We start from the raw sequence: 140406 nt of genomic DNA on the forward strand, positions 1-140406 counted from the left end.
CAGTGGGGAAAAACAAAAAATAAAAAGAGGAAAGAACGAGGGGTGAAACTGAAATTTTTTCTTTATAAAGAAAAGCCACGAATCGATGGACGACTTCAGATCCATCTGCTTGCGGTTCGGTTTGACCCGGTCCACGTCGACATGAGATCAGATCAGATCACATCTTCTTTAGTCCCCCTTAAATTAAACTAAATGATTAAAATATATAAGAAGACCACCTTCTGACTAAATGCCTCAGCCCTTGTTTTTGGTAGCAGCTCTCAATGCCTACTTGTTATTTTTTTCTTAATTCCAATAAGAATAATATCAGTCAAATTTATTTACCTCCCCTTTGGAAAGCGGATATCACTTTTCTAACTTCAAAAAAGCAGAAGGGAGGAGCTGTCAGGTAGACCATGTTTGGGAGATTAGAGAAAGACGTGGTGGTCTCCAAGGAAATTTTTCGTGTCTGAAAACAAGGTCAAGTGTCTCTTGATCTGGCAATCCGTTTATTTTATGCTATTTTTCCCCGAGGGGGCGACGGTCCTTAAACGGACCCGAAATCCGCGCTAAATTCCCAGTCTTTCCTCTTCTTCCTCCTCCGCCCCTCCTCCCTCTTCTGCTGCTTCTTCTTCTTCTTCTTCTTCTTCTTCCAAATCGATTCCTTTCCCTTTTTTTTTTTCTTCTCTGTCAGAGGCTTTTTTGTGTTTGACATGTCACTGGCAAAGGAGGGAAGCTTTCCCTTCACGCGTTTCCCCGGTCACGCCTTTCCGCCAAACAGCGATCCAGGTTTCCCGGATCTCTCGATCCCTTCAAATCTCGGATCCCTCCGCCCTCTGTCGCGCCAACCATTTCTTTCCCTAGGGCACCTCGGATTTCCATGAAGATACTTTCCGCGGAATTCCCGCCCTCTCCGGTATTCTTCCATTTTCCGTCCTTTTTTCTTTTCTTCCCGATCGTTTTTCAAATTCCCGGCATTCCGTTCCGGCTCCTTTTTTTTTTTCTCATGTTTCTATTGGAAACGGATTCCAGGATCGGTTTCAGTTGTTGATCGATTGCTGCGACGTAAGGGGTAAGGAGTTCTTGGTTTCCTCTTCTCTCTTTTAGTTGAGCATTTGGGATCCGATCCCGAGACTTTAGCTACGCGGTTTTATTTTTCTTTGCATTTGATCTGAGCTTTACTCTTGATCGTAGCAGGAATTTTCGCAATTGCCCAGCGGGAACATATTGTTCAGGGCCAGACGGGCTTTGCGAGCTGGATATGGATGGTAATTATGGCAATGGTGAGCAATTCATAAGAATTTTAAGTAGAAGATCGTGAGTATATTGGCAACTAGAGGGTTCTGTTTTGAGGGTAAGCGATGAGCACTAAGGGTGATCATATGGTCCCTTTGGCTGTGCTGCTAAAGCGCGAAGTGACGAGCGAGAAAACTGAGAAGCCAGACATCTCTCATGGTCAGGCGAGCCAGAGCAAGAAGGGGGAAGACTTCACCCTGTTGAAGACTGAATGCCAGCGGATTCCTGGAGATGGGGTCTCGACGTTCGCGGTTTTTGCGGTGAGTGACGCACGTTACCCATTGCACTTTTTACAACGCTGTCGGCTGAATACTTACTTGAGCACTTGATTCTCTACCATTCAGCTTTCGGTGCTGCCTCTTGTTATCTCTGATGTCCTTTCTTCCGTTGCTGCTCTTCTTTTAGATTGTGTCATAGCACCTCCTTCATGCGGAGTAGTTGCCACAAAATACGCTCCTCGTGCAATGCCCAAGTGCTTGGTTGCCACTTGGGATCATTTGAGTCATGTAGAGTCTGACCAAGATGCACAAGTGTTCGCATATAGAAACTCTAGCATCGGCTTCATCTTCATGGTGTAAACTCCACTACAGTCCTCATGGTTCTAGTTGATCTGTTAGGCTTCAATGTTCGTCGGTTCATAATGTACTATCGATGAGCAGAACTGCAGTTGGTTTAAGCTGGTTTCCACCGTCCTTGGGTTGAACAGGAATGGAGCTCATGGATCGTCCATTTTTATTAGTTTTCATGGAATTAAATAAGTGGTTCAGGTTGCCAACGTTAAAGAGACACTAACAGAATAACTGTTTTAGCTTGGGGAATTCGGAAAATTCAAAAACTGTGTCAAAAAAGCTACACATAACATGCTGACTAGCCTGACATGTAAAATGCATTTTCTTTATTTTCTCTTGCTTCATAAGGAATGCTGGCAACAACTTGATACTAGGTATGAAAGATAGCTGATAAATAAGGGGGCCTATTCATACATCACCGAAATGGTGCACAAGAATGACATATCAGCATCTTTCTGCTACTGCATTTGTTCCTGAGATAGAAATGTTCATGCAGCTATGCAGTTATCTAGGAGTTGTTCAATAATTTAGCATGATTTAGTTATATTCATGACTATGTTGCCTCACATTTTCCAAATTTTATGATCTTGATCCATTCCCACTGATCATAGGATGTGCATTAAAAGGTACTAGTATTGCACTCAATGAAACGATGAACCTGATTGACAATTCACTTTTGCAGCTTGAATTTGGTTAACAATGACAAGTTTGTTCTTTCCTTAAAATTCTCAAACTTTATTAGTCTTCAGTTAATCCTTTTTTTTTACACTTAAAGGTCTATGCACGAGAACATATTTTATATAGAAACAACAAATGTGACAACTCAACACCTCCTTCTAATTTCACTTTTTAACTTCGATTCTGTCTACAAATATAAGAATTTAGAACCCTTGTTTTTTCTAAGGTTTATGTTTGAGTTAACCTTTCTCTATGCAATGGGAGAAGCCCTCAAGAACCCTATTGTGGAAGCATGTTTTAAGTCAGAATCAGAAGAGCTAAAATGCAGAACGGTGCAGGACAATTGTGTCCTGCTAATTGTGTTCTGTGTACCAATGTCCTGTATAGGTTCTTTGACACTGCATGACACAGTGTTTTAGAAGTTTTAGCATTCGGCAAACGGTGGGGTCTGGATCTTCATGCGAACAATAGGCACACAGAATCCAACAGCTTATTTTTGAAGGAATGCCTCTTATGCTGTCTATGGTTCGTCTCCTCCCCATGGAATACGTGGAATAAAATGCCCTCCTCTGGAACAGGTGTTCTCTTCTGCCAATCAAACAACTCATAGTCATAGATGCACAACTACATCAACAAACTAGCAGGATGTACGTTGGGGTGTGTATATGTCTGCCTTATCCTTTTTTAGGTAGTGTGTGGCTTTCAAACTGCTTATTTTTTCATTCATGTGATTTGCCTCCTTGTTTACAGAAATTTTTCTCAGGAACACAAGTAGAATCTAACCCATGCCAATGTGTTCAATATATCCTGCTTTCCTTCCTTTTTTGCACGTTGTGTACTATAAGTAAATGATGTAAAATATAGAAACTGGAAATAGATGACCTTGAGATGGTTTCCTATGTGTGAAATGTGTAGGGTACTTGTGCAACTGATAATACTGCACTGTATTCTATGTGGATGCCCTTTATTTGCTTATTAAAACCTTCTGCTTATATACTTCTCCAAGAAGTTGTTTTCCAGTCTTTCATTTTCTCTCGTTAGTTTGATCTTGAAACAAGCTAGATTGCTCATGACAGGATATTCTTTTTTTAACAGCTTTTTGATGGTCATAATGGGTCAGCAGCAGCAATATACTCAAAGGAGAACCTCTTAAACAATATTTTATGTGCCATTCCTTCAGATCTTAGTAGGGATGAGTGGTTAGCAGCACTACCAAGGGCTTTGGTTGCTGGGTTTGTTAAAACTGATAAAGATTTTCAGGAGAAGGGTATGTGTTTGATTTGATATTTATGTCTATGAAGTATGAATATTTAGAATGTCTTTTTATTATATTTTTAGTTTTCCTAGTCAAATTTCATCTCCCAACATAGGAACCTATACAGAAGTATCATTTTCAGTTTCTTCCAGCCTAGGCCTTTGATTTTTTAAGTCCTGGATACGGAAGCTTTAGTCGTATGACTTTGTTATTTAAATTATTTTTCTGCACTCTGCCACCTACGACTCTGTGTGCTGTTAAGGCTCCAATGATTTTGAAAGGTAATTTTGTAAAAGGAAAGTCCAGATACGAAAATCCTAAATGGCAAAATCTCCTAATTGTAAGTCAGAGCAGAACATTATTGTGGTCGAATGAAATAAAAGAAAATAATATCATGCTAAGATGATGGTGGATAGCCTGTCATCAAGGTTCCTACCATGCTGGCAAAACCTAATATGATTTCACTTTGCTTTCCTACTTGACTAATGTTCTTTTGTTTTTCTTCTTAAGGGGTATCCATGAGAGGATGGGATATATGTGGCTTGTATGTGGACATCTATGCCTCAGTCATGCGGATAGGACTGCAGATATGAGGATATAAGTATAACCATTTGTATGAGACTAATCACGATTTCCATTTGGTGAGACAAAATGGGTGTTAAAAAATGGAGTGATGATGTGATTTTGGTGGTCGTGGAGGGGGGCCAATCTTTTGTTCGTTCACCCAAAGCTTAGAAGAATAAACAAATTGTTTCTTGCCCTGTGCTTCCATCTAACATGAAAGTGCTTTCTCTAATTTTAGCTCATGGGATAAATTATATAGGTTAAGTGGGTTTCTTTAATATTTAGTTCAATAGAGTGTGCCAGCACTTGTTCAAGCCTTCAAACTTTTCTGTGGAACATGAAATTTTGTGTTCTTTGTCATCAACGAGAAAAGAACTAGCTACACCAAGAATTTGCCACAGCCTCAGCTTATTATACTAACATGTTTCTCTTTGTTTGATCCTTTTTTTTTTTTCCCACTGGAAACATGCAATTCAACATCTATTTCTGTGTGCTTGGCCTGATTAATACAAATGATTAGTGATTTTTTTTTTAAATACCACTTCGTCGTTCCCTAGATGATCTATTCTTTTATTGGTTTTCAGCACAAACTTCAGGTACAACAGTAACTTTTGTAATCGTGGATGGATGGGTGGTAACTGTGGCCTCTGTAGGTGATTCTCGCTGTTTTCTTGAATCAGCAGAAGGTGTAATTTATTCTTTGTCAGCTGACCATCGACTAGAAGCTAATGAAGAAGAGTAAGTGATGTCTTAATATCCTCCTGTTTTGTCATTGAGTGTATTATGGTGGTGCTTGAATATGCTTACACTTCTTAATCTCTGAGTGATATATGTTTGCTTATCTTGTAGGAGAGAACGGATAACAGCTAGTGGAGGTGAAGTTGGTAGGCTTAACACAGTTGGTGGTGGGGAGGTATGCTTGGGATTGTGTCCCTTTCTTCTGCACTGATTTTGGTTTGGTGCATTTTCTTCTCTCACAGCTTTCATCTCTATCCTCTTTCTTTTTATTTTTTTTTCTTTAGCAATCTTTTTCTTTTCGGGATAGAGAAAGAGAAAGAGAATATCTGTTTCTCTTTCACAGTAAGTCTTAGACTAAAAGATTAGGGTGACATTGATTCTGTCGTTATGTGTATGTACATGTGTCTATTATTTTTTGCTTTAGCAATCTTTTTTTTCTTCTTTCCTGGAGAGAGAAAAAGCGCATCCTTTCCTCCTTCACATTAAGTCTTAGAGTGAAAAATTCAGGTTATGTGGATTCTATCATGATGATTAGATGATCATCGGTAGACCAACCTGTGGGAGATGCTGTGGTTGGATCATTTCTAGCTTACTGTAGGACTAGAAGGAATAGTGATTTTTTTGGAGGTAAGTAGGTAACTTTCCTAATAATGACTTGTGATATGATTGTTTCATTGGAATTAGGTGTAAATCTGAGCAGTTTTTTCACTTAGGTGTCTGTTTTGTGTTCTTATTTCCAAGAAATTTACTGATGAGATAAAAATATTTAATCAACTGTTCATTTCTTATCACTAATGTAAGATTTTTAGAAACTCAAAGATCCAAATAACATGCATGTGAAAACAAAAAATCCAGTGAGGAAGCTCATATTCTAGTGTATGATGTGTGGTGCTTATACCAACTCATGATATGGACATGAACAAAGCAGCCTCTCTGATCAACATATTGTCAAAATGATCAAGCTTGCTACCAATTTGTTGCTAAAGTTATTGATCCTTCATTTGCTAATTACGTCTAGTGACTTCCTGAGTCTAACTCATTGGATATGTTCTCCTTTCCAGATTGGACCTCTAAGATGCTGGCCAGGTGGTCTATGTCTCTCGAGATCTATTGGGGATATGGATGTTGGCGAATTTATTGTTCCTATCCCATTTGTCAAGCAAATCAAGGTTGCTTGAATGCTCTTCTCATTACTTCACCAATATGCTGTTGCATGCAATGCATTTTATATACTTCATAATCTATCTACTCACGCCAGTTGTTTCTAGTGGTTGGTGTAGCGGCAGTGTTGAAACTGTTGTGTTTATTTTACATACATTTGTGTTCAGTAAAAAAAATTGCATCATTGCTTATTGTTGAAGTTTTTTAAGGAAGAAAAGTTCCATGGCATAGCAACTTAAGTTGGGGGTTATGCATACTGTACTATTCATGGGGACAACATCCACCGCACAGGCTTGTTGGACCATGTTTACTGATTATTATGGGGTCCGTTTATGGTCTTTTCATGTGTCTGTTGAGAGTATTAGAAAAGTATAATGACAAAGAAGGAGATTTAATGCATTGAAATTTCAAAATATGTAACTTAACTTTAATATGCAGCACTCGCTATTATCAGTTGGTGCATGTATAACTAGAAACCTAAGAAAACATTATGTTGATACTTATTATATATATATATATACGCCCTTTCTTTGGGCCTATTTAAAACTTGTCTGTTGTCAACACATTTTATTTTTTAATTATTTATGCATCTTTTAGTATTGCTGGAACACACCTTACCTTATAGATACATTTACATCACACTGGTTTCTTTCCTGCTTAAAGGCTAGACCTAGATTAAGGCTGGTTGAAACAACATGCAATAAATGTAGTCTATTCCTTCTTTGGCTTTCCATGTAATGTGAATTTTGAGTAAATTTTATTGAAAGTAGATCCTTTGGATGGCTTCATAAAATTGTTTGGTGTCACGTAGTTTTGTGGATGGTCATTCCTTCTTACAACAATTTTGTGAGCTTGTCACATCTGGTGCTGCTATGCAAAATTCTACAAGTGAATAATATTGACTGTCGCAATGTTTCTGTGGAGTTATTTGGGCATCATACCAACATATTGAACAGATACTTCATTTTGAGCATTGCTGTCGACTTGGTTACAAATTTCTTCCGTGACTTGAGTCCATCATATATGTGGCTAACTATTTATGGTGTTGTTGAGTTGTATATCGAGAACTGCAAAGTTGCCTCCAAATTTCTTCCCTTATTGACGTCATATGTTTTCACTATTACAGTTATCTACTGCTGGTGGCCGTCTAGTTATCTCAAGTGACGGTGTATGGGATGCCTTGACTTCTGAAAAGGCTTTGAGTTGTTGCCGTGGGTTACTGGCAGAAGATTCAGCCAAGCAAATAGTAGAGGTATCAAGAGTTGCATGTCCTCTCACGTTCTGTAGTTGAGAACTAAGTTTTCATATTGAACTACTTCCATTGAATATTTTTGTTAGGAAGCTGTCAAGGTTAAAGGACTTCGAGACGATACCACATGTATAGTCGTAGATATATCGCCCCCAGAAAAGCCACCTGCTTTGCCACCACCCAAGAAGCAAGGAAAAGGAGTCTTCAAATCTATGTTCAAGAAGAAGTCTAGTGAATCATCATCGCATTCAGATAAAGAATACTGTGAGCCTGATGTTGTCGAAGAAATATACGAGGAAGGATCTGCAAAACTTGCTGAAAGGTTCGAACTTCACCTGCTAGTGCCTTCCATTTCACTACACTGAGGTGCTAGGTTTTAACTATTTTAACTGAGTTCGTGTATTAGAGTCATGTTTTGTGTCCGTTACCATAAGTGGAATGTCCAAAATTCCTGCTTTGTCTATAGTAATATAGTAGACTGATTGGGTCGTTGGTTGGATCCTATCCTTAATGCATTTTAGTTTCACCTTCTTTATAGTTATAGCTTCAGTAGTCAGCAAAGGTTCTTGCTCTTTCTTGAAGACTGTGTGGTAGCTTCTACACCGCAGTGGTTACTATTTGTTTAGTATTATCTTTTACCCTTACTTTAATTTTCCAACCAATATTTTTGACTGATGTTACGTCTTCTCAGGCTAGAAACAGAGTATCCCCTGCGCAACATGTTCAAGTTATTTGTATGCGCAGTTTGTCAGGTAGATATGAAGCCTGGTGAAGGCATTTCTGTACATTCTGGTTCCTCACATGGTGGAAGGGTACGGCCTTGGGAAGGTCCTTTCCTCTGTCCCAGTTGCCTTATGAAGAAAGATGCCATGGAAGGGAAAAGGCCTTTGGGAGGTACGCACCACATGTTTGATTTGTGCTAATATAACTACTTGGGCTCTTTTATGTGAAAAGTGAACTCTACTGCAGCTTCTAGAAATGCTTTGTCTTGAGTGAGATGTTCAGAAGAAGATTGATTTGTAGCTGCCTATTGGGAAATTTCAACTTGTCATTGCTTAATTGCAATGTTCCACCTTCAGTGCTTGCTTGATCTTGAAGATTTGGTAGGTGAAATTCAATATTCGGATATGCTTATGGCTGAAGGCTATTTGTTCAGATTCAGCATTCAACTACTATAGGATCTACATTCTCACAGTGATGGTGACGCTGCTTTGCTTCACTATTCGAAGTCTGGCTGAAAGCTGGATTGAGTTGGGAGGGAGGTTATTAAGCACCACAATTGTTCAAATTAGAGATTCTCAGAAAGCTCCCTGTTGCTGTATCTCTGCGCTGCAAGAACACAATCAGTTCCTTGTACTGGCAAAAGGGAGCTTTCCATGTATTATGTTAGGTTTATGAGCTGAAATTTTTTCTCCTTAAATTCTTTCTGTGAAAATGAAAAATGCTTGTCTATTTCCTTGTTCAGTTGCCTGAACGCAATTGGATGCAACGCATATGCATGCATTGGCATCAGACTCATTCCACCACTGGAAGCATATGTTCTGACGTATTTAGTGTCTGTCGAGATAAGCTTGTCCAGCTCATAAGCTATTGGGAAATGCATGACTGTAGGTTGAAATATGTTGTATCTCACTGATGTAAATGAAGAACATTACTGATGCAAGAAGTTCCAACTATTAGAATCAAAGTGCCGATGTTGATGAGCTTTCATTACTTGGTTCTTGAGACAATCTAATGAGAATCTCGTCTTACATTCATGGTTATCGTGTTGCTTTTATGACGTAAGCACATAAACAATGCCCGAAATCGTTTGGTGTAGTCTTTGGCCTGTGGGTGCAATGAAAACAGTTACGAGTTCAAAACCCGTGAGACGGATTCCGAGTAACTCAAAGCATGCATATATGGGTGCTGCTTGTCGTGAGTTCCTACGCACACCAGCGGCAGTGGGGTTAGTCTCACAGTTCGGATGCAGCCTACTCTTGTAAGACGCAGACAGGGAACTACACAAATGCTGTTTACCCATGAGGTGCATTTAAGCTACAAATCCTGTTCAATTGCCTTCATCATGGTAACTAATCCGTTCCTTCTAAAATTGGGCGCACAAGGGACAGACCCCCGTGAGTCGATTGGGTGCTCGGTGCAACAAAGCTTGACTCGATAACTGACAAGTTTCTCGCGCCGAATGCTAGAGACAATGGGTGTGCCTCCTGCCAGTTGTGTGGAGCTGCCTGAGCCTACCAATAGATTCTTCGGCCCAGTCAATGAGAGCAGAAAACCTACACAACCTAAGCTCTGGCTAACAAGATTACTATAAGGCCTTATTTTGGTAATCTGTGCCCCGTTCATCTTTTACGAAACGCTGTTTGCTGACTGTTAGGTCGGCGTTGAAGGTTTGAACCTCATGGGTGCCGCTCGTCTCTCGCAGTATGAGGGGAGCACTGGCAGAGTGAGAATTTTTTTTTTCGAAGGGCACTCATTCAATACCTTTAATTTATTTGAGCACTTACACGTATAACAATCAAATATATTAAAACATTAACATATATATTCAACTAATTTTGTGAAGCTGGCATGGACAGTTGCCCACACCCACCATGTGGCTCTGCCACTAGAAGGGAGGTCACTTGTTTTACACACTGAGGGAGCAACAATGTCTCTCAACAACCACAACTCCTCAAACACCACAACACCCCCACCCCACCTAAAAAAAAGTTTGAGGAAAGAAAAAAATTATCACCAAACAAACTAATTGACATTGTACAAGTTTACGTTATAATATAATAGGAAGTGGCAAATCCCGTATTGCTGTAAAGCAAAACGATCAAATACATATTCCTGTTCTTACATCCACTCGCTAAATTACGATTTTGTTGCTTTTCTCATGAAATTTGCCACAAAGCATAGATTAAGAAACCAGCGTAAGTCCACATGGCTAGCGTGTCTTCGTTGTTTGTAATGTCATTAAACACAACAGGTTCAAGACCTGGAGGTGGTGTTCTTGCGGAAAGGTCATGAAGCTGGATACATTCCTTTGTGGGCACTGGGCAGAAGCACAATCAAAATTGCATTTTCAGTTCCGCCTGCCTCGTTGATTGGACTTCAAGATCACCTTCAAGTCAGAAGGTCAAAAGTTCCAAATTCAAGTCGTCTCTGTTTGGCATAATCAAGCAGGAATCTTCTGATTTACCGACATTTAGAAAAAGAGCACCTCCCTCTCTCTCTCTCTCGCTCTCTCACACACGCACACACACTCACGCACGCATAGAGACACACGCACAGACACACAGATAAGGTTGATTTTGATTTAAATCCTGCATTATTTTCTTTCCTTGCAAGCGGTTGTGTATTCTAGATGTCCAGCGAAAAGTCGATGATAATGAGTCCAGCTAGACCCCAAGCTCTCTTTCGTCCTTGTCTCCTCTCTGTATTGTCTTTAGCTTCAAAAAGAAGGAGCAATAAATTCTCAAGAGGCATGTTCAGTTCCCTCTTTTCTGCCCCCCGCCAAACGTGTGGGTTGTCCACCCCATACCACCTAACTAGTGGACCCTGGATACCGCGACCTTCTTATGGACAAGGCAGTGCCGTAAACTCACAAGGATTACCAAAGGCAAGATCATGCAGCCCCATGTCCAGCCACCCTGTCCGGGCCTTTCAGTCAGGATGGAGATTAAGAAAAACCGAAAAAGTTCTTTATATGCTTCATTTTTTACGGTACCAAAATTTTATCTCCTAAGCATTTTGCAAGTGAATTTGTTAGTTACTCACCGCCCGCGTGGACAAGCGCTCTCATTCCAGAACAAGATGCATGATCAACCATGGAATAGAAACACTCAGTATATTTTGTTTCCTTGCGATCTTGGTTTGGTGGAACCACAAAGTTGCTATCTTCAAAACCACAGCGGCCGGGAATGAAAAAGAAGAAAAAAACAGGAGATAAGATCCAAGTGGTGCAAGTGCGTGTACAGTCCACATAATACACAGCCTCTGAGACGTCAACGTGCAAGAAAAAACACACTTGTGTGGACCACCGTCACCGGCATGTCATGTGGATTGGGACGTCTATGGCTGCTTTCTTCTTCCTCTTCTTTAGCCCATCGATTCTTAAAAGCCAAGACACAATTTGATACCTAAATTTCTGTTGCAGAAAGATTTGTTTGGCCTTTTCAAGCCTTCTGCATTTTTAAGTAAATGGAACGAAAAATACCTGCTCTCGCCTCTCGCACATCGAAGTGCAATCAGAATTTAGATATTGTTTCTCACATGGATTAGGTGTGTCTTTCTGGACATGATCAGAAAGATTGCTAGCTTTTTAGTTCTCAAGTTACTTTTATTAATGACTGGTTGTGCTCTCCTGGTTTTCCACTTTTGTCCCATATATTTCACGTGGGTCTGGTTTTTTGTGTGGAATGAAAATCTAGATTGGTATCAAATTTTAGATAATTAAAGAAGAAGAATACACACACTCATAACATGGTTCAACTCTTTAAAGTTTACATTCACGGTGGTCAATGTTTTTCTCTCTCTCAATTAATCGTATGGTATTGAGAGAGGTTCCTTTAAATCAGTATAAGGCTATTGCCCAATATTATAGAATCTGTCCGATTAACATATCAGATCTTCTTTCCTTACATTTGATTCATCACAAATTCCTTTATTATTATCTCTTACTATTTTGTATTCGGTAGGAGTTAGTCTTTCCTTATTAGTAGGAGATAATAGTTGAACGCGTCTTCCTTGTTTATAGAATATATGGATATAGTCATTCAATTATTCCACCAGCTTCCTTAACAGCCCCCTCAAATTGAACGAGCAGGCTTGCACGTGAAGTTTGCATTTGAGTAGATGAAATTGCCCCTTGGAAAAGGATTTAATAAATAAATCTTCTAGTTGATCCATAGATGAGACATAAGCAACTTTCACTTGATCCTTTGTAATGTGATAGCAAACAAAATGGACATCGATTTCTATGTGCCTGCTTCATTGATGAAAAACTGGTTTGGGGATAGATAAATGGCTCCCAAATTGTCACAAAGAATGGTAGGAATACCAGTAATAGACAAGCAAAGTTCTTGAATGAGGTATGTAAAAGACATGACTTCAACAGCTACATTAGAAAGTGCTCGGTACTCTACTTCTGTGTTGGATCTAGCAATAGTGTTCTGTTTCATCGCAGACTAGGATATGAGAGCTTCATCTAAAAACACAACATATGCTCTTGTTGATTTACGGTAATCTAAGCTACCGGCCTAGTCTGCATTGGAGTGAGCAGTGATGGCAATGTTGGATGACCGCTTGAGAAGAAGACCATGAGCCAAGGTGTCCTTGATATATCTTAGGATTCTTTTCACAAATGTTTTGCAGTAGGTTGTTGCATGTGTTGACTGACTTTGTTTACGACAAATGACAGATCCAGGTGGGTTAAGGTGAGATATTGGAGAGCCCCTACAACCTGATGATAATTTGTATGATCAGCCATAGGTTTGCCATTATTGGGACTTATCTTGAAAAGGGTAGGAAATAGAGTTGCAGCCAGCTTAGCTTCAAACATGTAATTCCTTTGAGTAAGATAAAGTCATTGAGCAAAAAACATGGCCTCAATGCCCAAGAAATAATGTAATATGCTCAAGTCTTTCAAAAGAAATTTATGAGCAAGGTGGTGAATCACTCTAGCCATTTCTTGGTTTGAATTTCATGTAATTCTAATATCATCTACATGCACCAAAAGATAAAGAATAATGTCTCCCTTTGCATAGACAAATAAAGATGTGTTAATACGGGATTCAACAAAACCAACATCTAGCAAGAGAGAACTCAATTTCTGAAACCATGCTCTAGGTGCTTGCTTTGAACCATAAATAGGTTTATGCGGGCGGCAAACATGTCTTGGATACCTAGAGTCTTCAAAGCCTTGGGGATGAATCATATAAACTTCCTTTGTTAGCTCACCATGAATGAAAGTGTCATGAATGTCAAGCTGTCTGATATTCCTTCCCCTTGAAACTGCAACAGTTAAAACTGTACGAACAATATGAAGTTCTATCTCTATCTCTTGAGTAAAGCCTCTAGCAACTAAACGAACTTTGTAATGTTCAACACTAACATTAGCTTTTCTCTTTATTTTGTAAATTCACTTAGTGTCAACAAGGTTTTAAGAAGTAGTAGGAGGCTTGAAACTCACATTCCAATGGAAAGGCTTGAAACTCATGTTTCATTGCTTTCTTCCATTTAGTGCTCTTGATAGCCTAAGAGAATGTAGTGAGTCCAGTTTTCTCCCTTAATTAAAATATGTAGATGGAATGTATCGGATGCTTGGACAAGGTATAAGTTTTGGGTTTTAAAGACTTGGTTTGAAAGCATGTCACCATATAGTGAGTTCTAGGAGGGTTGATGGGCAGTTCGGTTGAGGATCGGAGAGATGGTGTCAGACTTGGTGGGTTTGGTATTGGACTAGTTATAGGTTCAATGGTTGAAGGGGCAGGTTCATGTGCATCTGGTGGTAATGTGTTAAGACTAGATATAACTAAAGGATAAGGAAGGTCAATAGGAATAGGTGATGTTTCACTAAGAGTAGAGTTTTCTTTGGGTGTCAAGGAGTCTTGGAAATGAAATGAACTTTCATCAAAGACAACATGACGACTAACCAAGCGCTTCTTAGAGGTTCGGTTGAAAACATAAGTATCCTCTGCTAACTGTCGAACCCCAAAAACACATGTTTTGTGGATCTACATTGCAGATTGTGATCATTAAAAGCCCTCAAACAAGGATAGCAACCACAACTAAAAGTTCTCAAGAAACCATAGTCAAGCCTTTTTATCTCTAAATATTGATAAACCATAGTTGTTAATCACATGATTGACAACTTTATATGAAGGGTGACCCAGCCTTTCATGCTAGTGAGCTCTCTTCATGCACTTTCCAATACACACTCCTGCTTTAGCTCTTTGCAAGTCAATACGGTATAAACCATTTTTATTGATGCTCTACAAGATTACATGCTCTATTTTGTTGTCCTTTACATAACACCCATCAGGATAGAACTCAAAGTAAGTATTATTATCTCTAGAGAATCGAGAAGCAGAAAGCAAACTTTGACATATAGAATGAACATAAAGAATATTTTTCATGAAAATCTTTGAATCAGAAATATGGTAAACAGATTTACCAATGGAAGAAAAATTTAGTCCACTGCCATTTCCAACATAAACTTGTTCACTACCTTAGTACTCGGTATGAAAAGCAAAAATATTTAGATCAGCTATCACATTGTGAGTGGCATCCAAATATGGATACCAACCACCTTCTTGGGCTGATGTAGATAAACTTTACAATATAGTGCTCCATGACCCTGCTCTTTACATGCTTGACATACGATTCTACATGCTGCCGCAATATGACCTAAATTTCCACAAAAGAAGCAAATAGAATTACCTTGGATGCAATTAGTACTTCATCCTTCCTGAAACCTACCTCCTCGACCACGAGAGCTAAAGGATCGGTTTTGATAGTTTCTTCTTGTGCCTGTTGATTTGAAGACTTAAGGATAAATTCACCATAGAGTAGGCTTTATGAAACAAAAGAAGGCTAAACAACAATTCAAAGCCGACTGGTTCCACACTCGTGTTCAGGGAGCTTCTGAGAGCAGCATACACTAGTGGTAACCCAGTCAAATATGCATAAAAAGACTGTCATCTTCAACTGGTTTACATGCCATAGCAAGCTGGTGTGCAATGCCTTTTGCTTTATATAAGCATTCAACAATATAATCAGATCTTTCTTAAGGTTGAAGTGGATGTCTCAACTTTTGGACACAAGCTCTAGAGTATGAAGCATACATCCTTTTAAGAGCAGTCCAAACACAGTATGAAGTACTTCAACCCACAACTTAAACCCACAACTTGACTATGAATAGTATCAGTTAAAGAAAATAGAATCCAGCTTAGTAGAAGCTGGTCCATCCGCTGCCATTCTATGGACTTGGGATTGACCATGACTTTTTTCCTTTTTCAATGAGAAGGGTAGCTAAGGACATGGTAGAGTACCATCAATATAGCCAATCAAACTTTATCTCTTCAACAAGTTCAACGTAGGAACAAATTGAGACTCCCATAGAGAATAATTATAAGTTTGAAAGTTTTTCCAATAAGAAGTATTAAAAGTTTGTTGGAGCAGGGAAGTAGAGGTGGGGGCATGATCATCCCTGCACTGATGTTGCCATTGGTACTATTGATGTTGAAATCGTTGTTCGCCATCACCACATATTACACTCAAAGCTCTGATACCATATCAAATTTCATATCATTAAAAAAGAAGAAGACACACACTCATAACGTGGTTCGACACGTTAGAGTTTACATCCACGGTGGCCAATGTTTTTCTCTCTTTCAATTAACCGTATGGTATTGAGAGAGGCTCCTTTAAATCAGTATAAGGCTGCTGCCCAATATCTGATTCACATAACTGATCCTCTTTCCTTACATTTCATTCATCACAAATTCTTTTATCATTCTCTTATTAGTTTGTGTTCATCCTTGGCATTTGGCCTGCTGGTCTTTTAACCCCTGATTTATCTCCTTCCTTATCAGTAGGCGATAGTCTTTCCTTATTAGCAGGAGATAATCATTGAACGCCTTCCTTAACAATATGAAAAGTTAGAAATGTTCTGTTCCAAAAGAGAAATAAAAATTAAAAAGACAAAGGAATCTTTGCACTGGCATTGAAAGAGACGGCCAACTTAACACCCATCATATTATATTCTGGTAGTTTTGTGGAATATTGACATATCTGACTGTGTAAACTTCTAACTAATATTTGACGTCTGGAAAATAGAAGATTACTAGACGGATAGTTGAACAGAAGATGCAGAACTTACTCTTCCTTTAAAGCCCAGTTCCTACTACGATTATAACATTAATCGCATCGCTGTACAGCAGTACTCATGGATGATCGTTGTGATTATTAATATCGTCATCATCATAGAAATCTTAAGTTTAGCAGTATCTCAACGACATCGCTGCCAGTCTATATGCCATTTTCTTTGTTGATTTTCTTCATCTTTGTCATGTTTGCTTGCTTCTTGGAGCGACATCAAGGTACAAGACCCATATGGGACTTTGTTTTGCGTGTCATGGTAGGGTCCAAAGGTTTCAGTGTTATGCTGCGCTCATTGGCTTTCACCTGAGCACATCCCATGGATTCTGTTGAAGTATAAGTCTTCCCTATTCCTTTCCTACCCAGTTTGCCAGATTTCGTTCTAGATACTGGCATACATATGTTACCTGCATGGTCATATCTTTCTTAGTTTGTCTACTGCGCTTTCACCATATACCTATACCAGTGATTCGTACTATTCTTTACCCGTCTCAGACTGATCATTGTTTCATACTGCTAATTAATGGTGATCAAGTTGCCATTGCGGAAAAATATGCCTCAGGTGAGATGCTGGATTTCATATATTTTATATTTTGATTACTGGTTTCTAATGATGTCGATGATTTGATTACCTATATTTAGGATTTTTTCACTACTCCCTGTTCAGCTGGCAACGTGGATCGAAATATAAACCTTAAAACCACCAGAACTTCAGATGATGCCTTTTGCTTTTTAAAACCATATATATGCAACTACACATGAAAATCAGGTTTTAGATACTGTCAAGCTTCAATCTCAAATGATCCGGTAGGCCAACATACTGGAAAGGTGATTGGTTCTTAATATAATTTATGGACAGTTGTTATTTTTCCTTAAAAATTCTGATAGTAAACAAGACGTACGCTCTTGTAAGCTGGAATTATCTGCTAACAACATTGTATTCTAGCAGGCCGTATTTGAATTACCTACTTAAATACTACCATGAAATTCGGACCTTATGCTAAATAGATATATTTTTAGCAGACCAAAATCGCCTCTTTTGGCTTACTCAGGAGAAGAAAATCCTCGATTTGGAATTTTAGACTCTTGATTCATGCCCTTATCGGTCGACCGTCCAACGCATATGCACCAGTATATCCATAGACATATCTACCAAAAACCCCCCACTCTCCAAACTCCCCCTTCTCCCCTCCAGCATATCTCTCTCTCTCTCTCTCCGCGCCCCGAACCCGCCCCCCTCTGTCTCTCTGTGTGTATGTGTGTGTGTGGGTATGATTTTCAGCGCCATGGAAGCCCAAAATCTCAAAAAACAGGAGCAAGAAGGAAAAAGTACTAGTGCAGCCAGTAGCCCAAGCAGAACCGCGGCAAACTCTTCAGCACAGTCTCCACCATCACCATCTTCATCCCCCACCCACGACTTCGAATTCACCATCTCTCTGTGCCCTTCCTTGTCCCTCGACAAGCACCGGCCGCCGTCCTATGAGATCGATCTCTGCCCAGCTGACGACCTCTTCTACCAGGGCCACCTCCTCCCGCTCCACTATCACCATCTGTTCAGCACCCCTCGCTCTTCCTGCACTTCCAAGGACGAGAGCAGCCATCACCACCACGACCACCGGCCGCAGCAGCCCTGCCACCAAGAGTCAATGGACCAGAACGACAAGAAGAGCAGTGCGGAGGGGAGATCGAGCTCGGAGGATGCCGAGAATTCAAGGAAGACGAAACAAAAGTCCTTCTCATTGTTCACTCTGAAGAAGGGGTCTAAGTTGGGATTGAGATCGGCCAAGGAGGTGATTGAGAGGTACGTGAGGATGGTGAAGCCTTTCTTTGCGAGGAAGAGCAAGGAGGCAGAGGACCAGAGGTTTGGATACTATGGAAGGAACAGGCAGAAATGGAGCGGGCATGCTTCTCAGTCCTTCTCCAACCAGCGGTGCCGATCTTCTGCACCGTGCTCCACCATGACATCCCCTGGCAACAGTGGAATACTATGTGCCATACCGTCTTCAAGTGACAGCACCATGGAGGATCTCCAGAATGCTATACAGGCGGCCATCGCCCACTGCAAGAATTCCATCGCTATCAAGGAAGAGAAGAGTTAGGCAGAAGGAGAACGTTAATTTTTTTTTATCTTTTCCTGTTTTCTTCTCTTTCCTTTTTTCCTTATATTTCTCTTCGGTTTGTTCTGCATGAAGCGTGCAACTAATGGAGAGACGCGCTACTAATATTCATTATTTATCTCTGTATGTTCAATAAAATGAGACGATACCATAAATCTCAATGTCTCTCTCTCTCTCTGGTGTATGTGTATCCCGTGCAGGCAGAGAGAGTGGGGGAGGGGAAGAGAGATGGAGAAGGTGGTGATTTTACTTAAAATTCACCCCGACTCCTTGACCGTTAATCAACACATGGCATACCGAGATCAACGGCCCTCAGATGTGGTACATGTACTTTGCAGGTGAGACTCGGGCTGTTGAAAGAAGCATCGGATGCCGCTCATCCAGGAGGTGGACAGCCCGTCCCTGGACCTCCTGTCTGGTGATGCTCTTTGCTCACCTCATCTCCTTCACGTGCCGGCAGCCCGCCACGGCCAGCAACTAGCGAGAATTGAGAGGCTGCTGTTATATTGCTTCCAAGAGACGTACCTTAGGCATTTTCATCACCAACCTCAACCTTACTGTACTCTTCAACCAATTATTGCCGCATAATGCATTTCTTGAATCATGTGCCCCGTGTTCATGTGAAGATGAAACGATCGATTTCCTTTTCAGCAACTGTGAGTCAGTCACCCATCTCTTTCAAGTGTAAATTCTCTCCCGTGCCACCATGGCTAAAGTACCCAGATGCTGAATCATTTCGGCTTTGACTGCACGATGCCAACTGGCTGCGTCGACGTTGCTTCCTGCTAATGGCTGCGTTATGAACTTACCCCACAAATCCTGATAAAAAAGTAATTAGGTCCTTCAGAATTTTATGGTTCATATATGCAAGAAGTGGTCACGGATCGAAACAAGAGGGTGCAACAAAAAAGTCGCTCTCTTACTTTATGTCACAGTTTCATTCTTAATACACATTGATTTTTGAGAAAGAGAAACCAAGATAGGACAATCGCAATTACCTTAGAGGATAGCTTTAACACTTATAAATTCTCGTGCATTACAATGCAAAGTGAAAGAAAATTACAATTTATCCAACCGAAGTTGATCGATGTATCACCAACAGGCTGGAGTTAATTTCTTCGTCCATGACCTCAGAAAGCAGGGAAAAAATATAAAAAAGCAAATAGAATGCCCCAATTAATTGTATGCCCTGAGCATGATCTATACAAGACTTCTCATCTTATTAAAGCAATTTGGAGTTCAATAAGGGCTTCTGATCCAACTGTAGGTGCTGGCTTGCACCGATTTGTTTGCTTGTTGATTTGCTTCTTAATGCAGACGATCTATCAGTGCTTGCATGGCTTCCATGAAACTTGAGGAGTAAATGGTCCACGGTGAGATTTCAAATGGTTCACAGGCAATGTGGGAGGTAAAATTGAACAAGAGTGGCTTCAAGAGTTAGTGAAGTTAAAGGAGTAAGGTGGCCCTGAGCTTTGAGTTGCATAAATTTTGTCAACTTATTTTCTCAAGTATACCTACAAGAGGAAAACGGATCATGCTCCAGCTCTCTAGAGCAATCAAGAGGAAGAACTGCAATTAACATAGCGATACTAATTCTTGCAAACGACATCCAAATTCACTACTTAAAAGAAATGTGTTTGTCAATCTGGCCATTGATCTCTCTCTCGCTCGCTTGTACACATGCACACACATTCCTCCGTGAGCTCAAACATTGACAGAGAATTTGAAAGATGAAGCATATTGTTGTCATGTAATGTGGGAGTTGTGAATTGAACACTTCAGGTTGCAGAAAAATATACATACGATTCCAAAGAAGCATTTCAGAAGTGCCAATATTTCCAGTAAGATATGAAGGGTGAAAAATGTATGGAGCTACCGTGAGCAACTACTGATAAAGGGCAGTCAGATTGCTCAGGGAGGATCAGCTTTACTACAAGAATTAGGCATCGAACTTGCGGAAATTAAGGCAACGATTAAAGAAGCCCGTCTTTTCTCTCAACCTCTTTGACGACGCATTCGTTTCAAAACGTGCCTAAGTTGACTGTTGACCATTAGCATGATTTTTTTTACTTTCCAAAAACTAGGGATTTATTGTGCCAATAACTTGCTAAAGCTACTTTTACATCTCTTTAATCTTAATGGTAAAAAATTTCATCCTCTACTTTTCTCCTTCCCATTCTTTTGTTACCTTTATTGTTTGACGTGGTGGCAATTTTAACGATGTTTTGTACACTGGTCCCAAATCGGGGCCCATTGGGGGATTTCGGATTTGTCTTTCTGCTACAGTTACATATTCTCTGCTTTCTTTCATGATTTTCATATCTTTTTCGACTTTTTAACGTTCTCTCTCCCCATGGCTTTGTCTATACGCGCGCGCGTCTGAGAAAGAAAGGGAGCCATGTTTTTCACAAATCTAATCATATTATAGAAAATGAAAACTATTAAACTTCATAAAATTTTAAAAATGGATATGAGAATTATATTTTCAAATCATAGTTGTAATGGCGTTGCCTTATTAAGCTTACACAAACCGCTATCGATATCGGATTTTCATGATATTTTATTTTTGAGTTTTTTTCAAATATTAATCTGCTCATCGTTGAAGTTAGATTCATCAAGAAGTAAAAAAGAACTAGAAAACACCAACAAGCACAGGTGTGAAGCATATTGCCGGCCGGGAGGTATGTAATATTATCTACGCGTGTGAATGTATGCGTCGTCACTAGGATCGTGAAAATAGTTGGCCTCTCTCTCTTTATGAGGAGGACCACTTAATCGTAATGCTGCCCTCTCGACCACCCAAGGTCGTATATAGGCTTGTAGTCATCTGCTTGTTTTGCTTCCCTCTCGTAGCACCTACCACTTATATATTCGAAGGGCCATCTGCTCTCAGGGTCTTCTTCTATACCTGTACACCAATTAATTTATTATGTTCACTTACAGCCCATATGCGTGTATGTGTGTGTCTACACAAACATATATATATTAATGACTAGGTATGATGGCCATGACCTTTTCACTGTGCAAGCACCGGTAGTGAATGAACACTTCGAGTTCTCTCAGAGCACCAACAAGCCAAAAGCTGATCTTACCGGTTCATGAGAATATAGTTATTTATTCATCTGCCCGGTACAAGTATTTCTTCTGCCAAGGTGCAAATTTGTGTGAAGTTGATCACTTGGGAAAATATGTAAATAGATTCGAAGCTGGTTAAATCACCGGGTTCAGAGAGGTAGATATATAGAAGATCCAGCTTAAAGTACAAATATTCTGTGGTGGAAGGAGCCCAAACTCTTGTTTACATGTGTTACTTTATTTTTCGTGATCCAGCGGACCAATACACCGAGTTCATACTAGAACTCCAATATTTTAATCTGGCGATCGTGCTGGCCCTGCCAAACTTGGCTGGGTCTACAGATTTCTGTTAGATTAATTTCTGGGCTCTTTTCTGCTGGGTATGTTGGTTAATTGATCGGTCGGATCAAAGTGACTAATTGCGTGACATAGGGTCTCTAGTTCAAGCTCATTTACGAAATCTATCCTCCAAAACTTTTCACAGCATGTCACAAAGATGTAGCCACGAACTTCCAAGGGTCAGGAACTTTCATGGTAGAGGTACTCATACATCCAAAAATGGGTCGGATAGGATGTGACGTTGGAGATGAGCTTGCATTTCTCTTTGACGCGAGTCTGACCTCTTCATCTCCCTCGACATTGATGACAATGGGTACTGCACACGAGAAGCTAGCTTGAGTCAAGTATCTAATTGATTGTCTTTTTGTCATCTCCCGACTAAAAATAAGGGATGTCAGCATATCCGATTTGATTCAGATATTCACATATTAGAATTTGAATATGAATGAAGAAAGTTATATCCAAATCTGAATATGAAATCCAAATCTCTTATCCCAATTGTTGGTTCAGTTTATGCATGGCGAAAATGAGCGTTGGAATGGTCTTAGTTCGCGTGCATATAAAAAAGAGTCTACCGAAGAAGCAAGCAAGGAAAGGCAGACGGCCGATAGAGTGAAGGGTGCTTTTTCTCTTTTCCCAAAAAACACAATCCAAAGATCCGGAGAACTTACGCACCCATGTCGTAGCAGCGAAACAGTAGACGCGAATCCGAATTTTAAATTGGATCTAGCCAATTTTCAAAATTTTAGGCCATTGGATATAGGATATTTATAGCCATTGAATTCCGCGATTACTTTATATTTGGCACAAAATGACCAATATATAAAAGTTTCGTGCAAATTATATTTCAACATAACCAGCCCCAGTGCATGTATGCATTTGAAAGAACAACATCCATGCTCCCTCGGTACTGTTGTAAAATCTGTGTGAATCGACCCGAATCAGCCGATTTGGATCGAACAAGAATCTTCGTTATTCAATACACCATGTGACTCACTGGAGATTAATGATTTTCAAAAACGTGCTTAAATATTTAGGAATATTCGTAAACATACCTAATCTTTTAATATTGTTAAGAAAGCACAGCCTCATCCGATTAATTGAAAAAAAAAAAAAAACCGCATCTGCAGGTTCGTACTAACTTATAGAGCTTGGGTTAATGTAACATATAAATACTAAAATACTCTCAATAAAGACAAATTGCATGTTCATCAGCTTTCTTAACTGGATATAACGCTACATTAGTGCATGAGTGATTGTATCCTAATAATTATATTTTCATATCAGTATTCAAGATAATCACCGAAACTTAGATGTGGTTTTAACATTAAAAAAAGGTCGGGCGTGTTTTTAAGAGTTTCCCCACTTTTAAAAGTCTTCCGACTCTGATCCAATTCAGCTGATCGTCTGAATTCCTATTCATGTTGAGACCCGAGTTTTTTTTTTTTTTTTTTTTTTTTTTTTGACAACATTACTACCAAAAACAATGATTGTAAGTAAAATAGTATGTATTTTTTGCAGTTTTACAGCTTAGTCCTGGCCATTTGCAACGTCACTGCGTATGCATATTGCCTTGTGTTAAAAAGTGTCAAGGCGCTGAAATCAATGTGATTTGTCATTGGTAGAGAAGTAAGGTTATGCACAACTATTTCTTTACTAAAATGCTCAGCTTGTTTGAAATTCCGAAGCAGGAATTCATCCTTCAAAGTTATGTACGCCTAAGAAAACAAATAGATGGATGTGAAATTCATTCCAAGAAGCAACAAAAAAACACATGTCATATATAACACACATGTATCCATATCTATAAAAGCTCCTTTAATTGTAAAATGTTAGAGAGAGCAACACCACCATGTGCAAATATGAGTTTTTGTTTTTTTCTTCGCAAAGGAAAAATGCAACTGAGAGTGTGGGAGGTCTTACTTTGGAATATGGGTGGTTCATAAGACGGGCACCAATATTTTAGAGATGGAGAATGACAAAGGAATCCAACCTGAGCATGAACACTCCACAGTTCATAATGGCAGCAGGTGGGACCCAACCTCAATGATGGCATTGGAAAGTAGGCAAAGGCATACTTGGTTCGATCGGAGCTCAATAATGAATTCCAATTCAATCCCCTGAAACCAAAAGAACAACTTTCCTCCTGCCATTACTACCAAGATGGACACGAGGAAAGCTGTAGACAGTTCAGTGAGAGGTACCAACACTTCCCTTGGTCCGAAACAGTTAATAAAATTTCCTCATCCAATGGATAAAATGACCTCCAAACATAGCAAACCGGCGCACCCATAATTTCATTATGTTATATGTGCATGATAGCAGGTGGATTGACAAAAACAATACAGTTAAATACAAAAAAAGAAAGTATTTATCCACAAGAACAACACCTTTGAGAATCTGCCCAATAGTAATATAACTGCTCATAGCAGAAACCCTGGGGACCTTACAGATACCGACCCAGGCGAATGGTACACTCGTAGATTCGAATCCCCGACCACTGATCCTCCATTTGTTGGAAGCGTGTAACCGGAGTTGAGGATCACTCTTCCCTGCGATATTGAGCTTTCAAACATCGCTTTGTAATCTGTTGCGGATATGCAGAGGTTTCTCTTAGGAAAATAATTCTCGAACTGAAATTTTAATCTGGTATCTTTTTTCCTTCTTCTTTTGCGTATGAGTTGTGCGGAAGTTTTCGCCGACATAACTGCTCTCTCTCTCTCTCTGCCTTTTATGGGTGCAATCGCTTTGATCACCATGGCAACGCTTCCCAATCACTCGAGATCGTTCTCTACGTAGAAATGTACAACGGCAAGTTACTTAGAACTCATTCTGTGGTTTTCTCTCCTTTCATTTAGAGGCAAGGAGTTAAAGAGGAGGAGGAAAAGCACTTTGCTCACTTGCCATTCCTTCGATTGCGGATCTTTCTTCCCCACTAGTAGTTCCAGTCTGAAAGTCAAGTTACTGAACTGAGAGAGGTACGTTGCAGAGAAAAAAAAAAAAAAAGACGTCTTACATTTCATGGAACATTGTACAAGGAACTAACCAAATTCCCAATGTCAAGAAATTAGAAACCAAGAAGAAAGAGAAGATTGAAAAGGTCTAACAAAAAAAGCAACCCACAACCATCAAAAAGAAAAGGTAAACAAAAAGCGAAAACATTTATAAAATAGGTATCAACCGAGTGTAAAACAATCAGCATGTCAATTTCTCTACAACACCCCGATCTACAAAATGCAGGCAGCTGCTTAATCATCGTCCTGTTGTTCTTGCTCCCCTTCTCTCTCTTCTTCTTCTTCTTCTAGATCTCTCTTGTCCCGTACATACCATCTATAAGAAGACTGCCCATTCTCTTCTCTCCAACCCCATATCTTCCTTTCATCTCTTATATCAATATCTGGTCGACAAGGGGCTCTCTCTTCAACCCTTTCAAGGTGGGATGTTGGTTTCTTCGGTGGAACATTATGCGCCTTTTTCAACCCCAAGATCTTCTTCCACCGTCTGCATCCCTTCGGTGGTCTGCTAGGCAACGCCTCCTGATCATCAGCGGCACACAGTTCATCCCTGAGTGTTGTCACTTTCTTCCCAGAGCTCCTGCCGCCATGCTCACCCTTGAAGGGAAGCATCCTTCCCTGATGGAAAAGCTGGTCTGCTGTTAGCATGTTGTAGTTGGCCACTGAGAACTCGAAGTCTGCATCCCCTGGTGAGGAGGAAGATGCCGCTAGAGTCCTATCAGCGCGCTTGATGCACCCACGGCTCAACTCATCTACTACCTCCACAAAATCACTAGAGAATGATATCCTTGGGCTCAAGGGTGCACAGAATGGTTGATGGTCTGTGTTGAACATGGCTATGCAAGCCATCAACACATCCTCTCTCTCTTTCTCTCTCCTCGCAGCTGCCCAGCCTGCCCTAGCTTGGTGGGCATCTGAGGTTCGAGCCTGCACATATTTATATGTGAACATGCATGTTGGTTGCGCATACATGTGTATGCCATGCACTCATGCACCATACCATCATGAGAAATGGCCGATTAATTATTAAACAGCATGTCAGTGAATCAGCAGATGACATTTATGTGTCATTGATTTTGTCAATAGTACAGCTACAAGGGATCGTACAGCTATACTGGTCTATGTTGAACACAGAGACACTGCAACTAATGCACTGCCTGGTGCGTGGGTAGTATAGTCTTTCTACGTCAGGTCAAAGACCAGGTCTTCTTTTCTTATGTTGGTGTCAGCGTATGTGTCCCTCTTAACTCACATTAAGCTAATAAACAAATAAATAATGCACCACAATGTCAGTCTTCTTGCGAACATATCATGCTCAAGGAAATAAGCTTTATCAAATTAAATAACTGCTATGATATATTATCCTTATCCTCCATCTTTCTTTTTCTTTTTTTTTTTTTCTGGTGGGGTTTGATATCCACAAATGAAGGTATATTTTGCTTGAGCACGATTTCCAGAATTTCTACGGTGAGAACTGCAATAGTGAGATTCTAAAGTGAATCTGTAGAGAATTGTTGAAGGCAGCGACTACAGATCTGTACAAGCCCTACATGCATCAACGTTGGAGCAACACCAACCACCGCATGAAAGAAAGCGGGTGGTGGCTAGTTTTCTTCTTTCGTGATCGCTTGTCACAGGACAGAAGACAAAAGTCATGTTTGCTTCATTATTGTTGAGAGGAGCAAAGATCCAACACAAAGAACACCACTCCACAGGATAGGCCATTAGGTGCGAATATAAAACCAGAAGTTGTTCGAATGGGGATGGGTGTGGTGATCGAGGAAACTGCAGAATTGTGGTCTGATGGGACAGAAACAGGCAAGCTAAGCACAGGCAGATTGGTCACAGAGGGCTGCGGCACTGGTTAATTTAGCTGGCGGAAGACCACCTACAAGCGAAGACAAAAAAGCAGAAGCCTAACTATAGTTTGTGTGTGTGTGTGTGTGTGTGTGAATGAAACAATATATAATATGTAACATAAAAGAAAGGCAATGGTAACAATTATAGTTAATTATGGGAACCTGCCAATGCAGGGGGAGCGGGTGGGTGTGGAGGTGGGCTTAGTTTGACCGAGCTTTGACTTGTTTTTGAACGTTGTACGGGCCAGTGGTGAGCTGGAGCCTGGAGGGTGCAGACGCTTTGGAAGCATCACGTCACGTGAGCTCCTCCACCTTCATGTCCCTCTTCCTCCCTTTGTTTTTGCTGCTCTTTATTTTGCTCTGACCACGTGTTCCCATAAGCCACTAGTTGTTGTTCTTTTTCTCCCTCTCCTAGGCAGCGGCAACCTATGGTTCCATTAAGTTTCTCCGCTTGGGGCTCAATTCCGTCCGTCCTTGCAGGCCATCGCAACCAAGTAATGAGCGACTGTTTCAACATGAAAATGCTCTCATTTATACAAGAAATTAAGCTCTCTGTCTCATGTTCTTGTTTAATTAGATTGTTTTCTTGAATTGGGCAGATCCAGAGGTAGACCGAATATGCTTCGGATCCATTTGAAGCACCATCCCCTTCCGGCATCCTACAACTTAATATTCTGTGTCCCGTCCATTTACTTACCAAAATTTTTGAATGGGTTTGTTTGCCGTGACTGCTGGGCCACAAGTCTTTTCTGCAAAGCAATGCAATGGTATATGCTTTAAAAAGTAATCGTGCTTCCCCATACTAATGATGTGCAGAAAACGAGCAGTTTTTCACTGTGACGAACAGTGTCTTAATTGTTCGGGCTTCCTTCCCCTTTGGATGTTTTTAATCTTTCATTATCGAAGCTGCGTGGGTACAGATTAAGATTCTCAATAAAGATGAAATGAGACCCACTTTCACTGGATGGAACTGCTAGTGAGGACTGGGGACAATGGTAATTTGTATATGTGTGTGGCTAATCTTTTTATGCTGATGATATAAGAATAAAGAGTATAAGGAGGGAGGGTACCTTTTATGGCTTGGCGGGGTCTGAATTATTTATAGGACAAAAGATTCCGGCTAGGCTAGCTTTAGGATTAAGCATCATCGTAGGAATAGAGGGTTAGGGTTAAGGTTTTCACTGCTCAACACAGAAAAACTGTGTCTGCCACATGATTTGCTTTCTTGGCTTACACCGCCAATGAATGCATGCTATTCTTTTGCTATATTAAAATCCACAGTCGTGTCGCTGAGTCGATCGACTCGTAGAAATTAAATTCCACTAATGGGTTTAAGAATGTCAGGAGTGTGAAGTTCCTTGTCCTTAATTTGCTGCAAAGCCAAAGCTGGCCTGGTATTCTTTCTTTCTGGTGCAAGATTAACGAGTTTAGAAGCGAGTTGAATGTTCCCGTAGGTAGATGCGAGTTCTATGACGGGGCTGCTTTGAATTAATCAATGCACTCAGGCTGGATTCCCTATCAAGCTGGCTAAGAATTTTTAATTTATTCATGAAAGACTTGGGCATCATCGCCATCGAAGGATGAGTTGGAGCCCTTCTTTTTAGCTATGTCTAGGATTTTGAACTATCTGCGCTCAAAAGCCAGAAATCTTGGTTTATAGATTTGCGAAACGCGAACTCCCAAAAATTTGAGTCCATCTCAAGATTGGAAGAACAGTGTGAAGGGAGCCAAGAAATCTGAAAGTTCACAGTCCAACGGGGCTACCAGACTAGGTACGTAAACTCCGGCTGATGCCGAAACCCGTACTGACAAAATCTTAAACCAAAATTTGGACTCCCTGTTTTTTTTCGCTCGTCATATTTTAAGAAAAAAAAAAAACAGAATTATGGAAAAAGAAATAATTCACTACATGACATGCGAATTAGTTGATCCTTTCAACATTATTAATGAACAATGGTTCATTATTTCAGAGTTTTCTCTTTTTAATGGCGACCGATCCGCCTAGTTTTAATAAAAGAGATGGAGGAGTCGGTTGATTGTGATTTGATGGGACGTGGTTGGGGGTTATGAGTTGGAGGCATTGAAGACTGCAGGTTCAAATAATAGACTCATGATTTGACTACAACGCCTTCCTTAAAAACGGACGGGCCTGTAACTGTTCGACTTAAAGCAGTAAACCCTGTCAAATTTATTGAACCATGTTCCTCCTTCATTATGATTGAATGACATTGACCACATCTGACACTATTGACAATATTTAAACACAAAGAACTTATCCTTCTTTTTTGTTCGAGAGAAAAAATAAAGTGCTAGTGTTTCACATCGGTTTATCACCCACAGGCTTGTATCGGTTAATCTGCATTATTATGGGCCTCTCACTTTAAACAATATTGGGCTAATACATGTTCTCAATTTTTTTTTTTTTTTAAAAAAAGATGTGTTTTGGTTTAAAATTTCTTTTAAGATTTTTTTTATCATTAAAAAAAAAAAAAAGAAACAAGCTGGCACTAGCCAATGTTTTGGTCAACAGACCAAGACCATTGCTGGTGTCGATACAACCAAACACCGTCCTTAATTATAGCACCCCAAACCTTCTCCATCCCTCTAATCTCAGATCCTCCTCGGTCATCACAAACATAGACTGGCACGCAAGTTCAGTATTGGGTCTTACATCAATGCTAAAATAAATTTAGGTGTATGAAACCCCTTGACCTCTTTTAACAAATCATCTTTGCTCTTCTCCTATGCTAATTAAAAATAACAAGAAGCGTGGCTCCCAGAAAAGAACAGCCCAAGGACAAAAAAAAAAAAACATGGTGAAAAGTCTTCACCTCGTTTTGACGATATTAATTAATAACCAAGAAAAAGGAGATAGCTGGTAGCATAATGTATGTGTCCATTTATTTATTATTTAACTAGAAAAATGGAACCAAAAGGCGAGAGGGTTAGATTGGCATCAGTGCCCCGCGCGCAGTCAATGCAGTGCACCATTGGGACAAAAGAACGAAGCACAAGAGATATCTTTGTAACAAAGTTAGGCTGTCTGTCTCCATTGCGCTAGCATGCGCCTTTTGAAAATCCTGCACAAAATTTGTCCTCCAGTCCTTGGCTGAACTGCTTATAAATGTGGTGTTGGGACGTCGGTTATGTTTCCTAGAGAAGGGTTGCCACAGTTTGCAGGTTTGCAGGCATCAGTACAGATGGCACTCTTTGTTCAGACAGGTGGTGGGTGCATCTCCATATGGACAGACACTCAGCATATTAAACGCGCAGAGCCACACACCACGAACACGAAAAAGAGAAAAAAAATCCACCGAATGTTGGTGACCATCAAAGTTACAAGATATGTGTTCTGCTTTGTTGATGAGAACCGTTCAAAGGAGTTGCTTGAATCTAAAACATCCAGCTTTTCTAAATTTGTTGCGTGAAAGGTTAATTAATTACTTCAATAATGTAGATAAACTTGGTTGCGCTGCCAGTTGCATAAGAACTAATCTTGAGGATCTCCTGATCCTTATGCTTGCACCATCATACTTGAAAGATCCATTAATAACAGAGGAAGTGAGATTCGGAGAAAAGAGTATATCTTAATCTTCGAGCTTAATTTGACCTCTTTATAATAAAGAAATCCCATACCGCCCTTTCATAATGATTTGCACGGCATCTTTTGGAAGACGACACCGAGACTTGTCCAAAGTTGCACGCTTCTAGAGGGAATTTCATCGAAGTAGCGACCTTGTGAACTTGTAAGGGAGATGTATACCCGAAAAGCTGAATGTTTGTCATTGAATAGAAAGATTTTTGCTGGTGGCCCATCAATTATAGTGGCAGCTTTGGCTTGCATTAAATGTGGATGTAATGGGCTCTGTTGCAGCAGGAGAGCACAGTTGAAAAAATTTCACACCGAGTTGCCAGTAGTCTCGCCCAATTGCGTTTTTCCCGCAACTAGGAGCTTCCACAAGTTGGCTAGGTTGGTTTTACATGATATGACCAATTCCGATCAAGATATAGATGCTGGTAGTTTCTTACTGTCAACAGTCATTTAAGTGGCCTCCACACACCGGACTATTAAACATGTTGCCAATCAACGGAAACAGAAATCATCCAAGTTTTTCAGTGGATTAGAAAATTAATTATGGCACCCAGAAAACCTTCACAAACTTGGCTACAATGTCGAATTAAGGCGCTCCAGTCGTCAAAAGGTTGACACCTTGAATCACATCGCTCAACGCATTGCATGGCTGAACCGCGCGCAGGAAACTGACCTTGTGAGGTCTGAGGGACGGAGGGGTAAACAGAAGTTTTTCACTGGCGAGGTGTGTCCCCAGCTATTAGACTCTGATCCATCTTAGTCATCTTGTAAAGAAAAAGAGGAAAGAGAACACAAAGATTGTCATTCCATTGTTCTGTTTTGAAATTTCATGTGGAAATATGTGAGGCGTTTTTCAGCTTTTATGCGTAATTTTTTTTCAAATATGATTCCGTCAAGTCTTCGGAAATTGAATTTGCTTGCTTTAAAGATACACTTAAAGAGTACTAGATCGAGCAAAGTTTGGGGTTCTGGATATTGATTATGCTTAGAATGACAGACCTCCAGAATGATTTCCTTGGAGTAATGATCTGACCATATATAAATTTATCTTGCAACCAGTTAGGTTCTGCCCAACCCCAAATTATTACCAAAATTAATGAGAAGAAGATGCAGTTATTCAATTTCTCTAACTATATATACTTCAATGATTCAATCCTCACTTACAATCATGTCGCAGAGATGCCTGCTGCATCACCCGCACACAAGCAAGCACACACGCACTCACCCCTTTTAACATAAGATGGGATCTTACATCATCATCTCAAGCTATATAAATTAAGGAAGAAAGATGGTGCGACCAGGATCTCTGCTTTTTAATGAGTAGACGTGTAAAATTTGCTTCTTAAATAATATAATTCCCTTGCTCTGCCGTATGAAATAAAATAAACAAAAGACAAAATGACCTACCACTATCTTTTTAAAGATGGAAACTTTGATTTTGATTAATGGACACAAGGTGAACAGCAGGACCCACTTTGTCCGAACGCATTCACATTCACACAAACGGTATTCAATTCCCACTGTTAAGTAGCCATGCAATTTTATCTTAACGGTTAGATCTGAAGTTCCAGTCCAGGTGAAACCAAATGCACAGGAAAGTAACGTTAAGCGTGTAAGTCCATGATCTTAACGAGAAAGAGCCCCGACACGATCTGAATGAAGCAAGAAGCGACGCCATAGCAAGCCCCTCGACATCACAAGAGGTCCCAGGCAGATCCTTGAGGGATATGAGGTCTTGTCCCATATAACCAGCAATTTTCACAACTATGGGTTTCTTAGAAAACAATGCCAAATGTCTTTCCACATACAATCAGTGAAACTATCTCTTTCTACAATCCAACTACAGATTCAGAACTGACAAAACAAATAGACAACTTCATGTGAAGGTTTCAGGTCTCTCTCCTCTGTGAGTAGCAGAATTCAACAGAAGGAGAGCTGCAGGTTGTCATTGTATGTACTGTTAGGCATGCACATGGCGCTGTAGAAAGCAGAACTTATTATAAACAGATAAAGCAACATAGTCTCTACCCATGTATCTATCTTGTATGGCAGCTTCCTTCATCTAGGGTACTTATGGAAAAAATTTTGTTTATCACAGTTAGAAAATTATGCAATCTCTCCGGGAATAAACAAGTAGCCAGCCAGTAATACGGATAAACAAGAAAACGAAGTCTCTTTCACCCTCTATCTTAGAAGACCTACCAAGTTCAATATCTTTTCTCCTACCTTAGCTTGTTCGCCTAAGAAGTGTTAGAGAACTCCAAATATAGCTTGATGATCTCCATTTTTTGCTGCTCTGAACATGTCTAACGACTGTTCAAGTAAACTATTCAGCAGAAGAAAGGCCAGCAAGGCCTAGTGAAGCAGAGGAAAAAGCCAAGAATTGCTGCAACCAAAGGCCTCTGGGATCACAAATACCGCACTGTCCTAGGACAGAGGAGATGCAAAAAAAAAAAAAAGGGAAAGCTGATCGATGAAGTTGATCCTTAGCAGAAAACGAAAAAGGAAAGAAAAAGGTTAAGCTGAAATTGGATTGTCAAACACGTCCACAAGTTCAGAGGAAGGGGAAAGTGGCCCAAATCAGGTGATGGCTATAGCCGATATTGTTGCATATACATTTCTATGCAACTCATCTATGAAAGCAACAAAGCTTGTTAAAGCAAGGATCTTTAAGTCAATAGCTTCCACTAATATCTGGTGGTGAAACCTTCGAACAAACATCAAAAGAATCGGCCATATTCAAAACAAAAATGGAAAATGTGAGCAGCTCGCTGATCATAAAGGCAGGTGAGGATCTAGAGCACGTCTAGAGCTCCAGCAATTAGAACATATTTTGATCCATCAAATGCATTGTCGACCTCAGAGATAAATTGGAAACATATTTGTTCTGACAGTGCATCTATCGCAACTGAAGTGACGTGTATATATATATATATATATAGATATAAAGCACACGCGGATATATGACGAGTTGACAGCCTTTCTCACATGGATTGCCCTCCTTGCTCAGCTGGTTGATTTTAGGCATTCAAGTTGAAGGAGACTTAGAGTTCAAGCATAGAGCGTGCATATATAGTATAAAACGCGAAAGTAATAATACGGCGATTAGCAGCTTAAGTGATTCAGAATATTGATATTATACTTTGATATGAATGAAGTCTGCATCTTAAAATTGAAGAAAAAAGCGGCTTCTTTCGGAACTGTATGCAGCAACAAGATTTTCCGTTGTAAAAATCCTCAGAATAAGGCGATGCATCGATCTCCATGGTACTGCTCAGCTGCTGGCTGCTGCGTATAACTAGCTACGCCAAATCGTACATTAAAATATTATAGCCTTTTAAGTATATAATTGAATAAATAAATAGAGTTTTGACAATATGTGGATAGAGAAAATAAAAGAAGTACGTAAATTTTATTTGTAAGTCATCTATATAATCTGTTTGATGCTTCACAACGCGACACAGGTAAGGTTATTTTTTCAAAGTCAATTTCAACATTGACATTTATTTTTTAAAAAGTATTTGTACGCATGGTACCTCAGGGTAGGCAGGCGGCTGCCCGCTGGTGATGATGGGGGAGGCACGACCTCTTTTTTGGTCCTTTTTTTTTTTTTTTTTTTGGTTAAAGAACAAAAACTGAAAAATAAGGGGAGGTCGTCGCCTCCCCCGATTGCTGCTGGCCTTCCCCTGTCGGCAGATCGTTCGCTAGGGGAAGCAGGCAGCAGCCCAGAAGCGAAGATGGGGAAGGCAACGGCCTCCCCCACCCTCAACACTCAACATTGAGCATCTGTTTTTTCTTGTCTAATAAAATGACGTCTGTATGGACGGCCCAAACCAGGCAGGTGTTATATATATCCTCTTGTTATCACCTCTATTAAAATACCATAGAAATATTGGCCTAAGTGTAGATGTATATGTAGTTTTTGTTATGTCAAATGTCGTTGCCTGGATAGATAAATTTAAATACTTATCGTTAAAAAATAGTTATCACATTGTCAAGAAATGTTTATAGCACGACAATGATTTATGATGGCTTCAGCGACGATTTATATTTCTTGTAGGGCGATGAAATTTTAACAGGCTAGAGATGTTATATATACCTAGTATACAGGTCGACGGAATTTTACTGGTTTCGTGATGCGTTTTGACCAAGTAGACTAGCGAATACATGGTTCATTCAGCTCTTGAATCCTGATCAAGCAAACAACCAGCCGTGGCCCGTGTCCATGGGAGACAACTTAATTAAGAGATGTAAGTTAAAAAAGGAGCTCGGTTCCAATCACTCCATCATGTCTCCGTTTGGCACGCAAAGGATAGAAGGCATGATTATTCTCATCCTTTTGCCTTTCTGAAAATGACTTGGAATGTAAAACTCTAAGGTCAAACTGAAGTTTTCATCCAGGGAAATTTACTACTGCCTATTGTCCGGCCACATTAATGAAGCTTCAACTAATAACGACCTTCTACATATGGTAATTAACTGGCCAGAGTGGGTCAACTGTCTAAGTACTGGCCGCCGCTTCTCCCAGGCTTGCGCTAACCTCTTGGGTTCTTGGGTTGGGTGTGCTCGCATCTGTAGACCCATCTTCTTGAAATACTAAGGGAACCCTTCTTTTTCAAGTATTTTTTTCGCCATATACAGGTCATTTCGCTTTGGGGTCATGGCCTGTTCAGATGAAGTCTCACAGGATCATAATTACCGGTAGATTGAATTGCGTTCGCCATTAGCTACAGTGTGATGGGCAGTCGGTCTGAGACCAGAAATCTAAGTTCCTCTGGATATCAGACATCCAATGCCGATTGCCGTTACTTTTTTATATTTGTTGTCTTCCATTATTCCATATCCTGTTGTAACAGATTAGGAAGTGGATTATGGGCATCGATACTTTTTCCAAACTGAGAGATCTTCTCCCTCTCGCGCTGTATAATATTTGACGTTAATACAAAAGAAAATATTGTTTTTTGCTGCTCCACTTTCCCTTTTTTCCCTTCGCAGCCTCTCCTTAACTCTTTCCATCGACCGTTCACATTTGACGCTCGGGCCTCTTCATCTTCAAACCAGCTAGCAAGCTTTAAGCCTGGCCTCACCTTCTTCACTCATGGTTAATGTCACACCACTGGCACTCGTAAAGATCCAAGCCATAAGCATCCGCGAAAGATTCACTGGGGTTTGCTCTGTTCGGTTCAAACAGAAAAAGCTTCAGAGTACCAGAGACAGCATGCTATAACAACTTATATAGTGCAAACTCTATTAGGCAACAACTTCGAAGATAACGGAAGCCTTAGCACATTAGGGTATAGAAAACACTTGATGGAAAAAAAAAACGACAATGAACAGCATACACAATGAACGTAAATATAGATCATGTGGTAGATACAAGATCAGTTTAGCAGTCGCAGATCATATAATAGCGAAACAACAACCTTCTAGAGAAGCTTGTTGTGTTTGCATGAGCGCACGTGTGTGTAAATAGATGATGGCGGTGGTATGCTTGATCAAGCTACTATCTTCATGCCCAGCCTGTTCTGAGCAAAAGCAACCAGATTCTCCATCTCCTCGTCGTCAAGAAGACCGTCCCCATTGGCGTCGGCTTCCCGCATGCCTTCTTGGCTCTTGAACCAGCTGAGCCTCACGCTGGCGCTGCGCATGGCAGCCCGCAGCTCCCTCTTGCTTATGAGACCATCGCCGTTGCGATCGAACTGCTTTAACCACCTCTTGAAGTCCTCCAGGGAAAGGCTTGGTTGGCAGTGAGCACACTTCAGCACGATCGTCATCTTTCTCTGTCTCTTAGTAATTTGTTTCTCTCTTGCTCTGTCTTCTCCTAACCAAAGCCACGTTCACTTTGTTTATCACGATCAGATGGCCAAGAGGATCAGCAATCATTTATAAGCATCTCTCTTTCTCTCTCTAGATCTCTCTCTCCCTTTCTAAAATATTATATTTTATTCAAAACAAAGTTGCCATCCATTGTTCGTCCTTATCAAGCCGAAGAATCGTATAAAGGTGTTAGGCAGCACCATCTTCATGACCAAGAGACTGCCTTTGCCAACTCTACGTTTCCTTTCTTTGTTGCAGACGTGGAGTGCAGCTGATCATCATTGCCAATAATTTGACACCGCAGCTACCGTCGTTAATCGAAAGACTTTGACTGACCAATAATTAAAACTGATATATACGCTCTTGATCTTGGGTTTTCGTATCACTTGGGTGTCATCGTCGTGCTCATCGCGTTTAACGTGATTCGTACTGTACCCGTTGTCAAACCCAAGAAAGATGCGTTGATTCACCAGGAATCATGCACAACCATCATCGTGGAGGTGGAGTTCTGTTTTCTTTGCACTCCGCTGCAAGAAACCACCCTTTCGTAGCTAAAGTGCTTCAAGCGAATATTAATGACTTTCTTGCAGTATTCCTTTTGAAAAGAAATGATGTTTCTGACTTTCACCCGCGAGTTGATCGTTGTGCGTGATCTCTACGTGAAAAAAATTTAACGAAGAAATATTCGTCATAAAGGGCGGCGGCCACCGATGAAGGGGCATGCATGGTCTCCGGTAGTGCCGCCTGCTTGACCGCGGCCATAACGACGACCTACATTATCAATCTAAAGTTGCTTCCAATCTGACACAACGGGACCTAGCATGACTTCAATCGGAACCTTGAATTTGTTTTCCAAGATTTAATCTTCTTTTTTCCTTTCTACACTCAATTAGTCCTCAAAAATTTTGAAGAAGCACGCCGGAAACTGCCTATACTGCCTATGGCCAGGGCATATGCACGCACCCTGGCTTCCCTGTGCGTGTGTGTGTGCGTGCGTGTGTGTGTCTGTGTGAGAGAGAGAGAGAAAGAGAGAGAGAGAGAGAAGCCGGAGCTCTTTTCTGCAAAACTTGGACATAAGGAATAGTTTTAATATGAAAACACAGAATTTGTACTCAGTATAATTGACTTGGATTCAATTTTTTGAAGAATGCATCAGATCACCTTTAGCAAGGCGATCTGATTGCTAATGGAGAACCGAAAAGGTTTTGATTGTTCAGATGGCGCTGCCAATGTAGAAAGTCCTATATTTCAGAGTCGCATGTGCTAAAAGCCTTACGTATTCGATTTGTTTATATTCTTGAAGAAAAATACATCTAAAGCTTAGTTGCCCAGTGAAAACCACTAAATTGGCTGCAACTGTGGAACTTGAGAATCCAGAACCACATATTTTCTTGCCCCTTAAGAAAAGTAAGGGTTGCTATTATTGAACAAGCCTACAAAGTCACCGTCGTGCTGCAACCTTATGGAAGACACTACTTCATCAACATTGTTTTTCTGAGAATGAACACCATTTATATAACAACCTGATCCACTCCCGTGCTCGGGCCCTTAGTTCGACGAATCCCAACCCGACCCTAACAGTTTTGGTTTCAATCCTAAAAAGACTAGTAACCAAGACAATCATCTCATTAAAGTCTCTCTTTATAAGTCCTTGAAGATCCCTCACAATCTTCGATACGGGACTAAACTTCTGGAGTGCGTTCACGCGTGTGGGACCCCAGGTCCGAGTGTTGAAACCGACTCTGATACCACTATAACAACCTGACCTACTCTCGGGCTTGGGCCCCTGGTTCGACGGATCCTAACCCGCCCTCTAGCAGTTTCGGTTCCAATCCTGAAAAGGCTAGGAACCAGAACAATCATCTCATTAAAGTCTCCCTTCATAAGTCCTTGAAGATCTCTCATAATCTTCGATACGAGACTAAACTTCCGAAGTGTTACAATTTATCATGGATTTTCTAACAAGTTAGCTTTCAAGTCATTTGTTGTTTCTTTTTGGACATTAGGGAGAATCTGGAACTTTCATGATGAGTTTCTTTTTCTTTTTCTTTTTTTTTTGAAAGAAAAACAATCGACGATGTATCTTCATTGATACACGCACGCAGGCAGGACATTACCAAGTTAATGGCCCATGATTACTACTGTCTACTCCGTTTTTCACCTTCCACGATCCGCCCAAACTGTTTTTCTAAACCTCCGCTCTGCCCACACCCTTGCTGAATTGAACATATGAAATGCGCCTTTCTAGCACTTTGTATTCCTGCTTTTGTAATGTCGGCCTTGGTGAATGGCTTGAAAAATCACAGAACCAATCACAATCTGCAGCACCAAAGTTTGAATCAAGTTGGCCACCTGATGATTGATTGAAGTAATCAATTGGGACAAGAAACCATGTCTTCTTGACGGTAAGATGTTCTTTCACTCTTTTTTGTGTTGGCAAGATGCACACGCTTTGGGTTAGGTGCCTCCAGTCATGTGGGCAGCTACCTCTTCGTAAAAACCATCTATCTGTTCTACTAATCTGCTTAGTGGCCCACAGTCCTCAAGGTAGAATCGTGGTCTTGATGATGAAAGGTTATCAAATCTTCCCGTCCAGATTACTGTTTCATGGATAGTTTTACCATCCTTTTTTTTTTCCCAAAAAAGCATATAAAACTAGAGACCCGTTGTTTTAGTGCAGGCAGGCGGCGAAAAGCTTTGTTGCATTTGTAGAGTTCTGCCTCAATCTTTACTCAATATGATTCTACTAAGGTTGTTGCTCATGGCACCGCTTAGAGGCATAAATTGAGTGATGAACCTCCCTGCCAGAACCAATAATCCACAACGTAGTTTATCAAAATAGTCAACCCAAGTACAAGAGAAAAGACTAAGGCAACATGATGATGTACGCCAAAAATTGCTTATGAAATATTGCCTTATTAAAATTAGAGCTAAAACATCACAGAGGCATTTACTGTTAGATTTGCCCATTACGTTGTTGCAATTGGATGGACATAATCAAGCAAGCAAAAAGTTGCTCATATCGAGCCACACCTCAAAGTGGCTTTCCATTGTCTAAATCCTCCATGACATCTATGTCTTTCCTTGCAGTAATTTTCTGCACATATCCTGCAAACATGAAAGCTACAGATAAGTTCATTTGCAAATTATGATGTTGAGAAAACAAAAAGTTGAGATCAATATAATAAACCTTGTAATATAGCACTTAAGCAGGCAATTTATATTGCTTTCGTTTTGTATACTGAGACTATGAAAAAAAAAAGCTGAAAATTTCTGCATGAAATCTGACCAAATTGTTGATTCTTTTCACATATTTGAATGAATAATTCCAACTTATGACGTATCAGTATCATAGTGGTTTCTTACAAGCAAATTGTATCATATCATTCATTCAAAAGGGTAACATCAAGAATAGAATCATACACAATTACCAAACTTTACTGCATCAATGCCCAAAGGAACCACATGTTGTGTTTTTCAGCAGAGAAAAGCTGCTTCGCAGTAACCAACTTTCATATTGCAATCCAGCACAAAAAGAACGTATCATTCACAATCCACAAACGTTCAGTGCCTGACAGATGCCACACAGCATCAATCCACATGTACAAATATTTGCAGGATATTGCTCTTCAGTATGAACAATAAAGACTGCCAATGCAAGCTATATAAAAGAGGGTATCTGTCCCAAAATTGTATCTTAAATCACAAGCAAGACTGGTCTAATGATCTCAATTACCACTATGCCTCTCGCCTAGCAACTAATTCTCCAAACCATCGTTGCTTCCCGCCTCAACATTGAAATTGGAGGCAAGCAGTGCATGATGACCAGGAGAATCAGAGAGGCATCAATATGACGATATCAAGTGGGGACATGCCTACAGCCACAAGGCATTAGCAGAATTATGGTAGCTGCTATGCAGCAGCCAAAAGACAAATGCTTGGGGCATGATGGCTGGGAGGTACAAATTAAAATTGGATGATAAAGAATCTCCAGGTTGTAGTAGCAGAATCATGATAACCATTAATATCAAGGAAAATCTTGCAATCCGACTCTTCAAGAATACTCATCAGGCACAATGGAGTGGCACACATTCTTTCCACATCTAGAGCAAGATGAGGTCTCAACATGAACCGAACGCAGAAGGTAACAAGTTATGTATTTCTATACTTTAACATGTACTTCGACCATGTCTTGAGATAAGCATTTACCAAACTATAAACTGGGTGTGCAATCCCTGGTATGCCAACGTCTGAAAACCATTAAAAAGAAAAGGGGACAACATTTTCCCAGACTGATAAATAGGACATTATAGTACCACATATTATATGCCGCTGATGGTTGTATGTAGAATGTTGATAATATGAGTTTGGCACAGTCAGACCCTGGACAAAGGGAAAAAGGGATTATGGAAAAGAAAAATTCCCCGTAGTTGCTGTTTCCACCTACACAACAATTCACTTTCCCAAAGGAAGATTTTCATACATGTATGGAAAATCTTTCAGCCAGCAGGAAATGCTATTTCTTTCGCATTGTTCAGAAAGTACAAGAAATTTGCACAGTTGACTTGTATCTCTCAGCCAGCAGGAATTGCTGTTTCTTTCTCATTGTTCAGAAAGCATAAGAATTTGCAAACAGTTGACTTATACTAGCCTTCTGTTTCAATTTCAAAATGAAAAGGCGAACACGAGATCCAAGACAAAACCCAAATCAGTGTGTTTTCCTAAAAAAATAACGAAACAATATTTTAGCCATAAAAACAGCTCATTGATTGAAGAGAAACAGGGCAGGGATAAGAAAGGCTCTACCGTTTCAGCACCCTTGTTTAGCACCAAATTAAATAGTTGATGCAGCCACAAAAGAATGGGGTCTAAACAAGCAAAAATGACCATCGCCTGTAAGTTTACATGATGCCAAGCATCTTCCTCGAGGTTGACACCTTCTGCATCAGTGTGACATAAGACTAACTATTGCTTTCATGTCTTCTCACTCGTATCTGTATTCAACTTTATCCACAATAAATGATCGAAAGTGGAAATCATTGCCCAAGATGGAATGGATTATGATAGTGTTCTTTCAGTCAGAATTAGTCCCCGGGACCCCGAGACATTGGCTTCCGCCAACAGTGAACCCGCATATTCTACTAAGCAAAAACACCTAGCATCTAAAAAACAGTCAAATATTCCTGCAATGATCAATCAAGACATTAATCACACATTCAAACTGAAAGTAGATTGCAACAATTCAGCTTCAGTGATTTTTCTTTGCACAAGATAACAAAAAGAGAAATTTATTGAGGGTATGCAAAAGGTGGTGAAAGATGGAACCTCAATAATACAGCAGTCTACAGGTTAGATCAAGCAAGGAATAAGTTGTTTTTAGTCTATACTGTTAGCCTTCAAAGTGAATGGCAGTTGACTTCTTTCCAGACTGCAAAACACGTATCTCTAACAGAAGCAGATCATCTTCGCTGACAACTAGAGATATCATAGGCCACAAAAACCGGTAAGCTCTGATCAAGCAACAAGCAAGCTATTTTTTAGTCTATATTGTTATTCTAATTGATTTTTGAATTGGATTCCCTTCAAATACATTATTTATCAGTAGAGTATCAAAAGATGTACTTCAGCAAGTCTCTAAACATTTGCTAACTAGGCTGGAATCCTTTAAGATTTAACTTAATGATCCCTTTGTAGGCTGAAATCCTTTAAGATTTAACTTAACGGTCCCCTCAGTCTTCACAGAGAGATTTCATTTAGTGGTTGTATCCCCATTTCATTTACAACTTTTTGTTTTTAGTAACCACAATGATTTCCCATTAAAGTTAGGCCTGTATTCTTTCTCACTGTTGTTTGTATATAATCTACCTCTAAATATGTATGCATTGTTTATTTATTTTACTGGGAGAAGATGAAGTGACAAAGAATGGCTGAACCACAGAAATCTTATCAAAGGCATTCCCAGCTACCCCGCACTCTTCCCTCTTCTCCCCCTCCTCCCCCTCCCACCCCCCCCCCCCCCCCAACAAACCACCACCAAAAAAAAAAAAACATAACTAAACAAAAACAAAAACAAAAATAAAAATCCGACCACCCACACCCCAAAGAGAAAAAGGAGAAAGAAAGAAAACAATGAAGGAAGAAAATGATTGTATGTAGATTGAGATTTAAATTATACTGCTTAGGATCATGAATTTTAAGTGCATATGCATGTACCTATAAGAAATCAGATGCACGTCTATACCATTCATCAACTCATTCTCCCTGATATAAAATGGTTGTATTGAGAGACTAGTAAAAAATTAGGTGGTAAAGATATGTTATGGTCTCCCCATCAGTATTTTTGAATCAATGTTTTCTTGTAAACCCCATTCCGTCTACATTCTGCCTGTTGGCTTGCTTTGCCAGTTCATTCCTAAGTAAAAAACCTACCCTGCACTTAGGCCATGTGTCTGAAAGGGTGAGAGAGGCACCGTGTGATGCCCCATCTCACCACCAGCACCTCCAGGGGTGCAATAGAAAACATGAGATATCAATACATTTTATAAGCCCTTTGGTGGAGGGTGCCATGTCATGAGACACCCTCCACGAGGTGTGAATGGGGGTCACATGGACAAGATAAACAGTCTTTCTTAGACCATTTCATCCACCTTTCATATACGTCCTTAATAACGAAAAGAATTTCAGATGTGAATCTGTTGCCCCGACAAGATAATGTATACATGCACTACTTTACAAACATCTTTAACTTATTTTGAAATAAAGCTTTCTTAATACATGACACGGACATATATGAATAGAAGTTCCTCCAAGTGTTCATATTCTGCACTTCAATTTGTTCCACTTTTTCACGATTTCCTTTCCAGGGTTTTGCATGGCATTTCAGATGTTTGTCATGCCATCTTGAAAATTTTAAGAAGACAGGTTTCTGTAACAGCAGCATAATCTTAGTCACAAGGTGCTATCATCTATAAAGCATTTTGGTACCCTGGCATTATGACCATTGTGTTCTCAAGAAAAAACAAAAGCACAAATCCGATGAAAAAAAATTGCGTAGTGCTGCAGTGGCTACTCCTTTTCTATAGGGTCATGCACTTACAAATTTTAAAAGCGAAATCAGTATCCTGAAACTGACCTTGCTTTGTATTTACTCAAAAGAAAAAATGCATGTATCTTCCCAAATCCCAAGTTCTCAATGGATAAGCTTAACGGTATATATTGCAGGAAACCTGATTCCCAATTTGACACATTTCATCAGGCCGTTAAGGTACTAGCATCTACAGCATATCCTTTCATTATTTTATTTAACCTGTTTCTGAAGTATCCTCGGTAATGGAACATGTCATTGTCAGCATCTAATTTTCTACAGATCCTTATCACGCCTCTTCTTCTTGTTCATCAAAATCTGTATATATATATATATATATGGAGAGAGAGAGAGAGAGAGACGCACAATCCATGTAATAGGACCATATGAACTATTATTGTCCGTCATCCATTGCATGAGATCTAACGGAAAATATCTCATGAATTATGAATATTTGAATTTATAGCATGCCTGAACTGCACATACCTTTTTTTTTTTTTAATCTTTTACTCCAGAGACAGTGGCAGTTCGGGCATGCTATTAATTTGAACTCCTATAGCTTTTTTCATCTTCCACCCCTGAGATCCTCTTTAGTACATCTCATGCAATGAACGATAGACAATGGTTTATACAGTTGATACCTTTCTTCAGTCCATATAGAATAGATAGACACTATATATATATATATATATAGCATTTGTGCTTATGTACAGTTTGGCAAGCCAGTCAAAAAGCAGCTGGTTTTCACAGCAGAATAGGAAACCACAAAGCTGTACTCATTCACCCAAACAAACTGTAGACGGCATACAAAAGCTAATAACAAAGAGAAGTTTTATTCACAAAAGCTACCTATTCCGAGGCAAGGAATGCATTTGCAAACAGTCTCTTTCCCTTTCTTATTGTAGTAGCTCACATAGCCTGAACCTTGACAGCTTCTACACTTCCCTGTCCATTCATAAACAACTGGCTTGCAATCCTGTAAAAAGCAAAAAACCGAAACCAAGATGAAGCAAAATTAGCTCAATTAAAAAAAAACAGCACAGGTTCTCCATTCTAACAAAAGGAAAAGTAAAAAATAAAAGCAGAAAGCACAGTACCAGCAAACTATCTTTTTTACGTTTTGGAATCCATTTGCAAAGACGCTTCACCACATTCTACCGTCAATTCCAGTTTCGTTAAGCACGAGATTCCGCGTAAAGGTGGAGATTCGAATCATTAAGACTCACCATCCCTTAATTTCGGATACAACAACGAGAATCATTTGAGAAAAGCAAGCAATTCTTGACCCTAAAAGTTTTTCTCTGCCTACATTCCACCCAAAGAATGATTTTTCAATTCGAGCATCCTTTAGCTCATCGATTGACCAGTCCCTTAACCAAAACCAATTGGAAATCTACTCGAAGCAATGCACTTAACAAAGCAAGTAAGAACCCAAAATGAACACGTTTATATTAAAAAAAGGATAACTGTCCAACATTCTGCCTCGATAGACAAAGGAAGTAATTCGTTTAGGAGGAAAAAACAGCTCCTCATCGTGTTCACCTTATGAGAACAATGACTTCCCTCAAAATATGCCCTCTTGTCCGATCATCCCATCAAGTTCACCAATTCCAAGATAGAAAAAAAGGAAACAGGGAAACGAAACCTCACTCGTTGAGCTAGAAAGCGATGAGACATCAACAAAGGAAGGGGCAACAGAAGACAGGTAGAAGGAAATGGAGTCGGACCTGAGTTTGGGGATCGCAGGCGACCCGCCTGTCGATCTCTTCAGGCGAGACGGGGGCGGAGTCGGGGTACGTCATCGGCAGAGGAAGGGCGTCCTCTCTGCTCAGGTAGCTCTCCCCGTCGCGCGCCCATTTTTCCCTGGCATTCGCCCTCACCCATCCCCGCCTCGGAACCTCGGGCGGCGCCGGCCCGACGGCGGCTTCGGGTTCGGGCGGGAATCGGAGGCCCTGGTCGGCGGCTTCGGGGACGGACCAGGAGGCCGCACCGGAGTATTCAGCGTAGCACCGTAACCGTAACGCGACGGCGCGAGACGTGGTCTGAAAGAGACGAGACGGTCGAAGAGAATAGGGGCCCGGAGTCGGAAAGGGAGGAAGAGTGGGGAGTCTCAACATTTGCTCGAGCACGTCTCGGGACGGCTACAGAGCATCCTCCCTGTCCTGGGGCGGTTCGAGGAGCAACTTGGAAGTAAACTAAACGGCCTTGGGTGGAACTGGAGTGGAGCCGCATGCATGTACATGTAATATAAGGCAAACCGAAGAGGAACAATACGGAACGGACACCCTCAGCGAAAGCGTTGCATCATGAAGGCAAGAGACGTTTTTGGCTTGCTGCTGCTTTCAAGGCTCGTAGTAAACAAAATACCTCACAGACCAAAGCTGTTCTTAACTACTTGCCCTTTCAGCTGAAAGGCTTACTGCTTCTTCTGCCTTTGCTGAGAGTTCGCCATTGTTTTGAATCCGCATCCATCTGATCTGAGATAGAGAGGCGTCGCCGTAACCTGTAAATTCTTCATTGATTCGGTTAGGTATCTCTCTTCCTAATGGCTCCCTCCTCTACTGTATCTGTAGGTTTTGCACACACCCTAAGCAGAGTCAGAGTCAGGGCAAAATGGATCTGAGCATACCATACCCCCCCAGTGAACCAGCGGCTAATTTGAAAAAAAAAAACAAAACAAAACAAAACAAAACTTGGGCAGAAGCAGCCACCTGATTGGTTGCTCTCTTCTCTATATACTGCAGCACCCATGCTTTCTTATTGCCGGATAGCCCAAGTGGCCAAAAACGTACACAAATTACAAAACTTGCTGCTCCGTGATTGTGTACTTGCCTACATATTCACTGGACTTCATAATCTACAGTTTACTGCAGCTAGCAAGGGCGTTTAGGCGGTAAGCAACGAAACTGAGTCTCACGTTTTACTTTCATGGCGATATTAAACTGTGCTCGCCCTTAGCCTTCACATGGTAGTCACCTTTCTCCTTTACTCAGACCACCTACCTCTCTTTTTTTGGGTTGCTGCATTAGATTTCTCTCCACTATCTTCCCTTCTTTCATTTTTTTCTTTTCTTTTCTTTTCCTTGAAAAAGAGGAAACCCCCAAGTCCTCTTCCAATTCGAGAATGAAAACTCTACTTAGACACTTTCTCTGGGTGTTTCATGATCATGGAACACTAGAGGACAAGTGTCTTGTAAATTTTCTCCAATCTATCTTTAAAATAGATTCATGAGGCACTTGGAATGTCTTTACAACCAAATAACCCTTCTCATTAAGGCAAAGGTATGTCCAAGATGGTAAAGATTTTGAGTCTCTAATTTAAAAAAAAAAAAAAAAAAAAAAAAAAAAAAAAAAATCTTGGCTCCGCCATAGCCGAGCTCTTATCCAGGATAAGGAGGAGCACTAGCAACCACCATAAACTGTCGCGTCCCTTTCAAGACTTTGGCATTTAAAAATAAGGTCGTGAGTGAGATCATTGCTACGTATCCCCACTTGTTTTACATGAAATGAGAGTTCAAACTCACGTCTTAATCCAAAGACAGCGAATCATTATTAATGCTCACGTTTCAAATTAGTTTTCCTTTTTCCCTCTTTTTGGTTTTGAGGAGGGGTGAGTTATTGGCGGCACCTTCGTACCCACAATATCTTTATCCAAACAATACAAGTTCTTGCACCACAAAAACAAGCAGTGACATTCGAACCAGATTCCCAATCATAACCACATGCAGGGATATCAATAGATCCTACTGATTTATCGGATGTTCACTTATACTTTCTACCATATCTAAATCCAACTTATAAATTCAGAACATGAATCCCATCCAAATTTGTCCTTCAAGTTCACCACTGTTTTATGATAATATGTTAACAACTTGTTTTCCAAGTGTGTGGACATGGGACATAGAAAAACTTTTCTGGCTATATTGATGCTCATTATCCAATTGTATATTCATTTAAGACAGAGCACTAAACCCAATTTGACCTAAAGTTGTTCGATTGGAGGGCCAATTTGAATTCAATCCGTTGACATCCCTAACTACAAGGGAGGGAGGAAATAAATAAAATGAAGTTTAGACTTCAAATGCATAGCATATGTGGGTGAGCTATGAAATACTTAGCTTTTAAATATGACCATATACATGGTTGATATGTGTCGATGACCTAAGCATGTAACTATGTAGGAAATTGGTCAATTTTAGGATCAGAAGTGGTGCAGCCAAAAAAAAAAAAAAAAAAAAGAGGACACCGACGACCGACCCTCTTGCAAACCTACCCGCCACCGACCATCCGACTCTCCAACCGTTCATGAAATGACCCTATGTTTGTAACTGCACCGCTTTGAACCTACGTTTATAGACCTTTTTTCTCATACTAATGGTCTTTTTTTGTGAACAAAATTTTCGAAATCAACTTCGAGTCCTATATCCTTCCCTTCTGCTTAACCATTGTAATTAAATGCGCTCTAATTAAGATTATCCAGTGCTCCAAACCATCAAGTTCATATAACATTAAAAGAGTAACTTTTTGGATAAAAATTAAAGGTAAATTAAATATACGCTTCTTCCTTATACGCATGCTGAGGTCTGGGGGAACACCTACCTGGTCGTCAGTGTATTTAAACATAGCTTCTCCCCATTTCCTCACCACTTAAATTATTTTACGGCCTCAAACTGAATTTTGTTCCTTTCTTTCCATAGATGAATCCATACATACAACTAATTGGAAGCACGCAATCCACCTCTACTTGATCCCTTTTTTTTTTTTCCTTCTTCACGAAACCTGCTGCCATCTCCTACCAGTTTGTTGGATACTGTTCCCTTTTATGAATCTGTCACCAAACCACTTTTTGACGCACGCACTGTTACAGTAAGATCTTAGACAAGAATCAAGTAAAAATATGATTTTAATTTGAAAATTAAACAATTAGAATTAGAATAAGAGGAGGAGGGAGGGAGAGTGAAGCAATAGATAAGGTGTTGTGAAATACAAGTAAACTTTTCTTCTCTTCAATGTTGACCTCTTCGCCAAGTTAGGCTATGTGGATGTATGGTTCACAGAAGGATGTACTTCAAGCAACATCGAATGGAAGAAGATATATGCCAGAAGTGCATGAAAAAATGGACTGTCAAGAAAAATTAATAGGAAAATGATTATTTCGGAAAACCGCTTCATGCATAGGATATATAAAATGAAGAGGAAGGAGAAGAAATCACATGGCGTGCCTTGGACAAATCAACCCTTTGATCTGCATCTGGGGCTATTTTCATTCGCAAATTAACCTGTTCTTTTCTTTGTAAAATATATAACAATCAGTAATACGCGGCGTGGACAACAAACTAAAACAGAATACAACAAGCGAGAACTCCATCTCACTATTGTTATCAATCGATACCCCTTGTTTTTCCCTCGACATTTTGCTTTCACTTTGATTATATTGCACGCAATTGAAAAACGAAAACAGGAAAAAGAAAAATCTGAAACAGCCCTTGTTTATAATTCTTTCTTTTCATTCTCACGTTGTGTCTTTCAAAAGAAGTAAGATTTTTGACATGTACCAAACAGGTTGGTAGGCGATCGAGTCAATAACCATTGTCACCAATTTGTTAAACAAAAGCAATTACTTCATGAATTCAATCCATGTTACTATTTCCTTTTCTTCTGCTTTCGATTACTCCACTACCCTTACCAACCTAAACGAATGAAAAGAAGCCAAACGAGTTTCTTAAATCGTATATAAGGAGAGATCCAATCCAAGTAATTGGCTTGATTGCTTTCAGTTTACTGTTGTTGATGAACAAAGATGATGAAGACGCTGGCTTCCAAGATACTAACAGTGAAGGCCAACATGGTTCTGATCGCCATTCTTCTCATTGTCTACGCCGTGCTGTTGCTCAAACCATCTTTCTTGTTTCCTCTAAATGGGGAGACGTTCATCACATGTCTGTCAAAACGTTGCCAAATGAAGAAGGTAAGGTGAGTACGCCGCGATCTCTGGAGGCAATCAGAAATTATTTTGCATATTCTTTCCCTTTCACAAACTCCCAGCATTCCTTGGTTTATCCGTGTTTTTGGCGAACTTTTAGTTACTAATGTAGGCAATTCGGTTCGGATTGAACGTACTTTTTCGTATTCGCGTTCAGGAATGCAGTTGCGTAACTTTTATTTAAGTTTTATTGAAATATTTGCTTCCTCGGTTTGCCGTTGGTTTATTATTTGCCGCGCGATCTTGAGTGCTGGTATTTAATTTTTCAAAACGCACGGTCGTCCCCCTTCGTTTTGACTTCTGCACAGAATGGTAACGGAACCGATTTTTCTAGTTTGCTTTGCACAACTTGACCTTTCAGTTTCTTGCTGATTAATTTTTTTCGGAATTTTGAAGCGACACAGCATGTTGCTGAGATATGGGAGAAAAAAGGAAGACGTCACGCCATTAGAATTTATAAGAAGCACGTTAGGACTCTCTTCCTTTTATTTTTTCTTTTAATCTCTCACTCCAGAATAGAAGACAATTAGGCATACAACCAACTGAATTTGGTGATTCATAATGATTTTATGCTTGTGGGTGGGTGGGTGGGTGTGTGTATATATATATATATATATATATATATATATATTGGTTCACAGAAAAGGAATGAAATGGTTACCTTGGCAAGAAACGTTGAATGGATCAATGATAATAAATTTGGATTGACATGTTCATCTTTTGGTATACTTATGAAGCTAATATATATGTCTATCAAGCTAGTGCATATTACAGCGTTGCCTTATGAAGCGTGTTTTGAGATTCAGATGGAAAACAAGAGTCAGACGGCAGAATCCTCAACTGGAGGGATCACAAAACCAAAGGCCGGCCACACCAAAATGAAACAATTAGAAGGATTAATGGCGACAAGACCAAGAATGAAGATAGCGTTGATAAATCTAGACGACTACGAAATCCACGAATGGGTAGACGAAGGGGAGACGACAGTGGTCCAGTTCGAAAAAGTGCCTGAACTCCTCAAATGGGAGGACTTGTTCCCGGAGTGGGTGGACGAGGAGGAAGACGACGCCGTGCCATCCTGTCCCGAAATCCCGATGCCAGATTTTGGGAGGTACCCCAGGGACTTCGACATGGTGGTGGCCGGACTGCCATGCAAGTCGCCGGAGGAAGGATGGAAGAGGGACGCCTTCAGGCTGCAGGTTCACCTAATCTCCGCAAATTTCGCGGTGAAGAACGGGAGGGACGATCTGCAGAAGTTGAGGTTCGTGTTTCTGAGCGAGTGCATGCCAATGGTGGAGCTGTTCAAGTGCGAGGAGATGGTGATGCACGAGAAGAGCGCGTGGGTTTACGACTCGGATCTGCTCAGACTTGAAGAGAAGATCCATTTGCCTTTTGGAGCTTGCAGATTGGCACTGCCCCTCTGGAAAGAAGGTGCGGAATTCTGTTAAATCATTTGCAACTGCAAGATCGTAGGGAAACATAGATAGATGCCTTCGTTTCACGCACCGTCGATTTTGTAGGTCAACGACCACCATCTAATAAAAGAAGAACATTGGATACTTTTATTTATATCTTTAATGTAGACTGTGAAACATCCTAGATCGACATTAAATTGCAGCCATTCTTTTCCATCGACGAGCTAACAGAAACCACGGATGCTGGGCAAATGAATTAGGAACGCCGAACGAGGTGTCGGATGTCTGGAGGATGAGGAAGGGCATCAACCGGACACTGCCGGATCAAATCCGACCGCCGGGGACCGGACGCAGTCGCCGGGAGGCATACGTGACGGTCCTCCACTCGTCGGAGCAGTACGTGTGCGGCGCCATCACGCTGGCCCACACCCTGCACCACACCAACACAACCCGGGATCTGGTCATCCTCGTCGACAACACCATCACCCCGTCGACCCGCCTCGCCCTCCGAGCCGCAGGCTGGAAGATACGAGACATCAGGCGCATCCGAAACCCCTATGCGCAGCGGGGGACGTACAACGAATACAACTACAGCAAACTCAGGCTCTGGCAGCTCGCCGACTACGACCGAGTCGTCTTCGTCGACTCGGACGTACTAATCCTGGGAAACGTTGACCTCCTGTTTGACTTCCCGGAGCTGTCGGCAACGGGCGACGACGGCATGATCTTCAATTCAGGTCTGATGGTCATCGAGCCGTCGGCGTGCATGTTCAAGATGTTGATGGGCGAGACGAGCAGGATAGTGCCCTACAATGGCGGGGATCAAGGGTTCCTCAACGAGATGTTTGTGTGGTGGCACAGGTTGCCGAGAAGGTTGAACTGCCTGAAAGTCAGGCAGACCAACCACAGCATGGAAATGGAGATCAAGAACCAACTGTTTGGGTCCGACCCGCCGGAGCTGTACGGGATACACTTCCTCGGCATCAAGCCATGGATGTGCTACAGGGACTATGACTGCAACTGGGACACTGGTAACCAAATCCGATTTGCAAGCGACGTGGCACACCGGGCGTGGTGGAAGGTGCACGACGCATTGGTCGGGGAGCTGCAGAGGCCTTGCTTGCTCACACCGAGGAGGAAGATCGAGTTGGCCTGGGAGCGGAGACAGGCTCGAATTGCAGAGCTCGCCAACGAGCATTGGAGGATTAACGTTACCGACCCTCGACAGTTTTTATGACTAACTCCTAATCTGATCGACAAGGAAGGAAGGAAGGAGGCTTGAATTTCAAACCTTTCATCTTGGAAAGGGGCTAATATAAAGTTATTTTTCGCATCTTTTGGCATAATTGAACTGCTGGGGTCACCAGACCTAGCGTATGGAAGAAATTTTCGCCTTTTCTTTTGTTTATACCATCTTATCAGAATCTGGTTTATTATTCTCCAGTGTTTTGAAATTAACTAGAGGCAATCAAATATAGTGTTTCCTATTTTACTCAGCCAGCGCAATGAGAAAAGGAAAGCGCTGGGAAACCAAAATCATTTTTTGATGTTCCCTTCTCTAGGCCCATATCTTCTTTATTAAAAGCCTAATAATATTTATTCTTTAACACTTGAAAATAAAGTATAGAAAGCTAGATTAAAATGAACTTTGAAATTCCTCAAAGCCTTCTCCTGTTGGGAGTCAAAAGTCTCAAGTTAGCTAAGCTGCTATAATAAATTTTCAAAAAGAAAAACACGCACATGCAGCTAAGCAAAATATGAGGAGGTAGCCCTCTCACGCATATATATATATATATATAGTTCAGGAAAAAAACATATGGCCCACCCAGCGTAAAATTGCCAAAAAAAAGAAAAGGTAACAAGCTGCCATGTGTAAAGGCATAGGTTCATCGCACCCAAACCCCATCATCCCTTCCTTCATCTATTAGATTTAGTGGGTGCATCACAATACGAAACGAAGAACTTGCTTCGCGAGCAAGAAAGTCAAGATACCCTTTTCGCTGGCGACCACGTGGAAGAGAATCCCCCAATTCTCTTCGTCCTTTTGTGGAGTCGCCTCGCGTCGCGGCCACATAAACATCACAAGGAAAATTTTTTTTTTTTTAAAAAAAAGAAAAAATTTGGGAGAATAGAATTCATCAGAACAGAGTCTCGTTTGGGAACCTGAAAAAGATAGTTCCGCTTCCTCAATCATATCGACTCTTCCGCAGAGAATCCGGTTCCTTTGTTTTTCTTTTGTGTTTTTTTTTTTCCTCCTCCCTCGCTCGATCTCTTTCTTCGTCCGCAAAAACCGGCCGGTTCCTTCTTCAGACGTTGAGGCCCAAGCCGCACTGCTTGTACGTCACCGACTGCTTCCTGGGGCTCACCACGATCACGCAGTCCACCGACACCTGCGTCTCCGGGGAAGAGGAAAAAAAAAAAAAAATCAGAAGAATGAAAAGGGAAAGAACTAAGAAGGACCGCGATTCCCTTTCTAAAAACTCGTCTCTCGTTTCCCCGATTCCCTTTCTCTTCATCTCACTTTTCTGGCTCTCGTGCGTGGCTTATTCTTACACGAAAAACGAGAGCAAGCCCGCTGCGCCTTTTCCTTTCGCAAATCTCTCTGGTCAAACAAGGACAAGAAAAGTTACCCGACTCGCTTCTTCTTTTCCCGTTTTTACTGCTCCTTCTTCCCTTCGCATCCTTTCCTCTTCTCTTATATTATACGTACGTGTCTCTATTTTTATTTTAATTTAGCTGTACGGAGACGGCGAAACAGAAACTTATCGGAGAAGCCGGCAAAACTGAAAGCACGCAACAAGGAGGGGTAGAAACTGTTGCTTAAAATGCACGGACTTCCATGGGGAGCAACCTGCTTTCAGTTAGCCCGAGAGAGAGAGAGAATGTTGTTTGTGAGACGTGATAATTTGGGACAGAACAGAATGCCTTTTTAACGCATCGTATTCAATAAAAGGTGAAACATTCTACTGAGTCAACAGAATTCCATCCATCCACCCGGGGAGTTGGCCCAACTCTACTTTGAGGTTGTTGAATTGAAGGAGGTTAAATGCAGTTGATTTCTTTCAATACTGAAGAAACCCACTGGTTGGGGTGGGGAAGCATGATAGTAAACTCACACCAACCACCTAACCAGTCAATATTCTACGATTCACTTCACCAATTTTGGTTATCATTATCAGTGTCTCTTGTCATCATCTATCTCCGATAAAGGTCAAAAAGAGTTAAGACTCTAGCACTTTCCAGGGAGATAAAATAAAAGAAATAAATAACTACAAAGAGGGAAAAGGTAGTAAAATCCCGAACAATATCGACATATGGACTGCAACCTATAAGTCTCGCAGCGTGGTGAAAAGTTCCTCATGTGAAAAAATATGAGTAAACAAATAAGACAGCAGATCCGAGTCATCGTGTTCGTAAAGCAGCGTAGCACATTTGCAACAAGGGTTTCCTTTCCCATGCCATTCTTTGATCTTACTTTCTTCTTGCCTAGAGCTACAAGCAGACCACAAATCACATTACAGGTCTTTTCTTCGTAGGTACTGAACAAGCCTGGTCTTTCATCATCTGGATTGTTGGTCTTGAGATAAACATGGAAAAGCAAGTACCGAGCAAGAAGTTGCTAATTCGATGAAAAAGTGATTAAAAAATAACTAAAAGAAAACCCACACGTCCTCTTCCCCAGTTGGCTCGAACAGGCCTCGCACAAGTCGCCCAATGAAAATGAGACCACTGTTTACCAAGAGGTGGACCGATGATAGGTTTCCTTCTTCTCTTCATCGTTATAGAGCATAATTCAGCATCCCAACTTACCAACCTCAGCTGTCGAGTTTGATCCTAATCCAACCACACTTATTGCCTGTCCTTCCCCTTTACCAAACTCGGAACCAAATCTTCACCCAAATCACAAACGCAGAAGATCCTATTCTGGAAGACGGCGCTACAATGGACTCAACCCAACCATTGCCGTTTTGAAGGAAACTAGCCCCAGCCCCCAACTAAAGTTCCAGGCTAAGGATTTTTAGAGGTCCCCTTTGGTTCGCTACCAAGATCTTGAACTATTTTACCTTCATCCCTAACATACGAATTCAACAGGAAAAGGGGGCAAATCGCGAAAAGGAAAGGAAAATCAAGAACTTGGTTGGCCGGCCTACCTCGACGTTGGGGAGGGTGATGCCCAGGGCTCGGATCCTGGCTCCCACGTCGCCCTTAACGTTGAACTCGACTCGGTCGGTGACGGTGGCGTCGCGGACAAGGTCGGCGGCGGCCGCCTGCATCACGTTGACCCTCTGAACGCTCACCCTTGTCTCCACCGGAGTTCGGCTGTAGGCGGGCTGGTAAAAACCGGGGAACTCGGCGACGCCGAGCGGCACGCCCTCGTACATCACGTAGAACGTAGTGGGCGCATACTTGATGCCCACCCGGTTGGGGTTGGAGGCGGAGAAGAGCATGGAGATGTTGAGGGAGAGATAGGCGACGCCGGAGCCCGGCCCCCCGGGCGGCGTCTCAACTAGGAGGTACTGCACGGTGGCCGCCTGAAGGTCTAGCTGCGGCTTGCGGGGCTTGACTGCCAGGACCACTACCACCACGACCGCCACCACCACCAGCGCCAGGAAGGTCAGCAGGAGGAAGAAGCAGCAGCAGCAGCCCTTCAGCGTCGCCGACGACGACGACGACGACGACGACATCGATGAGGGCCGCGGGTACCAGTAATACCGCTGTTCGTCTCGATTCGTCGCCACCGTCACCGTTCCCTTCAGCTATCTCCGCCGGTATGCCTCATTGCACCAGAAATTCTGCCCCCGCTCCCTCTCCCTCTCCCCCTCACCCAAAAAAAAAAAAAAAAACGCGAGAATCCAACCCACTCTTCTTTCCGGGCAGCAGTTCCCCAAGGAAAAGAGCAAAGCGTCAACTCCAGTCCTTATTAACATGCTAATTGCGCTGGTAATGTTGTATGTCTCCTGGTACATCATCGGATAAAGAAACTTCGGATCTAAGAGGGCCTTTTCGTCATCTGGTATTGAAATGGAGAGGGCTTCTGTGATTTAAAGGCGAGCGCGTTTTTACTGCTTCTTAGACGGTTTAGGTTGCTTTTGATTCTCACTAATCTCTTGGATCTCCACTCCCATTCGATTTTAAATCTACGCGCTTTACATTAAAAATGTTGATTTGATATCCATGTTGGTTGGGGATAGAAGCCAAAATCTGCAGTTTGATACAACTTTAGGATCTGAGCTGCCACGGATTTAAATTCCCTCATGTTTGAAACCAGTGTGGAATCAAACCAACATTTTTGGCCTCCTCTCAAATGAAATGAAAATTTTCATATTAGAGTGCCCCTTCGTGACTTAATGTTCTAGATCTTCCGCTAGTGCTTGACATCCATGTGACTGCTTGCCTTACCTCCATTAATACTCGTCAAGACTAAGGCCCTAAAGTCTATAATGTTCACATATAATGGACATAGATTGAAGATCAACCAGGTTTCACATTTGCAAAGTGGGTAGCCCCATGGCGAAAAGACAAGATTGTTGAACACATTGACCATCCTTTTGCTTCCCCTTTCTCGTGACCATTGACCAACCATCCTTCAAAGCCTCTAAACCTCGCGCTTGGCCTGGCAATCAATAGCTGATTTCAAAGACAACCATTACCATTCATGGAGTTCATATAGAACCTAACCGTTGTCAAGAACTAGCCGTTGCTTCGAGCCTCAAAGCGCATCACTTGAAATATTTCTGAAAGTAAGAGCCGCTGCCACAGCCAGGCAACAATTTTTGGCCTTTTTTCGTCGGCTCCCCTCTTTTAGCCCTCAGTGTACTTTTTATCTTGCAGTACAGTATGCTTTTATAAATTAGAACATCTTTACTGCAAATTTAAAAACCCGGAGGAACCCCTTCTCCTTCTCCCTCTGCCTTTCTTGGCTTTTCCAACTCTTTCCACGCACGACTTAGTGGGGGCTACGAAACTTCCGGGACGTTCGGCTATTTCCAATAATTATAAATGACAAAAGGATACCCATGTTCCCAAAAATTAATAAATATGCATTTACCTGCCAAACATTATCCAGTTATTTGGCAACAACCCACGTTCTTGTTGCCACATTTAACCGATTAAGCTCAAAGCTTATTTACAGTAGGTAACTTGATCTTCAGATGTCCTGTCCCTCTTTTTTTTTTTTCTCTCTCTCTCTCTCTCTCTCTCATTCATTTGCACTTCATGTCACAAATAGGTGGTATATGATGAGAAGGTCGTTTTGTCATGTTCTGTTGTACCAGTCCTGATTCCAACCTGACCTCCAATGTATTTTTCTACTCGGGCGCGACACTCTTGCGTCCCTTACCCCACCCCACTCAAAAAGAATGTCTAACCACCAAAAAAAGAGACATGTACCTCTAAAAGGTCCTAGATGGTGTCTTTAATCCATACAAAAAACAATTGTCATAGCGATGATGAAAAGCAATGAGAATCAACCGCAAACATTGCCCTTGCCCATGCCCATGTGCAATCCCTTGGAAAGGATCGAGATGTTTCTCAAACGACAACTAAAATTGAGGTTTTGAGTATAAAAAATTGATCGACCTCTAAAAAGGGTGTAACCCACCGTTCATCATCTTTAGAATCAAATTTTATGACACGTTCTGGCAAATTTCCACTTCTTGCACTTGGTAAAAGAAGGCACCACTCTGCAATTACGTTTGATCGCTAAGCTCATCATAACAAATACATCCAGTCATTTTCCTTACTCTTATCATATGAGCCATGGTGGTCGAGGCTTGCCTCTCACGGTGCAGGCCAAAAATGGAAGCTAAATGAACACACACACACACATATATATATATATATAAAGCAAGCAAGAAGTGGATGAATGTAATGACCACAAGAGTTGGGCAAATTTCTGCTACTGTGCTTAAAAGTTGAATTGGCTTTTTGTACTGCCACATGCAAAGATGAGTGGTCGGTTGGAAACCATGATCCGCATCAGAACCAATGTCCTTCTGTCTCCTTTCACTTTTCTTCTCCTTTGAATCCAAAACGATAAGCAGCCAACAGCAGATCTGCCCACAACCCCTACTTGGGAGATCTGACACACCCTCTTAGCCGGATAAGGTGAACAAAAAGCTTATGCAAAACACTGCATCAGTGCCCAACTTCTTGAGGCGTTTTTTTTCCCACAAAATTTAGCCATTCGGATGCGATTTATTTACATGTTTCATTTCCTCTGCAGGAGGACCCCTAAGTCACGCCCTTCACGTACGCAATTTTGCTGCTTTAACATCTCGAATTTTATATTTCTTGCAATAACACTTGCAAGTGTTGTCAAAACCCGCTTTTTTTATCTGAGCCTTGGGAACCTACAAAACGGCTTCGCAAGTGGGCGCATTGTGGCCTGCGAGGCGCACGCCGCATGCCTCGTAAGCCCAGGTGCGTATATTCCATTTGTGGCAGCGCTTCTAAAACCTCTTTGTACATTTCATGCTTTCGCTTGTTATGCGTCTCATTCAGTTGGCATTGGCACCGTGTGGGCTTTTCTTTTTCCTATAATGCCACTTCTCTCTACGAACTTTTTCTGCATATTCATTTGACAGTTTTTTTTTTTTTCATACACTGTTGTGCATGGTTTTCCCATGTCAACAAATAAACAGAATATTGCAGAAGCAAAAATAACAATAAACGATGTATGGACATTGCTGGGATACGGATAATCAACATTTTTTTCATCTTTAATTGCTACCCATCGTGTATGAACTTGTACAGTTAGATTAGATGATTGTGTGCGTGAACGTATGCCCACATGTATAGATTCCAATTGCTTGGATTCTGTCTGAATGTTTATTTGTGCTAGACACACACACACACACATACATACATATCCATAATAGCTTTAGCTTCTTCGAGCTGTCATTTATTTATTCGCAGACCGGCCTTTTCTTCTTCTTTTTTCCACATTACAATTGTCAGTCAAAAGAGAGAAATATGACAATTGAAGATTGGTGTCCCTCGATCTATTGCATACGGAAGATACAATTTGACCCCCTGCAACTGATAACAAATAAGCTCGCTAACATGGAAACGTTGATGCTCACAGACAATTCTTTTGAAATAAAATTAGCTTTCAGTACTTCGTCATCACACGTAACGGAATCTCTCTGTTAGTTTTAGACAAAATAACAAAAGCGTTTGTTTTTCAATTACCAGAGTATAAAACGATTCATAACCTTCATCCTAGTTTCCAGTCGATTTGGTACTTGCAGATAAGCCTGACCTGCTTCGTGCGCCTATGATTAGAAGACGACTCATAAATTGAGCAACAATTTTTCCTAATTTTTGCTTTCCATGGATTTCAACGATCCAAGTTATTCAATTTGACGCCCTATGGTAACACGGTGGTTAGCTCATTCATTCAAAAGTACACCATCCGAGGTTATCGCCAAAAGGGTGGGCTCTTGATGTACTTTTTCCTTTTAGTTTCATTTAACAATAGAGAATGAAATTATCAGTTCTCAATCATCCCAGTGAGCAAACTTTGACCTTCAGCTCTGTAAATCCAACTCATCCGACCAAAGAAAATAATCACGAATTCCATAATCACGGATCTGCTTGGCATGGAGAATCTTGCAGGATATTCCAATTAAGGAATTTAAAAGGTCGAAATCAAATTAGTCCTACCTTCCCATAAGTGAGCTGTTGGATCTGTTTGTCCTACCTTCTGACAACAGTAGTTCTGCATGTTCAGTAGAAAAGATTTCTCCAAATAAAAGCTTGATCATATTCATATGCATTTTGGCCGACAGAGAAAAAGGGAGACAAATTTATGTACACGAAGTGCTACAGCATAAACAATTAAAGCAGGAAAGCTGTCAGTAAACCTGTAAGCACAACACCCACAAAGACCGCTGAGCATCCAGATCCAGCCAACAACAAGTTCACCGTGAAACCAGATCTCATAAATTACTCAGAGTGAGAAGTCCAGTAGATCAGGCCGCTGCAGACAAAGCACCACAAAGTAAACTCAGAAATGGTAAAAGATATTGCAAGACCAAAAACATTCTAAACCCAGAAGCACAGGGATGACACTGCCCGGCAATTAATCAGCCTGAAATAACCAAAAATGGACCGCATCACGGTCTTTAAGCAACAATCGACTCAGCTTGAGTTGAAGAACTGGATGGTTATTAAGTTTTTCAACTCATGGCTCTTGCCAGCATTGAAAGTTCAAATAAGATGTCCCATGTACCTGATTAACACGAAGACACACTGCAATACACCAGCTGCGCCTGTCCATGCTGAAGGACCAGATGTTGTGAGTGCATCTTGTACAAGCAGACCAACTGAAGCAGCTAATGAGACGAACGAGACCACGTATGCAAGAAAAAGCCAAAGTTTCACTCTGCAGAAACCATGTGAAATAAATTTCTCAGCTGCATTTTTTATATTAGCTCCATACACAGACTTATGTCATCGAACATCTATTCATTAGCTTGATATCCTTGCAAACAACAAAACGCTTTTAGTCATTTTTCACTAACAACACGAGCAACTGAAGTTATACAAGATAAATCTTTCCTCAAATGTGGCAACTGGCAAACAGTGACTAAGAGTCAAAGACTGCAAATCCTTTTTCCCAACCAGAAATAGTAATCCAGAATAACCAGCAATTTACTGATCTTAAGTGTAGGCAAGGTGCTTATCTCAAATGGCAGGTATACCTCCACTGCAAATAAATTCTGCCCATAACAAAAGCAAACATGAACAGGAAAGGGCCTTCCTTTTCTTCTTCTTCTTCTTCCGTTGAGACGAACAATCTGAACTTGAGAACTTCACGCTCAAATTATACAGGTTTGGTTCTCAACTGTCGACCCAGATCTTGTAACACCCCATAAATTTAGTCTCTTATTGAAGATTGTGAGGGATCTTCAAGAGCTTATAAAGGGGGGTCATTAATGAGATGATTGTTCTGGTTCCTAACCTTTTTAGGGTTGGAGTCGAAACTGCTAAGGGGCGGGTTGGGATCCGCCAAACTAGGGGCTCGAGCCCAGAAGTGGGTCGGGCTGTTACAGTGGTATCAGAACAGTTTCAACACTCAGACCTAGGGTCCCTCACCCGCGGACGCGTGTGCCTTAAGAGGAGTGGATTGTAACACCCCATAAGTTTAGTCCCGTATTGAAGATTGTGGGGGATCTTCAAGAGCTTATAAAGGGGGGTCATTAATGAGATGATTGTCTTGGTTCCTAACCTTTTTAGGGTTAGAGCCAAAACTGCTAAGGGGCGGGTTAGGGTCCGCCAAACCAGGGGCTCGAGCCCAGAAGTGGGTCGGGTTGTTACAGATCTAGCCTACGCTTACAGTTAGGAGCTAGGACATAGAATTGGACAGGTCTTGGTTTGGTATCCTGGTGCCTAAACCTAGTCAATTCTCCGAACCAAGGAATCAGTTAATATGATGCAAAATGGGTCTTGTTCTATCATTGATCAGAGATTTCTATATGGACTCGATGCTTTCATCCTAATTTAATCCAAGCACATATGCTCCATCACACCCTTCTCATCTAAGCACCATAGGCTCAAAGCAGCACAATGACAATGTGACCTTCAATCAATGCTTGAGCAAAAACAGGCCTGCCACAGCCCATTTCACAAAAGAGATGGACTAGGCCAGCTCCAAGGGCCCATTTAAAGGACACGGTAATTTTTAGGTTAAAAGGATCTTACTCGATTTTCCCTCTTCCTCTTCTTCTTCTTCTTCTTCTTCTTCTCTCTCTCTCTCTCTCTCTCTTTTTATGAGAGAAGGATTGCATTTGTTGGATTGGAACAGGACCCAATCCAATCAATTCAAACTGGGGCATGTATCAGCCCATGGCCCAGACCAGGGCCTTATTTGGCCCATCTAGAAATGGCCCAGGGGGCAGTTTGTGGCTCAGGCATGCCTGCCTGTCAATGCACCATCCAAAATACACCGACAAGGTTGTGAAAGGGCAAAAAAACTGTGGCCCTTAGTGCAAGCCTGAAGGTGCATGAAGCACCAGATCACTTGATCCAAATTCATGTGACTGTCCTCACAAGAACAACCAAACCATGTGTGTAGGGCAGGGGGGGGGGGGGGGGGGTGTATCTAGAATACATACTACACTCTACACTCTACTGTTTGTGAATATTCTTTCCCTACCTTTATTAATTATGAGATTTATCTTCACAAAGCTATGGGCAAATCCAATTTTTGTATAAAAGGTCATCTAAACTTGCAGTCTCAGACTAGAACAGGATGCAGTGAAGAAAATAAGATCAACGGTAATATAGATGTCAAGTAACATGTTCCCAGAATAATCGGCAGAGAAGACAAAGAGACAGAGAGACTGAGCATTCGACTAACACAGCAGCAAGCAACACACAACTCACACACCCCTGGCCTAATCTGCCAGAGAATTAAGGTAAGCCCTCTAGTGGAGGGATGATTCCATTTCATTGACAGTAATCCATAACATCAGTACTTCATCTTTTAAGAGGTAAGCAGCATGGGTAGACTGGGTCGCTACTTTAAGGGGACCCAACCCATCGGTTATTACAGTATTTCCTATCAGTTCTAGTATGAACCGTTTTAGGGGCCGAGGCTATCACAGTCAGAGACCCTATTTTATATATTACAAAAGCTTCAACTCACCTCTTGATTGTTTTCTCTTTCTTGAAATGTTTTCCTTTGATTTGTGTATACTTGCTTTCATTTACATATTTAGTTTGAACATGCACATCCATGATTCACACAAAGCAATTATCCAAACCTATGTCACATGGGTGAGGGGCGCCAATGCCAGTGCTGGTGCGGAAGCAGGTGCAGAATGCGGCATTTTTCAGAAAAAGCTTAGGTGTGGGTGCGACTGAGGGTATATATATATATATATATATATATATATATATATATATATATATATATATATATATATATATATACGGCACACACACACAAAATTGTTAAACAATTCGCTAGCATGACCATGTTGATTTAAATATATAAGGAGTCACGAAACCTAGCAAGCATTGCCATTAATGCAAGTAAATTAAAATACAAACTTCATTAATAAGACTAATACAGTGACCAGATTAAATATTAACAATTAATTTTAAGTTTTAACATACCACATTTGGGGAGCTTGGGCTGGAGTTCATAGAAATAGGGCAATAGGGCATTAACCCATACGTATAAACAGGAAATATATAGGGCTTCAATTGAATGAAGCCCTTTTTACTTCAAAATTTTAGGAAAAAAAGGATAAGTATGTTGTTTTGTATGGGTTAACTGCGCCCGACTCACCATTAGGCCTGGGCATCGGGCCAGCCAAAACCTTAGCCCAGGCCCTCCCTGGCCCGACCCGGTTAAAATAAAAAAATATATTTTTTTAAATATAAAATAAAAAAATTTGAATATAAAATACATTTTTAATAATAAAACATACATCATTATTAAATAAAAATAAAACAAAAAAATTAATCGGGCCGAATCGGGCCCCGTCGGTTACCCGGGCCTGATGCCTAGGCTTACTCACCGTTGACGCAAGTCAGGTGCATGTCAAAAACAGGTCAAATTTGGTCAAGTGTGGTTGACCGCACCCGACATGCATTGACCGTGTCAGATGCCGTGTCGGAGCCGCACCTACACTCACACCCATGTCGATGTGCATGTGGCTATGTCACATGGGTGCGGATACGGGGATACGGGTGCGGATACAGCAATTTTCAAAATTTTTAGATACGTGGACACAGCTACATTAAATATTCTAAAAAATTATAAGATTAAAAAGAAACATTAAATTAATAGTTCACTCTTACAATCTTGAAGAAAATGTGTTTTATCACAAAAGTACTGAATATATGAAAGGATTGTTCATGGAAATAATTGGATGCATCACAAAAAATTGATTGAATGAAAAAAAAAACATTAAATGTTTAATTTTTATATTTTACCGAGTCCCGTGTCGACGAATCGACATGGGCACGCGCCCTCTTTAGCTGCGTCCGTGTGACATAGGCATGTGGTACTGTTTTGAAGCACCCATATGTGATATGTCCAAACAAAAGGCATTTGGTAGGTAAACATTTAGATAGAAGAATGATTGGCATATGACCAAATTTAATTGTGTGTGTGGTTATTCATCCAATCTGGACTACATCAAAAAATGCTGGTGCCATATTGCTGTTTGACCAAAGGTTTTTTCTATGACAATTGGTTTACCACTCCCGGTCTTCTATCTATCTATCTCTCTAATAACTAGTGTACCACTAAAATGTTCCTAAAAACATTAAGCCAAACGTCTATTACTTTGGAGCCACATAGAGAATTACATGTTTTTCCAGAACCAACTAATCCTCAGGATTATGACCATAGGCAACAATAGTCCAAGTTATCTTGGACATGATGCAACATCGAATTCATGGTAATGCTTAATACAAAGTTTCAGTAAAAACCTTGCTTCACATGCATCCTCCCATTTTATTTGACCATTATGCCGAGCATCATGGGAACTTAATGATTGTATGTTCCAGGTGAGAGATCACCCACCTGGGGAGCTTGAAGCATAATATCTAATAGCCTCGAAGGAGGCGAGCATCTAAAAGACTAAATGGTAAGAAATAACTAAATGACTAGCCCCATCAACAGGAGAGCACCACTACTAGCTTTATAAGTCCTATTGGCCATTGTAGCCGGTAGGGTTGCTATAGAGTAGAAATTCTGGAAGTAAAAGAGCCACTAAAATCAGCCATCCTGAAAATGACATTACATTCAATAGGGCAGATGTCCTTCTTGTAGCTCATCTCAGCTGCTTGTCATGCCCATCTATACAATAATATTTCAAGGGCAGCCACGTTTTAGTGGTACAAACTTACAACCCTGAAAGGTTCTATACACATCTTATAGCATGGCAAAAGCATAAGCAAGTGGGTGCACAGAAACCATAAGCAGGTCCAGAACCAAAAAAGCAAACATATGTTGCTGAGGCACTCTAGTGGTAAAAAATCCTAGTTCTCTATATTAGACTACATGAACTACAGAAAATGTAGCTAACAGAAAGGTAAAAATGACCTCAGTAACACAAAAAATACTAAAAGACAGTATCTAATTGACCATATGCAGCGACTGTGATATGCCAACAAATGCTGACCATGTGCCCTTATAAGTTACAACAACTAACTCACTACTTTCACGCACTATACCTTGCACAACAATACAAAGATCAGATATGTTGCATTTGCAAGTAAATTATTAAGAACATCCCAGCTTAGGTTACACAGCTAAGGATGTTACAACAGTCCCTCCAAGATTTGTCTACATATAGGTGACTATATGACGATGCCTCACATGTTTTAAGAACTTTTGTTTTCTATTCCATTCTAGAAACCCTTCCCTTAACATGGTTTCCTAACAGCCATATTCACGTCCCTCATTTGATCTAGCGGAGGCCTACATAAAGTACCAAAGGCCGGGGTTACTGAGGCTGTTATTGCATGATATAGTCAACAGAAACAGTCAAGTCCACATGAGTAGCTCAGGTATTACAGTAAATGTTACACTTCCTATCCCACAATTCACGAACTTTTGCTGAAAGTTTCAGAAAATTGGACTCGAAAACATATATCACCTAATATTTAGCCATAATTTTGAACGAATTGTCTATGCCAGTTCAAAAAACAGTGAAACTCGTAAAGGTTAAGTGATAAGTCGACTGCATGTTTAAAACGATGTGATCTTACCGTTCATTGGTTTTTATCCAACCACAAATTCTACAGGTAAACCTATACATCGAGACTTGATGAATCAAGGCGTTAAGTACGGTGTATAAGAGCCCTAGATTCCAAAACGCAGAGGGAACTATATACCGCATACTGAAAGAAAATGAAATGAAAAGGATCTCATGTGTTCCCACCTTCAGATAGCAATGAGAATTGAGAGGGGGGAAAGCTTAAAACACCAAAAGAACAAAAGGATCGTCACAGAAAGCTAGGGAGAATTCACGTCAAGAGAATTAAGGGTTAAGGAAAGAGAGAATAAAGTAACCTCCATTCTCCGTCATCGTAGGGGGAATAATCAATGTCCTCCCTCCGGACCCCGTTGAACATCAAAGCCGCCAAAGATGCAAATATTCCTGATTTTTGTCAGAAAACAAGAGGTGTGCAATTCTCAATTGTCAATTAATATTGCAACCGAATTGCTAAGCAAAAGAAAATAACTGCATAGACGCTCGTAAGGGGAGAGAGAAAGATACCAGGAAGATAGTGGAGGAACGAAATCTTGACAGAGCTGCAAACGACGGCGTCGACCCAAATCCACCATCCCGTCCCGAAGACCGCTCCGGCGATGCCTGGACCGAAGATCGCCCACAGCTCCCCCAATTCCATCTCTCTCTCTCTCTCTCTCTCTCTCGCCGAGTGCCCAAGGAAAAGAGGAAGGAAACCTTTTTCCCCTTTTCAAAGTCCCTCTCTCAAGCTGTTGCTCTGTCCCGTCACACTGCAGCCGCAGTTGTTTTTAATAGCCTCCGAGTCTTCCCCGTCAGTTTTCCCAGTCTGATGCTGAGAGGAACTTGAGAAAATGGGTCGTTAGTGTGCTATTTTTTCGACGTAGCTGTTCAGATGATCAGCATTTTTCCTCTCTTGCGTTTTCTATTATTTGCATTTTATGTATTTTAACACATAAAATTGGTGCCAACATTCTCTCGAGATTGTTCCTAGAAACCACGGTACTTCATTTACTTACTATGTTATAAGTGTCTCTTATTTAATTCTAGTGGATGCTATAGCATTGAGATAAAAGTTTAGAAGGGTGTATTATAACTGGTGCTGGAAGGCCAATGAAAGTTTGGCTGTTAGTTTGATTTTCAGACTTTTCTAAACCATAAATGGTTGTGATATGTGATATTCTTGTTGACAAGTATATTGTTCTTCATTTAGATCTCGAAAGAACCTGGACCCCGAGAACAGTAAGAAGAGGAAATGCTTCGATGCCAATTAATACTCATAACTTGAGCTTCAGGGAATCCAGCAGAAAGCAAGCACGCCAGCGAATTTTGGAAAAAGAGGCAGCGGCTTTCCTCTGACCGTGTAGACAATTAGATCTGAAGATTTGAACTGTGTGCTTGAGTGGGCACACAAATGTGTAAGACCATTATGCATTTGGTACAAATCCAATCATTCACACTTCTTTTAGTGTGTGCATTTGTATTCATCCAAATTAATGCCACTTCTTTATCAAGCCCAGCTGATCTGAATGTCTAGTTGACGACTTAGGAGGCGTTGACAGCCACTTTTCTTACAAGTAATTGGGTGGTTGATTTATATATAGGCACTGCAACTAAGAAAACCACCAGGAAATTCTGTCAAAATGAATCGTATAAATGAGTACAATTAACTTTTAAAATTTATATGTAAAGCAATGTGACAGGTATTCATTCACCACATTCAAAATGGTAGAACAACTTATTGCCATAAAATTTGGTAATTGTTAACTTGAATTTGAAAAGTCCGTCCATCTCTGCAAGTTGAACGTGACACAATGAATTCAATGGCGTCATGCACGAAGTACACAGACTTTTTTTTTCTTTTTTGGCCTAAAGCAAGCGCATCACCAAATCACATGACAGCTCTTCACAAGTTGGTGTAATGGGTTAGCAGTTAATTGTCTACATTTAATACACAGGCTGGATTAGACAAGCTAAAACGTGATGAATTTTGTTCGTTCATAAGATGAATTTTGTTCGTTCAAGGAAGTTATGACACAAAAAAAGGCATTTAATTATTGAACATCTTCAAGTAACTGTAAAATTTTCAAGATGGATTGCAGCGGAACATTTGATCCTCGATGTGTGTGCTTGTCCCGTGTCTAATGAGGCGAAATCAATGACGCGTTCCTTATGCGCAAAGCATTTGATTGAAAGCTTCAGCGGATCTATAATCTAAAATTAATACCAAAATAACTACTGTGATCAATATCGATGAATACCAGTTACTCCGCGAAACTATCTATGTAGGAGAAAAAACTGGCCTCTTCACTTGTTGCCCAAATTTTCCCCGGAAATTGGTCGCTTCGGCTCCCTTTTCACTGCAAAACTGCTGTAGTTCCGTGTTCTAAAACCTACAAGACAGAAAAAATCCACCGAATAGAAAAGGAACAGAAAGACGCATAGTTGCTGATTATGGCCCTCCTAAAAATCTTTCCCCTATATATGGTGAAATGATATGAGGTTTATAAAAACGCAAAAAGAGCAAACTCCTCAAGAGTTATAAATGGAAAAGGACTATTTACGAATGCGCGCGAGATTCTATCGTAATATTCGAAATAGATCCAGATCTACAATTAATCAAACGCGGCAAGTGGGTAGTGTTTGTGATGAATACGTTTCTGCAACTAAACTTTCAGTTATCGTCGTGAAGAAGTCTAGCTCAACCACGACTTTACGTGTCAGCCCAAATTTCAAATACGATTCACGTAATATTAATATAGTCGTGTTAATTAATTATATGGACATAATTTTGCAAGCACCTCGCATGTATAAACATGAAGTCAGTGCATGTGAATACTTCATACGTGGATTCACAACATTTGAAGCACGCAGGCTGGGTTTGAAATTCATTTTGCTCGACTCGAAGTAATCAAAGGTGAATAGAGGTTGACTACTGGTTGTCATTTGGGTGCAATGTGATAATTCGTAACCCTTCGGATCCTGACATTCTGAGTTTATTTATACACAACCCCTTCGGAGGTTGCAACTATTCGATGCAACCAAGTTGGATATGGATCATTCATGGTGATCGAGATTTTGGTTTTCGAGTTCAGATCTATCCGAGACTAAGGTCTCAAAACAACTTGGATATGAGTTGCAAGTTTTCGTTACTGTTAACATTAAAACGAACGTATGCCTGCAATATATATCGGGTTAATTTCTAAGGATCGCACCCTCACCCTGGGTTCTCTACAGACCTGTCGAAGCCAAAGAATCGTATGCGCTAAAAAACCAATGTATTATGGTCGGTTCCTATTAGTCGTCGTTGGCCGATGACTGATCCATCGAACATACTGTTTGGAAAGAGGACAACATTTAAATATTACTAGACACATTATTTAATTGATTTTGCACTTTGATGGAAGGACGGAAACGAGTACGTGCTGAATAATTTGCTTTGTTTTGTTCAAGACAAAGATTATAGCAAGAGCATACATACGGATTAATTTATGAATCCAATCCGATTCCAACTTAGAGGAAATCAAGATTTAAACTAGAATTCAAACCCATTAACTAGTGACATCACCAGTCTAAACGTAAATGGGGATTTAAGAGTCCATCCGTTATAACTGGATATAGCTCAACTAGATATCAAGTTCCATTTGTCAGAGCTGAACTCAGAATTACCTAAACTCAATCATTTTACTATTCGAAACTCAGTTCTCTACTCAACTTAAATATGTAAACGTGGATCCACATGCAGTTACTAATCACATACCGGTTTGTCCTATGCGACCAAAACTAAATGGTTCATTGGATAGATCGGAGTGTTTAACAACGTCCGGCCAGTTCAATCCATGTAGGAATGTACAACGAGCCTGAGCTAGGGTTCGACCCGGCTCGAGCTTGACTCCAAACTCGAGTTATAAACCAGTTGAGTTCGAGTTACACGAGCTCGACTGGCTCGTTTGTTTTTCATTTTTCTTGCTATGTCATGCAAATTTTTTTAATTTCTCCCCCTCTCTTACTTTTTTTCTTATTTTTTTTCCCTACATCCTCTTTCTATCCAATTGCAACAACAAGTCGCCAACCAAGTGATAGTTTTTTGGTTTCAACACTACGTTAGTTGAATCAGTGTATGATTGATTTTTGATGTAAAAAATGAAGTTTAGGTTGATACTATTCACACATTGTTTTCTATAAACAATTTATGTTTTAGAGAAAAGCAATGAAATAATATTGTAGTTGTTTTTTTTTTTTTTGAAGATTATTATTTGCTGACAAACTTAAACGAGTCAAGTTCAAACTCACACTCAGTTAACCAGTTGAACTCAAGTCGACAAACTTATTTTGAGAAATATCTTTCGTAAACAAAAATCTTTTATTTCTTTTTAACGATAACCGACGCTTTTTTTTTTGTTTAATCCATTTTAGAGGTTTTTTGGTTTGGACGAGTACCATTTGATCATAATACCATATACGAGCCTGGTGTTTGTGATATTTCTGACTGGGGTGTCTCTTTTGTCCTCAACTGTAAAACAAACGATCAGCCCCCGACTCCCGTTAAAATATTCGTCGACAGGAAAACGGGAATCTATAAATTATTTATTTTCCAAAATTCGTTATTCGTCGCTTTTAAATCTTAGTGACTAATTCAAAAAGCCTGGAGGGGCGTACCCAGGTCCCGCAGTCCGGGACGCTCCCGTTCGGTCCCGCCCCACTAGGTGGGTCAGTCCTAACCGTACCCCACTCGGGCCAGGCGTTTACCTTCGCCGAGGGGCGTTTCCGTCCAATGGGAACCATATAAAAGAAAAGAAAAGAAAGAAGAGGGAGCTCGATACGTCAAAAACCGATCCCAAAATTAACGCCATTTCCCGAACTCGAAAGAAGTCTGCCCCGCAATAGCCTCCCTCTCTCTCTCTCTCTCTCTCTCTCTCTCTAAAGTCTAAACATGAAAAATCCGAGGAATTTAGAAATCCCAACATTTTGCGCGTCCTTATGACTGGGGAGCCCTTGTTTTCGAGACTTTCGGCTTGCTGATATCACGATTTGCCAAACGCGCACCGGTCTGCCCGCGTCGACGCAACTCGTGTTGGAGGAGAGGGAAAAAGAGAGGGAAAAAGTGAGAAAAAGAACCCTAGAAATTTCCGTCCGTCGACACCGTCGGACGTTCGAACGCCACTCGACGAGGTCCCCGGCCAGGGGAGGGTGCCCTGCCCGTCCTTCTTCCTTCCCTCGCTGCTTGAGGCTCGCGAGGCGCGTGGAAACAAGGGTTAGGGTTTGTGGGACGTAAGGTTTGGGGGAGGGGGTTGAGATGGAGGCGGTCTATGGTCAGTGCTGGGGATGAACGGATGTCATCGGGAGGAGGCGATGCCTCGGGGCGCCGGTGGCGGTGCCGCCTCGGAGATGTCGGGCCGCTCGGCCGGGATGGACTTGTATGCGCAGGCGCGGAAGGCGCTCTCTGAGAGGTCGCCGTTCGAGACGCCCGAGGAGGCCGCTAGGATCCCCTCGCTGCCAGCCCGTCTCTCGGCCTTCTTGTCGAGGTTCGCGGGCGAGAACAGTCGGCGGAAGCATCGGAGGTCGCATCACAAGGCGGAAGCTGGCGAGGGCCCTCATGGCCCGAACGCGACGGCCAAGAGCATTTGGCCAACGATGGATGAGTATTTCCGTCCTATTACGTTAGGGGACATTGAGACGCTCGTGCCCCTGTCGAGGATTGATTTCTTGCTTGGGGACGGCCCCGTTGATCAATGCTTCCTGAATCCTTCCCCTGACATTGGCGCCAGAGGCCAGGAATTTGATCGAGAGTGCAGTGCGAACACTTCGTTCCAAGCTGTTGGGAGTGGTGCTGGCGCGGAGGAAGAGGAGAATAAGCGCGTTCTAGCTGCGGAAGAGTTGGGCCCAACTGTTTCCGTTGAAGCCGACACGGAAGAGAAGCCGATGACACTGATTTCGAATTCTGATGCGAATGGAACGGGCTTGGAACAGGCGAACGATGACCATCCCTTGGAAATTGATACACCAGTTCCAGTTAGAGTATTGGAGAATGGCAATGTCGACTCGCACTGTAAAAGTGGGAGCGAGGGTGGTTTGCCCACCGAAGTCGGAGAGGAGCCTTTGTTGGAAAAGGGAAAAGGAAGGGGAGGAAGGGTAAGCAAGAGGAAGCTCAGGGGCGATCAGGCAAGTGTGCCTCGAGGGCAGCGGGTTCTGACTCGCTCTATGTTCCCCCAAGCGGGTTTCGTTAATCCTGGTCGCATTGAAGACTCTGTGGTTGGTGGTTTCAGCTCTGGTGCTGGCTGCCGAGTGCGGTTGTTCCAGTCGAGTGATGTTGCGCAGCTAGTGAGCTCTACGAGTAAGGTCATCCCACCGAAGCGGAGTATTAAGAAGAGGGGTCTTTCAGAAAATGACCCCGGAGTGGAGAAGTTGGTGGTTTCTCATCCGAAGAGTGGGGATGATGTCCGTACCCGTTGCCACGTCTGCTGTATCAGCACCGGCGAGGAAACTAATCGGATTCTATCGTGTGCTTCATGCCACCTTGCAGTTCATCAGAAATGCTATGGAGTGAGTGAAGTTCCGGCCGGGCGGTGGTTGTGTTCTTGGTGTTCACATAACACCAGTTTACGCGCGAAGCATGGCGAGAGGCTAAAATCCAATCTGGCTGGCAGGCTATCGGTCGAAGATGGTGCAGCGAAGCCTTGCGTTCTTTGTCCGAATAGCGGAGGCGCCTTAAAACCCATTACCTTGGCCGACGATGAGCATGACAACTCGGTACCAAGGTTCTCTCACTTGTTCTGCTGTTTGTGGATGCCCGAGGTACATGCTGAGGACCCAGAGACCCTGGAGCCGATTGTGAATACTGAGAGGATAAAGGAGAACTACAAGAAACTGCCTTGTGCTGTGTGCAAGGTTAAATATGGAGCTTGCATTCTCTGCAGTAATGGTATGCTTGACAGTTAATGAATGATTAAATTCTCTAGTCGTTAGTTCGTGTTTCCTTGTTGGATTGATCTGAGCGTCTAGGCTATGAAGTTTTCCTTGTAACATACTTCATTTTGTGTTGTACCGAGCTGGTCACAGAAAAAGTCAACATGCACGTACGCTTGTCTGTTATGTGCACTAGCGCATGCATGTGAGTGTTCACTTTTCTTCATTGATTTTGATACAAATAAATTGCTTGAAACTAAGCACTTCTCAAATTCCGATAAATTTTTTTTGTTTACATGCGTTTAAGATGGCTCATCTAAATGACTAGCAATGGAAAATCATAAAATAAAAAATGTATTGTTGCAGTAGAAGCTGGAATCTGGTGAAAATTCTTCGTTACAGTACAAACCCACTGCTTGTGCTGAAGTTGAAGAACTTGTATATCCGAAATTTCTATTGCATGATAATGATTTTATAAGCCTATTAATTTTTTGAGCAGATGTTATTGTCTGGTTCTGGTTTTTGCCCCCAATTATCTTTACTGCTATTTAATTTTTTTCACAACATGCAGCTTCATGCAGAACATCTTTTCATCCTTTATGTGCTCGTGAAGCAAAACAAGGGCTTGAGATACGGCGGAAGGTTGGCTCCAGTGATGTAAGATTCTTTCTCTTTTCTTTTTCCACTGGCTGTTGTGAACTCCCAGGGGACCTGACTTCATGACCTTTTTTCAGGTTGAGTTGCTCGCATTTTGCTCAAGGCATTCTCCTGTCCGGGATTTCAAAGTGCCGAAATCCGGATACCATGTGCCTGGCACTGTGGAAGACCGGCCATTGGCTAAGCTTTCATCTGGCTTGTCTGCAAATGGACTGCGAAAATCCAAGAACAAGATGAAGATAAAAAAAGCGAAACTAAAAGGATCTCAGTTGGACAGTATAGTTGATGAAAAGCGTTCCGAAAAGGTAGCCAAAGATCAAACCTTGGATAAGAGACTTGTGCAAGTTATAAATACAGAAAATACAAATATGACACCTGATTCTTCATCAGAGAACATGACTAAGGAAACATCTACAAGTACTGAGAGAAATGGTCATGTTGGTTCCGCTGCTTGTGGTTTGAAATCAAAAGAGGTAACTGAAACCTGAAAATATGCCTCACATATTTTAAAGTATTCACAATTTAGTTATGTCAAATATCTCTCTCAGTCTGTTTCTAGAGATTGTTTAGTGTACATTGATGGTATCTGGTTTAGTTGGTTGGAAGATTATTGCATCTCGCAGTTGTTAATAGCAGATGAATGATACACTTTGAGCTGGTATTTTTGGTACTCTTTACAACAGCCTACTTTCTAAAAGTTTCAGAACAACAATCTAGATCAACAGTTTAATGAACAACCATTGAGTATGAAAATGATTGTGGAGTTTCTGATCCCTAAGTCATTTTTTTCAATTATTACCTTCAGTATATCAATGTGCAACAGGTTATTAATTTCTATGCTTTGCTCATTTGCATTTTCTTTCTTTATGATTTTAATTGTTTAGCATTTTAAGAATGTTTTGATACTGATTCTTGCTATAATTTAGAGGTGCCATTATCTTCCCATGCCTGCTTGGTGTTTGAATTTGAGGTGCCAAAATGGCCTAAAAGTGTTAATGTCAATTGTGTTCAGGGACTGAGCACTCAAAAAGATCTGATAAACATATATAACTTTTGTATATATATTTCATGGCACATTGTCCTGGACTATGACATATGGTGTTTTTTTTTCGATAAGAAAGCTGGTAGAAAATTTGACTGCTTCCAGCTTGAAATTTTTAGGAGAGTGACGGGTTGTTCTTCCTTTGAATTGCAAGAACATCATTGCATTTTTCTCCTATCACATATTAATGTTAACCAATAAAAAAATAATATTTTTTATTTTTCTTTGCATATTGTTTTTCTTTCCTGGAAGGCAGCAGATTCTGATAATGTAGGTGAACTCCCTATTTGTTCCTTACGTCAAACAAGAAGAAGCAAAAGTGGAAAATGTTCTCCAAAACTTAGTGGGGAAGACATCCAACTTTTGGAAATAGAAGCATTGGGTGACCAGAAAACTGAAGAGGGAGGAGTAAGCTTTGAACGCATAGAAGGTTTTGATAAGTCGTGTTGTGAGGATGAAGAGTGTGGTGACTCTAAGGTGCTGCTGGCGACAGATGAGGTAAATAGCTACCTAGTCTTAAGCTTATATAATTTGTGAAGGAGCAAATGATGCTCTATCTTTTTGAACTGGTCCAACACATACTGCTGAATGTCTGAGAATCCTTTGTGTTTGATATGCTGGTTTTTCTTGTTCCATCTTGTCTTATGTCAGATTCTGCCCCTATGCTATTACTTCCCATTAAAGTTTGGGCTGTAGTATTGTCAAACAGAAATTCCAATATTCTATATTATGTTTGTTTTCTTGTCAAACAGAAGTTTTAATGTTCTTTGTTATGTTGGTTTTCTTGTCACCTTACCTGGATTCACTTACTTGATGCAGAAAATTTTCCTGTAGAAAATGGTTTTCTTGTTACATCGTTGTGGATTATATGAACTCTGTTGGCTGACTGTACTGCTTTGTAATATTTTATGGTAAATGGCTTTCGACAATATTAACCTTTTTGTTTGTGCGCATTAAATGTTTTTACTTAGGGAAAAAAGGCAGCATGTGTTCAGTGTTGTGTTGGGCAACTATATTCAGCATAATACATCTAGGAGATCGTGGAGGATATAATTTGATTGAAAATTATGGTGTTGCCTATTTTCCTGCACCAGTGTAGGCCCAGATGTTAAGAAAAATCCTGATAAATGCACCCCTGCTCATTGGTTTCTTGAGAGGAGAATGGATATGTTGGAATGTTGCTACTGGTATTTCATTCTTTGTGATACCATCTGTGTTTGTTCATTGCTGGTGCATGTCAAAAAAGAAGGGACCTTTACATTTTTGTTTGCTGCTCCTCCGTTATGGCATCATCTATTCTTTTTCCATTGAGATCAAATGCAATTCTCCATTGTCTATGCAAATATTTGCTGTGAGATTGAATGTAAATTGTCCTTTTAGTTTTTTTTTTTTTGTATTTTTGTTCTCTTGACATCTTGCCTTCATTTTTTTCTCCATTGTCTATGTAAATATTTGCTGATCCAAGTGATTCCAATTCCTTTTTTTGCTAGTGCATTATTATGGTAGCCTTAACTGAAAGGTTGTCCCAAGGTCTATCCTAGTAGATTTTGTTTGACTTTTTCAGTTTTTGGAAGAAGAGTATATTGTGTTTTTTTCACCTTCACCTTCTAACCTGCTACTGCTACTGCTACTTCACGCATGAAACTGTGCAGCAAAATAGCCAATCTTTTGTTATGGTTAAAAGTTAAAAGAGACAAATAAAATTTCTATTGTTCATGATATCTTTGCCAAGGGACTTTAATCCCGATCACTTCATTTTTCCTTTCGCTCCACAAAACAAGGGTGTATGCAGTATAACTTATCCTTTATCTATTTATCTGAGATTATTAAACGTCAAGATAATATTGTTGTTGAAACTCACAGTTGGAGAGAGAGAGTCGAAATTTTTTCTTTCTTCTATTAGCTAACCCTAATCTTTAACTGGCGGCAAGACTCCTTACAAAAGAGACCCACACAAATATAAGAGATGCCTAAAGAAGACTCTTAACTCTCTAAAAAAATCAGACAACTATCAAACATGAACATAAATTTTCTAATTTCAACACTCTCCCTAAGCTGGAGCATATATGTCAACCATGCTTAGCTTGTTACAATATCTAGAAAAATCACCAATAGGGAGGGCATTCGTAAACATATCTGCTGCTTGATCTTCAGAAGCTACATGAACAGTAGGCACAACACCTCCTTGTACTAGATCCCAAGCATAATGACAATCCAACTCGATTGGCTTTGTTCTCTCATGAAACATTGTATGTATTACTAGCAATTTAAGTGGTAGCCTTGTTATTACAATACATTTTCATAGAAAGAGGAATATGAAAACTTAGATTTATTAGCATAGATTTAGCCCAAGTCATCTCAGTAGTCATTTGAACCAATGTTGTAAAAAGCGTATCGTAAGCCGTATCAGTCTGGCTTTAAGATACGCTGTATCGTAGTATCATATTTTTTTTAAATAAATCAGAAAAATAGGAAAAAAATTCGTAAAATTCATAAAAAATCAATAAAAATAAAGAATAATATGTTCTTCATAAAAAACATGTTTTACAGAATGATAGACTTATTATTGTTATAAAGTTATAGTTCATCATTCGTAAACATCAAAATTCATCCTAGAAAGCACAAGTCAACAATTACATAACTTATATCATAATTTCATAACCATAGATTCATAAGTCGTAAGGTCTATAAGTCTATGAGATGCCACATCAAAAGACAAGTTTTAAATGTTATGTATTACATGACAAGATGATAATGAAATTGTGAAAATGTTCAATGTCAATACATATAAAATGAAAGCACTCTTGACTTTCATTCATAATCTTCATCATATTCATTCTGATCCTCATCTCCATCTTCTTCTTCATCTTCATCTTCATGATTTAAAAAAACCCCTTTCCTCCCAACAAGAATCAACCACCCACGCACAAATCCACATTTTAATCGATGATTTCACGGTGGAAATCGATGATTTCTCTTCAAGGCGGCACAATTTCTAGGTTAGAAATGAAGAAGAGGCGGGTTTTTATAAAGGAAACTCGAAAAAGGAGAATCAGCCTGTATTGTATGATACAGGGTTTGTATCGTACGATACGTACATACAATACACCCCTATTTACCGTACAGGGAGTGTATCGTATCGTATTTTGGTAAACGATACGATACATATCGTATTTTGGTAAACGATGCGGTACGTATCGTACAATATGGTCCCGTTCATACGATACATACAACACTAGTTTGAACCATTGCTCTATATTTTGATTCCGCACTTGACCTATAAATCACATTTTGTTTCTTGCTTCTCCATGACATGAGGTTGTCTTCAGCAAAAACACAGAAACCCGTGGTGGATTTTCTGTCGTCAACAGACCCTGCATAGTTAGCATCATTATAAGCAACAATCTCTAGAGAATCACCTTTCTTGAATAGGAGGCCTCTGCCTGGGGATGACTAGATATTTTAAAACCATCAATCCAACATCCAAGTAAACTTTTATGGGCTTTTTCATAAACTGACTTAGCTTCCCAACGGCAAAACTAGTGTCTGGCCTAGTCACAGTGACATAAATAAGTTTGCCAATGCGAGACTTGTAAGGTCGTGAATCCATTAGCTCCGATTGATCATCGTGGAGATGAAGACGTGGATTCATAGGAAGATTAGCAGACGTGGCTCTTAACAATTCCTGTATCCTGCAATAGGTTAAGTACATATTTCCTCTGAGACAAACCACACTTTCCCTGTTATGGGCAAACTTCAGTCCCAAGAAAATACCATAACATAAGTGACCAAGATCTTTCATGACGAAGTGCCTCTAAAGGAAAGTATTTGTATCTGAAATCTCTTGAATGCCATCAATATTTACTATCAAAACAACTATACCTTTGGAGGTTTTCTTGATAAATAGAGAATCCTCCAAAGGGGTCTCTCAAATCTAGACTCTGAAACAACTTCAAATAATTTGTGGAACCATGCCCTGATACTCTGCTTGAGTCCATAAATTATTTTCTTCGGATGTCACACTTTCTTACACTCTCTGTTGCTCGAACCATGGGGGTTGTTGCATATATACAGTCTCTTCAAGATCACCATAGAGGAAGACATTCTTCACATCCAGTTGATACATAGGCCAATCAGAGTGCACCACAATAGAGATAATGAGCCGATTAGTTCCCAACCTGGCTACAGGAGAAAATGTTTCAAAGAAGTCAACTCTATATGTTTGGATGTATCCCTTAGCCATCAATCGAGCTTTATATCTTTGTAGGGATCCATTTGGATGATACTTGATTGTAAAGATCCATTTGGAGCCAACAATATCACAATCTGAAGGAGGGTCAACCAACTCCCAAGTACCACGTTGTAAGAGGGCATCCATTTCATCCTGCATAGTCTCTCTCCATTTACAGTCCAGTAATGCCTGTTGATGATTAGTAGGTACAATATGAACTGACATAGCATGGAAAAACTGCTTTAAACTGTTACCACGAAAACAAACTGTGAGATATGATGCAATGGTACACTATCTCTTGCCTTTGTGCAGGGCTATAGTCAAGTCCTGAGATGGATCAATGTCAAGTATCCTCACTTCAGTGGTGCTCACTCTCTCAGAAAACTGATGGTCAATCATGAGAGGGGTTCGGTCGGCGGGTGTAGACCAATGGGGATCTTGGAACCGGTTCATAGTTAGAGTAGAGGAAGGAAAAGAGTCAAAAGACTGTAATGGGTAATGGGACTAGAGGAATAGGTAAAGGAATGGGAGGAGACATCTCAAAGGACATAGAAGGAGCATGAAAGATGGGTTGAGACTCAAAGAAAGTGACATCCACATTAATATATTCTTTGTGAGTTAATGGCGGATCAAAGTAGTTGTAACCTTTTTGGTTTTGATAATAGCCAATGAACACACATTTAATGGCTTGAATAACGAGTTTATCACATTTAGGCCCAATAATTTGAACAAAACAAGTACAACCAGATACTTTGGGGGCTAATGGGAAATAATGGTCGATTAGGGTAAACAAGTTTAATAAGAACTTTGTTGTCAGTTGAGGATGATGGTAAACGATTGGTTAATTAACAAGTCATGGGTATGACATCTCCCCATAAGTATGCATATACATGATTATGTAGCATTAGAGTACATGCAACAGTAAGAAGTTGCCAATGTTTTCTTTTGGCAACTCCATTCTGCTGCGAGGTATGAGGACATGTAGATTGAGGAGATATGCCATTTTCAGTATAAAAGGTTATTAGGATCGATGATTTGAACTCAAGAGCATTATAGTGTAAATAGACTTGACATAAGACCAAAATGAGTTTTTATTTCAATAATCAAGTTTTTGAGAGTACAAATGACTTCAAACCTTTTTTTCTAAAGAAATATCCAATTAACTCTAGAGTAATCATCGACAACAACAAGAAAATGTCGAAATTTAGATCGGATAGCAACCCTGCTAGGGCCCCACACTGAACATGAAGAAGATCAAACAACCCTTGACGAAGACTCGAAGGAAAACTACTACAAGTGTGCTTGCCAAGTTGACAAGCCTCACACTGAAATATGACTATGAGACTGACATATGAGGTAGGATGTAACAAAGCTTGAACCTTGAAGGATGTTCGAGCCTGAGATGCCACTCGAAGGATGAAGACTTTAATGTAGAAGAGGAAGCTGCAAATCCCATAGGATCCGATAGGATGTAGACTCTCCTTTTCTCATTGTCGTGACCAATCGTCTTCCCGGTTTGTAAGTCCTGAAATGAGTACAAATCAAGATAAAAAGTAACTCGACAATGTAAATCAGTAGTCAACTACTTAGCAGATAGTTAATGAGATGGAAATTGAGGAACATATAAGACATGTGGAATGGTCGTGGACTGAGAAAGCTTCACATCTCCATAACTTAAAATAAGAGATATTCTACCATCTATAATTTTCACATGACATGGCTATAAGAATCTATACAAGGAGATGAAAGAAGTAAGTCTACTGCATAAATGTCTCCATGCTCGTGAGTCAATAATCTAAGAAATACCTGAATCAGGTGTGGATGTACCCACAGAGAGAGCTCGATCAATCAAAGCTTGAAAGTTGAAGCTTGTGAGACTTTGTGTGTCAAAAATTGTTCGTACTCTGATATGTCAATATTAACTGTAACAGTCTCAGGCATTGAGGAAGAAGAGCCGTCCACAGTAGGTGTGGCTACCTGGCCAGAGCACATAGAAAACTGGGTAGGGCTCTTTCCCAGCTTAGTCACAGTACCCTTGTCCTGTGACGTAGGAGATGGACGGCCATGTTTGTCACAACAACGATCCTCCAAATATCCCATCTTCCTACAGTAGATGCATTGGAAGTTGGAACCTCCCATGACCACCAGTTCCACAACCTGTATCTCTTCCTTTTGGTATTGTAAGTGCTGCCCTGACCACGACCACCGCCCACAACGAGAGCAGAAGCGGGAGCCTCACCACTCACCAGCTGGTTGGGACAAAGTAATAGCCAGATGACTAAGTCTATTGTATGCGTTAGAGAGAGTCAAGAATTTCACTCCTAGTGAGCATCTGAGCCTTAGCAACTGCATATTCTAGTGACAGTCCAACAAGAAACTTTGTGACCATGATAGGCTCAAAGTGTGACTTATAACAAGATTTGCATGGGGGACACAGAAAGTTCAGCCTCTCATATGTTGCTTTAACAGATGCAAAGTACTGTGATAAATCCTAATATCCCTGTCGAAGATTGGACAAATCTTCTTCAACTTGAAGAATTTTACTAACGTTTTTGTCCTACGAGTATGTTTGCCTAAGAATTCTCATACCTCTTTAGCAGTGGTGTAGTGGGCAATAGTGGGAGCAATATGTGGCTGTACACTGTTCATAATCCAAGACATAACCATGTTATTATCCTCTTCCCATGTCATGTACTTCCCTGACTTGGCAATAGGCTCATCTTCTTCAATTATATGCCTTTTTTGATGACTTGCGACATACATCATAAAGGGCCTAGACCACAATTCATAGTTTTGTCAATTTAACTTGACCGTAAACCCATAGGAGAAGGGGTTGCTGGCCACATTATATTCATTTCCACAATTTGTTTTGCTGTTTTCAGCCATAATTAAACACAATAGGGAGCTGTATCAAGTGGGAAAGGAACCACCAAAAGTTTGCGGTAGATAGAACACACAAAAGGATGCCCAACTTGTAATTAAGCAGTCACTCAAGAAGCTGATCAGCAAAACAAAAACAGGATATAGCATACGCAGCACCACTAACAACTTATAGATAGAGTCGCACCAAGAAAAACCAGCCACAGGATGATTAAACTCATCACACAATCCACATTTATGTCACTAATGCTACAGCCACATCCCACTAACATCAGAAACAACTTTCTACTCCATGTTACTTTTCCATTTCAGGAGCCTAATCACGTCTACATCAGAAAATGTGATTAGACTCCATGCACAGGGGTGATCAGCAGATTAGATCTGATCAGATCCGGATGTTAATTCTTCAGATTTGAATCAGATCTAATCCTTGCAGTAGAGAGGGGAGAAAATCAGATCTGACGTTCCACAAAAATCAGACGATCTGAACTGAATCTGATTTAAAGCCAATTAGAGAATACCGACAGAAAAACGCAGTTGCCGGAATCTCCCCACTGCCGTCAGAGTATGCCGGAAAGTGGTCACCGCCAGTGGAAGTCCAGTGCTGTTGCTGCCGGTGGCTTTGATACCATGTTGAAACTCACGGTAAGAGGGAGAGAGCCGAAAGCTTTTTTTTATTAGCTGACCCTAATGTCTAACGTAAGAGAGATTAGGGGGCGGCAAGACTTCCTACAAAAGTGAACCACACAAATATAAGAAATGCCTAAAGAAAACTTTAACTCACTGAAAAATCAGAAAACTACCAAACATGAACATAAACTTTCTAGTTTCAACATTGTTATAACTTATAACCACTCTGTGACACTTCCTTGTTTTGCGACTAATGGTACTGTGCATTTGCATTGACAGAGGGGCCACATGGCATTATTGCATGGGAATCCAGATTCTGTTTCTCTCTTAAGTGAACAAGTTGTTGGATGTGAAGGTGCGTGCTCAGCTATTCTTGGCACTGTGATAGTATAAAAATTAGGTATTCCATTATTTTGTGCAAAAAGGTGGTTGTGTTCAGTGATGTCAGTTGGATAACTTTGTAATCATAATTTTTTTCTTGAATAATGGTATAACCTATATATGTATATTTTCTCTCCAGTCTACAAAGTTAATACATTATCCAATGCTTCAGCCATTATTAACGTACATTAAGACAAGTGCACCAACGACTACAATGTTATCCAATACCCAACGACTTTCTTTAGGTTGGTCATAATTTTGAGAGAAAATACACATATCAGTGATTGAGATAACTTTGTAGTTTGTAGTCATAATTATAAACATTAGGTATTCAATTATATTGTCCAACCTAAAAAAAGTCGTTACCCTGATATGTGTACTTGTCTTAATGGCTGACGTATTGGATAAAGTATGTTAGAGGTTTTTATTTGGAGTCAAGTTTGTCTTCTTAATGGCTGAGGTATTGGATAATGTATGTTAGAGATGTTTTTATTTGGAGTCAAGTTTGTCTTTGGAATAGATCAAGTGATGCTTCTATTCTATACGTGAAGAAAGTTCCTCTCAATGATCTTTTTAAAAAGATCATTTGGAGGACAGCGTTTGTGAGCAAACCCACTTTCTCATGCTGTTGTTCAGTTCTTAATTTGTAATTAGTAATGTGGCTTGCCTATTTGGTTGGCAGATAACAGTTCCTCTCTTTGCAATTCTCGGCAAGAACCATGCTGGTTGACACTGAGGGCTAACTGTCACGCTTTCTATGGGGATTGTGGTTTCCTGGATGATACCAAGTGAGTGTGACATGGTTAGCTTAGTTTTTGCTTTATCGATTTGCTTTGCATTATATATTGCTTATAGGAGCTATACTTGCCTTATTTGGCACCTTTTCTCTGATTGGCCAAAAAGGAAATACTGTTTAACATTTTTTTAAAACCCTTAATGCTTTCTATTCTAGCTACTAGTTTGACATCTGTTTTCCTTTCATTTGGTTGTGAAGTATCAAGTCGTCTCGTTCCTCATCTGTACATCCTTTTGTCCATAAGAAGTTGATTCAAATGCAGAAAGCATTAATTACCAGGCAGGAAAATTCCCGATTACTTTGTAATGGTAAAGTTTTATACTCTTAGTCTCTCAGTATTTATTGATTTATAGGCTCCTGCTTGATTTCATTCGTGGCCATTGGCTATTTACGTGATAATATGCACCTTTTCAGTTGGCAGTGGACAAATAAAATCGGAGCCAAGTGGAAGTTCTTGTGTCAAAGAGCAACATGAGCAATTTGAGGATACTGTAACTGATAGTTCAACAGATCCAACAAGATGCAGACAGTTGGATAGGGCAAGGAAGATGGGTATTTTGGACCTGTCACCTGTAGATGAGATTGAGGGAGAGATTTTATTCTTACAGAACAAGCTTTTGGAAAGTGCAGTTGCCAACAAGCGTCGTTGTGGTATTGCTATATTGGCCATGTCATTTATAGTGTCTTCCATTCTCCACTCTTGGAACGTCGTTAGCTATTCCTGTAGTACCTTGACTTATGTGGATAAAATGTTTCTATATGTTGTCCTTCTTCTTCTATTTCCAGTCTCTAACGGTTGGATGCTCTTGTAATTTACATGATTTGATACATTTTGTGCAGATGATTTGGTTTATAAGATCATTACTGGTCTCCCTAGAGAGCTGGATCTATTAAGGAAGCAGAGGTGGGATGCGTTGGTTGTCAATCAGTTTCTTTGTCAGGTTAGGGAGGCAAAGAAACAGGGAAGGAAGGAGAAAAGATTTAGAGAAGCTCAGGCTGCAGCCGCTGCTGCAACTGCTGCAGCAGCTGCTTCTTCAAGGTCGTCTTCCTTAAGAAAGGATGCACATGAAGAGGTTCTTGCCGAAAATACTCATCATGAGGTGTGACATCTCTTTAGGTGATTATTTATTTGTTGTACTTAATGTGCTCATCAATGGCTTGGAATGCTCAATCCTTGCAGGGTCCTTTAAGGGTTACTTTTACAAGTGGAAGGGCTGGGTCTTACTCTCAGTTGGTTCCTCGCGCAAAGGAAACTCTGTCAAGATTGGCTGTCACAAAGTTTTCATCAGACAAGCACTCAGAATTTCGCAAAGACCATCCATTCTGTAGTGTTTGTGGAAGACGCGATAGGGTGTCAAACCGTGTCTCAGTTTGTGCCAGTTGCAAGGTTTTGTATACTTTGTGTGCAATGCTTGTTCTAGTAAAGGTCTTTGGTGCTTATAGGATTAAGGCATGGTTTACTGTGCAGGTTGCTGTTCACATGGATTGCTATCACATACTTAAGAATCATGTTGCACCATGGTGTTGTGAACTTTGCGAAGACTTTTATAGGCAGTATAGAGGATCTGTGCATATGAATATCCGCGAGAGGCCTGACACTGAATGCAGCTTATGTGGGCGACTAGGTGGTGCATTTCGCAAAACTACTGATGCACAATGGGTTCATGTTACATGTGCTGAGGTATTAAATACTTTTGTTCTTTTAGTGCTTGCATGTGCACGAAGAAGTGTTTGCTGCAATTACAATTTGATTAGTATGTACCTTTAAGTTGGTTATTCAAACTTTAAGGTTGGTAATTGTTTTCTTTGTTAATTTGTGGCATTTAGGGGGGGGGGGGGTGTGTGTGTGTGTGTGAGAGAGAGAGAGAGAGAGAGAGAGAGAGATACCCCAGTGTGGGGATTGTTTGAGAAAACCTTCTTGTCAGAGTTTTTGGAAAGTCTTAGGACTGTATATAGTTAAGATTCACCACCTTGTGGCTTAGTTTATACTTTATAGTCCTCTTTGGAAGCTTAGTTAGTTAATAAGATCCATAAGCACAGGTGTTCTGGTAGGTTTTGGCTGGGAGCATTATTGAAACGATGTTTTAGTACTTGGACTTAAGGTTCAATCCCGAGGACTTGTATTCCTTCAGGAGGATAGATGTAACATGGCAATTGTTTGATTTGGAAAATTTGATTGTTATATGTATTTTTCTCCTTGCTACTTTCTCCCTGCTTTATAACTTTTTTCTTTTAGGTGATTATTGGGCATGCAGATGCAGGTATTTGTAGGACCAGGAACTGATGCCAATTTGGTTCAGCTTATTTGATAAAATAAACATCTTTTGCAATGATTATTGTTAGATATCCCTTCTCCGTGTTTGAAATTATTCTCTGGGTTCAGGTCGCTAGCAAGTTTATACATAAGATTGTGCTTCCTGCCCAGTGATTCCTCTTTTATTATGGGCTGGTGTAAATTTTTTTGCACATTTTTCCAAATTAGATCTGCTTTTTGTCACTAATGTGTATTTTTTAATGGTTTTCTTAATAATAGTGGCAGTCAACGAAGTGACAAGGATTTTTTTTTTGTGCTGTAGTGGTTGCTGGAATCAACATATGTGAGGGGACAACCATACCCAGTCGAAGGAATGGTATGTATGTATTTTGTGCTTGACGGTTTTCCTGTATGTGCATGTCCAGTTGAGATTTTATTTTTCCATGCCAGATATGATAATTTCTTGGTCTAGTTTATTTCTCTTTCCTTTATATCTTTTTTCCTTTGCTTTCATGCCTTAGACTCATATATAAGAATGCTAGACAACAATTTGTGCTTAATCACCTTTTGTTTTGTAGGAATCTCTTTCTAAAGAAAGAGATTTGCATACTTGCTGCTTTTGCCGAAGTAAACAGGGTGTATGCATAAAGGTGCTGTTCAATTGTTTCTTAGTTTGTTTTCTTTTTTTGGTATGAAAGTGTAGACTCAACATTACTTTTGTTTTTGTCCTGCAGTGTAGTTTTGATGACTGCAATAGTACCTTTCATCCTTCTTGTGCCAAGGAGGCCAACTTGTATACAAGTGTAAAGGTTATTGAGGGAAGGATTAAGCATAAAGCTTATTGCAGGGCCCATGGGCCAGATCAGATGGAAAAGGTTCATTTTGCTTTGTCCTTTTAGCTTTGCAGCATTTTATGGACTTTCTTGGATGTTGTATCTGCTGTTATGGTTAAGATACTGTATCTGATTATTTGCTAATAAACAATGCAGGTTGAGTCCAAATCTCATGGATCAGAAGAGCTATCCATAATCAAAAGGATGCGGGTTAGGGGAAATTTCCAATCTTTTTCCTTTTATATGCCTTCCCATTCTTTGAAGAGAAAGATTTGTCTTTTCTATGAAATTGCCCTATCAATTTGTCATGTTGAGCATGTACATGCATCATTATACTTGCTATCCAATGGTTCCAATCTAACTGCTGGAAAACCTGATTGTAGCTCCGCTCTTTCACAAAGGCTGGTTTTACTGTTCATGGTTCATCTAGTGTTATGTTTATTGCTTGATTTATTTGACGGCTTTTATGTTTTATCTCATTGTGTATTCTTCAAGCTGTCAGGCTGTTCTAGACATTCTTCAACAATCAGAGCCTGTTGATATATGATTTTCTTGATATAGATGCCTTGTAATGGATCTGGAAAATATGCCTAAATGACTTAAGTGATTGGCGAGCCAATAAGATCTAAGTTCATGGGGTTTATATCTACCTGTACTTGTCTAAGATGTATTTACCAAGATGTGGATGTACAAGTAGTTTTGGAATGTGCTTCCTGCTTGTCAGTAAGCTAGTACTAAGTTACTAACTACTAACTAATGGCTTATTTCTCAACTGCTTAAGGTCTTGGTGATAGGTTAACACAACTCACTCAGATCAGCCTTGGTCAGCTATGTTAATGGGTTCTAGGGCCTCCTAGCTGATCAATAACCATGATCTGTTTTGGTCAAAAGTTAATTATAAATAATGAGCCTAAAATTGGTTAATCTAAGCATGTTTTGGTGATAATATGTAGGCCAAACATTATAAGGGCTTAAATCAATTATTTGATTTTCATGGCCGGTACAGTTTGTGTTCTACATCAGAACTTGATGTAGGAGCTGACTTCTACGTTGTTGGGCATGAAAATGATGCTCGTTGCAATGAGTTCTCTTGGGGGTTTGTGGTTCATGAATTTAATTCTTCCTCTGTGGTTAGGGATATAATGTGTTTTTTTCCTCAGTGGTTGGGGATAGGCGTTGTTGCTAATATTGGCCAAACAGCGATAATATCCATTTGCTGCTATTGATTCAAGTGAGATTACTCTGTACAGCAATTATGTTATTATCTAGCTCCGCAATAACTTTAACTTTATGAGAACGAGCCTGCTCCAGTATGGAGTGGCCAACTATGGAATGTGTGAAACTGAGTGAGGAGTAGTTTCTAATAGGTATGCTTTTGAGTTATGCCCTAATGAAAAATATATACTCGCACAATTCACAGGTAGATGGATTACTGCCTACAGTCTAGTTTGAGAATACCAGAAACTCGAACTGACTAGGTCTAGTTCTTGCTGTTTAAAACGAAGCTGAATGTGAGTTTTCATGCATTCTCGCATGCTCACCAGTAAAAATATGTATACGTATATAGATTTGTACATGCTTAACCTGGTTTTGGAAAATTTGACATTTTTTGTTATCATTCTTGACCCGTTACATCTTAGCACAGCTGGAAGCTACAACATTCACCATCTTTTAGTTGAGTTGAAATTTAATTTTGGAAACCCCAAATATGCCATTTATGGTGTTTCCAATTTAAGAGATTGGAGACTGTAAATATACTGCCTTTCACTCGTTATATGGAACATTGTTTTTTGTTGAGACCAAAAGGTTTAACGGGTGCCTTACGAAAGAAGTCCAGTATTGGGCTGTCGGATTTAGTTCTTTCATTTAAACCTTTCCTAGTGGGCCCCGGTGAGAGGGCTCATTATGGAAAAGTTATTGTTAGTCTGGATAGTAATTTTATCACAATGTTCAATAGAACATTACTTGAGCAATGTTACCCTTAAACAAGTTTTTAAGCAATGTGTCGGTGTTATGTTGTAGAATTTATTTAATTGATATATTAATTCAGGTAATTTTACACGTGACCAAATAAGTACTTTGTTTAACAAATTTGGAATATTTTCTTTCTTAAAATTCTTTTTGTGGAAAACTGAGAAATTTACAGCTGCATTCTTTTTTCATTCAGAAAGTCATTCTAGTGTCCTACCCTATGATGGTGTTGTGGCTTGGGAAGTGCATCTTCTACATGTTCTTAATGGTCATAATTTGCAGGTTGATTTTGAGCAGCTGAGGATCCTTTGTGAGCGGATCATCAGAAGAGAAAAGTTGAAGGTGAGTTGGGTCTTGTTCATATGTTGTTATATACTGAAATTGCTGGTATGTGTATTGTTTTTGGGTCTTTCAATTAGTTATTGATCATTATATAGTCCTCATGCTGTGGTTTTCCTTTTTGCCTTCCTATTCTTGTCAAACACCAACACATCAACCGGCATATAATAGTTGCCAAATGGGAAAATAATCAGGAAATGCAGGAATTAGCAGTGTTATATTTATCCTACGATATGAAACCGTATCTTACGACACTTAAACGACACTTATTTTACGATACGGCTCTATTTTTCAAAAAGGGGTTCTGATGCCCCTTTTTTGCTGAGATTTTTCTTTTTAAAAGTTCCTCTCCCCTTTCATTTTCAATGCTTCCAAGAGTTCTGAGAACGTGTGTTTTCACCATCTTAAAAAAGAAATCGCCAAGAAATCATTATCTTAAGGGAGAAATCACCCGCTCAAAGGGACGAACATGAAGAAGGTAAGAGTCACATAAATAGTTGCATTGACAGTTATATTTGGGAAAATGGATATCTCCAGACAAGCTTTTCAGTTTATTTTTTTTTCTATTTGGTATTGTATCGATTGATAATAATCATGATGTTGTTTAATCATAAACGTTATTTCAATTCTCATTTGACAGTGAATGACTGCGGATTATATGTTTTGAAGTGATGTATTATTAATGTCATAATGCATTGTTACTTATGAATGATAATCATGAATGTTCATTTTGTGTGTAATGAGTTTTTTTTATATAGAATATGATTTCTTGATTTTTGTTTTTCTATTTTTCTTTATTTCCCCTATTTTCCGTTTTTTATGAATTAGAATAATAAATTTACGAATATGTTTATGATATACTTACTATATGTTACAATATGTGTATAGGTCGGCCTAACTGATGCACATTATGGTACAGCTTTTACAACATTGGAAATTAGAATAAAAGTGGTTATTTTAAAAGCTTTGAACTTGGTAATAAGGAAGCAAGTAGAAAGGTATATGGGAATAACTTGGTAAATGGCATAGAACTCACATAGACATAAAATTTTAGACCCATAAAGTTTTTGTGCTTCTGGGTATGTTAGTTTCCTAATGAGACCGTTACAAATCTGTCAGTACAGGTTGTCAAAATAAAACAAAATGAAAATACATAGTTTGTCCTTTCCTAATATTGCAATGTACTAGAAACTGTTTTTTTTTTTCACTGCATTTCAAATTTCAATATCACCTCTAATGTAAATTCAGCATTTTTGCGGGCTTAATATCACAGCATCTCAAAAATATCATGATATTTGTGTCTGTTTTAGTATATGGGCGGGAGTTCCTGAGATAAATGTGACGTATTCTCAACCTTGAAGGTCAAGATGTCCAAGTCCCCAACTAACTGAGAATCTGAAAGCAGGCTGAACGCCAACTTCAGGAATTGGGATTCCTGTGGTTGAGAGTAGGGATTCCCTTGTTCTCGAAGATCTGAGATTTCTGCAGCTGAAATTGTTTTGGATGATTCAAGGACTCATTTTTGAATTGTAGTGAAGTATCGGTCTGGTTAAGATTTCTCCATAGGCTTATTTATTGGTGATGGAGCAGTATCTTCCTCTATGAAATGGTAGTTGCTAACTGAATCCTTTCCAATAATATTACCCTCATGCAGTATGAACAATTGCCATACTTACACCTTTGATGACGATCACCTCAAATAGTGATGTTAATGACATTAATTGTACTGAAAATGCTTTTTTGGAGTTTCATGTGTCAGCTTCTGTCACAACAATTTTGTTTTGCCAATACAACAAGATAACAGAGGTTGCATATTGGCCAGGTTAGCTATTATTAGTTGCACATAAAAAGTAATTGGATATGGAGCTGTAGTTCCATTACATGACCTGGTGGGACACATTTGAAATTTGAATTTGCGTAGGTGATGGGCTTTTCCCCTCTTATTCGAGTGATGCTGAATGTGACAGGAACAGCAAATGCCATTTATCCTCAAGGAGATATACATGTGTAATGTTTTTTTTTGAAAAGGTGATACACACACATACATATATATATTTGGATGGAGTCCCACGCCAACTTTTAGAATTTAGCTTGATATCTTGGTTCATTTATCTTGATAAACTTCTGGTCTTTGTCTTGAAAATTGGTTCTTGTTACGTTTTTGTCATTCAGGTTGGTCCCTATCTCCTGTTCTTTCTGAGTTTTTCAAATATATTTTACTACAATAGGTTTTGCAAGTAAAACAAATACTTTGATAGAAGGATGCCTGCATGTATCCAGTTTTTTCCTCCTTGCAATCTGTTCCTTGATTGCAAACGCAAGTCAAAAATATTATGATCAAAAGTTCATGAGCAAAGTGCCTCTAGTGGAAGCTGATTATTTATTGTCTTCCGTGTTTTTTAATCTTCTAGAGGAAATTTATTGAAGTCATTGAACTGAGATGGAAGATGGTGAAAGTAACTTGCAGAGCAGTGTTACAGGAAAATGTTGCTATTACTTTTAGAAGACAAAAAAAGACTAATTGTTGGAGAGAAGTTCATCTGTAGGTAGTGAGAGGAGGATTACCTTTCTAGTTTAAGCATTTCTGGCATGTTGTCTACAAGTAAATGAGAGCAAGAAACTGGATCACAATTTGATGGGGAGGCAACTTTATTATGTCCAGTAAAGGTATTAATCTAGAATCCTAGATTGTAGTATTGGATATGCTTTCCTTTGTTGCTACGGCTAGCAATGTGCATTAATGCTGGAATAGGCACACTCAGTAAAGCTTTACTTGAGGGGGACACGTGCTTGATTGTGTAGTTCAGAACAAATATCACATGACACTTCATGGTCAACTATGAAGCACTCTGCCTACGATGTTGTCCTTTGTTTATTGTTAGTCTATTGATTTGTATTCATTTCTATCTCTTGTAATTCTTCATGGCAGCACTGATATGCTGACCATGATTATTTTGTGGTTCAAGTAGATAAGCATGTAAATGTATGCAAAATGTGGCTTACAATAAGCAATTGCGACTGAATCACTTCATCCATCCTCTTTTCAGCACAGCCAATTTACATGTGAAATCATTATGCTTTTGTGGTTTGGTTTTAGTAGATTAGCATTTGACTGCATTTCTGCATGCATCCTCTTTTCTCGACAAACAATTGACATGTTAAACCATTATGTTTTTTGGGATTTAATTTTAGTAGAATTGTTGGCTTCACCATTGTGTGTGTGTGGCATTTGCTCTTATGGAGAGTAAATAGTTTTATTGGTTTTGAACGGTGACCAGTTAACTTTAGCCTATTCGTATTTGGTATCCAAAGTTGTGAAGAATTCAAGGGGCTAAAGAATTACTTTTTTATCCCCTTGAACTTTTTCAGAAAAATAAGCGTTTCTGGTAATAAACGGGAAAACTTCATTTAGAAGGAACCAGTACAGAAATTGAAGAATATTCAGTCATGAAAAAATTTGAGGAAAAAATATACCCCCTCTGAAACTTCCATCATGTTAATATATACCCCCTTTGAAAGCTTCCATCATGTTGCAGCTCAAACCTCAACCAATTCTATACAGCACTACTATGTTCCTTCACTATCAACTACAATTTGTCCTTCATAAATGCACATTCGTCTTTTTTTTTTTTCTTAGTAGGGTTTTGAACTTAGCCCATAAAAATTGGTGGTGAACATAAAGACAGTGATGATTTGCTGGGAGTTATGTGGATTTGGGCTGTCTTACGTGGTCGAGAACCCTATATGTAATAATATGTGCATAAATTCATGCACGGGCACAAATAAATCATCCTCCGTGTGCGAGGATTTTTCTTATTTTGTTGAGATGTTTTCCAATATCTTCCTGTTTCATTTTCATAGTAACCGTCATTCATTATTTAAGAAATCTGTGTTTTTGGTCTTTAAAATTGTTCTGATTGGTGGAACCTCTGTGCAGCGGGACTTGGTGATGTGCTCTCACGACATGCTTGCTTCAAAAAGGGACTGTGTTGCTTTCTCTGTTCTTTATAATAGTTCATTTCTCCCACCTGATGTGAGCTCTTGTTCGGTGACCACATCACTTCGGGGATGTACTGATGATAACAAATCCTGGAGTGAAGTAATGCAAAGATCTGATGATGTAACAGTGGATAGCACTCTCTCTGGTGTTCGTAGCAGTTCACATCCTGTGCACTTGGATATGGAAATTAAAAGCAGTGACAGGTCCAAATCCATAAAGCCTTATGCAAGGAAGAGAACTGATGAGATGCCAACTGCTGGCAAGCACCTTCCTGACCAATCTGTGTCTGGCGGTTTCTGGAGTTCAACAGATGAAAAGGGTCGGAAAGTGAAGTGTAGGAAGGTAATCATCACTTTATAGTCTGAATTGCTTTGAAAGATGGTTTGTGGCTGATCTGTGCATGGTTTTTCAGCATACAGAAACCCTTCAGAAAGAGGTGGTAATGACACCAATTGAAGCCTCAGTGCAGAACCAGCGGCTGCCTAAAGGTTTTGCTTATGTTCCTGTTGACTGTCTTGCCAAGGAGCAGCTAGTCAGCCATGAAGCGGAGATTCATGATTCGCATAGCTAGATGATTCATCCTGTGGGTAAGATATCTTTTCGTTCCCTTGCAGCACTGTGTATCACCATGCTCTCAAACAGAAGCCACCTATTCGCAAGCAGCCAAAGTTAGTGTTTCTGATACTAAGGCCGTAATGGACCCAGAGAATGGGTGGTTTGATGGATGAGATTCTTGATGCTCCGCTCGGTCTATCAATACAACATGCGGTTTCATGATTCCACACAGTTTTGGAGATCCAGTTTGTGTATCTATTCTTGAGAGCAAAAATGTACAGAGGTTGAAAATTACCTTCCGCCAGTATATGTATCAGGGTTGAAAGGCGGCCCAGATTCTTCTTTAAAAGGGCCGAGGGGTTGCTTGCTTCTTCCCATGTAACTATATGAAAATGTATAAGAATCTCTGCTTTGCAGGTTTTGTATGATTTTGTTCATTTTCTTGTTTCAAAATTCCATAATTCGAGGCAGTAGTCAAATAAATTCTACACCAATTAATTGGGTCTGTTTTGGTTGGGTAATCAGTACAAAGTCCTATTGTATTTTTTTTTTCTGCCACCTCTACTTTAGTTGCCTATAATGGCTGCAAGCTTCGTGAGTGTGTGAGCATTTTTGTGTCGGTATCCCTATCCTTATGCTGCGCATGTTTTTGTGCGGATGCTTCATGCTTGTGTACTTTCACGCACATTTAGAAGCTTGTAGCTGCAGTTAGTTTAGATCTTAAACAGTTATTCGGCGCTGAGCAGCAATCGAGTCGACCTGTAAGTGATTTCCCCGTGGAAGTTTCTTTTCCCGACAGAATTGTCTGTGCAGTTGTCTTTTTTACGTCTATTTTCCGTTTCTGCAGGTGTAATCTTCATATATAAAAGATACAAGTTTCCAGTTGAAGCTTGAGCTGTGCCAGTCTCCGCTTGCTTTCATTTCCGTTGTCTGAGGAGCCATCTAAGATTCCATATAGAATGCTTGGAGTTCAATGGTGTGTTCCTCTTCCTAGTGTACCTATAGTGGGTTCGGGCTTGGTTCGTCTCTGTGCAAATCTTTAGAATATTGAATTCCACTTTTTATTTCATGCATACAGCTAGCTTGCTTAGTCGAATATTTGCCACTTTACTTTCGAATTTCGTCTCTAACTTGTGTGTGTGTATATATATATATATATATATATATTGTATTCTATCTCAGACCACTTATGTCAGACAAAAACCAGGCCTCTTAAATTTGTCTTGAAAAATGTTTCAAAAAGCATGTAAAAATAAAAATCTGATGGTGTATATATTCGAGCATGCAGACGAAGGTTACCAAGCCAAGCCAAGCCAAGCCTGTAGAACTGGCATTCTATGAGCGCTAATAAAATGCAAATTTATTTCCCTCGCAAAGAATACAACTTTTAGCTCTTGTGCTGTTTAAGCATGATCTGTTGAGTCTCTGACATGGCCTCTATCATCCATGAAAAGATTGTTTTCGCCAATCGCCTTTGAGGACGCCAATCGCTTCTCAAGTCGATGAATTTAGCTTTGTAGCAGAGGGTAGTTCCATCTGGTAAAATCGCTTGTAGTGATTGTTGGGGCTCTCAACTTTCGCAATACTGAAAAGGAGGGACAGCTGTTTCACCTTTCCCTTGATCCAGCCCGTGCCAGCGGAGGTCATGGCCATCCTTCGTCGTCTATGTTCCATTTCAGGTCCAGCAAATATGTCTTCATGTTTTATTTGGACCGCTTTCACATAATGGGCAGGATCACAGACGCATGCTTATGCAGTTTCCAAGTGTATTGGTCCCTGACGTCCGTCTTTATTCTATTGCAGTTAGAAAACTTGTGTGCTGATGATCTGTTTTAATCAGGAGGTAGAATGGTCAGGTTGTCAAGGGGTGGTCATTTAGATGTGCAAATGGGCTCTTATGCGTAATACGCTCTCTGTTTTCCTTAGAATCTGGTTGGATTGGCAATTATCCAGTGGTTGTTCGTCTGAAAATGCACTTGGGTAAAAAAGGCCGGGCGTGTAATTTCCTAATCTGAATACGTATTCTGAAAACGTTATATTTTTGTTTCAAGAAACTTGTTGCGTGTAATTTCTGGCCGATGACCCAGCCTCATTGCTTCAGGTACCTATCACTCCCTGTCATCATTTACTTTCAGAAAGTGGGAACATGATACAGTTTTTTCCTCCCTCATTGCTCAGCCTTTGCGGGCCAGAAAATTTCCTCATTGCTGTCGATTCCCACCTTCGGACAGTTTGCCTCAGGCACTGTTTGTGGAGCCACAAATGAATGCTTTCTTATTTGATGATGGGCATATATCTTCTTTAAATTTGCCTTACTTTTCGATGTAGCAGAGGTAGCATTTTCTGAATGAAATAAAGCAAAAAATAATCATGAAGATGGTCAAGCTTTTAATCATTTTGATTGTATATCTGTTGATAGTTATCCTATAAGTATGTCTGTTGATGGTCATCCAATACATCTAATAGATGTTATTTTACTTGTAGTTTTTTATTGTTACATTATTTTCGTGAATATTATATATTAGACACTTTGAGATTAGGCTTAATGTCATGATGCGAACATTATTGCAGTTAACAATATAGATAGTAACAACTTTTATTTTTCTTTCCTCTTTTTTGGGTTTCGGGACTATATTAAAGTGAAACCTTACGATTACTTGTGATGTTTGAAAGAAGAAAAGTAGGGGAAGGAATTTGGGAGGAACTTGAAGAGAAAGATCTCTCCTAGAAAAGATTAAAATGACTTCTGCTGACAAAATTTTATCCATTTCAAGCGAGAAGAAGAAATTTTCTTAGCAGGATGTTCATGGTGACCTGCCCAATCCTATTTTTCTTCTATTAAATTCTTTTGGTGCCACATATGAAAAAAAAAAAAGTTGGCGAAAATTTTCGGCCTTTCTGAATTTTGTCTCCGAATCATATAACTAACAGTTTCTTTATCATGAAGATTCTACTTCAGATCTGGCAACAAGAACGAGCTCTATTGGCCGAGACGGTTCAGGTTCATTATCACACTGTCGACGGAGCCTCTGCTGTCAAACCCACTCGAGCGTTTTCTATTTGAAGCTTCTTCAAAGAGAGGCCGGCTGACCTCCTCTTCCACAAGCTGCTCCCCTCGCATCCCCGTATGACGACGTGTCTGATTATCTGAAGTGGTGGATCGATCTCTAAACTTACGGAATGATCCATATATTCTTTTCCGTTACCGTGTTGAGCGACGAATTCATAGTTCTCCCCGTCTTTTCTCCGAGCCCACTTGCCGGAGAACACCTTTTTGATCTTTGTCAGAGTATTTCTCGTTCCTTCGGTGCTCGAGCCTGGCTTGAGGGGCTTGGGAAAGGCTTGCGGGTCATGGTGCTGATGCTGGCACCTGACCTGGCCCATGCAACCTACTTTTGGTGAGGTGGGTTCTGGTTGCGCCGGCGACTTCTTGTTGGCGGTGGCGACGGCGGTGAATTGGAGGTTCTTCCATCTCTGACCACTTCTATTCCTGGTTGCTGCATCTCTGCCGGGGCTGAAGTACAGTGAGTGAATTGCTCCAATGGATGATCGCCGGTATTGGTCGCCGGTATACCTATTGCTGGGGCAAATTGCTGCTGGTACCGACTCCTTTGCTGCTCTGTTGGTATCCTTCTTCTTCATGGCTGCCATCAGAGACTCAGAGAGAGAGAGAGAGAGAGAGAGAGAGAGAGAGAGAGGGGGAGAGAGTTGCGTATGACTATCGCTTTGTTGATGGTGGTGGCTGTGGTTGGTTGTATTCAAAGATGGCAACTAAGTGACTATCTTTCCTGACGCTGTTGAATGCCCAAAGGTTTTAGAGAATGACAATCACCTACCTGGTTGGCAAACTATGACAAATGTCTGGTTATTTTGTTGTCAGTATCTACACTAAAATCAGGCATGTGCTAGCGCATTCGGAATATGCTAAAATTTTGATAATTGAGTGAAAATGTAATGCTAACAACATATTTGCGACGGTCAAACATTTCGTGCGATGGTGAAATTAATCGAAACAAAGTTTACGTCATTTTATGGATTAACTGAGCACCGTCGTATAGGTTTTTTTATGATATATATATATATATATATATATGTCTCCGATCTGACGTTCCTTTTCCCGTGTATTTCTTCTTCTAAGCAAAGGGGACGTTCATTAAAGTAAAACGATAACCAGTAGCCAGCGGGGCCGAGACGTTCATTAAAGTAGAACGATGACCAGTAGCCAGCAGGGCTGATCTAACATACGTTGCCTATGCGCTTACAAACATATAGGACAAGTAATTTTGAACATATGTCAATACACAACAAATATAAAAAATCCAAAGAATCCTTCGTAAAAACAACTGTGTAAATGTTGTAATTAAATAATGGAACCAAGATTGGGCATATAAGAACATGGTTCAGAACAGTGAGATGTTTTTTTAATACACTTATGGATGGCGCAAACTAATGGCGTTTTTTATTAGGTGGAGGAGACAATTGACCAAGTTTAGTGGGTCCTGAGGTTCATGTTTCATATGAGTACTTGAGATGATTTTCTGCATTTGATTGTGATGTTGTTGGATTTTCGTTGAGAACACCTAAAAATTTTGTCAAGCCTCGACAGTCACATTTTTGTCGTTCTTCTTTGCATATAAATTGGTACTTTTGAGAGATGGAAGTTGGTAGATACTGACTGGAGTCCTTCCCCGAATCCATCCCCATGCCCCACCTTCTTCGAGGGCTTGGATTTCCTAACTCCAACAAGAAGGAATGTAATTGGTACTCGTAATTAACCGCTACGGTCTAGCCCCAACATTTTACTTGTAATAGTTGGCAACTCTACTATCATCACTCTGCCCACAAGAAACTTCCTTTTTTCTGGCAAGATTTTTTTCTCTTGGAAATCAAGTTTTTTTTTTCTTTTCAATCTAAAAAGAACTCAGAAATAAGTGTATATAAAATGCTTAAAATATTGAAGTCCTTTCGTTCCATATGGGCGAAAGAGACGCTTCAGGACTAAGGAGCTCCAACTTATTAAGATGCAAAAAGAGATCGGGACCAGGGTCATGCGCCCTGGCTACAGAACTAGCAGGTGTAAAAGAAGGCATTGAAACTTGATCGTTCCGGCTCATAGTGGCAGGAGCAGAACGTCTACATGCCCCCGTATATGCACCACCTAGGAGATTGGATTTCTTCTTACAGTAGCTCTTCATAGACGTTACACAAATTTAATTGCATGAGATCTCATATACAATTGACTGGATCAGCATGGGGTCCATACCAACTTAAAAAAAAAAAATTCAGATAATTCGTTTGAGATCCCTCAAAAATCTCCTAAATATACGGATCTCTACGTTTTTTTAACTTCTCTTTCCTCTGTTGGGATAGGAACTTAGGTGGTCGGACCGCTTCCTGGTGTGCAGCTGATAAAGCGATGGGTTTGGTTGGTTGCCCATTTTTTTCGTAGGATTTGGGACCTACAAACAATCCCACGTTTAGGGCAATAAACAAAGGAGCTGCCGGGTCCGGCGTCTAGGTTAACAATCATGGACATAGATTTGCTCAAGTGCCAACAAGAGCTTTCTTCGTAAAAGGACCTTAAAGTTGAAGGAGGCCGAAAATTCTACACCAGGATGCATCATTTGGTGTAACCTCGTGAGTAGTGTGTCTACCCATCACCAACTTGAACTTGGTAACTGGGAAGAGAAAAGGACAACCGAACAATGCATGTACAGGAATCACTTGGCTTTTACTTTTATCACGATAAATGTGTAAGTCTACGGAGGAGGAAACAGGGAAAGCAAAAGAAAGTAACTAGGGTTGAAAAAGGTATTGCTTCTCTTGTCAATGCATGACATCCGCATATGAGGTGGTTGCAGAAACTTCACGTTTTAACTGTGGTATTGAAAATGTACAGGCATGACAGAGATTTTGACAGATACCGGCAGAAATTGATAAAGTGCGAACAGAACTCCCCCCACTGGGTTGGAGCTCTAACTTTTCTACCCGTTTGGTTGGCCAGCCAGTTCAACCATACTCAGGATCGCGGCATCTTTACAGGAAACGACCAAGAAATGACGATCCAATTCATTGGACTGAAGATGAAGACACCCAAGTCCCATCAGCAGCCACACTTGGTAGGTCTCTCTCTAGTCGAAAAATCCTCGGGGTACCATCCGGCCACCAACATTCATCGGTAAATGTTGGTGACGGAACTATTGAATGAAATCGGGAAGAGCTGTGTTGTCATTCCGACCATGAAGGTTGGCCTCCAGTTTGTATATCTTCGGTCGCTGCTCTGAGGTGCCTTATTTTAACCAATTTATCATCAATGGAGGCATGCTTTTTGTTCTGTAGTCTAGGATCAGTGAATGATCTCGGCCTGTGAATGTCAGTAAGAGGCCCTTTGGCAACCATAAGAAATTGTTGGTCCCACAAACTTACTTGCAATAAAAATTGGGGCAGATTCTGACACACTGTTTTGTGAAGTTTCATGGGGCAATAATAATTTGTTACTATTGCCAAGCCAGCACTAAGGGTTACGGATGATGATGAATTAGAGGTACAAATAACGTTTCTATGTTTAACGTATGATTCTTCTTTTCATCAAGAACGGTGTGAAGTCCGGGCAGTCCAAGAATCAGCATCACTAACAAAATGGAATCTAGATATTCTATATTGCTTAATATAACCAATTTACAAAATCAGCGGTTGGGATTTAAATTCTGAGTAAGAATCTTGTAACTACATTAGAATGCGTGTATATAATGTCGCTTATCAAAGCTTGATGTAGCATGTAGGTGTCTCCCCAGAAATAGAAAAAAGAACAAAGGATCTGCTCATCTGGCTTGCAGAAGGAACATATAAGGTCACCAAATTAGTCAAATGCCACACTTTTGAAGCCCATATAGCTGTTCCTCGCATCATGGTTGAAGCTGGTTGTCTTTGGGGAAAGGGAAACCTGTAGGGTTTTTTAAAAAGGAAAAGGACCATGTATGTTCTGCAATATAAGCTAGCTAGAAATGGCGATTAGACGCCCAAAAACTAAAAACTCTTCTTCACTCGTCTGGTAGCTTCTGAATGTTACTCAGCTGGCAGGGACATCACCACCAGAGTGCCACTTGCTGCAAGGACAGAGTTGGGTATAATTCTCCAGGGGGAATGTTCGGAGGCCGTATCAATCGGGAAGTTTCTTACGATGATGATGGGGAAATCAAACTTGTCCCACTGGAGTATCCTTCTTTTCCTTGTTTGTTCCAGACAGGAGTAGCGCCACACATTACATTTGTTTGTATATCCTTTGTGTTTCTCTGCGGGCAAGTGGAAAAAGCGCATACTAATATCCGGCGGTTCATATAGTTTTTTTTTTTTTTCCTTTCCCCCACCCCGATTTCCTTTGAATCATACTGCTTTTTGTTCTTTTTGGAGCATCAATCGCAATTCTCCTCGTTTGTTTCGATCTGGGACAGATTACGAGTGTGAATTTTCATTTCTGTGCGTCATTTGGAGAAAGCTGTAATTTAATTTTGACTTCGGGCACCTTGAGAGCGTAAGCAAGTTATCCAGAATGCACCAGATCTATGCCATGTTTGATGCAATATAGTGTTGGTTGGGTTTGAAACTATACGATTTGGTTGCTGCTCCACGAATGCTTCATCTATCTCGTTATTATTCAACAACTCTATTTTTTACTTGGGATCCTCTATGTTCAAAAGGTTACGCGTGATCATCGGACATTTGATATGCATTTAATTAGATTTAGATTTTCCAAATGACTTACTTTGCGTTACATATTTCACATAAACCATTGTACGTGGGCATCATGTTATATTTTGGTAACGTTTCATCTTGCTTACAAATTTCTGTATGTAAGGTGCTCTTTAGTAAAACTTGTGCCCATAAAATAAGAATGTATATCAAAATTTAAAGACAAAAGTCTCCTACATACAAAAATTAGGAATATGTAAGGTGCCCCTTAGTAAAACTGTGGTATGCATACCTGTATTTCAACTGATCGCTATTTCCCATGTGAAGGTGAAGCCCATTGCATGTTTGCATGCCTTCCCTTGTGGTTAAAACAAATATGCTTCATTAAAAGAATATATATATATATATATATATGTATATATTTGTTTATTTATTTACGATGTTCAAGATGATCAAAGTGCACAAAAGATAAATTCACTTATCCTCACCTCCATAGTGAGTAGTGCCGTGTTCAATGCTTAGATCTTGAACCAAACTCACATTTAAGCCTTGATCATGCCCAAAAACCAAAACCTACCATTGGCTAAGCCCAATGCTTGCTCAGAACAGCAGAACCTATGCCAATGTCAGTGCCGTTATGGCGACGCCTTGCCCTAGCAGGAACCTGCATCGTTCTTTTTTTTTTTTTCTCACAATTTTTATAATTATTTTAACAGTAAAATAAGAATTTGAAGTAAAACTTTGTCGTTTAAAAAATAAAAAACAAAAATATTGGCCAAAATGATGAAGTTATAATTCAGCAGTCGAAAGCGAATACAACTTCTTCCCTTTTTTTCATACTTATGACCACAAAAAGAATAACATTTTTTGAGTCATATGTAAAAGAAATCTGAGGCCGAAGAACATTGGCCACGGTTGACTGGACGTGCTGCAAGCTTGCAATCGCGAGAGCCCGACCTAGTCGACTGCAGAAGGCGGGCGACGTTGGCCTGACTCTCTCTCTCTTTCTCTGATTGATGGTTCTTTTCATTCGTGATGCATCTTTTTCAATTTTCTCTACAAAATTAGGGGACACCTGAGAATAAGTGGTGTTTTTTTTTTTGGTACGTTTTTCCGGTTGTTGGGGCTTCTTGATTTTTTGACGTTTGGGCTTATCAGCTAGTAACCGATTTTTGTGCTCTCATTTATTTTCTGATTCTGAAACGTTTGGTTCTCTCTGTCGTCTAGGAGTTTTCTGATCTGTCTAACTCCAGAGGCGCTTAGGTTGTGGCTGAAGTAGAATTCTTAGGGTTTTTTGACATCTGTGCTTCCACCTTTTCATTTTTGGTGGGCCGTTTGTGTTTGATTTCACCGGCGTCATATTAGAATGTTGAATGAGTCTTTGCCTTATGTCTCAGTTCCCTCAAAATTGATCGTGAGTTGTAGTTGTGCTTTAAGACCCAGTTCTGTTCCTTTTATTTAACGCTTGCTGTCCATACAATTTTCTTAGTTGCATGCTCAACTGATCGTGTAGCATGCAAGTTGCAATTTTTTAATTTGATTTTTCTAATAGTTTAGCTGCCGAAGGGGCTATGTCTGTAAACCCTGACTGTGTGGTTGTGAAGTCCAAGCTGCATGTGAAATGGTCGGCTATAGGGAGAAGCATGTTGCTTCAAACTCCAGTGATGCTTCCGCTCGTACGACTGTGAAGTCCACAAGAATGCTAATGTTGGAAGCGTTTGTGAAGCTATAATTGCTCATACCCACCATTGGAAAGAGAGGAAGCTAATATTGGTCGTGCCCATGGGTTTTTGCAATTTTGGGGACAATAATGTATGGCTATATGTTGTAGGTTGGTAGCAAGGAAAACACATAAGATGGGGCGTTGATTCCACCTGGCTAAAAGTGGCTTTCAATTCATCACAATCCGATCATACATCATCCATCTGCATAAACAGATGCATGTTTAACATCTAAGCCAAAATGACCTAACGATCTCACAATAAACATGCTTTCGTTAGTCAGCTTAGACAAGCTTGTTAATGGATTATTTTGTTGACGAAAGCTGAACTTAGATTGAAACCTGTTGATTTGAGCTCAGTATGAAGTCAAACAAGGTTGAACAATGGGCTCTTCAGTTGTTTCCCACCACTGTGTGCAACTTTTTGGGATTGGAGTTTTAAACCTTGCAAGCAAATGCTGGTTTTGGCGTTTGCATCTTGGCTGTTGCTCCGTCTGGCCCTTTGCCTTCTTGATCAATGCTTTCTTCTCTTTGACATGCTTGATTGACTATTCTCTTCAGTGTTCAGTACTTGTTTTCTTGTCTTGTATATACAATAGAGAAAGTTGACCTTGATGTTCGACAATGTTGTTCGATCAGATAATTGATCAATAGACTATCAGATCGGCTCTTATTCTGTGTTGGGTGCAAGGTAGGGGCATAAGTACGTAACCAAACGTGCATAGTTTGACTCGACGTTCGGTTGACCTCAGTTGTGGCAGTTTATATTCATGTTTAAGGTGGTAAACGATTATTCAAGATACTATCTTAGCAAACGACAATTTGTTACCTTAACGATTTTAATGCTTTCAAAGGGTTTTGCGTTAGCATCCCTGTGGTTGTGCAAAACGATGTCATCTAATATGACCTTGTTGTAGATGGGGCCTCTGTTAAAAGCCTGTTTAACTGATCATCTTCGAACTTTGCCGATGACCTCTGGACTCTAAAGCTACAATCGTTGTAGATGTCATTGGTTAGTATTTCCTAAAGAATGTTCTAGGGAGGGCATAAATGTCTTTTTTCTTTTGCAATTTCTATCGAGATAAGTCAGTAGGTGTTGACTATGGAAGCTTCAACATGTAGTTTCCTCCCCAACTGAGGAGAAAAGGAAACCTCAGTTTTATACCGGTAGACTCGTGAACAGGCAAAACCCTTTGATGACTTATAGATAAGGCATGACTTCCGACAAAATTCTCACGTTTCGGCTTTTCATGGCCTTGTGTTATGCAATCACGAACCAGTTAAACCTGTATGTATTTTCTGCTGTTTTCTGTATTTGGTGGGAGCATGTTAGAAAACTGAAGAAGATCGTGTACATGTACAGTTCGGCTGAGTTAACAAATAAAATACATCATTAATTCTTTTATTCAGAATTCCATTAAATTCTTTTATTCATAATTTCACGAAGATCGCAAAACGGACGTCTTACAGGTACCGTCTCAATGAAGTCATTAGTCCATTTAAAATCCTTTTTATCCTCTCAATTTTACTTAGATATTTGAATTTAAGATACACAAATTTATAATCTACGAAATGTTGAGTAGCTTCAATTGCTTTGCTCGTATTTCCCAACACACTTGAATTTCTCTCAGATAAGAGTTCAGTAATTTGATTCCTTCCGAGACTGCTGCATTTTATTTTGCATATCCAGTGTGCGTTTCTTTATTAGAGTACAAGCAGGACGAACACATTAACTCGAAAGTTCGAGTGAATGACCAGCTCAGCCCAAGATATTCGCTCTGATGAAGAGATTTCCAAAATCTGTTGACTAGAAACAATGACAATCTGGAGAAACGTTTGAATAGAACCTCTTAACTATATTTCCAATCTCATCTTCAGTGCATAACATGTCCAAACTTCTTAATAGCTTACAGATATAGCTTACAACATATTTGAATAATAGTAACAATTAACGAGAGATTCCATCTGTCAAGAAATGTTGCCCCCAGTCGGAGATGGATGCAAAAGGCATCAGGCCACATAACATCGGAAGAATCATAAATATGCAGCTGTAGAATATAGATCGGCGTAGCCAATATGGAAACCAGACCTTCTCAGCACTTTGAGAAATAGCGACAGGACCATTTAGAGCATAATGTAGTGCTGGAGTAAAGAAATTGGCAACGGCATGCAACAAGCAGAGAATGCACCAATAACACAACCAACAATTTCCACTTCCACCTAGGCCATCAACACACAACTTTCCAGAAATACTGCCGAAAACTCCTAGCATAATGATAATAAACGTTATTCTCCATGCTTGCCCAGAAGAACAGGATTGTCGTAGTAAAAGATATGCTACTAGTGCAAAAAAACATAAGCTAAAGAGCATTCGGCCAAGAACCCCCGCATAACATATTAATTGGAACAGTGGGGAACCCAGAGAGGAAATTGGCTTGGGAATCCACCAGTTTCTCCACCCCTGCTATGAAAAAATAAATTTGCATAAGTTATCCTTACATCTGAACAAAACCCTCCAAACAATGCAAACGACTGCCAATAATGGAACAAAATGCTTGCTACTAACCTTGGAACTTTGTGTACATGATGCAGATGCTTCAATAAATATATCGTATGAATGAACATATGCTGCATAGCAAATAAAGGCTGACATGATGAGCAAACCACCCAATAGACAATCAGCACAGTTCTTCATAAGTTCTGAATATGCTGCATTTTTCATCTCGTTCTCCAACTTCTCCTTTTTGAATGAAGCCTTTGAGAAACCAAAAGATAACTTGAGCCTTTCTAGGAAATTTGCATCAGAATCAACAATCAATTTTGATTCTTTCAGCTGCAACTGTTTCATGGTTAGACCTATCTCATATGTTTTGAGATCATTGGAGCGTACTTGTTCCCTAACGGATCTCTCAAAGGTACCCAAAAAGGATTGCCTAAATCTAAGGTCAGTCATATCAGGTGGAATACAAGCAACTTGCTGATTGACTTGCCCATGAATGACAACCTGGCCATCTTCCTGGCTTTCTTCAGAAACAGTGGAAGACGCTTGTGCAGTGGAAGCAGAATTCTTCTGGACCAATCGAGGGAGAGAAGAATACCCATGAGCAATCGTACAAGAATGTTCTTGAACCTCTTCAGAGGGATTACCAGGCTGGTTGTTGCACCTGGAGGTATTTCTTAAGGTTTCATCAGCAAGACAGCAGGAATTATCAGCAACTATGGGAGGTAAAGCATCAAGTACACAATCTTCCATAGATGATGAGGTACAAGCCATTTTTTGCTGATCAAGAGATGTATGGTTGACCGAGCGAAGGGTCTGTAGAGTACTTCCAAAAGATCTCTCAAAGTTGCCAATGAATGCATTGAAATGGTTCCCAAAAACCTATCATGGAAAGAAACACGATCAAAACCTACCTCCTACATTTTTTTTATATGATAGAAGATGATGCCATATCAATGATATAAGTACATTATTCAAGATCATGACTTACATAAAATATTGATTCTTTTATTGCACTGCTGCACAGCTGCATCCAAGTTTAAAGTGTATCAGATACCCAATCATCAGCACTGGAAGGATCTCTCAGGTTCCTAAAGACACACTGCACACAGATGCTAGGTTCACGAAGTGTAAAGATGCCTATAGATGCACCTGAACACAAAGGTCAAAAAAGGACTAGCAAAAGTGAAAAATTTGGAAAGCATTGCGATGCATTTGCCTAGCATGACAGACAAATGCATATTGGTCTTTCAGCTAGACATGCCACCTAAGACCTAAATGAAATGTTAATACATACAAATTTATATAAATAGCCATGCTAACTAGCTCAATGAAAAAATGATAGGCTATGCCAAATAGATTCACCAAATAGGCTGGTTGCTGAATCTGAGTCGACTAGAGTGTCGGCGTGGGTGTGGCATGAGTGCAAGTGTGGGTGCGGCCATGTTCTCTAAAAAATGCTGCACCCGCATCCATCTTTCTGTGATATATAAAGCAATTATAATAAATGAACTAAATAGAAACAGGCAGAAAATAAGTACTCTTGATAGATGATCAGCAGATATCCTTTGTCCAGTGGCATTTGCACCATCAAGAACCTAAAAAGCAAGGAAGACTTGATATGTTAGCCAAACAATATGTGTATTTAATAATGAAAAGAACAGAAGAAAAGACAGAACCTGCATGACCATAAAGCACCAGTACTATGACAAAAAGAAATAAAGTTTATGAGAACATTAACTACATAAACTTGCATTGTCTGGTATGTTTAAGCAGTAAAATAAGCTATCAGTTGGTGAGTATAGAAACATGTTTGTTCCTGACTCCAACATTGATTTCCATGAGTTCCACAAAAGAAAGTAGACAACAAAGAATGGGCAAAGGAAATGGTAAAAAATTTAAAACTAAGGAAATCAGTAATGAAAAAAGTATCTTAAAATTGGTAGTAGCCTGTCAAATCCGATCAAAGTGTTCCAGTTTCCAAAGTTGAGCAGGTGATATGAACCAAAAGAGAAGTCCCCACGGAAGGAAGTTCCCATGTCATATCTTGAAAGAGATTTAGGACCTCTTATCTCTGTCCCTATTATGGGAATCATTATTAGCAATATATTTTTTGGCTGGCAAAACCAAATTGCCTTGTGAATGGTTGGATGAGACCAAATAAGAGTGAGGTTATCAGATCCATGAAAATGTAATTTTACATATAACTGGATCTGCTCTACCCAGTAGGCTCTGAAAAAAGAGACATTGAGAAGCAGGTGAATCATAAATATGAGCGATATGCTGTGTTTCCAACCAAAAGAGCCTAGTCTTTGACCAATCAATGCCAAGAAAAATTGACCACTATCTTTCACAACTGAACTCTTGATTGAAAGTTTTCAGGAAACTATACATTGCAACATCATTCATCTAGATGCTTTTTGGCCAAGTGCCAGGGACATAATCATGAGGGAAAAAGGATAGGCACCCGACCATCTCCTCTTTCAATTATATTGTACACCAAGTAGCAAAGGAGCAACTTCATTGAAGATGCCCAAAGACCAATTCCCTTCAACCACCACATATGCAAAAATTTTTGGTCTCCAGTAAGGGCTATGGCATAGAACAGCATTATGCCAACAGTCATTTATCCCAGGAACACATTCAATATCAAATCTTAAGTTCTTAACGGGAGAAACAAAAACCATATCACCCTGAAAAAGCAGCATTCTGAATTTGTATGCATATGCTCGCTCGCTCGAGCACTTATTGTTTGTAAGGATGGTATTACTTCAATACTGCCACCATTCATACAACAATATCAATGGTCGAAATAGAAGCCGCTATGAAACCTTTGTTGCTTGGCAGTGCACAAACTGAGCATGAAGTATCAATTATCAACAGAAAGTTGGTTAAAATAAAATGTTCAATTTAACAAAGCGCAGTTCACCTAAACGACAATGGCAAAAGCATAGGCTTACTAAACACATAACGATGGCATTTATCTAGGAATCATCAAGAATATACAAGCCATTCCTCAATTTACAGTCACAATCATCTCCACCAAGTCCTTACATATGCAAGTGTCTTCATTAAATATAACATTATGACGAACACTGCACAAGTTTAGGCACTGGAAGTAAGCTGAAGGAAAACTTAAGAATGATATCAAATAACTTAGTGTATGGGTAACTGTATCAACAACCCAAGATTGACTGAGAGAAAGAAAAGCTTAAGGAATTGGTAATTTATCTGCTAGGTTTGCTTGTAATTGGTTACCTTGTGATATAAAGGACATGAATTTTTTAAAAAACTCATCTGAGAACTGAATAGTTGGATCATTGGTCTTGGGTGTATCCTCACTAGCAGTATGGCATTAAATTTGGGCTTCTGCTGATCAGTTGAAGATTTTTGTGCTTTCATTGGGAAATCCATGCAACTCAAAACACTTAGATTTTACACGACCAAGCTTGCAACAATGGCTGTGTTATAGCCAAGGACAAGATTGAACCTGAGTTGGTGGCTCCTTGATCTGATCACTTGACTGAAATCTGAAGCAGCAGCCTTCAGACTCAGGAGCAAGTTGCAGACCTCCATGATGTTCTTCATGAACCAAAAAGGAATAAGCATTTGCAACAGAAGGAACAGGATCCAGTACGAGGCGTGGCTCGCAACATTGTTTTAGCTATCGTTAAGGGCCATAAGAATTTGGAAAGGCATTCTTGCTGTTGGAATTCAGCCATAACTTCCATCAAGCCACACAAAAAAGAGGTTGAGTGATATAGGATGTTGGTTCATCCCAAAGTCAATTTAACTTGGTAAAATAAACTGCTACAATTTATCTGCATGGATAAGCATTGGACAGGTAAAAACAGTTCCAAAGTTTAGACCATACCCAAAGCAGACAATCTACAACAACTGCAGAGAGATCCTTGTTCAAATTGAGGATCCACGACTAGACCATATTGATGCAGAGCTCCCATGCCATAACCATCATCTTAACAGACATATGGACATGGTGCCTTCAACAGACCGTTTGGTATATTCTTACTTACCTATGTCAAACTTATTTCATAATATAGAACATACATTATGCAAACTAATTCAGCATACCTCACACAGCCATTAATAACTTGCAGGTAATGCAAGAACAACAATTTGCTCTCCTCTCTGAATTGCAGGATATCTTGCATTAGCAAGTTGATCAAATGATAATATTATAAGAAAGGCTATCCTTAAGCATAGCCTACAAGGTATTCTATTATTCGCCAAAGAGGACCTGTTAAATAGAAGAATCTCATATCCCTCGCATTCTTAAGCTAATTAGTATTTGGTAAGGTAACAACAAATAGTCAGAAGCAGTTAGAACCAAACAGCAATTCTCCTGATACTAAAATTGGAAATTTGACCAAAACCTAAGCATTTGAGGAGCATCACAGCACTAGAGAAGTGTTGAAGCGCTCATGCTAACCTTAGAGAAAACCACAGCCATTGACATCCCTAAAGGAAGACCAAGCGCCTCAACCGCACTACTATCTTCCCTGAAACTCGGCTCAAATGCTGCTTTCACTTCAGCTGAACCCCTCCGGCATCCTGAGACCTCCAAAAGAGTCGAGGAGCTCCGCCGGGCACTACCCCGAATCCGATGCCGCCGCAGAGAAAGACCTCCACTCTTTGAAACCCTGTGATCCATAAGGCACCAAGAAAATTCAAGAACCTCAACAGCATAATTTATCCTAGTTCTCGCATGATACAAGACTGATAAAAACGCACCGCTTGATACGATTGACACCATCGTCCTCCATTCCAGAGATAGAAGGATAGGGTGACCTTAGGGGCCTCTTTTTAAAACCCTCAAAAGATACACTTTCAAGTGAGGACCGGCCATTAGCTTGGCTTCTGGTGGTGCAAGAAGAAACCTCGACATCAATATAGGAAGGAATTGAAGAGGATGCTTGAATTCCAGTGGGTGATTCAGATGTTTGCTGAATCAACCAGCCATCATCTCCATTTATGCTGCTCGCTGCCATCATGGTCCTTGTTCAAAAATTGAATGGTCAATTCGACAACATTTCCACTTTCTGAGCTAACTTTTCCTCCCCACTGTGAAGTACAGACAAATTGGATGAATATGAATCGTCTGGTTCAGGTAGCATTTGATGGCCATGAAGTAATTTTCCTGGAAAGAATTCTAGCAAAAAATCCTAGAAGAAGGTACAACATGAAAAAAAATTAGACGTCTTCCAAATGCAAGGCATGTTTGATGGGCTTGAAGAAAAATTCTAGAATATATTTTTCCCTGTTTGTTGGACCTTTGGACCTAAAGGATTTTCCAGGAAAAAATTTGACCGCTGGTGGTCATCAAACATTGGCATGCACTCTTTTCATTTTGCAGATGAAAGCATTATAACAATATACTAGTCCATCTTAACATTATAACCACATATGCATAGTAAGAACCAACATCAATGAAAATGAGCATTTGCTGCTGAAAAAGTTACAATCCATTGAAGCCTTCAAATATGCACATTTCCTTGTTTGATGGACTGGAAGAAAAATTATAGAAGATCTTTTCCCTGTTTGTTGGACCTTTGGACCTAAAGAATTTTTCCAGGAAAGATTTTGACCGTTCGTGTTCATCAAACATTGGCATGCACTCTTTTCATTTTGTAATAACCAACATCAATGAAAATGAAAAACGATGAGAGCATCATAACAATAAACTAGTCCATCTTAACATTATAACCGCGTATGCTTTGCAAGAACCAACATCAATGAAAATGAAATGGTACTACTGAAAAAATTACAATCCATTGAAGCCTTCAAATACGCACATTTCATTGCAGAAAAGAAAAAATGAAAGCGCTTGGCTTACACAAAGGAGTTCCACAACTAGCAGGTTGCAGCACACTGGGAATTTACGCATCCTAACTAGTTTATAAAGTTACATGAGAGCCAACGATGTTAAAAAATTAGGGTTGCTTAAAAAATAGCACTTTATGGAACTTAGTTGATTCAATTATGAGACTAAAAAGTAAGCAATTGTGGACAAGATGGACTGCGAACTATGGCAAAAAATCCCCAAGTACCATGATTTATTTTTTCTATTGATTCCATAGATGGAAAGCACAACCATACCATCTTGTATGGTTTGAAAATCACAGCCGTCCAACTTCAATTGCAGTATCAATCAGGAGCTGAATAAATGCAAAGGTAGTCCATAATATGATATGAAGTTCAGCAAATTGATGCAACATTGCATTAAAAAAAATTTGCAGAAACCACTTCAACCACCACACAGAAGAAAAAAAGCGAAAACAGGGGACATAGAGGGTTATCTTTCGGGTGTCTATTTCTCCCAATTTGAAGTTCAGAATCCCGCACAAGGAAGAAACAAACTTATAACAAGACAAATGGGCGCTTTGCCCTCATTCAATTTCTTTCGCATCAAATAGAAAAAAAGAAATTACTGAAATAGAAGAAAAAAACACAAGTTTTTCCACATCGAAGGGAGAAATCCGGAGTTGTGCACAGTAGTTGGAATACTGGTAGGACTGTGGCTTCCCGGTAGAGGGGAGAGAGAGAGGACTCTGAACCCTCTATTTATATTTCCGGAAAAAGAATGCTCAGAGTGCTTGCTGAAGAAAAATGGCGGGGAGAGAGAAAGGCGAAACAAGAAGAGAGAGAGACAGAGATGACAGGCTGCAATCGACGGTGGGAAAATGGCGGAGGAAGAGAGAGAGAGAGATACCTTTCATCGCTGCTAGACGCTGCGCTGGTGAGGACGCTGTGCAGGATGAAGAACAACAGCAAGACGAAGGACGGGAGAGAGAGAGAGAGAGAGGTGAAGTGCATATAAACGTGGACGAAGCCCTAACGGGCAAAAAAAAGTATTGCCGAGAAAAGGTCGGACACCTCTGAGTCCGACTTTTTTTCGGGAGAATTTTCTCCGGATCCACCGAAAGCAGCGTCGGTGAACTTTTCCCGTAAACTTACCCGTTAAGGTGCATGCGTCACTTCGACGCAGAGGAGCATAATATAAGCGGAGATAAGGCCGACTTTCGTCCCTGCTCGACGGGTGGTCAAGCTCCCTTCTGCCTTTGCGCCAATCTCCGTGAAACTTTTGCACGCCTCGCCCCGCACAACGCATTTTAGCCTGTTCCTTTTGAACGACTTCACCATTTGATATCAAATGTGACTTAGCAACTTGCAACAGTTGCCTTTACCGTGTGAATCATATATTGATACGACTTCCTACTTGCTAAAACTGTAAAACAGCTTAATATATTTGGATTGGTTATAGCTTTGCATTGTATCTATATCTAAAAGAAATTTCTCTTTATCTTTACACATGCTAAGATCAGAGTTCTTTGGTTTTGTATCCAGATCACGTCTGCTGAAATTTAGATTCAGATACAGGTTTAAGGCTAACTCCCTCGTTCTTTGGGTTCTGAGTTTAGGCCAATATCTTTCGAAAACAAAAAAAAAAAAAAAAAGAAACCGAGAGAAAGGAGTGAAATATAAGCGAGATTTCAAAAATTGGGATACCATAAATGTCAGTGATTCTCTCATTCAGCCCGATACGCATCTGGATAGATTCTACACCAACCATTTCAAGTAGAGGGCCGCGGAGCACATTTCAACGTCTACGATCATAAGGATAAAGACCAATTCGCCTGTTCAATAACATCTGGTTAACACTGATTTGCTTGTCCATGGATTATTGTATATCACCATAACTGATTGTGGATTGACCCAGCGAGAGCAAGTACATGATGCAAACTTTTGGTGTTGGACTCTCTGTTTTCAACCTGAGTTTGCAGTACATGGGTCAAGTTTAATAATAGATTCTGATCTCTTGAGACATCTAATGTGATTATATTATAGGAGTAAGAAAACTTGGAACCACACGGAAAACATCCTGCTGGAGAGGTAGGCGTCCATCTTTTTTATTGCAATAGGCTGGAGGCAAAAACAATTAAGCCAAGAGAAAGAACAGGAAAACAACTCCACCTGCTCCTCTTTTTTAACTTCAATCCTTCGCCATGGGACGAAGAAATATATATGTCTTTCGCTTGTATATCTTAGCAGAGGTTGTCACAAAGATTAAAAAGTAAAAAGCGTAGATCAGCTTGAGAAAAGCACTATGACGACCTTTATGAGCTAAGCCGAAAATTAAAAGAAGACAAAAGAGGGGAATGACATCCGCATCAAACCTGCTGGAGGAGGCCTTGAGCTTACTACAAAACAATATATACAAACTTACAAGCCAAAATCAATAGGCTCACCAGCAGCACCGGAGAGCAGACAACCCTTGCGAGTGAGGCTTGAGCTAAAACATCACAAGTAGGGTTTACATAAGAGACGTGGACACGAGACAAAATGTTCTTGAAGTTAGAGAAAGAAGCGCAAAATGGCCGCTGGTCTTCCAGCTTCTCTTTCATCCACTGCTTCTTTTTAGAGTTGAGGATGATGGCAGTAATGCCAACAGGGAGGCAATGCTCAGAGATCCCATTTACTCCTACTGCCACGCAAGACCTACCCTCCTTCCTCAACGATGCAAGTTGGATCCCCACTTGCCCTCTCGCCACAGTAGGCCAATCTCCAGGTTCAAGCATAGTAGACCCTGAGGCTTGTCCCTAAAGATTGAAGAAAACATCTCCAAGCAAGCACCCTTTCCACAGATTTCCCATGGCTGTAGCTTGATTAAAGTGAGGATCCCCCAGGAGCCAAGGCATTTCTGATTCTCCAAATCCCCCAAACCACAACCTGAAAGAGGAGAAAAACATGCATGCATCCCTGAACAAAGGCCAAAGGTAAAGATTATGCGAGCTATTTTTTATTGCTTAAACGTTGAACAAAATTCTACAACAGTCGTTGAAATAACTTCAAAACCACCAAACTACAGAAAAGTTATAAGCAGTCATTAATTTGTATTCTCATCTCCTCGTGTGTCATGCTTTCTATATAGATACCGCAAACTACAGAAAAAGTTATCAGCAGTCAAATTATTTTGCGTTCTCATCTCCTCCTCGTGTGTCATGCTTTCTATATATATATATATATATATATATATTTGACGACCATGGTAAGGGGTGCTTGAAGTTGAAGAAGGCCGACTTTTTTCCGGTTGCGTCTGTCGATATGATCTGGCGGTGGTCACTTTGTCTACTCCAGCTTGCAAATCAAATAAAAAAGATCCGAAAAGGGATGGCCTCGGTGCTTGATGTGGGCGAATGAATTCCTAGGCGGAGTACTCGACCCAGAGCACGAAACGCTTCTCTAAATCAGCTATAAGAGAAATTAAACGCTATTTAGTTAATATAATATATTTGGCTGATACATTCCCCATATGGACCAAGAGACCATTTTGGGTTCGTTGATCTGTCGTCGTTTTTTTCAAAACTCAAAAAGTCACTACTGTGATCAAGACAAGTCTAAGAAGGGATGCGAACCGGACCGCCTACATATAAATTATGTGCCAGCTGATATATATGAAGCACCACGTATATAGATGCTGTCAAACTAATTAATGGTCGGTAACAAGAGTGTTTCTAAATGAATCTTGTAGATTGTTATGGGACTTGTGTCGAATCTGATGCCGCACTCAAATAATATAAGATATAAAACTCATATATCCGAATGAACCGGCCGGATACGCTTTGGAGCTCTGCAATCGTCTTCGGTTGTCTCATCCACTCATCTCATCTCAACGACAAAGAATGGCAAGTGTTGCACTTACATCTATAGCTTGGTATTAGGGAAAAAATATTGGGGTAGATGAGTTGGAACGTGGATGGTGACTGACCTTCTTGTCGTCGCTTTTAGGCCTTTGCCTTGCGGTTTGCTAAGAACAGGTAGTCAAGAAACCTATTGTTTTTTAAGTTTCAATGCAGGTTAGTTTTTTGAAACACGACGTGAGAAGAGAACATTGTGGCACCGTCCACTCCAAGAAGAAGAAGAAGAAATAAAAACATTTTTTCTCCCCCCCCCCCAAAACGTCTTTCTTAATTTCTGTAAGCGTTGACAGTACATAAATATCCTTGGGAAGAGCGGAAGATTGAAGACCTTTATTGCAATTATTAAATTAATTCCCTGCCTTGTGATAATATTGTATAAGAGAAGGGTGATGTGGTGATGAGGTCATTAGCATCTGTGATCAACCGGTTCTTGCGGTTCTTAGTAAACGCTGAGAGGTCTATTTTTGCAATTGGAGGTTATCTTATTACTTTGATATGGGAACCATTTTATAATAATGGTGGTCCCTATGGACTTATCTCCTTTACTCCTTAGTAAATGACTTTTTCCGTTAAGAGGGCTATAATATATATATATATATATATATATATATAAACCACAGACTGGGTGCTCCATGAATGTGGTCCCAACAAAAGGTTCTACGTCTATTAATGGTGGTTTTCAACGCTCGTTGTCCAAATCTTTGCTCAACGTACAAACTAATTTAATTCTTATTGCCTTCATTGGAATGATAAAAATAGAGGTGAGAGGAATATTCCATGTATACAACTGGTTTGCTACATAAGATTAATCTAAATGTTGAATGTGACCTTGAAATATCTACATAGGGGTCAGGACCGGTCTAGCGTTTCAGGTAAGTTTGGGCATCAACCTTTTTTGTTCTTGTAAAACTATATATATATTGGTCTTAGTTTCGTTATATTTTTCCCCGGTTTTTATTTTTTTTTTCTCAAAGTGGTCCTTGCTTTGTTTAACATATATAGTACTGGATATTATGTGGTTTTGCAAATTAGTCTTTATCTAATTTTCATGAATATGAGAGCATATTGGTCTTCCTCTTTGAAGATTAAATGTTTAGGTAACCGTGAATGCTGCATGATCAATGTTGGTTAACTAGAAACAAGCTATTATAACCTCATTTCTAAGATGAAATGTTTGCTAGACTCATGGTTAATAACAAGTTTGAGTTGTGTTTCAGAAAACAAACCGTATGGAGTGATCTGGACGTTCAAATTGTTAGGAAGTGATACGATCTCTCGATCTATTTGTCGTTCATGTTTAGTTAGGCTTTAGAGCAGTGGTCAGAACGATGATCTGGTGCATATAACAAGAAAGTATGGATCGTGAATTTGTACCACTTGTAACATGTGATCAAAGTTCACATCTCTATTAGTTAATTTTACGACAAATTATTTAAAAAGTGCACGATTTTCAATTTAGAGCAAACTCTTTTTTTTTTCTTTTGGAAAAAGGACTTTAAGTATATGCAAGAAAATTATGGTATACTCTTGATGTTTGTAGCAGTACTGGTTGGTAATCAAATGTTGATCTCAAGGACCGGTCAGTAGAGGTTTAAAGAGATATTTGCTTACGTCAGTGAATACTTACCCAGACGTACTTACTTATACCATCCTATTTTTCATTTTATGAATTTTAAAAATAATTTGAAAAACTTTAAATTGAATAACAAATACAAATAAAAACCTGTATCGGCCTTGTACTGTATCAGTAAAGAGCCAACCAACATGTCACGTCTTGGGCGATACATAGTGCTATTGATGGCATGGATTTACATGTCCTTGAACTTGCCATGACTCTGATAGTTTGCTAGAGAAAACAATGTGGTTGGGATATATATATATATATATATATATATATATGGGTTTTGTCAATTAGGAAAAGTGGAAGCTACAAGTCTTGAATTTACCAATTATCAACAGCGTGGTGGTGATCGAATGAAATTTTGGATGACGAGGGGAAGAGGTGCAACTTTTCCATCCAGCTATTTTGTCAACGCCATTGTCCCAAGCAACTAACGTATCAATTGCTTGACCGCTTTGAAACCCAAGTCCTCTACTCTTATCGCATGCTTAGTTCTACCAAGGAAGCAGAAATTTACATTAGTAAGCTGCCATGGATGATCTGTTTCTATAAAATTAAAGGGTAGGGGACCTGGCTCGGTCATGTTAATGAAGTAACGAAGATTTTAGAACCCAAAGCACAACAAAACTATAATTAAGAAGAAAAGGTTTAAAGTACAAATATTTTGTTAAAAACCACGAAAATGATCTATATAGTAATTTGTGAGGTCCTGTCGCCTTGAAAATTGACAGTAGATTACAACTATCAGAGTTCTGAATAATAAGTTCAACATAACTCGAATGAATGCAATAATAGCAACTAAATCAGTTTACCCACCACATCATTTTTTCATCAATCGGAATCAATTTTGATAACATTGACTTAACCAAACTGATTTAATCTACGGCCCCAAATCTTGTTCCGGGGGGTTTTTATTTCCCACAACCGTCTTTATTGGCGGGCCTCACTTACCCTGGAATTAGTGGCGCATAAGGGGCCCGAACATGTGTTGGCAGGCCAAACATCACAACGTTTAATATATATATATATATATATATATATATATAAATACACACACCCACACGCACACCCTCTCCGCCCATTTGACCAGAGAAGAGAAGGATTTGAAAATTTTATTGCCATAAATACATTTCAAATACAAAACTAAAGACTACTTGGGCAGTTTCTGATCATGAAGAAAGTAATAAATAAAGGGAAGATTGGTGCAATTGTGAAGAGCTGCAACGGAAGGCCGGTGTTCTAAAGTTGACATTTGTTAGCCCCAACGAGATGATAGTGAGGTCATGGTTTTTTGGGGATTTCGTACGGAGTTAGAATGGAAAAGAAGGGGAAGCAACAAAGTCTTGGGATTTTTCTTTTACATTTTCTTCTTCCTTTTTAAGCAATAAAAGTCAAAAGTTTGATGCATTCTTCTCCTTCTCCTTATTTATTCTTCCAGTTGCTGCCGGGAGAGAGAGAGAAAGAACTGAGAGAATGTCGATGAATGGGAGGGAAGACAGAGTAACCGGAATCGATCTTTCAGTAAGCACGTTTCAAGTTGAAGAAGGAGAAGAGCAAGCCGATGGACAAGAAGGGAATGGAGGAGGGTTCGAGGAAGAAGAAGATGGTGAAATAAAAGAAATCGAAGAAATTGAAGAAGGCGATGATGATGAAGGAACAAAACCAGAAGATTCTTCCTTGAAGCCAAGCTTGTGCGACGACGAGGTAGATATACTTGACGCATGTTCCAACGGTTAGACAATCCAAGCATCCACAGAAGTGGGTACACTTAGTTGCTATGTCATAACTTGATTTCTAGCTTTAACAATGGTTGACGCACTTGGATTTGTATCGTCAATGATGTGATATAGGGTTTACATCTTACAGCACAAGGCAGCTTCTTCATCCAAGCTGTTTTATTGATTCGTTACATATGCCTAGAGATTCTGCAACGGTGACGAATCCTCCTTGTAGGATCAAGCCAATTAATGGGGCTTGCCAACTAAGTGAGCCCGCGACCAATTCATTCAAGGACAAGACTATCTAAAACATTCTTCTGGATAGTACTTTTCTCCATTAATCAGAAAAAGAGATGTTAGGCTTTTTCTGGTTCCGGTGCCTCTGCACTCTCTTGGAGTGCCGTGCCAGAGTAGAATTTCACTGCTAGGTTTCCAATGAACTGGTGCGAGTATGCTTTGCTTAAGCAAGAAAGGCGTGGAGGATCAAACGCCTGGTCCGTTCTGGTTTTTGCCTGTTACCTGTAATCCCCTGCAGATGGCATAAAACGTTTTGGAAACCTCCGAATTCTTGTAGAGAGTCTTTCCGATTAATTAAAAACAAAGAGTGTCAACCTTTATCATCTTGGCGACCTCTTTCTTTGCCCGGTACTCTTAATGTATCATCCCTGCAGTAGAGATTAATACCAAGTTATGAATGGTTTGATGATTTTTCTTCTGACGCACGACAGTATGAACATAGAAAGGCATGCTTGAGGCTTCAATGGCCGAGAGAGTTGTCCCGGTTTTCACCTGTTATACATCGATATGGTCACCCATGGGCGCCATAAAACTTTATTGATTTTTTCATAAAAGGAGTCTTCTGCTTCCACTTCTTCTGCAAACAAAACATGCACTTACGAACTTGCGAAGCTGTTATATCCACCTTCCACCGAATAGATTCTTCTTACAAAGAACAAATTAATTCCTTCCTGAGGAACATATCTTTGAAATACGTCGCATATAACTTGCACATCGTATAAAGCATAGCCAAGTCCATCCTGATCTAGGGAGTCTTTCTACCAATAGAAAAGTTATGCGTTCATGAACTTGGAGGATTATGCAATAAAAATGCGAAATTGGGAAACTTGGTCTTGCAGAAGCATTGGCCTTAGTTTTATGACGTGAAAAAACATGGTGCCCGTCTCTTCTTCTATAACCGCCTGATAAATATATGTTTATCACCACTTAAACACAATCTTCGTTTCTGACCTCTGATTAGCCGAAGGAAAAGGCGGGATGGGAATGATCATATGCTTTGAGGCATCTAACATGCAGAAACATTATTGGCAATAAATTTCTCCATCGCTTCTTAATTTCTTCCTCTCACGCTTTCTTTCCTTTTCTTCAAATTTTGCAGTTATCTGCTTTAAAGAGTGAAATGGGACGGATGAAGGAAGAGAACAAGATGCTGAAAATGATTGTGGAACAAACCATGAAAGAGTACTATGATCTCCAACTCAAGTACCAATCAGCGCAAAGATCCAAAGCGGGCACAAGCGACCCAACCGCACAAAATCTTCAAGTAAGCCACTAACTTTTGACACGAAAGAAAGAGAGAGAGAGAGAGAACTCGAGGTCATCCTTATTAATCAACATACATGTTGTGCTCTTAGGATCAGATTTCTCTGTCTCTGGTATCAAGCTCCACGGCTTATGTGAGCAATAAACAAGAACGAAATGTGAAAGATTCGCCACCTGCGGAAGTCAGGGAAGCCAAGCTACCTTCCACTGCCATGGACAAGTCCAACGAGTTGGAGCTGTCTCTGAACATTCAGAGGCGCAGCGGAACCGAAAGGCCTGCGGACGAGAAGAGAAAACAGGAAGAAGAGAGTGAGCTGAAGATATGGAGCCCATGCAGCAAGAATCAGAAGGTCGACCCCGTTGTACTCCCGAGCCAGATACCTCCTCCTCAGTCGAGGAAAGCAAGGGTTTCGGTTCGAGCAAGATGCCAGGGAGCCACTGTGAGTATTAATTACAGCGTTATATATGGCCTTATCTCTACAGAAAGATGCACGTCCATCGTCGCTGTGGTCCATGTCTGTTTCAATATTTTCACTGTGATGGTACCAATCCACCATCCCATAGCAGCAGTTTCATCCCTCTGTCGCTCTCTCCTCTCTCATATAAAACTGAGATATGCGTATATGAAATTTGTGACATGTCTAAATATTTTTCTTACTGAAAATCTGACACTATAGACGTGTTTGTGAAGACTCATCTTAGAAGAATAGATACTTTGAATCTTTTCTTCTTTTGGGGAAAAATATGTGCTTTTGGGGCCAAAATACTTAATAAAGTCATGCCATTAAACCTTTATAAAGACATGTACATGCATTGTAATGAACCAATGGATAAAGACATGTACATGCATTGTAATGAACCAATGGAAGTATTGATGATGTGGTCCTAGATCTTGATGCTCTAGTGCTGGTTCACACGCTCGCTTGAACGGATCCAGAAATATATATATATATATAGCCCTTGGTTCTTGAACAAAGTTAGGTCTTGTAATAGTTAATTACCGACTTGAACTTAGTCATCCATAACAATTAAAATATTCATCTTCGTGAAGACGGGTTGCCAACAAAATAATGTTAGAATTGTCTTTAACACATGCAATTTGTAAATGAATCTTATAAAATGGTTGTGAGGCTTAATTTCTTTCAAGAACTACAAAATTTTATCAATCAAAAGCTTAACTGCATCTAACTTATGATGGTACAGTAATGCAATCTAAGTTTTCGGCCATGTTAATTTGTTGTCAAGCGTTTACCTTGTGAAATGTGAAAAAAAAATGTTCTTTAAACCGGTTTCTATGAGCATTTAGGTTAATTTCTCATTATGTATAGCCGACCTACCGATAGAAATTAAACCAGTTATCAACTTCTTGCATCTGCTGACCCATCATAATTTGATACTGTAATTGCGTCTAGTTAATTAACGCCTATATTTCCGTGATATTAAAGATGCATTGGGTTGTGTGCTCTATTTATTTATTCACTGCTGTTTTATTAGTTATCTTAGGACCCCGTCATAACCTTTCAGGTTTCGAGCTTTAGTTCTTTAATGTGCCTGAACTGCAAGAAAATTTTAAGCAAATGATGCGTTCTATAGAAAATTGCCACCATTTAAATTGGCTTAATTTTCTAATTCGCGCTCGTTCTTGCTGCTACAACGGCTGACGTCTGTTTTCTAATATAAAAAGCTGAAGATTCATTGGTTCGGAAAAATAGCAAGGAGACACACCTCATGGCCATGGATCGATCACTATAAGTGTCGCTTTTCATAAATCGCTTAAAAAATGTAAAAAACATAGCCTAAAAAATATGCAAAATCGGATGAAGAATATTATATTTTATAAGATTGTAAAAATTAATGCTTTTAACTTTTTGGTTTATAAAATCCAATCTACACCCAACATGTTCCAGATTTTTTTCATTCTTAGTTTTTATATATTTCGTATTTATCTATATAATTAAAATTTTTGAAAAGCAACTTGAAACACTAGAGGCACAAATATATATAAGAGCACATTTGAATTGAGGTAATTTGTGCGTGTGTGTGTGTAGCTTGTGAAATTACTACGCATGTTCTTATATGCATACAATTATATTTGTAGATGAATGATGGATGCCAATGGAGGAAATACGGGCAAAAAATTGCCAAAGGGAATCCGTGCCCAAGAGCTTATTATCGGTGTACAGTTGCACCAGGCTGCCCTGTTCGGAAACAGGTTCGTGAGACCGCTAAAAAAAAAGAAAAAGCTATTCTCTTATTGCTGTGGAGCTTGCATCTTCTCATGGTGATTAATTGACGCCATCGCTTCTTATCATGAATGTCAACAGGTGCAGAGATGCTTGGAGGACATGTCGATTCTCATAACAACATATGAAGGAACTCACAACCATCCTCTTCCCGTTGGCGCAACCGCCATGGCCTCGACGACTGCAGCTGCAACTTTCATGCTTCTGTCAGGGATGAACTCCACAAGCACAGAGCGACCAAACCTTAGCAGCACATTTACGTACAACCCGTATGTGAACTCGGTTCTTGACAACAGTGGCAGCAGCATCATTCCTTCGCCTAAAGGGATAGTCCTAGACCTCACAAAAACCCCTCAGCCCCCATCATCATCGCCATCACCCCCTTCCTCTTCGTTTCAGTTCAGTTCTTGGTTAGCCAATAAACCTAGCAGTAGCAGGACAATGGGCCAGGGCTACCAAGGAGGGCTTAGGCATGATTCGAGCTCATCGAACGCACCAACATTAGGTAAATTACTGAATGATCAGGCTGGGAGAAACTGGCCTGTTGGGGATCAGTCCGTGTCGGATAATGTGAGTGCTATAGCTTCAGACCCCAAGTTTACTGCAGCCATTGCTGCTGCACTGAGTTCCTACATCAACCAAGGAGGCCACCTGCAAAGCACCAACTCGAGTGCCCAAGCAGATGCTGAAGGGTCCACTGGCAAGAAATGGTAGCTCATGACCAGTTTTTGCACAGTGCCAAGTCAACATGTAGAGAGATTAGTTATTTTCTTCGATCTTTCTTCTGTAATCTTTAACTTAATTTTAGGTGTGAATTGGAGAGGAAGATTGGTGATTGCAACTTCATTGTGAACTTGTACATAAAATTTAAGAATGAGCATGACATTAACATTCCGAGCCTTTGTGACTGGATGAGGAGGGAACATACGAAATAGATGTTTCATATATATATATAAAGAAATATACACACATGTCGGCAGAGAGTAGCAGTGCCTTATCATAATGCCAGTGAATATAGGGAGTGTTGATCGGGAGATCCATTTTTTACTGATCTTAATGCATTACGACATGAATGTGATGCCAATCATTTTAAGCTGGTCATAAGCATTTTTAACATAAAAGTAGTTCCTCGGCAAGTCGATATCATTCACCTTTCTTTTTAATATCGGTTAAATTTAAGCATGTTTTTAAAAAAGAAAAACTTTATAAATTATAATTGTTTAAAATGATTTTGATTCGTTTCTTTATGAAAAGATGATCATCAGGAAAGGGAAAAAACAAACGTCGTTAACCAGTATATCACACTGATATATATCTTGGAGGACTGAAAGAAGCACCAATTCATATTTTCCACGAAACAAATGACCTACAATGATTGTAAAAGAATACTGGAAGGGCCTTTTCCTGATTTATCTCTGACCTAATGGCGTGCCAATTTTCTATGGTTTATGTAATTCATTTCCGATGCAATCTGAAGATATATATATATATATATATATATATATATATATATATATATATATATATATATATATCATTCAAAAATGCTTGTATGGCATTTTAATTAAGCAATTCTCTTCTTTTCTTTGTCGTCGTACTTGTGTCATTTAATTAGAAAATGTTTTAAAAATTGACCTGAACGTTTAATGTGGAATGCTTAAATAAAAAATAGGTATGAATTTTGTTTACAGCTATAAGGTTCTAATGGGTATGCCAACCATTCAAAGTGAGAGGTATTGGTGGTAGCACATTGGCTTGAGCGGAAGCCCTCCGGTGTTGGGTGAGAGCTCAGACGTGCAGCTTCAACGGCAGAGGAGCTTCATTGATGGCTTAGCAATTATTTGACAATATCTACAGCTAGATTAAGTTTGATTGACATGTAAAACAGGTTGCATGTAGCAATGTGAGTGAGGAATGTTCCTTGTGCAAAAGCACGGTTTGAACTAATTCTTCTCATTCTGATTCATTAACGTGGATTACTCAGATATGTAGAAAACTTCCTGAGATTCACGAGTATGGACTTGGCAGTCAGCAGCGCTAGTGGAAAAAATTGGAAACCTCCTAGGAGGACATCATTTTGTGAGATGAACATGCTTGCTGGAAATGAAGAGATGACCTCCCAGGAGTAGCAACTTCATCCAGATTCGTTGAGCGTGACCAATGTTGTAAATGCAGGCTTCGTTGTCAGTGAGATCAGCTATTAGCTACACAAGCAAGCAAAATTCGACCATCTAGCATTCCCCAAACAAACGTTGCAGCAGCAGAAGAAAACTAGGAACATTGTTATTCTGCTAGATACTTCTTCACCAGTAAGGGCCTTCCAAAAGGTAAAAGCATCAAGAAAAATGAGTGTGACTAGTGCTTCATTCAAGTTGTGCTTACTTGGTTGCAGCAACTGAGTAAAACAACAGGCACCAAAGGACGAAGAGTTAGCAACAAATTTACACAGCTGGTATAACAAGTAAAAGCTATCAATCTATATTATATTTTGCTCACTATTGGACTAAAGTACAATAATGCCTACAGCCTCGAAAGAAGGCAAGTGACACTTGAAATTTATTAGCCAACTCTGAAGAGAAAAGAATTGTGAATATGAACAAGCTTCTGGCTACCAGCTCGGCGGTGCAAACAAATGCACTTGATGCCAACTAACGGAACTGACCTCTGGCATTCTTTATCCTGACATTCCATAGCTTAACCATGATAAACCATGAAAATGCAGTGTCGACTTAGAGAGAACATGTATCACATCTTGACAGCCCTTTAATCAATTGAACTCAGCACGTACTGAATGGACCACGGCTCAAATGACACTTCATTCTACTAAATATCAGTTTTAATCTCAGAAAAGGGCACCCCAGACAGCCCCATCTCCTTCACCACATCGTGTGTGTACATCTTTGATCTTCTCAACTGATTTGCAAATGCCACTGCAACTCCAATCAAATGAGGCAATGCACACATTTCCAGCTTGTGCCTTCCACTCACAATCTTGATATAAAAGAAAGAAGATATAAATACAGATGATCACATTTTGAACCTTGGAAAGGCAAGACAGAGATTTTAGAAAAGCTCCATGAACCTCATAAAAATTCTTATGGTTTTTACCTGGTGGAGTTCCACAGCACATGTTTCTCTCATCTATTTGCTCAATATCTAGCCCAATAAGCCAAGCACCCAGAGAGACATCTTCATTGGCATACTTGTGCAATATGGCCCTAGAGAGTCACAAACCAAAGAACGAGTTAGCAAAGACGAGCTCCCATAAATAAAAAGAGGCAGGCTCAACCTTTCACTCACTGGTTGATTGAAATATATGTAGCCAGATCTTTAGAGATTGCATAAATCTGACCAGTTGCATGCCTGAAGTACTTATTTCCTTCCTCTCCAAATTTCCAGTATTCTGGTTCATGGTATTTTACATTTCTATAACATACAAAGAAAAGAAAATATGTCAATAGTGTAGGAACCCAGGCCATAAAAGGAACTATTATTATCTGAAGTGAATTACTTCTGTGAAAGGACCGGTCCAGATTTCATGCAGCCTATGTAGACTCTAGGCTTCGAACGATGCCGAGCAAGAGTTGCAGCAAGCATGCCTGTTCACACAATCTTGTTCATTCAGATCATGAAGAGACATAAAGTTCAGTGTGATCATGTACACCCAGAATCCATACCCAAATTGACATGAACATCATCATCCACTTTGACAAAGAATTCAGCATCCCATGTAGCCACGGCGGTGGAGAAAAATATCTTTGTTTTAGCTGACAGCTCATGATATCCTTCAACATGCTCCTGCAAGTCACAGATCATAATTGAATCAAATACATGCATCATTTACACCATCCTAATAGAACCAAGCAACTGATTACGTACCAGTCTAAGGAAATCATGATGTTCAGCATCTTCCGAATCTATGGCTCTATCCAAGATACTGTTGGCTGTAGCACTGCAAAAGAAATGAATACTTTCAGTTCAGATCCATCCATGCATCAATGTGTTGGCATTTTATGACATAAAACGGACAAGAAGAAAGAAAACAGAAATAAAGAATTGATGACTTGGTTAAAATAAGAGAAATATAATCAAAATAACAGAGATAGTGGAATGTCAAATACACACCATGCAGACAAATTGAAGGAAAATTAGCTCTCTTTATGATAATCCAATATTTTCATGGTCAAAATTTCGTTTGCAACAAATAAAAAACCTACTCAAACATCATAGGAATGGGAACTTAATGTTGATGATGCCAATTGCCAAGTTTGTGATTATCCATCACAGTGTATATCTAAGATTAATCATAGTGAAATGTGCTTCTTATAGGTGTCAATTTATAAGAAACAAGAAAAGAACACGATTTCCAACATAGACTTTTGGTTTCCATTTCAGAAAGAAGTAGAAAGAATTTTCCAGAAGGAACTGAACAACATCATTCACTTAAAACAATTAAAAGAAACAGAGTAAACCGGTTGTTGTCTTGGGGTCACTTTCCTTCTTTACCGCTTTTTCTCTTGAACATCAAAGACACTTTTCTCATGTATGAAACAAAGTAGATGGCATGGAATACTATAGACAATACCGTTTCTAGTTTTTAAGAATATAAATCTTCGTGAACATAGCAATGGCTTTAAGATGTGGAGGGGGGAGGGAGGGAAGGCTGCAATGTTTCCGTCTTCTTCCATGGTCGGGTCCTGGGATTTTCTATGTTTATTTCTTGCCCACATCTATTTCAGACATTTAACTTCCAAAACCAATTTTCACATGTAGATCCTAAAACATTTTGAATGTTTTCTTGCCTCTCTTTCTATATCGATTATTGTCATCCTTCTTCCACGGTCCAGAGGGAATAGAATTGCCTGGACTGTACAATGACTTCCCAAAAGAATAAGGAAATAATGTCAGGTTCAGAAACTGAAATACGAGATAAAGTTTATAACACATAAATCAGGTAAGATAAGGAGCCAGCAATCATTTATGTTCAGAAACACCACATGTTAATATGCATTATAAGTAGCAACTCACACAGTGTACTTTTTTCTCAAAGTATGGAACCAAAAGTCTGCAGGAGAATATGGAACACTAAACTAGAATATACAGTACCTATGACCAATCATAAATCGAATTACAATGCCCTTCTCTTGCTCCAGCTGCATCAGCTTGTCCCCTGAATAAATAAGAGCAAGATCTATAACAAACGTTCTGCATACTGAAATAAACTTAAGATTTTTTAAGTATAAATTTCACATGCATAAGGTGTTACTGTCCAATGTTCATAAGATGAGAGAATTTTTAAGTTCTGTATATTATTTAAAAACAGTATGAATTTCTGTGATAAAATACATAAAAAATCAAGATAGCAATTAATGCACAGGTGGACATTCTGCTAGTGCTAACAGGAGACTGCCATTTTACATCATAACTTTACAAAATTTACCCAACATCTTCCTTTATTTTTGCTGCAAAATATTTGCAATAGGGAAGTGGAAAACTAACTATATATTTTTTCTCCAATTGCAGAAAGTTGTACTTTAATACATGAAGCGAATGAGCACATATTTTTTTGGAGAAAATTCATCAATACATGGCCGAAAGCAAGATTTTCAACATGAAGAAGCACTTCATAACTGGTTCTTCAACATAAATTCAAGAAGAAGATGGTCAAAAAGAAGGATGATGAAACCCATAAACAATAACTTCCCATGTAAACACTACGGCTAGGCTATGCTGGGAAACTGACAAATAACATCTATAGGTGACTCACAAAAATTTGCCTCCACTTACAACTAAAAGCAGATTATGGTCTCAGGATGACTCCATGAACTTATATATCAGTGCCTTTCATATTGCAGTAAAAGATGACGATGATTGACTGCTCTGTTCAAATATATAGGCTTAATAATATTAATATGTGTTAATACTACAGAAGACTAAGGGCAAAAAAAGAGAAATAACTTGGGCAATGCTCTTAAGGAAATCAAAGCTCATCTCAAAGCCATTAGAATGACCAGTCGCTACAGAGAACTCCAGTAGTTTGAATATGGATTAAAAACTATAAGGAATTCAGGAAAAGCAAGAAGCCATGAAGAACCTTGAGGCATCCAGGTTTCTCTAACAGAGTCCCTTCGCTTTCTGCTGCTAAAAGCTGTGTTGATACCAATGACAACAAAAGCTTTCTTTTTTGAAGGAGCACCGTTATGAGAAGTTTTTGTTGACGAAGGCAAAGCATCAGAGCCAGATTCCTGTGAACCACGAGTAGCAGCCAGCTCCATTTGTAATGTAGATATTGTTTTGTCTAAGGACCTGAAATCACCAAGTAGGCCTCAACTACCACACACAAAAGGACTAAAAGAGCCAGTTTGATAAACGATGACATTGCAGATGTTCATGAGATCAAATGTCAAGTATCACACTTACTTTACAGCTTCATGTGTCTTGTGGATCTCGCCCATTACATCTTTATCTTGACCAAGCTTCTGATAACAAGAAAAAAACGAAACAGGATCTCAATTGGCATTGCACAAGTAGCCCAGAAACACGTCCTAAAGCAAAAGCTATCAAAAGTGCTAATTCTTAATGCATTCATCTACCGTGTTTATTTCTTGTTCTTGTCGTCTCCTTGAGATAACAGTCCCGCCAGATTCAGTAGGAATCCATACCCTACAAATAACTGAAAATTCAGACAAAACTGCAGAATTTCATGCATAGACAGAATTATAAATTGTGCCAAGATAGTAATAAAGGGGAGCCCACTTCCTTAAATCCCTTTAGCTGCTCCTTAGTTTCCATAGAAACTAACACTAATGAAATGAAAAAGGAAATAAACCAAAACTAGACAGCTTGTTTTCTTCTTCTTGATAAACAGCCGTTCAATTCCCCGTCAGCTTGCAGCCTATCAGACTAAAATACTAGGTCGATCCGAATGTGTTATGAAGTTCCAGTTTTCTGTCCGGACCCACCAAGACAGAAATCACCACTCCCTTCATTTTTGTTAAAGCCAAACTATAATCTATTTGCTCATAAAAGTATATGCATCCAACATCAATCTTCGGGGGACGGAGCAAAAAGTAAAATCATAATAAGACAACAAAAAAAGCGTCAAATGTAGCTCGAAATTCGATTCGCCACAAACGTGATAAAAAATACACGGACAATATCAACATGGGGAGAAGCCAAACCTACCCTCCAAGAAAAGAGAAACACAGAAAGAGATCTAACATTCCCTAATTCCGGATAGTGGATCAATGAAACCCAAAAATCGTTGGCATCAACATTACAAAACCCCATCTGGCGATAGCTACAGAACAACACCATACCGGGGGGCAAAGAATTTAAAAATGAAAAACTAAACCGAGATACACCCATCTGGGTGCCCTTATTTCTCTGTCAAGAAGTCGACCATAGAGAAAACAAACAAAATGAGCGGACGAGAAAGGGAGAGGGGAGGTATACCTGTTAGTGAAAAGCATGCCGAGGGCGAAGCAACCGACGCAGAGGAGGAATATCGCCATCTTGCTCATCAACGTCCTCCCACGCCCAACTCGGCCGCCCTTCATCTCTCCCTTCGTCTCTCTCTCGCTCCCCGAATCGATCTGAAGACCAGAATTCTCCCTCCTTCCCTTCGCCTTACTCGCTACCCTTTTTCTCCCTCCGAGCAAGTCGAGGACAAGACGCGGAGAGAAGACCACCTTCCTTCCTTCCTCCCTCCCTCCCTCCCTCTTAATAGTCGTCTCTCTGTCGTCCTCCCTCTCCTCCTCTTCTTCGCGCCGTAGGACGCTGGTCGCGGAGGAGGGGAGGAATGGTCACCGCAGCCCCCGTCTTCCTTCTTGACTCCAGAAGAGGGTGGTGGGTCCCCTGCCTTCACAAGGAAGGCCAAGCCAGCCGCCTAGTCGGAGAAAAACGTGTAGTGGGGCCCCCACTCTCCCCCAAACCGTTTGGCTGTGTCAACGCGGCACGTCTTTTTCCATGTTGCGCGTGGCCATTATTATTACTCACTCAGAAGCATAATATCTATTTTCCGATCATTAACTTAAATTTATCGATCCCTCTTGTTGAGTAAAACGCCTCGTCTTCTTGACAACTTTATGTTGGGTGTATTGCGAATTTAAAGGTGATAAGACCTTGAAGCTAGAACAATAAAAATTAAGATGTTAAATTGCCCATGAATAATATAGTTAAGGTCGATTAGGAGTTAGGATTATCAGTCACTTATATGTGCATTTATACTTCATCTAAATCACTGCATAATTGGGTTGCTTAGTAGTTTTCCCATAATAGTTAATATAAATAAATGAATAATGAATTTTTTCATTTTCATACAGTTGAGGTCGACTAGGTGTTAGAACTATCAATCACTTGCATGCATGCATGTGGCGTAAAAGTGGGCATGCCCCTACCTTGACAAGAACGCACACACTACTTTTATTGAATAAATCTTCTATAATGCAATTACTTAATAAATGAGTGCAATAGATATCTATTTTAAATGATTATGTACCTAAGAAAAAAAAGATGTAGTTTTGACTTAGGTGCGGGACGTGCTGCCCCGATTGATCTATTATATTATCACCAAGCTTCAAACGCATCGTATTCTTCATATTTGGAAAATCTTCATCTACCGTATCGCTCTCTCAGCCCTTCCATAATACCGATGGGTTGAATCTTTTTTTGGTTTTACTAGCTGTAAAATTCGAGTCAAAAGCATGTAGCTGCTTTTCTTGAAGGCCGCCAAAAGAAGGAGGTGATCTCACGAATCAAGACAAAGAGGAGGGCAATTTTCTCTACCGCGTCCCACGCTGACTCGAGCTCACTCACCTTCGCTTCCAACATTGGCGGTCGAATAAGACGTTCTGTGAGCATCTTCGCCGGACCGTCGTCTCCGGATCATTGTTCGAGTTCAGGCATCTAACGTAATCCAAATCCATTACCGCATGTTAAAATTGGATTCACTTAGTAGAAGGATTCTGGATTCCCCATCGAATTTCGTATCCGTTCCGAACATTCTGAACCGGATCAAATGTTGCATTGAAGGTTAATCATATCCGAATTCGATTTCAGCTGGTGCAGACCGAACTGAATGAAATTGCGTAAACGGGACGTTGTCATCATGTACGTTCCCCTTAGTTATGAGCACGTACCTGTTTGAGTCCACATTTTAAGGCAGCTATTTGCGCCGCTGACTCGAGCACAGTGCAGGCGAATATTCATTCGAGGTCCAGACAAAACGAGCCATCTGCATGATGCAGGCCCCTTAATGAAACAGCAAAACGTTTCAATTTTGGTATTAATTCTTCCGAATCGACCTCTAACTAACGGAATTTTGCTTTCACTTTGACGTTTACAAGCTAGGCTCTAAAGGCAGGCGCAAATGCTGCACAGTTTTAGGCCATTAATGAAGTCTTTCAACTTTAATGGCAGTTTCTTCATGGGAAATCTCTTCTTGGAGTGTGGAGCATGATCTCAATTTAATAGGTTTTCCGCCAAAATTTATAGGTTAGGGTACTATTTTAATTTTTTTATTATTGCAATCTTGTGATAAACTCCTTATTTAAACACAGGTCTATATCTCTTGGTCCTATTCGAAATAGTAAAGTTTCAGTGTAACCGATGACTCTTTGTCCTTCCAAACCACTTAAAATCCTTTGTGTTCTTGTGTGTTTGCCCCTTTTCATTTTCTTCAACTCGAGAGAGTTAGAAGGTCTTGTCCATAACATCTCCTTCTCAAGATAACCTGGAAAAGAAAAATCCGGCTGATAGTATAAAAATTCTAGTATCGTCTACAAAAATTTGGAAGGGAATTCATTATTATTGTTGGATGAGTAGGTTTGAACGAGAAGAGCTAAGAAGGGAAAAGATGTCGAGGGGTATTGAAGGAGGGACGGAGCCAAAAAATGTGGGAATGTGTGGGCAATTGCCCACACAGTTCCACAAAATTTAGTTGTTTTCACATTGGTGGTTTCCAACAATTTGGCTATTCATATATTGTCAGCACCTTAACTATTTATTTGACTCGAGCCCCTTAATCATTTTGTTATGCCTAAAACGTTCCTTTGTTAGTACCAAGAACTTCTGGCTCTGCCCTTGTTGAAGAGGTGAAATTTCACCTTTTCATTTTGGAAAAAATGCTCTCTTGCTGAATTGCGAGGGCCAAAAGTTGCTCAGTTGTGGTGGGATTTCTACTTTCGACTTTCAACTTGTCTCTACAGTTTTCTAAGATGGGTCTGACTTAATCGTGGAGCTCACGTTGAAAAGGAAGAATGTTAGTTTAAAAGACAAAGGAAGAACTTTATTGGCAATAAGATAAATATTAATGTGGTTGGTGGGAATCAGTTTGTGTTTGGGTTCAAAGACATGGGAGAGGACGATAAGGGAAGAGAAAGAGGACACGGCAGCAACATCGTGCCCACCCATCCTGATTCGCAGTCTTGAAAAATGGATCCGATCTGTTTTGAAAAGATTTCTCATTTTTTATCGCATCAGATTGGACTGCGGCTGTTGTCGTCGATAGTCGAATTTTGGGTCGTTGATCTTGTATGTTTGATTCTCTCTTGAATCCAAGTTCATTTCGCTTGGTTATCAGCATCTCGCATGCTAAGTTTGCGAGGCAACTGCTCGCGGTGTTTCAACCTGAGCTGTCAAACCATAAGTAGCTCGCTGTAAGGTAACTCATCCCAGGCGTCCAGGCCAGGCAAAGCTGGTACGTACTAATCATATCACCTACTTAACATACAAAGCCATGAATAGAAACTATAGCTATTCATCCCGAAATCACAACATAACTAAAATACATGAAGTTGGAGTGCAACGATTTTGTAAAATTGTTCTCAATTTTTCCTGTGCTCCTTACAAACATGATGCTCCGACCAGGATCTCATATTGCCTAGTTACACTTAGTCTAGCGAAAATCATTTGTGCAATGACTACTCCGCTGCAGCAGCCGGCGTTTGAAAAACTTGCCATGGAGAAAAATCGCTTTGAAAAGCCACATTTGATCTTAGGAATGCCTTTTACTTCTTGCTTCAGCAAGCATCGCCTTGGCAAGGATCTGGCTCTCACAGCTCACCAGCAGATAATTTGTTTTGGATGTTGATAGCAGAGCCATATCATGTGTTATCAGCTGAAGACCGAGCCCTGCAGGCGCAGTCCTGGATAGCATTGCATTGAAGACTCAGAGAACTAACTCGCATCCAAGCGTCTCAAGTTCAATTTTCGTTTCATTATCTAAGTTTCAGAATCTGCAAGTTCCAATATAAGATGCCAGTAGCATTGATAAATGGTTAGTTTTCTTTACCGCATTACTGGATCTTATCTGCAAACAAAAAGATAACTCAGGTGCTTTTGATTCTGTCAAAAGTATAATCTAAATAAATATGATGAATAACAGTGTATGCCATCTGTCAAACATTTAAGAAACGTTCACAGGCATTGCCAGCTCACCTCAAGTCTAAATCCTCAAAAAACATTAAGGAGCATGCCATCATTAGGCTTACAACTTGGACTGAAAAGTGCTTTTCGCAGCGTCAATGCAACATCAGCTACAGGTAACATTCACGCATTTCATGCCAAACGAGTTGTAACATTTTAGAAAATAGAGGGGAAAATTTAAATTGCTTGGATCTATCTACTGAAAGGCACTCTAAGAAATAAATGTCCGAATCTGACCAAAGAGGTGAATTGTGGGACAAATCTTCCACCTAACAACACAAATTTCGACTTACTACTAGCTTATTTATCCAGACAATGACAGATTAAAAAATAAACGACAATATAACAAATTCGAATTCAAATAAAAAATCTCACAGTATTAAAGCATGGGCACTGTCGAAAGATTTTGACGTTCGGGAACCAAATGGACTTCTTATGTTAAAATTTGAAGTTGCTCGTATTTTGCTTTTGAAAAACAAAAAAAAAAAATCTTTACGAAGACATGAAAATAAGGGCGAAGAAACTGGCACTAATGGAAGAAGAAGTACTAGGGAGAGCAATCTGTACATGATTAAAGTTCCTCATTGGTTGTCCAGAACCCAGGAACATGAAATACTTCATGTTTGATACTAATTGGTTGAAGCGCATTCATTTCCCAACATACAAACGAAGCTCCTGATGCTGAAACATCAGACAGCACGCACGTGAATCTTCATCTTGCACAGGAGTAAAGAATGTCCTAAGAAAATGAAGCCTTCAATATGAACTGGTGACTGGAGAAAGGGATTTAGAGGCTAAGAGGAGTAACTCAACAAGTTCAAAAACCCTCACTCATGTAAAATCATCAAACGCCACAGGGATTTAACCTATAGCTCCCAGTAGTTAACCTACTGGTGCAGACGGCCAAGTAAAATCATCCAAAAACAGTCCTACGTTTTTATTTTTCCTTTTAAAATGAGAAAAAAAATTGGCAGTAGCCTGAAAACCTTGGGAGCCAACGTATCAAAAACCTTGTGTTTTTTCCTTCATATGAAGTAAAGCATTGTGCAGAAAGGCGCACTGCATTCTTTGTTTATCTAAACAAACTGGAAATGAAAACAAAAATGAAACTGCAGTAACCATCTATTATGAAACAGCTGCTAGAAGATCACTAGATCACATTCCCGTTCTAAGGCATTTTCTCACCTGGTAAGACAGCTATTGCAATTGGGTTGATGGTGTCATCTTAATAGAAATTCAGCCCCAAGCTCCACATTAGCTGCCAAAAATTAGCCCAATTAGCAGCAAGGATGATTTAGAGCTTAAACATCTCTCAGTTTGCATCATCAATCAGTCAACGTCAGCCTGCTGTCAGGAGAAACAAAATCATCTTTGTTGTTTACCAGGCTGTGTTTAATTGAATGCATCCAGCTTGGCTTGGCCGTTTGGGAAGCTCCACGTAACTTATTACAAGTCCTGTACCAACTGGTTCTTTTTCTCCTGCAAAAACACAGTTGTCTCACTTTAGCTACAAGCTTTCACAGAAGAGACATCTACTAAAACCATTATTTTCATGTAAGTAGAACATATGCAATCATGACATTGCCTACCTATGACATGGTCTAAGAACGTGGGACTTTTACTTACCCAAGCTGAAATAGAAACATAAAAGCGCCAACAAACATCACCCCACCAGCAACCGTTATCAGATGCTTCTTCCTACTTGGCCTGCACTTTGCTGCATCTTCTGCATTTCTTTCAGATCCTGATCTGTGTATTTCAACACTCAGCATCTCATGATTTTCAGATCCCTGCAGAACGTAACAGAAAATATCAGATAAGAAAATCAAAAAGTTTTTCTAATACCGAAATGGACCTTTACGGCTAGCATGGGAAATGAAGTGCAGATTGTCTTCATCACCTCTTCCATGCCCAGACAACTTATATCCTTGTCGTTCTTACTCTTTCTGATTTCTGGCAATTGTTCTGTATCTACTTTGTGCTGGTTATGGAACTCTTCAGCTTTTACAGTAGCAATTTCTGATTGAGATGTGCACTTTGAGCAGTTATCATTCCCCATTAGGTGATCTAATTGTAGACCATCCAGCTCAGCCATAGCTTCTAGCTCTCCGAAATCCAATGTAGGAAAGCAACCTTTGCCACCATCAGACTGATGGCAAAAAGAAGAGCTGCAACTTGATTCCAGCACAAGCGTGCTCCTTGCACCAACTAACACTGGCACTGGCTTGAGAAATGATGATGGACAATTCACTTGAATCTTTTTACATTCAGGAATTAAGTTAGAATCTGTCATCAATGATGATTCAATCTTATTGATGTCAGTAACATGAAAAGAATCCTCTAACACTACAGAATTAAAAACAACAATCTCTGTTTTTGCTTTCTCTTCTATCGATGTTCCCTGTTCTCCACTTGAACAGATTACAGGCCTGCCAGCTTTTCTCAATGGATCCTGACAACAATTATTAATGTTCACGTCCCATGATCTTATCTGGAGGTTACTTTCAATGTCTAATGTACTTTCCTCGGTCATGTCTTCCTCCACTGAATTGGACAAAGAATCAACAGCAGAAACATCAAGATTCTTGTCACCAATAATATCGATAAAGTATAAGGATGTGCAATTTGTATTTCTAATATCCTGGACATCTTTTACCAAAGAATGGTACACATCTTCTGTTAGCTTCTCAGATACTCCCCCAGTTGGTTCTTCTGGTGTTGCTAAAGAAGCCCCTTTAGGCTCGTCCTTCTCTAAGATGTCGAAAGAAAGTTGACTATCGGCAGTTGGATAAGTTGATGAAGGTTCTTCAAATGAGTTGAGTTCGAGCTCAGCTTGTGAAATGGTGTTTTTTCTCATGATAGTTTCTTTGGAAGGTGCAAGTGCCATGTACCTGCTAATCATATGCTTAATTGAAGATGTGCCATTAGAAATCACCACATCCTGAAGCTCCCCAGGTTCACTAAAGAGTTCTTGTACATGATTTTGTCCAACAGTTGGGTGCTTATGAAATGTGTGAACATGATCAGTAAAGTCCTGAACGACTTCACTACTACATGGCTCTGAATAGTTTGCTGAACTGCAAGTTTCATCAGAACTTTCCTGTACAATGCAGCTACTACTAGACGTTACATGAGCCTTATCTTCCGGGTCACTCTTTAGGAATCCTGTAACGTCTAAACAAGTGCTTCGACATCCACTCTGCAAGCAACACGAATCAGCATCATCAGCATATTCACTGTATTGGGTGTCATCAAATGTGCTAGATTTATGGCAGATCTTCCCACTTACAGAGCCTGTTGAAGAAACATCCAAAGAGCAGGAGGAGTCATAGTCATGTTCTTCTTTACTTTGTTTGCCAGATGAGAGATCCATGTTTTGTGCCAGAAAGCTACTTAAATCATCTAATGTAGTTACTGCAGAAATCTCCTCATTCGGGTCCAGGGGAGATATAGGCTCATATGACATATCTGACGAAGGACTTTCACACTCAAATGCTCTGACACTGATCTCTGTGTCGTCAGAATCCTCTAATGATAAATCACCCTGTTGTGCATGTATAGCATCGGATGTTCTCTACACCAAATATATTAAAACTTAGAATTTCAAGAATACTAAGAATTCCAAAAGAATGCAAAGCAATCCAAGTTTTTGTCTTTTTTCATTTTCAAATTAACAGTTCCCACCTTCTGGTACCTTCTTGAGCTAGTGGATGAACTGCTACTGGTGGAGATAGTAGTGCTACAGCGGGATTGCTCCCAATATTTCCGGATGCAACCAACAACATATGTTGGCATTGCAATCGTATAAGTAACCATGTCAAAATCAGGAACCTAACAAGATAAGACAGAGAAGCCATAATTAAGCATTTATTAGTCATGTATTGAGAAAATCATGAATTTCATTGTACTATTTTCTCAGTACGAAAAAAAAACCTGAAAAAATATTATGGGTTGGTAACCACAAGCTTAAGAGGAGAGAAAATTCAGAAGGGTCTTACATTTAAACTCTTACATCCAGCTCTCTTTGAGAGAGCCCGAATACACATGCAAACTCTACGGACATCTCTTTTTTCCACAACATCCGATGGAGTAAAAAGGTCAACAGCAGTCAAACCCAAAATCTGGCATACCTGCAATACGTAGTCATAACTAAATGGTTGAGAAACCATCCAGTTCAAGAGAATCTCACCACGAATGTACAGCAGCCCTTGCTCTGGATGAGCTAAATAAATGGAATCCTATATATTACTTTAACCTACATCTGAAACTAAATGAACTAGACGAAGTATTCAGGGAGAGAAATTACCTTAAGAAATGCATCAACATTCGAATACGGCAAGTACCGGCTCCCAATTTTCCCATACACGATAGGTCGGAAAACATTTTTATATGCTTTCAAATACTTTATCTCCGGGTACGTTACAACCAGCAGTTTCCATATCACCCAAGAAACCTGGAACCTAAATCATGAAACCAGACTAATGAGCTTCAACTCAAAACCAGAAAGAATACCCCAATGCATCGCCTGTACACCTGCTCACGGTTTCACAGGAATCGACTACGAACACCACGGACTAAACTGAGAAGGGACTTTTTCTTTTTTGCGCCGAAATTTTCATGGAGAAGTCATTTTATTCTGGCAGGATTATTATCAAAGATTTGGATAGAGGCAAACACCACAAATAAGGAAGGAAAGTAAAACCTTTCTGCAATGCCTAGATATAGTTTCTAACAGAGGTATTCTTGAAACTCATTCCTAACTCACTATCGCGAAGAAAGGAGTCGGAAAATAATAAACAAAATAAGAAACAAAGCGCGATGCAGTCCAGCAAATTCAACTGCATGCCTCAAAATACTCACAAAAGATCACCGTCAGAAAGCAACTCGGGGAGAGACGTCTCCACGTCGAACCTCAGATGCAGCAATTCGCCCAACCATATTCTTGTTTGCGCCTGCTCAAAAACAAGAACCAAATCCAGAGTACGTTCATGCCCATTCAAATTTCAAGGCGTCGATAACATAACAAGAAATATGCGTAAGCGCCCACTTATCCACAAAAACGAGAACTCCTAGTATCGGGAATCTTGGTTTATACAGTTTTCTTGCAAAATAATCTCCTGGTATCAAAGAACGAGAGACAGTTAAGACGATGATGGTAACAATGATGGAGAAAGAGAGAGAGACCTGCAAGAACTCGTCGTCAAGCTCTCTGAAACTGCTTTCGGAGGTGGTCAGGTAGGCAGGGGAAGAGTCGGTGCACCGTCGGAGAATTCCTTCCGGTTCCCAGCCTTCTCCCTTCGGCATTCTTTTCCGTTACTTCCCGCCAGAAGTGCGGGAGAGTTTTCTTTTTCTTTGTACGTTTAAATGTTTAGACTATTAGTTTCCTCAGCTACGGCTGAGGCTTGTAGCAGAAAATCCAGGACAGGGAGACAGAGATGGAAGACCTGCAACAGAAAAACCAGCACAGAGGAAAAACCAGAAAAGAGCGAGAGAGATGCAGGCCTGCCAGAGAGAGAGAAGAGGGAGGGTGGAGTGTAAGCCGCAAAACCAGGAAGTCTCACTAAGAACTCTCTCTCTCCTTACAGTTTTCGCTTGTTATTGGCCTCAGGTGGGCTTGTGGGGCCCCGGCGCTTGTTAAAATGACGATATCCTCCCCCTCGTTATTTCGGCATTGGATTTGGATTTGTAGCAGCGGTCTGTAACTTTCTGCTTTTTGAACTCTGAAAATCCCCTGCTTTTAAACTTCGGGAGCTTCTTTGAAAAAGTTAGGCGTTTGGTTCCTGCTGAATCAGTTTTCCATTTTTTGAAAGACTTAGTTTGCTTGTATAAGCACAGACGTCTTTACCAATCCATCTGGGAGTAAGACGTCTGTGGTCCATTACGGCCTAATCTAGTATGTTTCTCCCTAACACTCTCTTGCTTAACAAAAAAGTCTTGCATCCATTGTTAAAATGGTTAGATGTTTAAGTTTTTTTTTCTTCTCATCGAGTAAAAAGGCAGGAAGGTAAAAAAAAAAACTTGAATTTGTGATTTAGAAGATTTCAGTTACGGAAAATATGATCTTAAAAGAAAAAAAAATCACAGTTGCAGACATGGATATTCACATATAGACGACTAAAAATGTAGATTGTCGATATGCACACGAGCTGAGTGGCTGGCTGGCGGGCCCCTACTCGGACTGACTGACTACTCCCGGTTCCAGTCTATGAACCGTGTCGCCCCTTGATGGGTACTTAAGTAATTTGGATATCAGCCGACGAAAAGACGAAGGCCTTTTTCGGGTGGAGAAAATTAAAAATATTGTGGCGACTGACTAGGCTGTTGACTGGAGGAGTGTCTCAGTCCAGACATTTCTAATTTTCTTTTCGAGAAATTATCGAAGGAGCCTCATTTTCCATCGTTATTTAGGAAACCTACCCTATCTTTTTTTTTTTTTGTTTTTGTCGAATTACGACCATTACTCGGATTAAATCATTATGGGTTGTGGTTAGGTTGAGGGAAATAAAAGCAGTTCCCTTTTCATTTTTCCTGTTTTTTTTTTTCTTTTCAAAATAAAGGTGAAACTCTGGTGGTACTTATCCAAGTCGCATTAGGTGAGAAAATACGAAATTTCACGCGCTTAAGCCTAGCCTAGCCTAGCCTGTGCCATCACCCTCGTTCGGACCTCGACCCCACCACCGTCCCGCCGTGGGCTCCAACCAGGGCGCTCCATGCGTCCAAACTGTTCCTCCGCCTGAAGAAGTTCCACCCAGCAATAGAGCTGCCCAATTTGACGTTGGTGTAACCATACCAAGTTTGGATCTGGTCCTCCGGTCCGAACTTGATCTTGCTCAGTCTAAAGCAAGACGATGTCAAACCCCAAGAGCAACTGATTGGGCCTGTTGCACCCCCAACCGAGTCCATGGTGGCCCAGCGCAGCCATTTTTGGTGTACATGAATCGCCCAACTGTTGTCTGCTTAATGATGGAGCACCACTGTCCGTGAACATGGCAGCATTTGTTTGGATTTGTCCACTCCCTCCTCTTCTTGTTTATCTTCTTGCTGGACCAGAAACTGGTATTTGATCATCGCTCGTCGTTATTTTTTTGGAGCCATTTACCTTACACTCTGTCGAAGACAGACATTGGGCCAGGCCCAAGGGAATATAAAGCTACATGTAATATAACTACATCCATCCACTGTTCTGCAGCAATTTATTCTATATATGGTGTGTCCTCATTTACTCCGGGAGTGAAATGAACAGCCTTGTGCACCAACAAAGCATGCGATTGAAGAACCGTCTAAGGCTCACTATAAAAGTGAAGCTGCGCCCTGCACGAAAGATGTAGATGAGATGGAACGTCATTAACAAACATTTGTTTTGCGC

The 140406-nt window shown here is 40.0% G+C and overlaps 13 protein-coding genes across 30 annotated transcripts; 5 read left to right on the forward strand and 8 right to left on the reverse strand.

The window, feature by feature from the left end:
* Positions 1-494: 494 nt before the first annotated feature.
* LOC116258731 (probable protein phosphatase 2C 12) lies at positions 495-9202 on the forward strand. 2 transcript variants are annotated; one of them, XM_031636079.2, is made up of 11 exons: positions 495-895; positions 1012-1051; positions 1177-1535; positions 3618-3789; positions 4926-5079; positions 5191-5254; positions 6141-6248; positions 7367-7492; positions 7579-7811; positions 8181-8383; positions 8459-9202. In XM_031636079.2, exons 3-11 carry the CDS (start codon positions 1341-1343, stop codon positions 8479-8481), a joined length of 1278 nt encoding a protein of 425 aa, XP_031491939.1. In that variant the 5' UTR covers positions 495-895; positions 1012-1051; positions 1177-1340; the 3' UTR covers positions 8482-9202. The 2 variants fall into 2 exon arrangements, with proteins under 2 accessions (XP_031491939.1, XP_031491938.1); XM_031636078.2 differs by having other exon boundaries at positions 8181-9202.
* An 8306-nt stretch (positions 9203-17508) lies between these two features.
* Positions 17509-18635, forward strand: LOC116259008 (BRI1 kinase inhibitor 1-like). The gene has a single exon (XM_031636588.2). The coding sequence runs from the start codon at positions 17629-17631 to the stop codon at positions 18454-18456; it is 828 nt and encodes a 275-aa protein (XP_031492448.1). The 5' UTR covers positions 17509-17628; the 3' UTR covers positions 18457-18635.
* A 5825-nt stretch (positions 18636-24460) lies between these two features.
* On the reverse strand, positions 24461-25813 carry LOC116259277 (uncharacterized). Its single transcript, XM_031637009.2, has one exon. It carries the CDS (start codon positions 25749-25751, stop codon positions 25137-25139), a length of 615 nt encoding a protein of 204 aa, XP_031492869.1. The 5' UTR covers positions 25752-25813; the 3' UTR covers positions 24461-25136.
* Positions 25814-35572: 9759 nt separating this feature from the next.
* LOC116259284 (uncharacterized) lies at positions 35573-36204 on the reverse strand. The gene has a single exon (XM_031637021.1). The coding sequence runs from the start codon at positions 36125-36127 to the stop codon at positions 35849-35851; it is 279 nt and encodes a 92-aa protein (XP_031492881.1). The 5' UTR covers positions 36128-36204; the 3' UTR covers positions 35573-35848.
* Positions 36205-38972: 2768 nt separating this feature from the next.
* Positions 38973-45535, reverse strand: LOC116258346 (protein disulfide-isomerase SCO2). The gene is made up of 3 exons (XM_031635452.2): positions 44982-45535; positions 44104-44230; positions 38973-39278 (listed from the first exon to the last, which is right to left on the reverse strand). Exons 1-3 carry the CDS (start codon positions 45369-45371, stop codon positions 39205-39207), a joined length of 591 nt encoding a protein of 196 aa, XP_031491312.1. The 5' UTR covers positions 45372-45535; the 3' UTR covers positions 38973-39204.
* A 3421-nt stretch (positions 45536-48956) lies between these two features.
* LOC116258514 (UDP-glucuronate:xylan alpha-glucuronosyltransferase 2-like) lies at positions 48957-52090 on the forward strand. Of its 3 annotated transcripts, none has more exons than XM_031635685.2 (3): positions 48957-49226; positions 50043-50667; positions 50855-52090. In XM_031635685.2, the coding sequence occupies exons 1-3, from the start codon at positions 49044-49046 to the stop codon at positions 51886-51888; spliced, it is 1842 nt and encodes a 613-aa protein (XP_031491545.1). In that variant the 5' UTR covers positions 48957-49043; the 3' UTR covers positions 51889-52090. The 3 variants fall into 3 exon arrangements, with proteins under 3 accessions (XP_031491545.1, XP_031491546.1, XP_031491547.1); XM_031635686.2 differs by having other exon boundaries at positions 48958-49221; XM_031635687.2 differs by having other exon boundaries at positions 48960-49226; positions 50912-52090.
* Positions 52091-52398: 308 nt separating this feature from the next.
* On the reverse strand, positions 52399-55517 carry LOC116259714 (uncharacterized). Its single transcript, XM_031637624.2, has 2 exons — positions 54803-55517; positions 52399-53041 (listed from the first exon to the last, which is right to left on the reverse strand). Exons 1-2 carry the CDS (start codon positions 55334-55336, stop codon positions 52958-52960), a joined length of 618 nt encoding a protein of 205 aa, XP_031493484.1. The 5' UTR covers positions 55337-55517; the 3' UTR covers positions 52399-52957.
* Positions 55518-59380: 3863 nt separating this feature from the next.
* LOC116259504 (uncharacterized) lies at positions 59381-66243 on the reverse strand. Its single transcript, XM_031637367.2, has 4 exons — positions 65900-66243; positions 65692-65779; positions 59887-60039; positions 59381-59634 (listed from the first exon to the last, which is right to left on the reverse strand). Exons 1-4 carry the CDS (start codon positions 66030-66032, stop codon positions 59601-59603), a joined length of 408 nt encoding a protein of 135 aa, XP_031493227.1. The 5' UTR covers positions 66033-66243; the 3' UTR covers positions 59381-59600.
* A 3953-nt stretch (positions 66244-70196) lies between these two features.
* Positions 70197-93353, forward strand: LOC116259136 (uncharacterized). Of its 3 annotated transcripts, none has more exons than XR_004173865.2 (18): positions 70197-72290; positions 72846-72931; positions 73009-73404; positions 74226-74471; positions 81994-82069; positions 82778-82883; positions 83090-83199; positions 83306-83542; positions 83732-83991; positions 84072-84278; positions 84360-84572; positions 85468-85521; positions 85724-85795; positions 85880-86020; positions 86135-86188; positions 88232-88291; positions 90700-90955; positions 92226-92364. XR_004173865.2 is itself a non-coding variant. In XM_031636789.2 (18 exons), exons 1-18 carry the CDS (start codon positions 70694-70696, stop codon positions 92857-92859), a joined length of 4479 nt encoding a protein of 1492 aa, XP_031492649.1. In that variant the 5' UTR covers positions 70197-70693; the 3' UTR covers positions 92860-93353. The 3 variants fall into 3 exon arrangements, 2 of the variants coding, with proteins under 2 accessions (XP_031492649.1, XP_031492650.1); XM_031636789.2 differs by lacking the exon at positions 90700-90955 and adding an exon at positions 92701-93353 and having other exon boundaries at positions 92226-92630; XM_031636790.2 differs by lacking the exons at positions 90700-90955; positions 92226-92364 and adding an exon at positions 89599-90645.
* Positions 93354-104087: 10734 nt separating this feature from the next.
* LOC116258842 (protein CPR-5) lies at positions 104088-111876 on the reverse strand. 3 transcript variants are annotated; one of them, XM_031636256.2, is made up of 7 exons: positions 111728-111876; positions 109505-109834; positions 109203-109413; positions 106294-106350; positions 105744-105779; positions 104819-105634; positions 104088-104713 (listed from the first exon to the last, which is right to left on the reverse strand). In XM_031636256.2, the coding sequence occupies exons 2-7, from the start codon at positions 109762-109764 to the stop codon at positions 104201-104203; spliced, it is 1893 nt and encodes a 630-aa protein (XP_031492116.1). In that variant the 5' UTR covers positions 109765-109834; positions 111728-111876; the 3' UTR covers positions 104088-104200. The 3 variants fall into 3 exon arrangements, with proteins under 3 accessions (XP_031492116.1, XP_031492114.1, XP_031492113.1); XM_031636254.2 differs by lacking the exon at positions 111728-111876 and adding an exon at positions 111483-111721; XM_031636253.2 differs by lacking the exon at positions 111728-111876 and having other exon boundaries at positions 109505-111410.
* A 5689-nt stretch (positions 111877-117565) lies between these two features.
* LOC116259535 (probable WRKY transcription factor 9) lies at positions 117566-123742 on the forward strand. The gene is made up of 7 exons (XM_031637395.1): positions 117566-117796; positions 119207-119371; positions 119463-119810; positions 121469-121582; positions 121695-122323; positions 122422-122469; positions 123598-123742. The coding sequence occupies exons 1-7, from the start codon at positions 117566-117568 to the stop codon at positions 123740-123742; spliced, it is 1680 nt and encodes a 559-aa protein (XP_031493255.1).
* Positions 123743-124068: 326 nt separating this feature from the next.
* Positions 124069-129324, reverse strand: LOC116259061 (beta-1,3-galactosyltransferase 7). Its single transcript, XM_031636664.2, has 11 exons — positions 129069-129324; positions 128207-128276; positions 128034-128092; positions 127708-127919; positions 126720-126783; positions 125493-125565; positions 125291-125411; positions 125125-125212; positions 124914-125039; positions 124722-124831; positions 124069-124604 (listed from the first exon to the last, which is right to left on the reverse strand). The coding sequence occupies exons 1-11, from the start codon at positions 129170-129172 to the stop codon at positions 124456-124458; spliced, it is 1176 nt and encodes a 391-aa protein (XP_031492524.1). The 5' UTR covers positions 129173-129324; the 3' UTR covers positions 124069-124455.
* A 2974-nt stretch (positions 129325-132298) lies between these two features.
* LOC116259469 (uncharacterized) lies at positions 132299-138593 on the reverse strand. Of its 11 annotated transcripts, none has more exons than XM_031637306.2 (10): positions 138225-138593; positions 137901-137992; positions 137347-137500; positions 137039-137170; positions 136725-136871; positions 134941-136614; positions 134667-134830; positions 134423-134519; positions 134226-134298; positions 132299-132760 (listed from the first exon to the last, which is right to left on the reverse strand). In XM_031637306.2, exons 1-9 carry the CDS (start codon positions 138342-138344, stop codon positions 134266-134268), a joined length of 2613 nt encoding a protein of 870 aa, XP_031493166.1. In that variant the 5' UTR covers positions 138345-138593; the 3' UTR covers positions 132299-132760; positions 134226-134265. The 11 variants fall into 11 exon arrangements, 9 of the variants coding, with proteins under 9 accessions (XP_031493166.1, XP_031493163.1, XP_031493165.1 ...); XM_031637303.2 differs by having other exon boundaries at positions 132299-132850; XM_031637305.2 differs by having other exon boundaries at positions 132299-132924.
* Between the last annotated feature and the right edge of the window lie 1813 nt (positions 138594-140406).

The sequence above is a fragment of the Nymphaea colorata genome, chromosome 8 (assembly GCF_008831285.2).
Source record: "Nymphaea colorata isolate Beijing-Zhang1983 chromosome 8, ASM883128v2, whole genome shotgun sequence".
Taxonomy (NCBI): Eukaryota; Viridiplantae; Streptophyta; class Magnoliopsida; order Nymphaeales; family Nymphaeaceae; genus Nymphaea; species Nymphaea colorata.

Coding starts and splice junctions, on each gene's coding strand:
- LOC116258731 (XM_031636078.2), top strand. CDS start 1,341: ATGAGCACTAAGGGTGATCATATGGTCCCTTTGGCTGTGCTGCTAAAG. Junction 3,790..4,925: donor TAAAGATTTTCAGGAGAAGG/GTATGTGTTTGA, acceptor ATTGGTTTTCAG/CACAAACTTCAGGTACAACA. Junction 7,812..8,180: donor TCTGCAAAACTTGCTGAAAG/GTTCGAACTTCA, acceptor ACGTCTTCTCAG/GCTAGAAACAGAGTATCCCC.
- LOC116259008 (XM_031636588.2), top strand. CDS start 17,629: ATGATTTTCAGCGCCATGGAAGCCCAAAATCTCAAAAAACAGGAGCAA.
- LOC116259277 (XM_031637009.2), bottom strand. CDS start 25,751: ATGGCTTGCATAGCCATGTTCAACACAGACCATCAACCATTCTGTGCA.
- LOC116259284 (XM_031637021.1), bottom strand. CDS start 36,127: ATGACGATCGTGCTGAAGTGTGCTCACTGCCAACCAAGCCTTTCCCTG.
- LOC116258346 (XM_031635452.2), bottom strand. CDS start 45,371: ATGTTGAGACTCCCCACTCTTCCTCCCTTTCCGACTCCGGGCCCCTAT. Junction 44,231..44,981: donor CCTGCGATCCCCAAACTCAG/GTCCGACTCCAT, acceptor TGCTTTTTACAG/GATTGCAAGCCAGTTGTTTA. Junction 39,279..44,103: donor CATTCCTTGCCTCGGAATAG/GTAGCTTTTGTG, acceptor TCATGTTTGCAG/GATATGTGCAGAAAATTACT.
- LOC116258514 (XM_031635685.2), top strand. CDS start 49,044: ATGAACAAAGATGATGAAGACGCTGGCTTCCAAGATACTAACAGTGAA. Junction 49,227..50,042: donor TGCCAAATGAAGAAGGTAAG/GTGAGTACGCCG, acceptor TTTGAGATTCAG/ATGGAAAACAAGAGTCAGAC. Junction 50,668..50,854: donor ACTGCCCCTCTGGAAAGAAG/GTGCGGAATTCT, acceptor ATTAAATTGCAG/CCATTCTTTTCCATCGACGA.
- LOC116259714 (XM_031637624.2), bottom strand. CDS start 55,336: ATGTCGTCGTCGTCGTCGTCGTCGTCGGCGACGCTGAAGGGCTGCTGC. Junction 53,042..54,802: donor TCACCCTCCCCAACGTCGAG/GTAGGCCGGCCA, acceptor CCGGAGACGCAG/GTGTCGGTGGACTGCGTGAT.
- LOC116259504 (XM_031637367.2), bottom strand. CDS start 66,032: ATGGAATTGGGGGAGCTGTGGGCGATCTTCGGTCCAGGCATCGCCGGA. Junction 65,780..65,899: donor GTTCCTCCACTATCTTCCTG/GTATCTTTCTCT, acceptor GACAAAAATCAG/GAATATTTGCATCTTTGGCG. Junction 60,040..65,691: donor TACGATGACGGAGAATGGAG/GTTACTTTATTC, acceptor TGGTTTCTGCAG/AGTGAAACTTTGGCTTTTTC.
- LOC116259136 (XM_031636789.2), top strand. CDS start 70,694: ATGAACGGATGTCATCGGGAGGAGGCGATGCCTCGGGGCGCCGGTGGC. Junction 84,279..84,359: donor CAGTTTGTGCCAGTTGCAAG/GTTTTGTATACT, acceptor TTTACTGTGCAG/GTTGCTGTTCACATGGATTG. Junction 84,573..85,467: donor TTCATGTTACATGTGCTGAG/GTATTAAATACT, acceptor TTTGTGCTGTAG/TGGTTGCTGGAATCAACATA.
- LOC116258842 (XM_031636256.2), bottom strand. CDS start 109,764: ATGATGGCAGCGAGCAGCATAAATGGAGATGATGGCTGGTTGATTCAG. Junction 109,414..109,504: donor GGTGTCAATCGTATCAAGCG/GTGCGTTTTTAT, acceptor TATGGATCACAG/GGTTTCAAAGAGTGGAGGTC. Junction 104,714..104,818: donor CATGTACACAAAGTTCCAAG/GTTAGTAGCAAG, acceptor TTTTCATAGCAG/GGGTGGAGAAACTGGTGGAT.
- LOC116259535 (XM_031637395.1), top strand. CDS start 117,566: ATGTCGATGAATGGGAGGGAAGACAGAGTAACCGGAATCGATCTTTCA. Junction 121,583..121,694: donor GCTGCCCTGTTCGGAAACAG/GTTCGTGAGACC, acceptor GAATGTCAACAG/GTGCAGAGATGCTTGGAGGA. Junction 122,324..122,421: donor GGGTCCACTGGCAAGAAATG/GTAGCTCATGAC, acceptor ACTTAATTTTAG/GTGTGAATTGGAGAGGAAGA.
- LOC116259061 (XM_031636664.2), bottom strand. CDS start 129,172: ATGAAGGGCGGCCGAGTTGGGCGTGGGAGGACGTTGATGAGCAAGATG. Junction 125,566..126,719: donor CGATTTATGATTGGTCATAG/GTACTGTATATT, acceptor TTTCTTTTGCAG/TGCTACAGCCAACAGTATCT. Junction 124,832..124,913: donor ACATATATTTCAATCAACCA/GTGAGTGAAAGG, acceptor GTGACTCTCTAG/GGCCATATTGCACAAGTATG.
- LOC116259469 (XM_031637301.2), bottom strand. CDS start 138,344: ATGCCGAAGGGAGAAGGCTGGGAACCGGAAGGAATTCTCCGACGGTGC. Junction 137,171..137,346: donor ATGTTGATGCATTTCTTAAG/GTAATTTCTCTC, acceptor TACGTATTGCAG/GTATGCCAGATTTTGGGTTT. Junction 134,520..134,666: donor ATGTTTCTATTTCAGCTTGG/GTAAGTAAAAGT, acceptor GTGTTTTTGCAG/GAGAAAAAGAACCAGTTGGT.